The 144,179-nt window shown below is 38.8% G+C and overlaps 8 protein-coding genes, 1 long non-coding RNA gene and 1 pseudogene across 9 annotated transcripts in view; 9 read left to right on the top strand and 1 right to left on the bottom strand.

The window, feature by feature from the left end:
* The window catches only part of LOC145467261 (receptor-type tyrosine-protein phosphatase F-like), a 12,301-nt gene extending 1,894 nt beyond the window's left edge, over positions 1 to 10,407 (top strand). Inside the window, exons 2-5 of the mRNA XM_081450809.1 lie at positions 7,642 to 7,737; positions 7,972 to 8,052; positions 8,445 to 8,741; positions 9,751 to 10,407. Of these exons, the coding sequence (XP_081306935.1) occupies positions 7,642 to 7,737; positions 7,972 to 8,052; positions 8,445 to 8,741; positions 9,751 to 10,088 (812 nt within the window). The 3' untranslated portion in view covers positions 10,089 to 10,407. The remainder of the gene's footprint in view (positions 1 to 7,641; positions 7,738 to 7,971; positions 8,053 to 8,444; positions 8,742 to 9,750) is intronic.
* A 7,913-nt stretch (positions 10,408 to 18,320) lies between these two features.
* On the top strand, positions 18,321 to 21,031 carry LOC145467370 (zinc finger MYM-type protein 3-like). The gene is made up of 3 exons (XM_081450923.1): positions 18,321 to 19,507; positions 19,960 to 19,963; positions 20,876 to 21,031. Exons 1-3 carry the CDS (start codon positions 18,321 to 18,323, stop codon positions 21,029 to 21,031), a joined length of 1,347 nt encoding a protein of 448 aa, XP_081307049.1.
* An 8,514-nt stretch (positions 21,032 to 29,545) lies between these two features.
* LOC145467260 (protein sidekick-1-like) lies at positions 29,546 to 70,116 on the top strand. Its single transcript, XM_081450808.1, has 17 exons — positions 29,546 to 30,077; positions 39,881 to 40,165; positions 40,989 to 41,297; positions 42,141 to 42,455; positions 42,641 to 42,708; positions 47,874 to 48,102; positions 50,106 to 50,402; positions 51,839 to 52,138; positions 54,330 to 54,629; positions 56,518 to 56,817; positions 61,287 to 61,586; positions 63,517 to 63,813; positions 64,822 to 65,118; positions 65,476 to 65,772; positions 66,228 to 66,512; positions 66,931 to 67,033; positions 69,849 to 70,116. Exons 1-17 carry the CDS (start codon positions 29,882 to 29,884, stop codon positions 70,114 to 70,116), a joined length of 4,446 nt encoding a protein of 1,481 aa, XP_081306934.1. The 5' UTR covers positions 29,546 to 29,881.
* Positions 70,117 to 70,845: 729 nt separating this feature from the next.
* Positions 70,846 to 71,883, top strand: LOC145467474 (uncharacterized). The gene is made up of 2 exons (XM_081451034.1): positions 70,846 to 71,159; positions 71,500 to 71,883. Exons 1-2 carry the CDS (start codon positions 71,135 to 71,137, stop codon positions 71,835 to 71,837), a joined length of 363 nt encoding a protein of 120 aa, XP_081307160.1. The 5' UTR covers positions 70,846 to 71,134; the 3' UTR covers positions 71,838 to 71,883.
* A 6,210-nt stretch (positions 71,884 to 78,093) lies between these two features.
* Positions 78,094 to 81,119, top strand: LOC145467503 (uncharacterized). The gene is made up of 3 exons (XR_014042075.1): positions 78,094 to 78,353; positions 80,137 to 80,257; positions 80,698 to 81,119. It is a non-coding gene; the product is annotated as an uncharacterized LOC145467503 (long non-coding RNA).
* Positions 81,120 to 84,512: 3,393 nt separating this feature from the next.
* On the top strand, positions 84,513 to 87,988 carry LOC145467359 (protein FAM151A-like). Its single transcript, XM_081450909.1, has 2 exons — positions 84,513 to 84,594; positions 85,228 to 87,988. Exons 1-2 carry the CDS (start codon positions 84,564 to 84,566, stop codon positions 86,751 to 86,753), a joined length of 1,557 nt encoding a protein of 518 aa, XP_081307035.1. The 5' UTR covers positions 84,513 to 84,563; the 3' UTR covers positions 86,754 to 87,988.
* Positions 87,989 to 91,977: 3,989 nt separating this feature from the next.
* LOC145467440 (uncharacterized) lies at positions 91,978 to 94,751 on the bottom strand (annotated as a pseudogene).
* A 4,948-nt stretch (positions 94,752 to 99,699) lies between these two features.
* LOC145467259 (tyrosine-protein kinase Mer-like) lies at positions 99,700 to 119,731 on the top strand. The gene is made up of 6 exons (XM_081450807.1): positions 99,700 to 99,743; positions 101,022 to 101,129; positions 102,133 to 102,453; positions 102,875 to 103,150; positions 119,557 to 119,692; positions 119,728 to 119,731. The coding sequence occupies exons 2-6, from the start codon at positions 101,051 to 101,053 to the stop codon at positions 119,729 to 119,731; spliced, it is 816 nt and encodes a 271-aa protein (XP_081306933.1). The 5' UTR covers positions 99,700 to 99,743; positions 101,022 to 101,050.
* On the top strand, positions 119,714 to 127,549 carry LOC145467444 (neogenin-like). Its single transcript, XM_081450998.1, has 4 exons — positions 119,714 to 119,871; positions 120,024 to 120,091; positions 122,981 to 123,209; positions 126,883 to 127,549. The coding sequence occupies exons 1-4, from the start codon at positions 119,817 to 119,819 to the stop codon at positions 127,203 to 127,205; spliced, it is 675 nt and encodes a 224-aa protein (XP_081307124.1). The 5' UTR covers positions 119,714 to 119,816; the 3' UTR covers positions 127,206 to 127,549.
* A 613-nt stretch (positions 127,550 to 128,162) lies between these two features.
* LOC145467258 (uncharacterized) lies at positions 128,163 to 130,428 on the top strand. The gene is made up of 3 exons (XM_081450806.1): positions 128,163 to 128,539; positions 129,500 to 129,727; positions 130,208 to 130,428. The coding sequence occupies exons 1-3, from the start codon at positions 128,317 to 128,319 to the stop codon at positions 130,426 to 130,428; spliced, it is 672 nt and encodes a 223-aa protein (XP_081306932.1). The 5' UTR covers positions 128,163 to 128,316.
* Positions 130,429 to 144,179: the final 13,751 nt, after the last annotated feature.

Here is a 144,179-nt window from a genome sequence, read left to right as displayed (position 1 = left end):
TGCAGAAATTCTAATCCGTTAGATTTTCTTTATAATTCGCATGCAACAAGTTTGTAACAATGTTCCCAAGTTATGTCAATAAAAATTTAACAGAGATCTTTAATTATCTCTTGTTGAAGGTTCACTGGAATATCTAGAATTTCCTTCGAATATCTAGAACTACCTTTGTTGAAGTGCAATTTATTTTTCAACACTCCGGCTAGTACTTATTTCTTAAAGTATCTTCGTGCAAAATTTCGTGAGATTTTAATGAGTGGTTTTCGGGAAATAGGCGTATTTCCGAGACAGCTATTCCGCATTCAATCGCACTTTTGCGACTTACTACGCATTCGCTGCATTTAACTGGGTTCTTTTGGTAACAAGAAAAAGCTGAGAATTGCTGGGCTCATACCTTTGTAACAAAAGACCAAAACCATCAGCACTCTGCGTTCAATTATGAAGAAAAATAGTATAGATAGCTATATTAACGCCATTTTTTAATTTTTTTTTTATTTTATTTATTATTATTTTGTTTTGTTTTTTTCTTTTTGCAATCCTTGTGCGCACGCTGAATTACATTAGCAAGAGCGCGCGTGAAAACTGTGTTCGGTAATTTTAACTACACGTGGATTTGTTGGTGTATGATCGAAACATCTTCGGATCTTCTTCGGTCGTCTTCGGCAATTTACGGTTATATTGGGTAATCTTCGAAAAATGTTCGGAAATCATCGGAAAATGTGTGGAAACGTTCGCCTGGACTTTGGACAAATTTTGGAATATCTTCGAAAATCTTCGGAAAGTGGTCAGAAACCTTCGGAAAATCACCACAAACGTCGTTATGTATTGTGAATATTTTATAAAATAAAAAGAAAATTACATGGTCGCTTTGAGATTCGAACTTTATCTTCTCGTGTCAACACTCGAAGATAAATATCGTATATCCGCTCGACCATGTAATATCCTCCATATGTGTCGATTCTTTAACTTATGATATTTCTATGCAGAGGTCATGTCAAACTCCCAAGTAAAGTCTGTATATTACTCTTCATTTTGACGAAAAATTGAGCAATTTCTTTCATTGACATTTCTGCCCATCAAACGTCTGGTTTAGAACGATGGTGTCGCAAACAAGGAAGCTGACAACCTCCTTCCCAGGGCCTTTTCATTGCTTGGGGCCGCGGCGCCGAGCAGGGGAAAAGGCCCTGAGAACAAGGTTGGGAAGTTGAAAAAATTGTCCTTAAGGAGTCAGAAACTAATTCGAAAGGCACACAGACACACACAAGTGAATGGTGAGCAAACAAATAAGGGATGCTCGAAAAAAGGTACCTGCGATCCAGTATGCGTTCCCTGTTTCCTGTTCCACTTGCCCTTTCGACTTAATCCCCTTTTTTTTATTTTGCAGTCCGTATTATATTTTGACGTTAGGTGACTCATCTGTGTTCCTTTTTTGTTTCCCTAGTACGTTTCCTTTTTGGCGTCTTCATTAACGTTAACGTTCTATTTCCTTCAGTATCCATTGTCGTCGAAGCGGCTCGTGCAATTTCAGCTTTTTGAAAAACTCATTCCTGCAAATTAATTACAAATTGAACCCGTATGAAACTGTATGATTGTAATCATACCATAGTACTTTAATAAGAATGCCTTTGTATTCTGGCACCCTCTTTCTTAGATATACGACATATAAGAACATGTAGTATTTGTTAGGCTGAACTCGTTCTTATATATATGATGCTCTATTGGCTAACTTTCAGCCTGATGTTCTTAATCCACTTGTTCCTACATGTGGGTGTTTACTCTGCTTCGCACCTAAGTCTCCGTGCAAAAGACGTTTAATTCACCGTTGGGTTCCATACGATAATGACATTTGCATAATTAAAAAAAAATCAAGATAAAAGAGATTTAGTTTAGATGATTGTCTCAGAAAAGTGAGTGATGTTTGTTTAATTTCAGGTACAAATAAGAGTTTGCTCTGACAGGTGCATGATTTGAAAATTCCGCGAACAATACAGATGACAACTGCCCGCTAGCAGAATTAACGGAAAATAACATGAGGCTCTCTTTCAGATATCTTTGTGTAGCTCTCAGACGGCTAAACAAACAGCTTAGTAGACAAAAGAAATCTCTCTTTTCATTGTGATGTTAACTGTTGTTCTTTCGTTTTGTAATCATTCTGATCTGCCGCATAGGTTGACAACTTAGTCAAAGCTGGTACTCACTTCAGCTAGACGCCCTCCAATGAGAAGCTAGGCTGTGCGTTTGTAAGTAAAACGAGAACCTCAATTTAACAAAACTAAGTAGCAAAATTTCTCGTACTGTTTTACAACATCTATTTTGATATGATCTTCAATCAGCTGTTTGGAACGTTTTCGCACAGAATAGAGTCAAGTTACATTTTTAGCGGCATTTGTTGCTTGATGCCGAACAAAGTGTCATGTTGTGATTAAAGGGGCTCAGTCACGGTATTTTGAGTTATTTTGGTCACATACAAAATTACCTTTAAATGGCAGGAAACCTGAAAATAACAGTTTAATAAGAAAGAAAAACACCAAAGAGATAATGATAAACCATAGAGGCGCAAGGATGGCTAAGGATGGAGAAGATTAACACGGATTACAAACGACGAATTTGAAAAATTGAGGCGGAGAGAATCAATATGAACAAACCGTGACGTAGCTCGTTTAAGGTTCCATGCAGTTCCTTTCATAGTATAAGGCAGTGGCTGTAATTAATGACAGGAATCCCCAAAAGCTTACTCTTTGTCAGTCTTAGACGATAAGTCTACTGTTCCAGCTGCCTTTGACAGCTCGCAGTGAAAATTGATCTCATCTGGAACTGTATTCCTTTTTTAAAGTTATTTTATGATTGTCAACATGTTAGTTATTGATCCAAATTTTCAGTTTAATTAACTAATTATTAAAACCAAGGACGTTTTACTGTTTATCCTCACTTGGAGTTAAATTGGAGGTCATCTTAGTAAGTTTCCCGTTTAAATCTACTTTTGAATCTACGGTTAAATTTCTTGACCAATTTTGGAGTAGTCCAGCACTTCTTCCCGACCTGTATTTTTGTTGTTTCTGGTAACCTGTAGCTTCTGTTGTTTCAAGAGATAGGGGCATTGTTTAGATCATTTATGTATTGTTTCGTGAGCCAAAAACAAACAGTGTTTGGACAGCTACAGACCTGCCCCCAATTTTACGATACTAATAGGGACGCGTATTCTAACAGCATCATTCAAAAACACGGACGGAAAAGCTCTTGCTCCTAAAAATGTGAGGAAGTTATAACTCGGGCATTTTTAAACGTCATGAGCTATTGACTTTCTGCCTTCAGAAAAAGCGATGAAAGAAGTTTATGTTTATACAGAGGCCCGCTTTCTCCCTGAGAGAGACGCATATTCATTGTTTCCACGTATTTGAAAGCATCAACTAAACTGGAGCGAACACAGCTGTGACAACAAACGGCTAATAGGTAAAGAGTAGAAGTGAACTGTATTGTGACGAGTTTTTCTCTCTCCATGGTAACCCATTTCAGTTACAACATGTAATTTAAAGACTTGAGGAAGACCTTAAAGTGTAAATGGCATAACAAAAAATTTCTGCTTACTAGAAAGTCTAGAAAGACCTTTCCAATTACAGAAGAATGGCGTTTTTCGTTTTGAAATATCTTTTTTTGTTTTAGAGATATTGACGTTTTTCTATTATGCAAATTAGAGTAGTGATGGCGTCATATCGTTTGCAAGTAAAAAATGGTAAAATACTAAATAAACAATATCTCTAGAAATATTGAAGCAGTGTTCTTCAAAGTTGGCACCACAAATGAGCATCACAAAAGAAACAAAATGACACCCTTAGTGCTGTTGCCATAGCAACTGTTTCGGCTCCAGTCTCTTTTGGTTAAAAAAAAAAAAAACAAATATCCCCATTTGCAACCTCTAAAGTGAAGCAAAGAGTCCTCCTTGCACAGACATAGTTCCCATATTGTCTTTAACTCCCATCATTAGATTGGGTTGGGTAGATGGTTCTTGGTTTACGACAAAGACTGGGAATATCATTTCTTATTAAGACAGCACCAGCGGCAAAACTGTTGTCATGGCAACAGCGCGAAGGTGTCATTTTGTTATTGAGGCTTTCATCAAGGTTATCTAAGGTTATCTCGAACCATATTTTATGGCTTAATACTTCAACATATTCCAAAAAACATCACTGAGTTGATAAACTGGCGGTTTTTTGTTCAGTTTTTCCTTTATTATCTATAGTTATGATTATTAGTTTTTTTTAAAGGAAGAAAGAGAACCAACTGAAATGACGAAACAAGAAGCAGTCAGATTGCTATTCTTTTGTCCATTTGCTCTCTTTTTAAACTGGACCTACTTCAAATCTGTAGGTAAGTCTATCTGCCCAGTTTATCTGGCGTATACAGCTGTTTCGAGTAAGCTGGGTTGTCTTACAAAAGCGTAAAAGTGTACTCGACAACGCCAAAAGGTGCTATGGGTGGGGTAGCCTGCGCAGCAAGCGTTTCTGTGGGGTTCGGGAGCAGCGCGAAAAATGGAGCGAGTAAAAGAGGGGGGAGGGGAGGGGAAGGAAGGAGGGAAACGCTTGCAGACAAACCCCTGGATTTTGAAAACCGCCCACTTGGCCTTTCATGCCTGAGTGCGCACACTGAGATTTCGTGCTGTCATCGGCTGTCATAAATTAAGCAATAAAATCTTGGGCCTTCCGTAGCGGAAATGAACTTTGAACCAAAATAAACTTTACTTGTCAAAGCAACGAGCGCACGGTGGGAACGGAGAAATCTTGATGAATTAAATTTGGTAATTTATAATCAAGCTATATTTCTACTATCTGTCTAAAAGGAAGGACTGCAAGGGTGAAGTTTTAGCACAAATCTGCCAGAAAGTTAAAATGTGAGAAGTATTCAAATCGCGTTAGTAATCCTTGTGCTCGCATGATTCGAAATCTTGGATCACTGTATTCATTCGTCCAGGAATCGATACAAGGTAAAATTATCAAGTCAACTCCCACAAAGGCAATTCCAGTAAAGAAGCGTTTGCTGGAAACGCCAGATCCGCAAATCGGTTCGAGTGTTATCGCCTGCAGCAAAAACAAACAACGGAAAGTCTTCTCGGCAAACTTTGGAATTTGGGCAGGAGAGGCTTCAAACATCTGAGAGGGAAAATAACGATAATCTTGACCAGTGTCTGAATAAAGATAATCTTCCCCTAGGCGGCCTCCAAGTCAAAGTGGTTTATAAAATATCCTCGTAAGAATTCCCCGCGACGAGACGACTAAATTTTTGATAAGGTAAGTATGTAACAAAAACTGGCATGTCGCAGCTAACACTATAACAAATCATTCAGAATTGTACCCAGAGGTTCTAAATACTGTCAACGAAAATGCTTCAAATGAAATGTCAGACTACGACAACATGTTGCCATGTAAAAAGCCAGACGAAATTAGAAGGTTTTCCCACGCAGTAGTGCGAATTTCCTGTTCCGTGGTTTATTATCTTGTCCTTGGCGCATGCGGCATTCACGAAAGTGATGTTAAAATTAAGAGAACAGCTGCAAATTGTGTCGCGCTTTCTTCTGCAATAATGTGCAGGCTTCGAAAAACCAAAGCGTCGGCATTGCACTACACGATTTCTACCGTACTGTCGAAGCTGACGACTAAATCCTCGTTCAGCGAGAAAAGTTAAAGCGTTTTGTAAACAAGCTTCGAACGCGTCTTCCCATTTTGTCTGGCACTCAAAGGCATTAAAATACCTTTGATCGACACATGTCCATAATATTGGATTAGCCCAGCCAATCACGAGCCCCGTTAGCTGGCTAACGGAGGTTTTCAAAATCCAAGCGTTTCCTTCCTTCCCCTCTCCCACCCCCCTCTTTTTTTTTTTTTTTTTTTTGGCTCTCGCCCCATTTTTCGCGCAGACAAAACACCGAAAATCCCGTTCCTCGGTCTTTCTTTGCTTCCAAACCCCACGGAACGCTTGCTACGCAGGCTATGGGTGGGGTTAATTGGCTTACCCCTGTTTTAACTCTCCCTCAATAAATGTTTTGAGCACGAGTAGAAGAGATAGTTGAGGGACTTGACAAACCTCTGTTTGATCGAAGTTCCTAGTGATTTAGTAGCATAAAAGAAATGAACGCACATTTTCTGCTGTCCACTTCCTCTCACATTACACATAGTGAACGACCACTACCCAAGAATACTTGTCCCGTTATTTTTTTATTGATATATCGGACTTGTGGCTGAACTGGGCTTGGCTAGATGGCAAACGTGACTCAGTCGAGTCTCTAGTTTTGTACTTCAGGTCATTTTCATTAATTTGAAACCAATCAAAATCGAACCTGCAACGGAATCCCGGGAGTCGCTCGTTTCTAAAGTTTGCACAGTAGGAAACAAAGATTCTAGGAACGGGACTGGTTTGATCGGATTTGAAGAGACAATCGCGAGTGCAAGAAGATCCTTCCTAGTGTGAAAATTAGGTTACGTTTTCGCCCAACCTCATCTAAACACGAGGGGGATTTGGAAAATTCGAGGCAGTTATGCAAACCCGGGACGCAGTCGCGGGTTTGCATAGCTTTCGAGAATTCTCCTAATCCCCTAAGTGTTTAGATGAGCCTCTGGAAACGCGGATTTAAGTTCTCTCGCGCTGGTATAAAATACTTTTCAAAAATACGCGCGAATCTAAATCGTTACAACCGTGTTTACAGACTCTCATCTAGACACATCCATCGACCAATTGGAGCGCGCGTAGTATCTCAGTAGTTTTATAAATTTAAACATGAAACAAATTACGCTACTTCAATTTGTTATATACTTTGAAATATTTAGTGTCGGAAAATCCAGTTATGGATGTGCAGTGTTTTTTCGCGCAGTCTATGATATAGTAGATTGGAAGGTCAGTGACGCGATATTCACCTAATCGTATCTTTTTGTGACGCTTTGGCGAACCTTCAGGCGGGTTTGGTCGAGCTAAAGTAACCATGGTGAGACAAAACGAGCCTGATATGCAACTGAAATCTATTAGGTATTTTGCCGTACCCAAATTACACTCTATACACTTAATTATTTTCAAATTATATGTTACAAAAAAAAGGACATGCCCGCAACTAGCAAAGGCTAAGCTAGGCGGGCCATGCCTTAGTAGCCGAATTACAAAAACATACGAAATCAGGTCCAAGTGACCATGTCGGGGTAGTCATATCAGGTCAGTGACTTGATATCACACGATATCAGGACAGTAGACACGGCTTCTGATTGGCTAATTTCGAATTTGTGTACGGCTGTGTAAGTTAAAGCTTCATCCTGATTGGTTAATTCCGCATATTATTGAGCAGTGGTTCCAAAGTCAGTATTGTCTGCGAAGTATGTACTAGGGTAAAATGTACGATGGAGAGCACTGCTCACAAACATCAGTTCACGTTTTTATCATGAACGGATTCAGTTCATGGATGATAAAACGGTCCCTTAGATTGGTGTAAAAACGTGATTACTGAACTGAAGTAGAACTTAAAGGCTGACCACAACATATACAACTGAAGTCACGCAATGCATTACACATGGTATTCTGAGGGCGCACTTAGTAAACAATTACACTGCATTGTTGTCAATTAAACTTACACTCATTGCAAAATAAATGGATTCCGAATTTCTATATCAGAACCCGATGGCGCCCCACAAAATGTGAGAGGACAGAACAGCAGCTCAACAAGCATCTTAGTCACGTGGGATGAAGTTGCAGCTGATAAAAAGAATGGTATCATCACGGGTTACACTATTACTTACCACTCACAAACAGAGAATGACAATGGAAGTGTTTTGGTTGGTGCCAATGATCGTCAAAAGAATTTGACAGAACTAAAGGAGTCGGTCAACTACAATATCACAGTGTTTGCATCTACTGTAAAAGGAAATGGGCCAGCCAATGACCCTGTTATTGTTGTTAGAACAGACCAGGATGGTAAATAAATAAATTAATATGTTCAACTAGGGAAGAACATAACAGTCGTAAGACTAACAAACCTGTTCACGTGCGATCGTATTCGTGACAAAGGAATTGCTCACAATGTGGGTAACTGTTGATAGTGTAGTAGGAAGACTGTCTTCTAAGATTGTCCTTTCCCGCAGCCTTCTTAGATGGTAGTCTTCTAATTTCATTGCTACCTGATTTTCGGTGACATGGTTCCGGGCTGCCGTTTGAACAGATAGGTGAAGGAATTTATCTTGCTAAATTCAAATTAAGTGCATGATGGAAAGCCAAGCCAGCGGCTTTTTAGCCAATTTTTTAGCCAACCTCACATTCCGAGGGAGCACTTAGAGGACAAAAGGAGCGCACTGTTAGAAGTTAACTTAAACATCGGTCTTCTTTTTCTTCACAATTTATTTGTTTCATCCAAATCACTCTTATTGCAAACTAAACATGCTCTGTTTTTTTTTTTTTTTTTTTTTTTTTTTTTTTATCAGAACCTGATGATGCTCCACAAAATGTAACAGGCCGGAACAGCAGTTCAACAAGCATCTTAGTCACGTGGGACGAAGTTCCAGCTGATAAACAGAATGGTATCATCATGGGTTACACCATTACTTACCAGTCACAAACAGAGAATGACAATGGAAATGTTTTGGTTGGTGCCAGTGATCGTCAAAAGAATTTGACAGAGCTAAAGGAGTACGTCAACTACAATATCACAGTGTTTGCATCTACTGTAAAAGGAAATGGACCAGCCAGTGACGCCATTGTTGTTAGAACAGACCAGGATAGTAAGTATTTTTTCCCGACTGACTAGCTGAGCGATAAGTACAGTTTAAATAACCAAGAACTAACCATGCTTTACGAAATAAGTTAGTCAGATTGTTTCTAGCGAGGAAAGAACATAACAGTCGAAAGACTAACAAACCTGTTGCCCTTTGGAATTTAGAAATGTTGGTTTTTGTAGGGAAATAAAAACCGCAAAAGCCGGAGAAAATCCTTTGGAACCAGGACCAGAACGAACAGCAAACCCAACCCGCATATGTCGCCGTGTCTGAACTTAGGCCACATTGGTGGGAAGCGAGTTCTTTGACCACTACGCCATCCCTGATGATGGGTACATTTTATATTCGAACGTTGGTCAGCATCCAAGCTGCTTCAAGTTTATTTTCGGTTGATGGTTGACTCGGGCTAGGCCCGGCCTCGTCGACTATCACGCAATAAAAATCGAAAGCGATTAGTTTTGTTTTACTAGAAGTCTACTTGTTTTTCAAAATATCATCTAAATCCTCTTCGCAGACACTTTGGAAATGCAAAGAAGCGGCCGCTATTTGTTATCAACCGCACACTTCTAGGTTACTCACTAATCTGTAACAGAATAGACAACGTGTAGTGCAGTCAAATAAGAGAACGGCATTCGTGATGGAACGCTAGTAGATTTATACTGCTATTTAAAATAATACGGAAATTATGCTCACTGAAAAATTAACAAGATTGTCGCAAAATAGGCAATTTCATGCATTAGCGAGAGGAGTCAGGTAAAGCTTGTCAACCCCTTCCTAAATGCAACGTTGTTTAGGATTAAGAAGCACCCTATTAGTAATAATAGCATTGCCATGAGTCTTAGGATAAAATCAACTACTTGGAGGCTAACCAAAGTCATTACAGTAGCATTTGTTATTCAGAATTAGAAAAATTGTTTAGTTTGCTTGATGTACACGATGTACATGGTGAAGTTGGCTGAAAGAGTTGACGCCATGTTAGCGGATGAAAATTTAACACAATTTATATTCCTTGCAGTACCTGGCGCTCCCCCCCAGGATTTAAGATTAAACGACACAACTTCCACTTCACTTTTAGTGAGGTGGAATGAAGTTCCAGCTGCGGACAAGAACGGTATCATTCGTAGTTATACAGTGAGCTACCAGGCGATCAGTTCTTTACTCGTTGAAAACACAACAGTCTATGTTCCTACACGTGAGGTGAATCTAACTGGGCTGATAAAGAATATGAACTACAGTGTCAGGGTTTTGGCGTCTACCGACAAGGGAGATGGACACTACAACGATCCCGAATTTTTCGTTACAAACCAAGATGGTGAGTTAGCGTTCAGATTTCCTCGCATTATTTGGGAATAATCATACAAGTAAAGGTGTTCAGAAAAGGTGTAACAAATAAAGGCTAGAGACGCTATATAGTAAGATCTATTATGGGTTGAAAACACGAAACGCTGGAAAACTTTTAAGGAGTTGAGATAGTTACAGGAAAAAACCCTGGACAAGAATGAAGAGGCTAACAAACCGCTTGTAATTTGATTTCTATCTGTTAATTTGTTTGTGATCGTCATTGTCCATTCCCTCGCGGTAGAGATCCGGGCTCTCTTAAACGTTATCTGTATATATCCGTTTAATAGCTGCGATACCATTACTATCAATACCATTATTCTTTGTTCAGTACCTGGTGCTGCTCCTGAGAATGTGAGAGGACACAACGCCAGCTCAACTAGTATCTCAGTCACGTGGGGTGAAGTGCCAGCAGATAAACAGCACGGTAAAATCCTTAGATACCTTGTCATTTACAAGGAGTCCGAGGGAGATGCAGAGACGATGGAACGGGTTGACTCACCCTCCCGTCGAATTGAGTTAACAAAACTTATAAAGTATACGGTATACAGCATCCAGGTGTTAGCTGCAACTTTGAAAGGTGATGGACCACGCAGCAATCCCATCACTGTATGGACGGACCAAGACGGTAAGTACGAGGAAAACAACATTAAATTTTTGGTGCAGAGGTAGGGAGACTCGGTTGGTTTTCAACTCATGCCCTCAACTAAGGTGAAGAGCATGCAGAAAAGTTGGCTATAAGGTTATATTCATGTGCAAATCATTGTCGCCACTGAAAACAAACAATATACAAGTCGATAACAGGTAAGGGTAGTAGCCTGTGTGAAAACTTAGCGGCCATCAGGACGGACACACAGTCTTGAACAGAAGAAAACTTTCTTACAGGAAAAGTCGCTTTTTGATCATTATCAAAACTTTTAAAGAAAAACAAAATCTTAAGTGGAATGGTATACCATAAAATATGTACATAGACAGTTCCTTTCCCTGAAATACCGTCGGCACTAGTAGTAGTTTATCTCAATATAGCGACTGGTATTAAACCTACTTGCACTCAGTTTACAAAAGCTCAAATTGCTGTATGTTGCAGTACCTTCGAGGGCTCCTGTACTTACTTCTGTAAAGGTACTGAACAGTACTAGTGTCGAGGTGGAATGGCAGCCGGTTCCTAAAGAGTTTACACACGGTATCATTACAAAGTACGTCATATTCTACACAGCTGAGAGAGGGACGGGCGAAAAGGAAGTACCTGCATCGCTTCTGAAAGCGGTCGCAAATGGTCTTAGTCAGTCTACAACATATTCATTTCGAGTTAGGGCTGAGACTGTGAAGGGTGCAGGTCCAAAAAGTGATCCTAAAAGTGCGACTACTGAAGGTAAAGATATATATGCTTTTCATAAACACGGCAAATAGCAATTACGAGAAATTCAGCTGTATAGTAAAGCAGTAAAAGCAAATGAACAATATTATTTTGAAACTGAGCGAAACATCTAAATGGCAGTAATTAACTGAAGGTGGACTGTTCAAACGAAATGATAGAAGAAACACCCGTGGGAGTATTATCCACGGTAGAGTTGGGTACTATGTCTAAAAATTACTTTAGAGGAGTATGGCCCATATGGGGGATTAAATCTCTCACCCTTCGTCAATGTACGTTGGATGTTGGCTTAGAAAAACGATCGACTTCCAAACGTAAGTTCCGGCCGAAATTATACCTTGCCAGATAGTATGTTAACGTTTTAATCATTTAATATACCTATACCTATATCAATATGTTGTTTTTCAGACCCATCGACCGCTCCGACGCTTCCCGATAGCAACATTGGAACAACAAAAGTGCCTGTCCCCTTTAAAACTAAGAAAGAGTTGAGTAATGGCAAACCTATCAGGTCAGTGGCGGTCACGGAACTCGTTATTGAGTTTCTAGCACCTAAATCCAAAATCAACGGTGTGGCTGATTGTACTGTAGCTATAGCAACCTGCTACGTCAAGTAAATGACCAAATCGTTTTCAGCATCAAGTTTGTAGAAACCTGATAACAGTGCTGGTAATTTGCACGATATTACATATGGTCCTACAAAACAAAGGAAGTACTCCCAAAAATAGACAGAATTCATAGCTTTCTATCTTCTTTAGTACCTTTTGAGTCTTAAACCTCAAAAAATAAATAAATAAATAAATAAATACATAAAAATAAAATTAAAACAATTTCAATATATACGTTTTAAAAGGAAGCCATATATGCCAGGGAATATATTAATAATTTAGCTGAGATTCGTAGTAATGACCTTTTTATCTTCATAGCTTACTGGATACATTTATGCTAAGTAGTTCTGTAGAAGCCTTTTAGTAATGTAATGTATTGTACTTCGATGTAAGTAAATGTTGTTATTTATTAACAAAACAAACAAACAAACAAAAACAGCGGTAGTGACAATCCATCAAAGTATGACTGCTACAAAATGCGGTATACTATTGCCAGCCACCTTATGTGAAAACAACTTACTACACTCTTTTACAGCTTTTATCAAATGATCGTCACACCCTTAACTGACGGACAGAACCTAGGAAAATCATCGGACACACAATACGTTAAAGTCATGCGAAATTACGATAACCAAGTGAAAGGAGAACCTTATATTACGGCTGAGTTCGCCAACGATCAGTCAAGGACATCATTTCCTGTTGGTGACCGGAAGTATTATTCCCGAGATGGTGTTACTGAAGCTAAGAGAAAGCGCAGAGAAACAACATGTGAGTCAGTTTACACCTAATGGCGTTCTAGAAATAAGGACGGTCTACATCCATTTATAAGAACGTATATATTGACTTGGAAGCATGCTGGCTAATATTTGAAATATTGACCCCCAAAGTTTAAGTCAAAAACCAAAAAAACTGAAAATTGAAACAAGTTTTTATAGACCTATGTATTGACTTGAGAGCATGATGGTTAAAATTTGAAATTTTGACCACCAACGGTAAGTCAAAAACCAAAAAAAAAAAACACAATTGAAACAAGTTTTATTGGGAAAAAATAAAATGAAAGCCTAGAACCACAGGTTTTCATAAATGATCTGCTTTGGGTTTAAATTGAACAGAGTTATCAGAGATCGTAATTGGCATAATATACGTTTATTGCAAAGTAACAAAGTACCACACCCTTATCAAAATAATCTTTCACACGAGCAACAAGCACGTGTCCCCTTAGAGAACATAAATAGAGATTTTGTTAATAGACTCCAAATATATAAAAATTTCTTCCCAAATCTTCAAAGTTTATGCATCCTTTGGAATAACATTTTTGAAACATTTTGAAAACCATAGTGAACTTTGAGAATGTATGACGCCACTGTGGCCTAAGTTTGGACAATCCCTGCTTAAAATATAAAATAATGTATAATAGATAAGTTTAATAATTTGGACTTAAACAGTAAAGACTAAAACCGTTTGTTTGCTGGCTTGCTTGTTTTGTTGTTTTTGTTGTTGTTGTTGTTGTTGTTGTTTGTCTTGTGTTGTTGCGACTTCAATGCCATCATTTCTGTTTCTTCCACCAGCACCTGGAGGGTCCCTTTAATATATAAAAGTCAAGATACAGTTTTGCTAGACTTGGGAGGGCTTCATTTCTCTCCGAATACTTCATTTTGCCAGTACTCATACGAGCACGCACAGAATTGATTTAATCCCGAGGTGCCTCTCCGCCTTTTCTTTCAGCTTTCATAAAGTATCAAAACGGAAAGCTTGAAGAAGGCACAAGATACGCGGTTTTTCAACGGTCTTTTGACGAAGATGGTGATTATGAAAATGAGGGATTCATTACGTTTACCACCAAAGATGATGGGATCCCGACAACAACTTTGATATTGTCAATAGTAGTTGGTTTACTTGTTCTTGTGATCTTGGCCGGTGGGATTGTAATGTGGCGTCGGTTGCATCCTAATGGTGAGTTTTAACTTTTATATCTGTATACAGTTCAACCCCTATTAAACGGCAACCTTCGGGAAACTCTCGTCGGTACTTTGATTACTGGCCGCGTATCACATAGGGGTTGACGTTTAACAGGTGGCCACTTGATAGGGGTTCGACTACAGATAGTTCTGATATGGTATTTGGTAGATTAGCTTCCTTGTTTCACCTACTGAATATCGTAAGGGAAGGAAGGCAGACAGACAGGCAAAGAGGGAAGGGAAGAAGGGAAGGGAAGTATGCATGCAGGGGGAGAGAGGGAAGGAGGGAAGGATAATAGTAGAGCAAGAGTGCCATAGGGAAGGAAGGAGGGAGGGAAGACAGACAGGCAGGTAGATAGGCAGGCAGGCAGGCAGGTAGGCGGGAGGGCAGGCAGGAAGGAAGGAAGGAAGGAAGGAAGGACGTACGAGTAAAACAATTACTACCAATGATAATTCAAAACGAAATAAAATGCAGCATAGAAAAACACGCTGCTCTTTTTTTTTCTGGTTCTTTCATATTCTAGCAGAGACAAAGTCAGTTTCAAGGAATCCTCAACAAGGTTCCACGCAAGAAATCTTAGAGCTGTCTCCTTATAGTAAACCATCCACAGAACCAAGTTACTACAACACTACTCTTAACGAGTTAGAAACTGAAGGGCAGTCTACTTGTGAAGCTGTTGATGTCGTACGTTCTGGCCTGGTAACTCATTATGATAACGTTGGTCCACAACAGGAGGACACTTACCAGGAGATCGATCATGGAGTCCATTACCAGCCATTAAATGTAAATTTTCAGGCTACTTACGAAGGGTATGTGAAGCCAACCTCGGGCCGAGTTTCATTGCCAAACTCATGAGAGTTGTTACGATGAGTACGAAGATATATCAATTGCCCCCTGCTTCGTGTGCTGAGAACAAACGACGTAAAGAAGAAGCGAAGTAAAAGGAAACCATAGCACGAGAACTCGACCACTCACAAAATAATGTTAAAAGTATTTAAACAATGGCTTCCGTTTGGCGCGAAAATATCCTAGGATATTTGTCCGCGGACATTATCTGTTCCGAGAGGCGAACAGTTTTCCGAGAGCTTAGCTCAAGGAAAACTGTGAGCTTCGAGGAACAGATAATGTCCAAGGGCAAATATCCGAGGATATTTTCGCTTAAAATGGAGGCTATTGCGTTTATTATCCTTCAAATCTTTTCCGCAACACGCGCAGTTTTAGTGAAAATTGTGGAATATTCTCGGATATTCCCCATTTTCAGCTGAGGAATATTCGGTCACGTGACGTGTTTAGACCAATTGCGCGCGAGCGAAAATATTTGATGGATTATAATTGTTATTATTTGTTGTTATTTGTGTGTTAAAAGTACTTGAGGTTATTTGTGTCTGATCTCGAAGTACTGTAGACACTGTCGAAAAAGATTTACAGTACGTTCGGTTGTGTTAATTTGGCCTCTTTAAGTTCTTGAATATAGACATATCTAGACCATATTGAATATTGATAAAGGATTTGCGGCGGTACATGTAATTGATAGTCGGTTCCAGATATATCGAGACCCTAAAGCCTGGCACACACTTGTGAGATAAGCACAACACTATTGAAATAAGATCAAGCATAATTAAGCACAAGGCAAAGAAGCATTTTCCATTTTCTTGTGCTGCCGCTTATGCTTATTCACTGCTTATCTCACAATTGTGAACCAGGCTTTAGCCACTGAAATTAGAGATGGTTTTCTTCTCCTCGGTCATAAAGACAGGGACCGCGGAGACCATTTCAAATTGGTAGGGCTAAAAAATCTGGCCAATACAAAAAAAACGTTAAGGTCAGTGTTTCGCCAATTATCTGAAGCCTGGTACACACTTCGTGCATTATTAAAGGCCGTTAAAACAAGCCGTGTTCGTACCAAGCAAGGTCGCACTTACCTTACAAAGTGTAGGCGTTTTTGTTGGCTTTTGCTGCACATGTACACATACCGGTATTACAAACACATACGTCCACAATAGCTAGGGTAGTAACATAGCAGCTGAACATGGACTGGTAAAGGGTTGTTGGGTCACAGAGGACCCTCCTGCCCAAAAAATTATAAAGTACTCCCCCCACCCAGATCTTGATGTTGATGTTTGTCTTCCTGCTTGGAAAATTAGCATGTATTCAAGAACTTTTTTTTCTTTTCGCACGAGCTTACAGACCTTTCTCATTGCAGCTCATTCAAGGCTATAGGTAAGGTTTCTTATGAGACAGCACTTCTTTTCCAATTTGGAACCGCTTGTCTCTTTATATATTGCACGTAAAATACATCAAAATAAGTACCCTCTTTTGCAAGCATTTCAGTGTTGATCCAAAAAATCTGTCAACCCATAAATAGGTGTTCCAACAAGCTCACAGGGGGTTTGTTTCCTCTTGTTATCTTTTCAATCAGGAAGCAAAAATGTAAACAAAAGACAGGGTAAAAATCATTTAAGCTCATTAAAATCAAGTATTTGGGAATCTCTTTCCAAGTTTATGTGCATTTGACATCCCACTCACAGATCAGATCAATGTACTAAAATAAACCGTCGCAAGACAAGTATAGAGAACACCACTTTAATCTAAACTTAACTCGATGACGGTTGAACGTAGACAACTCAACACAGAAAAAAAAACTGACGTGCTATAAACTGCAAAGCCGTGAACGAAAATCCTGCTTTATTGAACGTTAGATCTCACAGGAGATCTAATCAGCCAAACTTGAAAGGTAAAACGATAATAAGTCAAAGACTACTGCAAGGCTGACACAACGTAGCATATTTAAAACAATATTTCGGCTGGCCAGACCCGCCAACTTCAGATTTAGATGTTGCTAAATTTTAAAATGAAATTACAATATTATATAATGGTGCCGATGTTTGTCCTGTTTTCACACGGCACGAAAAATTGGATTTACTCTAAATTTGATCCTGATCAAAGTCGAAGTCAAATATGATCATAGCTTTGATCCAAACTTTAACGCGTGTCAAATGTGTGTCAAAAATGTCATGGCTTTGCCGATACATTTGATCTATGACAAAGAGGAGGGCAAATTTGATCTTAACTTTGACTCCACCTTTGACCCACGTAAAAGGGGGAATCAAATATCTTATGGATTTGCCATACATTTGATCCCTGCCAAAGGCGAGGTCAAACATGTCAATAACTTTGACTACAGTTTTGACGTGCGTTAAAGGCGTTCAAAGACACCACGGCTTTGCATACCTTTGATCTCTTATGTCAAAGGCGTTCAAAGGCGGCATGGCTTTGTACAACTTTGATCCTACGTCATGTCATGTCAAAGGCGAGGTCAAATATGGCCATATCTTGCGACTCCGCTTTTCATAACGCCCTAATAACCTGCGTTTTCGTATTTTTTGCTGTTTTAACGATAAAATGAAAGCTTGCTTTTTTGTCAATGTGTATTTTTTTAATAAAAACGTTTTCACTTGCCCTGGAGGTGGCACAAGGAAACAACTCGAAAACAGCGGGAAAACGCGGCTGCCAGCGGCTTCCCGCATTTTTCTGGCCAATCGGAATAAAGGTCAACGAAGTCGGCTGTGAGGAAAGCAGACATTTTTCTTCATTTGGCTTCATTATGGCGGCTTTGGTGAAATTTTCGTTGTGTTTTGGACCAGGAAAAGGTAAGTCCCTGAATTTCGTTCATTTGTTTTCAATGTTCAGAGAATAACGGAGTTTAAAAAGTTTATTAAATCCATTTTGAAATCACTGGCTATCCTTGCAATCTGATTGGCTCTCAATGGTGCGATTTATTCACGAATCGCACTATTTTTTGCTCCAGATCGCATCTTTTTCTCAGCCAATGAGAATGGGACACTAAAACAAAACAACCAATCACTTTTCAAGGCTTTTTTAAATTAACCAATCACATTGCAGGAAAATGAAAGACAAAAAACGCCATTGTTTGGCAAATTTGGCAACTTTTGTTTGCCAAAATTTCGTAAAGTTTGAAAAATGGATGAATTTAATTACTTACAGTATCTAAATGATGATGAACAGCTCCTCCAGGCTGAAAATCAACTTTTCCGGGAGTCGTTTCCAACTTTCAGTATAGTTTGTGACGATTATTTTGGCGATATTTCTTCACCATCTGCTGAAGAAGCTCCGTGTGATCCCGAGTCCAGGAAAACAGAAACAAACGAAGAAAACACAGCAACAAATCCAGAGACAACCAATGAAGTAGACGTCTCGAGGTTTCCTGTAGTGTCAAGCGATGAAATACAAGAGCTGAAGTCTGTTGCAGTGAATAAAAATACGTCCCGCTCTACAAAACAGTGGATGAATGTGTTCCAAAGCTGGGCAAAGTCCCGCCATCTTGAAAATGTCAGCATCGAAACAATGTCGCCGGAAGAATTAGACAAGGTCCTGACGAAGTTCTACGCCGAAGCGAAAAAAAGGGACGGAGATGATTACGAGCCAGAATCACTGAAAATCATGCAAAGTGCGATTGAACGTCATCTAAAGGACAAAAACTATCCACTGAGTATCGTGCGATCGAGAGAGTTCCATAACTCACAAGAAGTCCTCAACGCGAAGGCACTTTCTCTGCGCCAGCAAGGAAAGGGTAAGAGACCAAACAAAGCCCAGCCACTAACACCAGACGAGGAATCTGCCCTGTGGGAGAAAGGTCAGCTGGGGGATTTCAATGGAAAGGTACTGACCAATGTGAACTTTAAAAACTTGACTGAACAACTTGGCTTACGCGGTCGCCAGGAACACTACGACGCGTACGTGGAGGACCTTGTGATAAGACAGCAAGAAGATGGCACTGAAGTCGTAGAGTTCTGCGAAGGTCCAACCAAAACACGAAGCGGTGGTCTGTCAATCAGGCGAAGAACTACACCACAGGTTATGTACAGCACCGACGGCGGAAAAACCGATCCAGTGCGGCTCTTGAAGCTTTGGTTGTCTAAGCGACCCGAGGGAATGAAGGACACAGGGCCTCTCTATCTGAGCACCATAAATCGTCCTCAGTCACCAGATGTCTGGTACACCAAAATTCGAATGGGACAAAACACCATCGGCAATATCATGAAATCCATGGCCTCCTGTCTCAAGACAAATAAGAAGTTGACGAACCACAGCATGAGGAAAACATTGGTGTCAAAACTGAAGAATTCTGGTCAACCACGCAATGTCATCTGCGAAATAACAGGCCATGCTCGTGAATCTTCCTTAGACAACTACGATGAAATAAATGAGAACCAAAGGAAAGAACTGTCTCACATAATCAGTGGATTCCGATATAAAGAAGGGCATAACGAAAAAAGTCCAAACGAGGTCTCCAACCAAACCAGTGCAAATGAAACCTCCAATCAAGCACTTGCAGTCCAGCGCCAACGAGCACCACTGGCTCCTATTCACCAACAACAAGGCCAAATACATCAGACAATGATGGGCTTCAATCCTGATTTTCAGCCAACTGGATGGTCCGGATTTCCACCAAGCTTTCCTTCGCAGTTCCAGTACGGCGTCGACAAAATCTGGATCGGACCGGACCGGATCACGGACCGGATCACGGATCGGATCACGGATCGGATCACGGATCGGATCAAGGAAAAAAATCCAAAATTTTGTTGAGCAAATTGCACTCGAGTGACTACTGTGAGCAGAACGTTTTATTTAATTCAGGTGTGATATTCCTTTATTCTTTTATAATATCAAGCCAACTGGGAGCTGGTCACAGATCAATTTTTTTCAGGCTGTTGGGTTTTGATTGCGATGATCAATCATGTCTTCATATCTTTCTCCGCAGTTCAGATAAATGATATTTCTTGTAATCACTTGCATCAAAGGTAAACTGTCATAAAACGAGTCAGTATGGTAATAATAGGACGAACGTATGAATAGAAACACAAAAACTAAAAACACTAAAAAATTAAACACCTGATGATTTCAAACAATTTCCGTTTTTGAGACAAGTCTATACTTTTACAAGATGTGAGTTTGGAATACGATATTTCGCACTGGAATAAAACGAAACAAACCATTTGTATTTCAAGGAAATATAGCTGTTTTTCAAAAAATTCTAGGAATAACATCGATAGTGTGAACGATAACGCAACCCGAGAATAAACAACATTTTAGGAGTTACGTCACGATTTTTAGAGTTATTTTTAGGGTTGTAAAGAGCTGCCTTTAAATGGAATAAAACCTTGAAATGATCGTGTTCTAGGATAGAAAACACTTAAGAGGCAAGAACAAATCAAAACGGAACGAGGATCGTTAAGGATGGCAAAGATTAACGGGGATTGCAAATGACGAACTTGAAAAACTAGGCTAGTTTTTTCAACATGTGCAAATCGTGACGTAGCTCCTTCAAAGCAAGTCATGTCCTTAAGCTTTCGTTCGTAAGTTTTCTCATTAACTGTATTGTGTGTAACGCCAACTGTAACGCTCACATCTGACACGAAAATGTAGCCGAGAATTAGCCACTGAAAACAATTTCAAAAACGAGAATGGGAGGTTCACGCAAGCTTCGAGCCAACTAACGTTCAAATACAACTACATCTGCCTGTTCATTACAATTTAAATTCGTCGTAAATTAGGCGCTTATGGGGCTTTTTAAATGACCTCTTGTCATTCTCTGTAATTAACATGTCATTGCGTCAAATTCGGGATTCTTATTTTCATTTAACATATTTTAGTTTTCCACTTTTATTTTTTATTTATTATTATCTTATAAACGGTTTGATTTTTGTTTTTGATTTTTTTTTTCTTTAAAACTTTGTTTTTTTTTTCTATGATCCGATCCGTGATCCGATCCGTGATCCGATCCGTGATCCGATCCGGTCCGATCCAGGTTTTGTCGACGCCGGTTCCGCCGGTTCCAGTACCGCATGGCAGCTTTCACTTCTTCTGGCAGCCCCGTTCCATCGGCGAGTTACACGGGTTGCACGTTCAATTTCTACTCCAAAGACGTCAATGAGAAGTCAGAACCACGGAAGAAACGGAGGGCTTACATCATTGAGTCGGATGACGAAGATTGAACTCTCAAGTGGACTGTTTTGTTTTGCTAATGACTTGAGCAAATTTTAACCGCTTGAGATGGAATGTGTTTTTCCTTCGTTACGCTCGAATGAGTTTTTGACACATGACGTTGACATGTAAGTCTTCATGTTTTCAAAATGAGATGTAAACGCGTTTCCGGTTCCGCTTTTTGACAAACCGGCTATTGGTTCAATAAATACTGGTACTAGGCTATTAAACTGTGCGATTTCAAAATGGATTTAATAAAGTGGTAATTGAACTGAGTGGAGTGCAATTTTGGTCTGAAATCATACGCGTGATTTCAAATCGAACTCGCGCTGCGCGCTCGTTCGATTTTGAAATCACGCGTATGATTTCAGACCAAATTGCACTCCACTCAGTTCAATTACCATTATAAATTAAACGCAGCAATGGCTACATAAAGAGCTGTGAATTGCGTATATTTATGGCAAGGCAGATCCTCGGCAGTGAAAACAATTTGGTCGAAGGTTAATTGCACTTGACTGAATCACAGTTGATCGGCAAAGCTCTTCGTTAAGAAAGACCAACTTTATTTTCAATTCACATATACTTATTTACAAACGTTGACAAAGATAATTTTTTTTCTCACTCAGTCAAGTCTTGTGCATTAAATTGAAGTGTCTGTCATAGCATAGATTTTAGCATGATCAGTGCTTGAAATAAACGTAACTTAATAATTAAGCTTAAACTTAACTCTATTTACGTATAAATGGTTGTGCACAATGCCTCTGGTAATTTCTGAGCTTAAACAATTCCCTTGAAAGAAAGCTCATGTAAATATAAAGGAAATTTGCATTGAAGGAAACACTCAGTCAGCCATGCATGACAATCCATCACGACCTGACTTAATTATCATATTCATTATACCATTAAAAGAGTTGTTGACTCTGAAAATTTAATCTATGGATAAGTTTCTGCTTTTGTCTCTAGTTGCCATTCTATTGAAAAAAAAGCTCTGTTTGTTGCCACAGTTGAAATTATGATGATGTTTGTTCATTAATGTTGATAAATGACTTCACTGGGTTGAATTTAACAAATTGCATGTGGTTTAGTGTGGTCTGTACTCTTATCGACAATGATACGCACCATCACAGTGGTCAAAATGTTGTGGACTCACGAAGCGCAGCTGAGTGAGTCCACAACAAATTTTGACCACTGAGATAGCGAGATCAGTAGCAATTGTAGTAAAAATATGTTTTGTATTTGTTGTATCAGGCTTATGGATCAGTCATTTGGAACTCCATTATCTCCTACCCAACCATCCCCCCCGTCCCACCCCGAACCTGCCAGGCATTTGACATTTTGAACTGTCTCCTGGGCTAAGAATGGTGTCATACCAGGTGATCAAATGCACCTACCCTGTGACATTTGCAAAACTGAGTAATAGAAATGTAGATTGAGTGTCAACCGAGGTGTCAATGGAGTGTTGATTGAGTATCGATCGGGTGTTGATAGAGAGTCGATTTAGAGGATCGATCAAGGGTATCAATTGACACTCGACCACGGATGCCTTTAGTACACATAATCCAGCTTATCTGTTAGTAGGTGAAATTGTTACAATGTTTGATAAAAAATCAAACTTGCCATTAGTTGCAAATTAAAAAGCTGACCCCATAATAATATTATTATGCGACCTCTCTGGACAATACCAGTAGTTTTAGAGTTTCATGTCTTGGTCTTTTGAGCAGTAGACAATTAAATGCCAATAAATATGTGACTAGTGGAAATTTGCTTATGAATGTTGTTTTTATCCTTCAGCTAGCCACTCTAGAAGAACTGAAGAAATTAACAGAATAAATTCTGGGAGAGGATACAATATACAACTCTGCAGCTCATAGTCAACTCAGATGCAGTTAAATCATGCAATGCTCCAAAGTGTGCAAACATCAGAACATTTTGGTAAGTAAAAGGCTGGAATATTCATTTGTTATTTCTATATGTTGTAGCATAGACCATCTTATAATTTCTTCAGCCACAACTTTTAATATCTTTTTCCAGTAAAGAAAGGATATAAATAGATTTTGAAAACCTGGCTATAGCTTATTAATGTTATTTTAATTGATCATTTTTATTACAGTCTCACTCTGTGAAAAAAAAAGTTGTTTCTTTTTGGTTCATTTAAGGGCAAGTAAGGAAATGTTGTCTTTCTTAAGGGACAAATACATCAACTGGCTCACCTGGATGAAAATTAAGTAATTAAAATGTTATTGAAAACATGCAAGGGGCGGGAATCTTTTTGGTAAATGAATCAAAGTTGCAGAATGTTGCAAACCAGTCTCAGGAAATGTTGGTTTTTGACTGGTAAAAGTTGAGTTTTGAATCTAAATTTTGAGTGGTTGTCTGCAATATCGACTGTTTTGGTTTGGCCATCAGGTTTCCAAACCAAATTTTTCCAAGCAAAATTAATAATATGATTAATTCATAACTATTGATGGGATCAGTAGAAAATTTAAGGCGTAGAGGATTTGATAATAACTTAGTAAAAGAAAATTGACAAAGACATTTATTTGCTTTTACTCAATTTAAAATTTTGTTGGCAAATTTGACTGGATAATAGCCATTTCCCTCTATGAGATGTGGCTGCACTGGGAATCATAGTGGTTGCATTCATCATCTTGGACTGGATTTTTGTTTCAATGAATGAGCCATGCGATTCCATGCTGGCATGTCTCATGTTAAATCATTTAATTTCAGGAATTTTTTTCAGTGGAAAAAAGTGTACAAGTAGTTGCTAACTGTTTACTAATCAAATGTGCAATTATTTTGATATGTTTATATGCTCCTTTTCACATATGATCTACAAGGAAAATAAGGAAAAAGATTACACCACTGAACATGAACAGATCTGTGGAAATTACACAGGAACAGCAATATTCCCAAAGGTGTGTGTATTCCTCATTTCTTGTCACAGTTTATGTCAGATTTGTTGATTTTTAGATTGCTATTCTGCAACCATAAAAGATCTTTGTTGTAAGAGGTCTGTAAGATGTCTTTAAGAGACAGGCAGACAGATGGACTTATAAACTGGCTCTAGGCTTTTTGTTTATTTGTGCCAAGCTGTACACTTTTAAAATGACCCCAAGTCTTTGTTCTCTTATGAAATTCTAGCTGGGGATAACCCTTGTTCAGCTGGTGAAATTAGCTTGTTAAACTGGCTCTTAATGACACACCTGTGTGACCAAATCTCTGAGTAGAGTGGAGAGAAATACAGAAAAAAGGCTATTATTGACAGAAGCACAAACTATTCGAAGGAGGAGTAATGATCTGATTGGTCACGTTTTATTAATGTGATTTTAGCAAAAACTATAGGCAAACTTTAAGGAATAGAATGCCAAGATTCACCCTTAATATTCATTTCCAACGTTTTTGTCTGTTTGCTTCTGTTTAGACAATGCGGACAAGCAGTGGTCGACAGGATGGACTTATCCAGTGAAGATGCATTGATTAATTTCGTCAACGCCTTAGACTTTGTCAAAATGTGTCTTCCCTAGAAATAATGGGGATTTAGTTGGCATTGACCCCCAACAAGGCAGTTTAACCACTTTGATGAGAAAGAAGTGGAAAACACTGTATTCCATTCCACTTATAATGCAAGAATGAGCAAGTGCAAGAAGCAGAAAAGGAGAACTGCCAAAACATAAGGAGTTCCATGCAACGGACTGTACGTGCCATCTGGAAAGGACGCTTATACACTAGTTGACTTTTATGCGAAGTTTGCTATATCTTTCCCGAAATTTTGCGGTTGTCTTCCCTATTGTCTAGTCTGGTCTAGTAAATTTAAGGAACTGAGAATTTAGCCGTAGTACTTCAATGTTAGATAAATGCACTTTGTACCATGGAAGATTTGTTGACTGTTGTTTTCACGATAGACAGAACAATGTTTTCCTTATGATCAGTCTCATTACGTGTGGTTTGAAACCAAGCCTGTAATGTGGCTTTTTGAAACCTGAAGCCCAAAACATTTATGTAAGGTACTTGAAGGTATTTACTCTTGGTAAAAACGGGGAAAAAATTGAAACTGAGATGAAGTTGAACATATTTATTTTCTTAAAATTAGGCGCAATGATCTTTCCGGGCCGCTTTTCCGTTAACATTTGTCAATAGTTTGGTACAAAATAACCTTATTAAAGCTGATATATTCTTCAAAACTTGTCAGACATAAATCAAGAGTACGGATCTAATTGCATCTATCGTATGCGGAGCTACAAAGCTAGTGTAGTAAGCAGAAAAAAGCGTATAAGATGTGGATCGCGCGAAACGTGATCAACGGTCGCGCAGCGCGAAAGAGGAGCGCGAGCGAGAAGTTCGGGCGAGACGCGCGAGCGCGGAACGCGCAGAGTACCTTTGACAAACCTTTGGCCTGCGTCACAGGCATCTTCGACCACGTCTTTAGCAAACCTTGGACTCGAATCGCAGACAAATTTGATTACACTTTTGACCCGCCTTTGACAGTGCGCAAAGGCGTATCAAAGGATCACCTTTAACCCTAAAAACACAGGCGTTCAAAGGTGAGTAAAAACGGCCTTTCACGCCTTTGATTTGGTGGTAAAGGTTTATTCACAGATGATCTTTGATTCGCGTCACAGATCGTCAAAAGCGTGCAAAGGCGACCTTTACAAAACCTTTAACAACACATTTGACGCGCGGTAAAGGCGATTTTTCGTGCCGTGTCAATAGCTGTTTCGTTCATTAAAAATTGTTCGTTTCGCTCGTATAAGTTCATTAAGATCGACGAATAAATCACGTTCTCATCAAAGCTTACCACATTGGCATGAGATTTATTCATTTTAAAGTCTTCCCCATGAGGCCACTGCGGCTCTCACTAGTTCCACCATGCGTGCCACTTAAATGCTTGCCCGACTTTTCTATGTAAACGCTGTTTGTGCAAACTACTGAAATTTAGTCACCTCATGACTCAAGACACCCCATGGCTATTATTAGATGGAAACTGTACAGATATCCGTGTGCATCAGTAAAATATGCGAGAAACTGATCCGTGCTAGAAACACGCTGGTTAGACATAAAAAACTGGAAATGCCATGTGACAGGTGACCAATGGGCTTCATAATACAGATGACATTAGGGACATTCAATCCTTCACGAGACAAAATCCTAATTTTTCGTTGAGTGTTTGCGGATGAGTGGCAATCAAGGGTTTTAAACAAATTGGACATGTTTTACACGGAGAACGTTTTGAGACTGTCATTCACATTGTAGGCTATTGTGGAAAAAAACGAGATTGAGTGTTTGTGGAAAGAGAGTGACCCTACTTTGCAAGCGTGGCACGCGTAATTTTAAAATTTCCTGCAAGGGGTGACCAAGTCTCTTCAATAAACCAAACAGCAGAAGAGCAATACAGGCTAAATTCGACAAGTTCCTCGTTAAACTTTGAATCCATGCTGAATCAATCCAGTATGGATTAATTAAAAGTCATCACAAACGATTTTGATAATTTTCTCTTCGAAAAACCCCCTTTTAACTGCCAATACCTAAAACACATATTTCCATTGATGGACACCTGAAGAAAATGCTTTGGTTTTGTTATAAGTCGCTGTTTAAGGGCCCTGAAGCTATATAAGAAGTGTTGACTTCATGGCCAGTCGTGAATCTGCAGTCGTAAATCAGGAATACAGAAAGTTCTTCCTAGATGTCTTAACAGACTTTGAATCTCTAGCGAATCATGGTTATTTGCATGAGATTCTTGTAAGATTCTCGATTCTTGTAGCTGTGGGTCCCTCCTTGCTCTTCAGAAGTTTGTCTCTCGTGCCAGTCGGGAGGTGTCATCCTCGAAGCTTAGAATGTTCTCACTTTGTCCAGTCAAAAGCTTTATTTCTTGGGCTGTTTCCAATCAATGCAGCGGGGTGAAGTCACCATTTACGATTTTGACTCCTGAGGTTCGATCCCTCGGAAAGAAACTTGATGGGCAACACCTTTAAAGGTGCCCCGGAGTCGATGAGCATTTTAATTAGCTTATCTGCGACGTTCATTGTAGTCAGGACTTTGGATTGAAGTACCAGTGTAAAGATGTTAACTTTTTCTTGAGTGTGAGAGACTAACAGGATTTTATCTTTACTTTCTTTCAGCTGATTGACAAATTTTCCTCGTGACTTGCGGCCAATATTTGTTTTCTTCTTGCGATGATTCTTTTCTGCTGCACATTTCGCGGCAAAATGGTTTTCTTTCTTGCAGTTATTACAGACTTTTCCGAACGCAAGACATTTCATTGCTGTTGCTTTCTCTTGACTTTGGCCACAATAACGGTACTCACACAACACGGGAGGCTTACCTGGCTTCAAAATTAAAGTTTTGGTCCTTTGTAGCGATCCTTGAAACCTAGGTAGCATTAAGACTGCCAGCTTTCCCTTCCAGCTGTAGGTTTGTATACAAGGTACATTTATACGTTCCTCATCTGTGTCGAGCGTGACGGTCACATAATTCGATGTTCTTTGCCTGATTACTAACCATTGTTAACCTCGAAGCCGGTTTAATCATTTAGAGTCCTCTTGAAAGGTTTGTAGAAGCACTCTTTCGGACAACTCTCGGCACACATACATGTATGAACAGTAAACGGTGATCCGGGAATCCAAGGAAGGATTGATATATATTACGGCCATTTTGTGTTTACAACAGGTGTTGTAATTCCCAATCTTCCCTTGAGTATCACATCAGATTGGGACCTAAAACACCTGTTGGGAACAGTTAGGTTTCAAGGATCGCTACAAAGGACCAAAACTTCAATCTTGAAGCCAGGTAAGAGATTTACGTAAGGCGAGTATGTTAGTTACTCACTGGAATATTTTCAAAATATCCTGAACTTTAAGCGGTCGTTAGTTTTGAAAACCTACTGGGCAGACAAATTTTATTGCTGTCTTAAATTAAGGGACATTTATACTTTCTATTCATGTAGTTTAGCAGTTTCAAACAGGTGCCACATTTTTAAAACGGGCCTTCAAAGTAGAGCGATTTTCGTGTTAGGTTCAAAAATCGATTTAACTGGTAGAAAATCTTCTTTTAACCGTTGAAGGAACAACATTGAATTATAATTGCAACATGGCTAAACAAAATGCTATGATATATCTATAGTTGAAAAAAAGAACTGGGACTTTTGAGCGACTATTAATTTTTTTAGAGCGCCGGCAATATGTCCTATTTTTCCGGTTTCGGCAGGCACGCAACTTGTACTTCAATCAATCCCAGAAAAATTCAAATAGAATTTTTAATCAAGTGATTGACTAGGTAAGGGCTTCGAAATCCCAGCTTATGAAAAAAATCGAATTTTTGATGTAAAATCAGTGGTCGGTTCTTACAGAGACAGCCTCTTAACAGCAATTAGATTCAGCGGTATTTTCACTGAATTCATCACAGGAGACGAAAATGAACACTAGTACACGTGCATGCGATGACAGAAATTGTCGCTTGCAATAATGAGTGCAAACATTTCTTGACAGGAAGGCGTGACACATTCTCGACTCGTTGTGTTGAAACTTGAAAGAAAAGAATATTGAACACATATTGAATATTTGCTCCGCCGAAGCGATGCAAATTTAATCTACGCTTGGCAATATAAACTAATATTCATGATGCTAAAAATTCAACAATCAATAATTCATCCTTTTTTGGTCATGTCGCCAAACATCTCACTTTTGGAATAAACTTACTGAATGGCTGAAAAACTTAAATTTCCTCCCTAGAGATTATGCTTTGACAAATATTACTGATTTGGGTCTGAGGCCAGATATCTTTCAATTTGCGCTTCTTATCAATTACCGCTTTCTCCTAACACGATATCACATATGGCTCGCTAAAACAAAGGATGATCATCCAAATCTCACGCATTTCATATGCACACTAAAATCAAGATATGAAATAGAAACAAAAAGTGCAGACACAAAGAAATGGAAACCTCTTACAGGATATATGAGGATTTAATTAATATTTTAGATTATATCTTCTATACCTATCGGTATCTCTCTCCTACCCATTAGTCTATTCCTAATCTCCTGTCAGATGCATAACTCATTTTACCTTTAATGTACCACATGCCTTTGGTCTGTTTTTTTTTTTTTTTTTTCATGTTTCTATACTACAACCTCAAGCTGTAATAATAACTAGCTATTTTTCTTCTTTTTTTCTTTGCCCCTTGTCGTCACTGAATTTCTTAGTTGTGTAAGTCGTTTAACTGTATTTGTTAGTAATGTAAGTCGTTTAGATATTGTAATTGAAATAGTGTAAATAATTAGAGCGATATAATGTAAATAGAAAAAAAAACATTCAACAAGAATATACATCAAAGGAAAATATAATTAGCCATCGAAAAATACTAGCAGAATGTGTTTCTTTAGTCAAATGTTGCTATTTTAAATACCCTTTTTGTGCCAGTCGCAGGGTAACTTTGTGATGGCCGTACTTTTTGCCATTCTTCTGGCGTAATCGGTGTTCCAAAATTCCAGCGACGCTGCTAACACACCATCGTTTCCTATCGGGCCTGTTAGTGACAGAATGCGAGCCTCAGCGAGCTTTTGTTCACAAATTATATTTTGTCGGCTATGACATCGACAACCGCGAGAAATATCAGTTCTACCGCCGAACCTCGAATTGCCTTTTACCAAACGCTCAAGGTTCTTCATCTGGTAGAAAGCAGTTCGTAGGGACACCTTCTGCTTTGTCATCCTTTATTTATATATAACGCAGGCTCTGCCTCCCGCTTATTATGGAAGAGTTTTGCTGTCCGTTTCCACGATCTCGCAACTATCCTCCATTTTCCATACCACGTACAGGTGCTTCTTGTCAGAATCACGTGATTATGGTCGAATCATGACGGGCGAATCATGTACGGCCGAATCATGTTTCAAAAACCCGGATCTATACGCTGCACTGAAATCGGCCTTAACTTCTCTCGTTTAACCATACTATGCTTCCAAGATATGGACGAACTTCTTGTCAAAACTAGTACCTCCAGACAACTTCTTCTCCGCTGGGTTCCATTCTTCTTGTTGTTGGTATCCTATTCGTCCGCTCAAGAAGGTAACAAATATTTCGTATTTGAAAACAAGCGCTCCACATTTTCTGAAAGAAAGTTACCTTGCTATACGTACATGTAGAACGATACATGTAGATTGCTTCAGCCGGTTGTTCAAGATCGATTTTTCGATATTACATACTTCTGTTTTCACGTACTAAAAAAATGGCTTCGAACCAGAACCGCCAAAATAGAAACTGATAAAGGTGTTGCTTATTAGTTGCCCCTATCACAGTGATATGTGTATCCCCGTGATATGTGTATCCCCGCACACATATCACTAGTGATATGTGTATCCCCCGTGGGGATACACAAAACACTGATACGCGCCTGGGCATTCAACGAACAAAATAGCGACTCGGTTGCGAGGTTCCAACGAGCGCTGTAAAGAGTAGAAGAAACCAGAAATGAATTCGCGCCCAACGGAGCAGATTAGGATTTCTTGAGTTTGGTTGAGTTCCAACCGACGCGATTGTATATCAGACTAAAACTTCGAACAGCGGATACACATATCACTAATTATTTCATGGCGCAGTGATCTCAGTGTGTATCCCCTAAACACAGCCGTTAGATTGGCTATCTACCTGATCGAAGAAAATGGCCCGAAACGTGCTGGCTGCTTACTCGCTACGACGTTTATACCCAGGTTGAGTTTTGCGGAGTTTGCAACTCGAATGTCTAAATATCTAAACTGAAATCGCGTGCAGGGGATACACATATCACTAATTATTTCATGGCGCAGTGATATGTGTATCCCCAGAAACACAACTGTTATAATATAGCGCATCAACCTTGCCAAAACTGCAGGCAATATTAGCACCCGACGTTTTTACACGGCTTGGGTTCACTGAAGTTTGAAACTCGATAATTCCACTAAAAACGCGTGTACGCGTGCACGGGATAATAAGGGATACACATATCACTGATTATTTCATGAACTAGTGATATGTGTATCCCCATGGACACAGCTGTTATATTGGCTTTCTACCCAAGAAGAAAAATGCCCATAACATTTGCATTGTCAAAACTGGCTTGCTAGAAATATTCACACCCGGCATTTATTCATAGCTTCGGATTTCTGGAGTTTCACTGACGTCGGTTGTACACCGTCGCCGACCGCATGCAGGGGATATACATATCACTAATTATTACATGGCGCAGTGATATGTGTATCCCCTGAAGACAGCCGTTATCTAGGTTAACTGCCGAAGAATAAACGTCGAATATTATGAAACGTGCTAGCAATATTCGCAGTATAGCAATGTATACAGCTTGAGACAACATATCTTACAAGAAGTCGAACTGAAAAGCGGGTGCAGGGGATACACGAGTGCCACTAATCATTTTATGGCGAGCGGGTCGAAGCAGTGATATGTGTTTCACTCCACGAATAATTCAGATGCAAACAAGGCGATGAACAGTGGAGAATATGCGTTACTCGAAGGGTGAGAATGCACCGCGCAATTAACATCGTCCTAGAAATCCGGTGTCGTGAAACTCAAATTGAAATATACCTAGATCCATTTGGTGTTCAACTTTAAATTCATTACATCCTGCTCGGAGAAAACCAGTTAGGATCAAGAACACAATTCCAGCAGCAGATACGTAAACTTTTTCAACTACAAAAATTGAGATTTGTGTTTTAAGCCTGTTTGGGTTAGTCGTTCGTCCAGTAAGCGACCGGACGACGAGAGCGCTTTCAAGGAGGATATTGCTTTTTAAAGTAGAGGGGAGGGGGTGGGGGATACACATATCACTGGTCGCCATTTTGGAGGGGATACACATATCACTAGTGTTATGTGTGCGGGGATACACATATCACGGGGATACACATATCACTGTGACAACGGTTTTGTATTTAGTTTTCCTTTCATTTCCGGTGTTTCTTTTGTTTTTCTTTCATTTATCTATTTCGCCACGCTATGACTCTTGGGACATGTCACGTTCTTGCTTAGTTGTCGCACTTCTGTTAGAGGATCGTCGGTGTTATGTTGTTGTAGGAATCATCGTCGAATTTTAAGGACCTTTATAAGCCAGCTAGAGGCATTACTGCGCGGAAAAGATATGTAAGTGTTTTATTGTTTTGTTTATTTTAGTTATATTCCATTAGGTTCGCTTTTCATCGATTATTAAGAGTCACTGACTGGAAATATCGAGAATGGCTGGCCAGGTTGGAAAAATCGAAAATCCTGAAACTTTGCCTAAAGAACACTTTTAGGGAGCCACTTTCGAAAATATTATTCCGATTTTCTTAGAATTTAAAGTCTTCGAGAAATTCGCAAAAAACGAAAATATAGCTTTTTGCCTCATTAAATATGCAAGAAATATCTGGAAAATTGACAAAGTTCTCGGTATTCGCATTGAAACAATTTACAAAACTAGAACTCGGGGTAAACTTAGCATAAGAGCTTTACTTTTCTTCTTTCTAACAATAGGAAGTTTTAAATTTTTCAAGCATTTTGAAGGATTCCGTCGGCCGTTGAAGAATTGCCGTCTAAAGCCCCTATGAAAACGGCAAAAATTGCGTAGTTTTACGGGCTTAAAACGCATCTTGGTATGTCCGATATGGAACTAAAACAAGTACTGTGCAAAAGAGTGTTGTTTCTACTATAATAATATGGAAAAAAATTTCTGGGCAATCGAGGTTCACACAGGTAAAATGCAAAAGTTCGCGACAGTCTCTTCTCAAATTTGCATAATGCGGTATGTTCAAAGAACTGTATTGTTGAGCACTCTAGTCTGTTTTTGTTCCATTTGTGGGCCTTGCTTTGTGGGAAATATACAAAAAGAGAGTTGATCCATGTCGTTATTACAACATTGTTTCATTATTTCACGCAAGGTACATAAAACTACAGACAAAGCCCAAAATATAAGTTCAAAGATGCTACATGTATTACGTGACTGGCGTCACGTAATATTTATTTTCAGTTAGCTCCAATTGGAATTACTAGATTATCGAAGTTTAGGCCCAGTTTAGACGTCGTGCTTCTGTCGTGCCGAACTAAATACAAGTAGGTTTGACTGTAGCACGGCAGGAAAACAACTCTCATTCAGACGTCGTGCCACAGTCGAACCAAATTCGGGATATACTGATGCCTCGTAACAATTCTGCTCCTAACTCCCCGTGGGAACGCAATCTCCCCAAAATACATAAATATAATTTATGAATTTTGTTTAGCGCGGCAGAAGCACGACGTTTGAGTCACTGCCGTGCCAGAGTCGTGTAGCACGGCAGAGCTTGTCGAACTTAATTGCTTGCCGAACTTAATTCAAAAGTTTGATTCAGACGCCGTGCTTCTGCCGTGCTTTTGTCAAACGTAATTCTTGAATTTAGTTCGGCACGGCAAAAGCACGACGTCTGAAGTGGGCCTGAGACACTTGCTTATAATAGAGACATAGCAGGGTTTGTCTTTCCCGTTTATATACACTCAATTAGTCTGCAAATATTCGAAAGGAGACTGGTCTTTTAAAGTATTTTTTAACCATTGTGTGTCTATTTTGATCTTCATGGGAAACGGATTAATTAGAAGTACTAAATGAAACGAAGAGGTTTTATTAACGTGATCCAGCTAGACCAAGGAAGCAGGTTTTCTTGAAAAATAGAGTAAGACTGCTTGATGTCTGTCCTGCGATCTGATCTCGATTGGAATTCGGCCTAGTTCAAACGTCGAATTTAATTCATTCGCGCAGAAGATCAGAAGAAGTTTGCTTTGTTGAAGACCTTTTTAAATGCTAGAAAGCAACTGCAGCTGATGCAGCAGGATATTAATTCACAGGGACGGCGGAGTCTTTTTTCAAGTGAAAGAAAGAGGGGGGGGGGGGGGGGGCAAGGTGCGGGGCTTGAAAACGAGCGGTGCCGGCGCAAGTTTGTAGAGGGGTCTAGGGGCAACCTCCCCCCAAAAAACCTTTTTAAGTCTAGGGGCTCGGAAATGGTATTTTTGACATTCTCCATGGTGTAGTTCTTAAGAAAATCAACCTAGTGGATGAACTATAAAATGACAGGTACTTTTAGTGCATTTACAGCAATATATTTTGAAGGTATTGTGAGCTTGATACATCTTTCTGAGCCCTCTATGATATATCACGGCCTTAGTACTGACTGACCTGCGCTTCTACACAAGCCTCCCGGTGTGTGGGAAGGAAGTGCACGCAGCGGAAAGGTTAAAACTATGTAAACATGAAAAGCTTCCTACAGATTTGGTACGAGGTTGTAGCTTTGTGAATTCTTGGTAATTCTGTAGTCAACCAGACTTTTTTCGTCTTCTTTTCCTTCTTCTTTATTTCTTCATCTGTACCTCATACTAAAACAAAATAAACTGTCATCGTGGTAAAAAGTGGAGGGGAGTGGGGGGGGGGGGGGGGGGAGGCTTAAGCCCCCATCCCGGCTCCGCCGTCCCTGGTTCAGTTTGGCACGTGCATGGCAAGAGAACGCCGTTCGAAGCCAAGTCGCGCTACTGCCGTGCGGAACAGCATTAGGCCTGCCGTGCTATAAGTATTCGCGCCGACTTTAATTCAGCCTGCCGAACTGAGTGAATGCATCGTCAGTCAAACGTCGTGCTACTGCCGCGCTTGAGTCGAAGTTCTCGATATTCGCATTGAAACAATTTACAAGACTAGAACATGGGATAAACTAAGCATATTGAAAACTTTATATTAAATAAGCAAGTGTCTAAACCTCAATAATCTAGTAATTCCAATTGGAGCTAACTGAAAATAAATATTACGTGACGCCAGTCACGTAATACATGTAGCGTCTTTGAACTTATATTTTGGGCTTTGTCTGTAGTTTTATGTACCTTGCGTGAAATAATGAAACAATGTTGTAATAACGACATGGATCAACTCTCTTTTTGTATATTTCCCACAAAGCAAGGCCCACAAATGGAACAAAAACAGACTAGAGTGCTCAACAATACAGTTCTTTGAACATACCGCATTATGCAAATTTGAGAAGAGACTGTTGCGAACTTTTGCATTTTACCTGTGTGAACCTCGATTGCCCAGAAATTTTTTTCCATATTATTATAGTAGAAACAACACTCTTTTGCACAGTACTTGTTTTAGTTCCATATCGGACATACCAAGATGCGTTTTAAGCCCGTAAAACTACGCAATTTTTGCCGTTTTCATAGGGGCTTTAGAAGGCAATTCTTCAACGGCCGACGGAATCCTTCAAAATGCTTGAAAAATTTAAAACTTCCTATTGTTAGAAAGAAGAAAAGTAAAGCTCTTATGCTAAGTTTACCCCGAGTTCTAGTTTTGTAAATTGTTTCAATGCGAATACCGAGAACTTTGTCAATTTTCCAGATATTTCTTGCATATTTAATGAGGCAAAAAGCTATATTTTCGTTTTTTGCGAATTTCTCGAAGACTTTAAATTCTAAGAAAATCGGAATAATATTTTCGAAAGTGGCTCCCTAAAAGTGTTCTTTAGGCAAAGTTTCAGGATTTTCGATTTTTCCAACCTGGCCAGCCATTCTCGATATTTCCAGTCAGTGACTCTTAAGCTTTTAGTAAGTTTATCGAGGGACCACGTGTTTAGGTTAGGAGCATTCCAGCGTCGCAAATGCTAGGATTTTGTGCATTTATTTCAAGTGTATTGGTCCCTAGCTGTTAGAAATTATTGTTCAGCATTTATACCTTGCATATTTTGTTAGATTTTTCTGTCGTTTTTCGTGCGGAACATGTATTTTCTTGTAGTATTGTTGTTATGTAACTAGCGGGTTCCGCCCCCAAATATGAATTCAGCATGCAAGTTTAACCTTTAAAATCGTTTTAGTTTCTTTATTTATACCTTATTTTCGGTTATAGTTAGTGTAGTTTTTGCCTTTGTACGTTCACATTAGTTTATTTAGTTATACAATCATTATTTTCAGTTTACGAGAGTCAACATACCTTGTGCAGAAATAAACGAGCATTAATCGGAACTTTCATCGCCCTCTGTGGTCGCATTCTCCGTAAAATACTTCTCTCCGAAGCCCGACACTTCTCGATTCGTCTGTGATTGTCGTAGCTTCAATTACACAGCTGTCATTATGTCATTTCTTTTTTAAAACCGATAGATCCAGTCGATATTTTGCTGTTGTTTATATGTTTCTACATGTAACTAATCAAAATTAAACATTGCAACTGATGGAATTCGTAATACTTCCTTGTAAGCATAAGTTTGGGTTATTTTATTTGTAGTTAGCGCATTATTATCTCATGGATAGTTTCCCATTATGGTGCCCGCAGTTTCAAAGTGTTTGTAGCTAATACATGTATTAAAGAAACATTGCTCTACACTGTCAGCTGTCTGTCAACCAAGTCAGTTCGCCAACAGAACAGTCAGGGAATGGAATAGTCGCCTCTCTGATGTTGTAACCTCAGAATATTTACAAATTTTTAAGTCCAAATTGAGCAATTACTTATTTATTTTTATCATTATTATTATTGTTGTTGTTTAATTTACATATTTTTTTAGTTTTCTATTACAATAGATGTTAACTGGCACTACTTTACAATTTTTATGTAAAAGTTAGCGTGATAACTGCATATACAGCTGTAGTTTCTTCTGACTTAATAAATGTTGATGTAGATGTAGAAACCAACAGTCAGCTAACAGATGTCCAACTGAGTCAGTTCGTTACTGCTTGCAGGGTCCGAAATCTATTTGACGAAAACTCAATTTCAACTAAATTGTAAGCTACGTGTTCTTCTATGCCTTCACACTTGGAGTCTGACTCTTACGATCGTTCAGGAGTAGGAATATTTTCATGCAAAGAAATATCTTCAAAAACTACGCATTTTTGTGTTTTGCTGTGAAGGAAAAATCTTATTGATACTTTTTGGCGACCACATTTGGCTTGATTTCCATTTAACAAAACATTTATAATAAGGCTGTATCATTTGACTGCTAACGAGGTGTCATGCAGAACAGCTAAATTAGATCAGGCTCTGTGTGACAGAAGGGGCCTCATTTAACAGTGCAAGACTCCTGTCTCATTTCATATCGAGCGACTGAAATTACTCTGTCCCTTTAGTTGCACAGTATTAATACTGTAACAAATGATGAGAAGTAAAACTCACTACCAGAATGTTCACTTTCATTGCTCATTTGAAGAAAAGAAACTTGATTGTTTTTGTCATTAACTTGTAGCTAGGGCTGTACCATTTTTGCGATATGGCCCTTATACCAGACCTTTTTTGCCTCGTGTCCACGTCACATGGATATAAGGTATATGTTGGCCATCGTTAAATTCCTGTGTAAACCGTTCTTTGCATTCCTTATGTACATGTAAGATTCCTGTGAAGGGCAGTTGTGGAAACTCTTGGGCTACAATCAATTTTGTTTTTTGAAAGACAGGCATAAACCATTGAATTTACTGTACGAGAGGCAACCACGCTGTACAGATTCAAGACACTATCTACCAGTATTCGTTTTTCCAATGGGGACTAGCATGTGTGATTGGCATTTGTGACGTACTGTTTTTATTGTTTTGTTTTGTGTCCGAGCCCACGATGCACACAACTCACCCGCAATTTAATCAATTTTGGCAACAAATGACAGGCTGAAACGTTCAAGTGATGGGTTTTTGTCCCGCAGACAAATCTAAAGATCACAATGAGCGGATTAAAAACTAACAACTAATGCATATTTTCTGCAAATAAACGAACGGGTATAAATCACAAAAATTAATTGTTAATATTATGATCAATATCTAACTTTATGTATATATCAACATGGGTCAGATCAGGGCATCACGCCAGATACGGAATGATATGGAAGTGTAACACTTGTATTCCGTTTATTTTACATTTATGATCCTGATTCGGCATTTGTAGCTATTTGTGACAGGCTGTTATAGCATTTTACTTTGTTAGTGCCCAAGCCCTCTGTTCATGCAACTCGCTTGCTTGACAACAAATAACAGGCTTAAAACGTTCAGTTACGCAGAAAAATCTAAAGATGACGATGAGTGGATTAACAAGTAACCTCTAAAGCCCATTTTCTGCGAATAAGCAAAAAGGGGTATAACTCACAAAAATTAATTGTTAGGTTCGGGATCAATATCTCACTGTATATCTAACCGAATTCGCAAAAACATGCCCGCATCGACTCAAAGACAGTCCCAGCGGCTAGAAGTCCTCTGACCACCCCCCTGGCTAGGAGATTGGCCAATCACGCATGCATGTGGCATGGACCACTCCAGCAGGGTGCCATGTCAACACAGAAGCCTCAAACAAGGTCAAACAACTGGGTAAAATACCCAGAAACACAGTCAACATCAAGCTTATTTAACACTGAAAACTCAAGTTCTAGCTAGTTGGAGGTGTCAGTGAAAGACATCCTCCCTTCCCCCCTGCTTTTGACAGCTGGCCCCCAGCAAGCCACCAGCAGATAGGCCAGTCATTGGGCCATGTGCCCAGCCTAGCCTTGACGGAGTTCCCCCTGGGTTTAAGGTCGCTGGCTTAGCCTGGATTCGGGCGAATCCAGGCAAAAACCTAGCGGGCAGTGTTTGCGAATTTGCTTAGATATATATACCACCATGGGTCAGATCAGGACTTCAGGCCAGATCAAACTGCATTCGTAATACTACTGGAAGTGTAACGCTTGCATTTTGTTTACTTTACATTTTACTTTTATCATCAGAGTAGCCTACACACAGGCCAGCATGAGGGCATAGTCTAAACTTTGAAGCAATACGCGAATTACCCAGAATTTATTCTCGCTGACTGGTTTTTGATTCCTCTGATATATCAGTAGAAATAAAGCAATAAACAACAGATTTAAGCCAAAATTGTCTTAAATCAGCCGTGTAAACGTTCCTGAATGGAAGATATGTAATTCAGAACTGCGTTTCAATCTCTTTTAGGAAACCCTTTTGATAAAGGGTTGAAAATACTGAAGTCCCGAAAAACTAAATACTACCATAACATAAGAAAAATCTAGGAATCTGATTTGACTTTCCAGGATCGAAGCCTTGTGTAGTTTAGAGTAAGAGCAAACCCAGGAGCTTGAAATACTCTGGAATGCACAGCAATTGAGTAAATTCCAGAGAAACCAAGTAAGATCAACCAAAGATTTATTCGAAGGAAGCAATGAATCACACAATATAGAAAACAAGATGACAAAATAGAAATCCGATGTACTTGTGATTGATAAATCAAACAATAAAGAAAACAGGATGACAAAATAAAATTTGGATGTACTTGTGATTGTTTGAAGTTGTGGTTGTGTGAGGCCTTTGATTTCTTATAGTTTTTTCAGGAAATAGCACACAGTGCTGTGTGGGTCATATATTAACAAACAATCAGGCCATAGTTAGTCAGAGTAAAATTTATTGAACAGAACCTCGGTATAATGAACCCCATCTTAATTAAACACATGTAACATGTTGTACTGTGGCTATGGTTATGTTATTATGCTGTAAAGATTACCACTATTGGTTCACCAATGGCTGGGCATTTGTGTGATACCAATATTGTTGCATTACTTGATAAAGAGTGGTAGGTCGGTATACTGTAGCTGTTGGAAAAGTGCTGGAAACTGTTGCCAGACACCCTCTGTTAAAAAAGTGTGAAAAATATTATGTTTCTTTGTAATTAGCTCAAAATGGTATCCGAAATTTCCATGTGATTAGCAATATTAGAATTGCTTTTGCCAATGAGAAATTCTTTTAGAACAAGTGTTATTACGTTGTATATGACATCACTTATTTTATAGTGTGATATAGAAGAGCTTCACACATGTATATTTTGATCATGTAGCATATAATTATAACAAAGAACATTTACACATCTAAGTCATTTGGATGCTTTTTTCTAGTTCAACCTGAATTCATCAGCAATCCAGAGAATTCAACGGTGATAGAGGGTCAGAATGTTAAATTGCAATGCCAAGTTTATGGAAATCCTTTACCAGACGTGAGATGGACAAAAGATGGAGAAGCAGTAAATGTAGCAGATCAGAGGATAAATGTCTCTTTTATAGGAAATAATTCAACTTTGACAATAGTCAGTGTTGACCAAGCAGATCAAGGGCTGTACAGATGTGTGGCAAATAACAGTATAAATAATGTTACTTCTTATCCAGGAACACTGACAGTACATTGTGAGTGCTTAATTGTGTTGTTTTCACCTGATACTCAATTGATTACTTCATCTACTGGTACTATACACATCATGTTTCTATCAACCAAGATCACAGCCTGGTTAATGTCACTTCTATGCATATTTTAAGGCTAACTACAACACAAGAACAAAACCAACAACATCATTGATAATTCTCAGTGTTGCTGCCACTGAGAATGAGTAAAGAGTAGTTTGAGGAATGTTTATGTTCTGTAATCTTATATGAGGGTTTGATGTGTCAGAAATGGTCAGGAATGAGTGAGATTTCTAGAGCCAACCAATTAGTGCATGAATACATATATAGTGCAAATCACTTCCTGGTGTTTTTATTTTTTTTTATTACGATGTACAAACAGATTATGTGGACTGACATTTTACTTTGTTGGAATGGTGGAACCTTCAGTTCAACAATTTTGTGGAAATGTCACCCCAACTTGAAGGAAAATAGGCTGTGATCGCAATTTTACAAGGGTTGAAGGTGATGTGCTCTTTTCAGTATCACCATTGGAATGGGTCTTAAAATCTCTCGTACAAACAAAGAAAACTGTTTAAAGAGAACATTTCAAAGTACATATTGTTCCTTGTACATGTTTTAATCTTGGCTCATGACTGATGAGTTATTAATAATTTCAGCAAATGTATTTATCTGTCCCAGTTGCCCAGTTGGCCCGGCCAGATAGGCTTTAAGATGCAGTAGATCACCTCATTCCCTTCATTTAATATTTTTACTTCATTTCACTTTCTATTATTTTTGATCATCTGAAACAATTTTGCAAATAACTGAAACAATTTCACAATTGCAGTTGTACCAGAAGTGACGATTATTGGTGTTCAAGTACAGTTTGTGATTAAAGGAAGACAGTTACTGCTGACATGTCAGTATAATGCTTTGCCACCATTGTCTGAAGTGCAGTGGGAAAAAAATGGAACTGCGATAGCAAGAAATGCTAGTGTGGAGATTAAAGACTCACAAGTGGATATTCCATTTTTTAATGAAAGCCAAGTACAGCTGCTAATAAATGCAGCTACACCACAAGATGCTGGGAATTACGCCTGTCTTGTTATTAATGATGTTGGTAACTCATCAGATACAGCATCAGTTGTTATTCAAGGTGTGTTTTGCTATAACTGTATTATATTGATGTGGGTTTATAACTTCTGTCAGTATAACTATGCAGAAGCAACTTGTGCTTAAAATTAGATGGTATTTCCAGTTTCTGTGTTGCTTTTAACACTCCTTGCTTTTATGGTTCTTCCTAAATTCGAGAACCCTCTTAACTTTTTTTAAATTGGCCATCTGCATTTCCTTTTTTTTTGTTTTACACCATTAATTTCCAGTGGCCTTAGAGATCTGACCCCTCAGAAGGAAATTCACAGGAAAGAGAAGAATCAGCCAGGATCTAATGAAACTGTATTTAGCATTTCTCAATTTATATCATTGGTAAAACTGAAAAACAAAACAAATAAAAATAAATAAATAAACAAATATTTAGATAGGAAGTCACATCAGCCTTAGCTGGTTTTCATGCCAGTCCTCTATCCTGGTCTAATTGGAATTTGGAGTGTTGGTTTTTGTGGAGAGAGGAAAACCGGAGAACCCGGAGAAAATCCATCGGAGCAAGGCGAGAACCAACAACAAACTCAACTCAGTTATGGCACTGAGCCGGAATTTAAGTTGGGCCACATTTTTGGGAGGTAAATGCTCTTGCCACTGCGCCATCCCTGCTCCCTTAAAACTGGTTTCATTTGTTTGTTCAGTTTAATAGCCAGGAGGAATATAGCCTCCTTGATTAGGCTTATTCTGATTCATAGTGCTTCAATTAATCAAACACTATTTTTTTTTCACTTGGTCCGCTTACATGTACGTGTAGTCTTTGTCAATCTATAGGTACCTGTTGAACTCTGATTGTACATGGACTGTTGTTGAAACGTGTTTATATTAATTAACTTTACAGTGGAACCAAACCCACCAGTGAATGTGGTAGTTGTCTCAAAGAGCTCACGAGTAGTGAATATTTCCTGGATTGCTGGTTTTGATGGGAACAGTGCAATTCAGAACTACACAATGAAGAGAAGTCTAGATAATGAAGAGTTTGTAGATGTTGTCTGTCAAGGATCCCTGTCAGATAGTTCCTGTGTGGTGTCCAGCACAAGCGCTTCTCTTGGAAACCTCTCACCTTGGACACCATACTACTTTCAAGTGTTTGCAAAAAACATAGTTGGCATTAGTGATGGGAGCCCTGTAGTGAATACTACCACAGATGAAGAAGGTGCTCGATATACACAATGCAGTTTCAACATTCATTTAACGTTTGTAATAATTTTATACAAGTTCTACCTTTCACCCTTAAAATGCGCAGGCACTGCATGATTCCTAGATATTTTAATGATGAGGTGAATCAATTCAAACATTTGTCACTGATTACTAAAGGTGTGGTGTAATTCCTTTTTACAGTTCCAAGTACTGCTCCAATCTTTGATGTGACTGTTGTCAATTCCACTGCCGTTAATGTCTCTTGGCAGGTATTATAATGATACATTTATAGCACTAAGCATAAGGTCAAGTAGGATGACTGGGTCTCAAGTTAGCCTTTTTTGCTTGTTTCCCTACTGAAATACAGTTGAGGTCCATATTCACACAAAAAAGGTTGAGGCCAACATCCAGCCATCTTGAGCAAACCGCGAACTCAGTGGTCAATTAATGATGGCATTACTAAAGAACATCATTAATATAGGATATACAGTGGAATCCGGATTTTTTGAACCTCTAAGGGAAAAGAAAATTGGTTCGAAAAATCAGAGAGTTTGAGGAATCAGGGGTAAAATTACAGCTTTTGACTGAGGAGGGGAATCGACTTTTGGTTCGAGTTATCGGGAGGTTTAAAAGACTAAGGGTTCAAGAAATAGGGATTCCACTGATTTGATTTATCTTGTGTGCCTGTGTACATGTACTTTCCCATAATTAAGTTTACTTTACAGTGTTTAGTTCCGACTTTATCAATGTTTTCACCGATCCTTACCATTTAAAGAGTAATTATGGAGAAAACTATTTCTGTGGAGTCTCACTTAAGACAGTAGACCCTCAATAAGAACAAAAATAAATTAGGTTGACCCAAATATTTAGCTGTTTGAAAGAATAAAGGCTTCTTTCAAGTTAAGGAGCATAGAAAATGTAGGCACTATTTTGCTATGTGAGTAATGAATTACTGCTCCACAATCCAAGCCATTATGTTCCCTCATGGACAGCAAATTCACATTACATGTACACCAGTGTTTCAAATGGCATCTTGCAATCTCAGACTTATCACTTCACAAGTCAAACAAAAAACCCAGACATTGAATGCACTTTCCTACTCCTAATGTGATTGACAAGGATTGCTTGAATCCACTGACCTGTACTGATATGAAGTCAGCACAGAACCCAAACAAACCTCAGCATGAGATCCATCATGCAATATTAAAGACTGCTATTGGTGTATGTGTTTATTACAAAAACCACTGTTTGTGTTGCCATGTTTTTTCTCAATGCTTTTTATTTCTTTTTGTTATTACGTTATTTAACAAATAAAGAAACCTCGACTGTGCTCTGTTCTGTTGTAAAGCACGTAGGAAGCGGTAGAATACGAAAGAAGTGTAGAGGAAAACGCGAGACATAGTGGTGTGTTTCCCCTTCTGCTATCGTGTTCTACCGCTTCCTGCGTGCTTTACAACAGAACAGAGCAGTTAAGGCTTCTTTACTTGTTTTATGATGAAGAAGCCATTAATTTTCCCACACATTCAGCTAATCTTTCCATCCAAACTTTATTTTCCAAACGAGGAAGTGGCGTCAGCGTGCATCTGTTCTCTGATGAAGCACGCTAAAATAAGCCAATCACAATCCTTGCTCAAATAATTTCATTGTCTAACTAGACGACAGCTGTCAATCACAAACTGGGCTTCAGCTAAGCTTTCAGTTTCGAGTGGCTTTCGAGAGAACAACGATCGCTTCAAAGTGCGCTTTTTAGTTTGATTTAAAAATATGGATCTAAAAGTCTAGTCCAGAGGAATCCGGCCGCATTGTGGTTCATGAAAACGTGAACTTTTTCAATGCCTCCAATGGAAATTACGAAACAAAGAGCTCAAAACATGCGGATGAAAATGCGAAATGCTGAGCTGTATTTGAAAGGAGTCACAGTTATTTACGGCTTCGGCAAGATTACCCGAACCAGCGTCAAAGTTGAAAAGACGAAACTGCTTACATCACTGAAAGCTTTCATATTGTTGATTACATTTATTAAGGTGATTCCTCGGAATTGCATTGGGTATCCCTACTGCGCACGATTTTCGCGTCATGAGCACGTGTGCATTAGCGCGTGCGCATACAGTACACAACATCGAGAGATCTCCTTAAGCTAAGCCCGACAGCGAAATAAATCCTCATTTTCTCTTAAACGAGCTGGGTGACCTATATTCTTTATTACGTAATTGCGACCTGCAATTTATCATCTTCAAGAGAAACTTTTTTTTTTTTTTTTTAAATTGTTCGGAAGGAAAAAAACATACAGCCAAAAGCGTGCACAAAACCGTTACTTGAGGATGCAAATTATGACCTTGAAAGCAATGTCTCCAGAAACGTTTTGAGTTGTTCAAAACTGTGTGAATGTTCCAGAAATTGTATATTACATTGTTCCATATGATCGAGACTTTCCAGTTATCGAGTCTTTTTATGAAATATTTTCCGCTACCGAAAATGGAACGTAAACCGATGAAATAACGCGCATGATTAGGCATAAATTGGGTGAGATTGGCCCGTCATATCTCTTTTGCGAGCATGGTGACCTATCCTTTTTATTGTATTTTCCGAAACAGTGCTTGGTCGGGAACGTTGAGAGAAAGCTTAAAAAAACAAACTTTCGCCAATTTCTATTTCTGAGGAATCACCTTTATGTTACAACCATGACAGATTGCATACTGATAGGAAGGTATTTTACATGTAATCGGAAAGGATTAGAATCATAGTACCTGGCTGTGGGTTTAACCTTGTTTGCTAATGCCCGCTGTTAAGCACATTTTTTTGCGCTGGCGCATTGAAGGCATCTGCACACGTTCATGCGTTCTGGAATTACCGGAATAAACAACATTCCTAGACAAATCATCCTGAAAGACATATGTAGGCGAGCTCCATAAACTTAAACGAAACCAATATTCTCCAATGCGACAAAACAGTGTACAGTAGTTCTCTAAAGTAATTATTTTAATGGATCGTTTATGATAAACTAATGTTCGTATAGTGTGATCGTCCGGGTGAGTGTAGTTCTGAGAAGAACTGTTGTTGGTGACTGACGTTTCGACAACCTGAGCGGAAGTCATCTTCAGCGTCAAGTGAATAGTTTTTGTCAGTCGATGATGTTATAAGTGTGGTTCGTTGAACGTGATTGGTCAGTATAGCCATGACGGTATTGGCTGAAAGACTCGTGTAAAGTTTGTCATCAGTCATTGGTGGGTTTCGATCCGTCCATAGGTCGGTTTTTGGTCCGTGTATTGTTAAGTCGGTCTATTAGAAGTCCGTTTGTCGGTTTCGTTTCCGTCATGGATAAGTCGTTTGCAAGGCGCCGGTAGTTGTTGACATCTGTTAAGAGGCGTTTGTTCTAGGTTAGTGTACCAGCTTTCCAGAGTCAATTGTTGAAAATAGTTTGTACCGTAGGTTAAGCACTGAGCAGAGTCCCAGCCAATGTTGTGGTTTGTCAGTTGATGATGTACAGCAATGTGATTGTTGGCATCACCATTTCTCGTGGCTCGTTTGTGTTCAGTCAGTCTCGTGTTAAGGTTTCTGCCAGTCTCACCAATGTAGGAAGCCTGGCAGTCGGAGCATTTGATCTTGTAAACTGCTCCCTGTCTGTTGTTAGGTTCGTCTCTGTCTTTCACGTTGGTCAGTAAGTGTCGTAACGTAGTTGTAGGTTTGTGGGCTACAAGAATGTTGTAGGGCTGTAGGATCCGTGAGATGGTCTCAGAAGTGCCTTTAATGTAAGGTATAGTCACTGTAGTAACAGGTGTAGGGTTCCTGTTCGTAGCGTCAGCTTCAGTAGGTCGGTAAATGTTTCGTCTAATAAAGTCAGCGTTGTAGTTGTTTTTGTGAAAAACACGTTCAAGGTATCTGTTTTCGTCACGTAAGCTGTCCGGTGTGTCACAAACTAGTTGCGCTCGTCTCGTCAAAGTCTTTATAGTCGTGGCTTTGTGTGAAGTCAGGTTGTAGGATGATTCGTCAAGTAATCTGTCGGTATGCGTCGGTTTTCTGTACACTGTCGTTCGTAGTTCGTTGTTGTCGCAGCTTACCAAACAGTCTAGAAAAGGAAGTGTTCCATTTCCTTCGATCTCTTTAGTAAAGTGGATGTCGGCGTTCTGTTCGTTTAGGTGGTCGTGAAAATCGTCAATTTCGTCTTTGTGAACGGCAGTAAAGGTGTCGTCAACGTAGCGTAACCAAAGCGGGATCGTTTTTCGGCAAGTTGCAAGGGCGCGTTCCTCCACGTGTTGCATCACAATTTCTGCGACACAACAGAAACAGGCGACCCCATGGCTCTTCCATGCAACTGTTTGTAGTGTTTACCGTTGTCCTGAAAGTAAGTCGATGTAAGGCAAAGGTTCATTAAGTCAATGATGTCTTCTGTCGGTAACGGTAGCTTAACGGTAGATTGTTGTATAGCGGTCTCGGTACACTGTAATGCCAATTGAAGTGGAATACTGGTGAACAGCGATTTCACATCAAAAGACACAAGCTCGTAGTCGTCAGGTATCTGTACTGTCTTAATAGCGTCAATAAAGTTCTCCGTAGATTGTAGTTTGCGTCTTGATTTGTCAGTAAGGGGTTGCAGTATGGTCGTCAAGTATTTAGACAGTTGATACGAAGGGGACCCACAGAATGACACTATAGGTCGCATCGGTATACCAAGTTTGTGCAGTTTCGGTAGTCCGTAAAGTTTCGGTGGTTGAGGTACTGAGCACCTCAGTCAATAGCAGCGTTGAGTGTCAATAGCGTCAGTCTTTTTAAGCGTAAGTATTTTGCTGTTAAGTTTACGTTGAAGTGCTGGCGTCGGGTCGCGTTTAAGTTCTTCGTAAGTTTGTTTGTCGTTAACAAGTGCGTCCATTTTGTCGAAGTAGTCAGTCTTGTCCATAACAACAGTGACACGTCCTTTGTCGGCTGGTAGTATGACAATGTTGTTGTCGTTTTTCAGTCGTTTCAGTGCTTGTTGTTCGTCTTTTGTCAAGTTATTGTCAGGTATAGAGGCCGATTGTACCGTGGAAGCAATTCTGCTTCTGATGTTATCCTTGGCAGATTCTAATAAGTCTCGCTGATGAGACAGAACCGCCTCAACACGCTATACGAACTACTGATACTCCTGAGTTCAGACCATTTACTATAAACTAATGTGTTCCACTATCTATTCACGGAAAACGTGTGCACCAAAGTTAAGGATTTACAGTGTATTTTCGTTTTTCAGGTTGCGTTCGTGAAAGTTTAACTTAAATTGTCCGCCAAATATTAAGGGAAAAAAAGTTCTACTTAAACCCAAACTGATTTCTTTGTTGTAATATTAAAAGGATACACTTTTAAAGGCGAAATTAATTCGTGAGCGGTCAGTCCATCTTAGTGGTCCGTATTGCAAAATTTGGTAACTTTGAGTGATATATTGTTATCAATGGTCATTATTTAGGTGCTGACGAGAGATCAAGCCAGAGGAGAAATCTTGGGTTATTACGTTTTGTACAACATAAAAAGTAATCCAACATTGGCAAATAGAACCGTTGATGGAAAAGAAACCACTTCGTACGAGATATCATCCTTAAAGGAGTTCACCTCGTATGAGTTTGCTATGCAAGCTTTCAACAGCAAGGGGGTCAGTCAAAAGAGCTCAGTCTTGGAGAAAAGGACAGATGAAGATAGTAAGTTTATCTGATTTTGATATTTTGTTATATCACACATACAGTAATCTTGAAAGTGAAATCTGCTAAGGCAAGCCAATTTTGATTGGCATGCTGACTCAGTCAATCAGAATCTCGTAGTTATATCATGGATAGCGGCAACAGCAACTCATGAACTGTGCTATAGTTCTTGTTTTTAGCTTTAAATTACAATCAAGGTTTAAATCTCAAGCGCTGATTGGTATATATTTCAAAGACTAGGTGAATCAATTTGATTGGTTTGCATAATTAAAATGTTTCAGCTTTTTCGCTTTATAAGCAAGAAGACAAAACTTCCAGGACCAGCATATAAACCCTAAATAAAGTTTTTGCGATATGCCTTAACCCATTACCTTAGGCGGCCGTGACGAGCGTTGGCCTTTGTTCCACTTCTGACGTCATCGCGTTTGACCAAAATTGGCATCACTTATACTCAAATTCTACAGGAGGAAAACATCTTTCCATTGATGAGAGATCAGAGGTTTTGGTACAACTGAGCCGAAAATGCTCAGAAATTTGAGTGAAAAACTCGGAACAAGATTTCCCTCAACTACACTTGGCTTCTCCATACTAGGAATTTTCCGTCTCGATGATGCTTTCTCGGGAATTCTTGAACTGGAGGCAAGCCCAGTAGAAGGTCAATCACTGCAACAAAAAGATGAGAAAAGGAGAAAAAGGAAAGGCGAAAAGAAATTTAAAAAACCGAAAACCGTAAAGTCGTAGGTTTCTGCACATGCCCGAGCAAAAATGTCATAAAACCTGATGCTATTGAAAAGAAAGGCATGCTGTCATGTTGCAAATGTCTTTTTCAGTAGATTGCAGCTAATTTGCTCATGTCCAGGCTAAAAATGTCCGAAATGCATCAAAAAGGCATTTTTGGCAAAAACTTCCGGATGTCAATGGTTAAAAGTTCTTAAAGTAATCAAGCTTTCGGATTCAGCACCCTTTCCTTATAATAATAATAATAAAATATTTATATAGCGCCAATATCCTAAAAGTTCAGAAGTACTACTTTCTAGGGTCGTTACCTTGACCTTAGCATGCTTAAGATCTATACATACTCTTTTGAATCATTAATCTTTATTTTAACTAGAAATTGTGTCAACCCTAAACTGAAGATATAGAGAACCACTACATAAAATTAATTATTTTGTGTCATTGCAGACTTCAGAACTTTCCGTAGTTTCAGGAATTTTTCTCAGTGTTTAAGCTTTAAGCGTAATCAAGAAAGAAGAGGTTTATGCTTAGTTTTTAGAAGATTCTAACAGTTTTGAAACGAAAAGGACAAAGCTGATTGAAAACATCAGAAAGCGGAACCTAACATGATTATTTATTTGGTGTTTTCACTGGTCTTGAGGAATTGTCGCTTCCAGAACTTTCCTGGGTAATTAAAGTAATTTTAATGGATCTTTTCAGCGATCCGGCGGTCATTCTGAATTCTGTTCATCCTAATAGCCCATTGGGATGCTTAGGGGGCGAATACATACTAATTTGCCCCCTTAGCATCCCATAATAGCTATTTGAAACAGTAGAATTTAAAACGGCTGCGGTATCGCCGAAATGGTCCTTTGTTCAGTTCTTTCTTTGCTTGCTTGATTCATTCTTTAGCCTATTTCTTTGCTTTCCTTGATTCATTCTTTAGCCTTTTTGCACCACACTATTGCGTAATTATTTCAGACTTCCCTATTAGCGTCGTAATAGCGTTTTTGTTTTTTCTCTCTTTGTTTTTCTCTTCTTTTCCTTTCTTTTTATGTGAGCATTTGTGCTATCTTACTGATCTGCAATTTATTTTCATTTGACACTGATGTCAACTGGCTGCCTGGCTCCGCTAGCTCCCTATGATTATTCCAGGCACCCAGTGCTCTAATTTTTATTTTTGTACAGTTAGTATCATAGTGTGAGAGAGTACAAAGAAAGATTATTATTGTTGTAGAGTATAATTAATGTTTATGCCATTTGAAACTCAAATGAACTTTCTATATCAGGACCTAGTGCTGCACCACAAAATGTACAAGGACAGAACAGCAGTTCAACCAGCATCTTAGTCACGTGGGATGAAGTTCCAGCTGATCAACAGAATGGTTTCATCACTAATTACACCATTGCTTACCACTCAGAAACAGAAAATGACAATGGAAGTGTTTTGGCTGGTCCTGATGATCGTCAAAAGAATTTGACAAATCTACAGGAGTACGTCAACTACAATATCACAGTGTTTGCATCTACTGTGAAAGGAAATGGACCAGCCAGTGACCCTGTTATTGTAAGAACAGACCAGGATGGTAAGTTCAGTATGTTCCCAGTAACGTATCCGACTTCAGTATTGAACTGCTGTATCTTCCTGTACTCACTGGAAATCTGAAATTTGGCCCGATATAACACATTTACTCTTAATGTGATATCAGAAGGTTACATCTTTACACTTGTAGCCGTCGTACATTTCAATATCTGCAAAGCTAATTAGTTGCCCACTATCCGAACAGCGAGTCAGTTATCAGAGCACAATACACTTGCAACATCAAGTTAACTTTCTGCAGTCAAACGATGTATTTAGCTTATTTTCACTACTTGCAAAGTTGGCCTTTGTTTCGGGAAAAGAAATCGGCTAGCTAGTAACCAAGCATCGTGGTCAAAGGAGAAAGGATTTTTCATTCTACTTCGTGTTATTCCAGCTAATACAGTCACGCGAAATCAACACAGGAAATAATTCGAGTCGAAAATGAAAGTCAATAGACTTTCTATGGTGTTGCCTGGTGTAGCTTATATTCATATCTTAAAATCATGGACAAAGTTATCCAAACAAATTGTTACACTTTGCAAATTTAGAAGAAAATGGTCGGAAACTGGGCGCACTAAACCAAAACTTAGTTAAGGTTTCTGACTTCTGTTATTTCAGAAAAGTTCAAGTTCATTTCAAATTAAACGATGTTCTGATCACTAGAACTCTTCGAGTTTCTTCACGTCAAAAATAAAAGAACTTCCTTTGAAAACGTTATCACATGTATCAGACTCTTTGTTTAGCATTGGTAGTATTACCGTCCTCTGAATATCGCAAATTTTAACCATGACCATTTTACTCACCGCGAAGGCTTGTTTCTCAAGCTAACAGCGCGCTGAAACCTTTATTCGAAAGCTGAAACGTTTAAATTCCTTTCGGAAAATTTCCTTTTAAATGACACGCACGACGTAAAAATGGGTTTTATATAAAACTGGTCAGATACTGGTACTGGTCAGAAACCAGACAACATACCGTACCTTTCCTTAGAAATTGCTGTGCATGTTGTGGTAGTTTCTTTCTGTTTTGTTCAGTTTAAAGAACTATAATCGCATGTTGTCAATTCAAAAATTTGTTTAATATAAGTTCTCAAAATATTGTACACCGTTAGGGATTTTAGAGGCTTTGCAAGGTAAGAGGTGATGCAGTTCATTTTCTTTTCTTGCCATGCTTTTAAAGTCCAATCAATACATTAAAGTAAGCTCCAATGATCTTCCTCTCATAAACTACTAGCTTAAAGTGGCATAGTGATCTCTGGCAGGCTTTTGTTTTCATAGACATCACAGAGCAGGACACCCAGATCTAACACTAGTAAATACCAATAGGAAGGTCTATGGCAAACGCTAAAAGAAGCACGTCATTAATTAGTAACTCATCATAGTAACACAGCAAAGCCCAATCAACCACCATTCAAAGTTAACTTGTTTTGAACTTTTCTGTCAGAACCTGATGGCCCTCCACAAAATGTAACAGGCCAGAACAGCAGCTCAACAAGCATCTTGATCACTTGGGATGAAGTTCCAGCTGATAAACAGAATGGTATCATCACCGGTTACACCATTACTTACCACTCACAAACAGAGAATGACGATGGAAGTGTCTCGGTTGGTGCCAATATTCGTCAAAAGAATTTGACAGAACTAAAGGAGTACGTCAACTACAGTATCATAGTGTTTGCATCTACTGTAAAAGGAAATGGACCAGCCAATGATCCTGTTATTGTAGTTAGAACAGACCAGGACAGTAAGTACTTTATATTTGTATCCTTTTCTTGTGGGTGTTATGGTAAATTTTGTGGCTGCTTGGTATTAGAATTTCATAAGCGGTTTACACGGTAAGAGATCATGTAAGGAAAGTCTGCATAGTACGAGCCAAGTTGCCCATCAGGCAGGTGCGTATCTCCGCTTTCAGTGGCATCAAGCGACTAGGAGGTTTTCTACTTCTCCCTGGTTGAAATGCTAGTCCATTGCATGATTAGCCCCGGCATTAAGTTCGCCAGTACCCATTTCTACACCTGGGTGGAGAGAGTCACTGTGAGAGTTAAGTGTCCTGCCCAAGAACACGACACAATGACATTTGATGCCTTCGATCAGGGCTCGAACCAGGACCTCTCGATCCAGTGGCGCGCGCACTAACCATGAGGCCACCGTGCTTTCACAATAGATCATATTCATGTACAGATGATTTTCATTCCTTTTGTGTGTTTTTAAATCAAATCATTACGGAAACACCAAAGTACTGCTTTTAAAACAAAAACGATCGATTTCAGGCAGTATTGGAAGTACAGCTAAGTCGTCACCCTCTCTTTACCCGGTCGCAAAAATGTACTAATATAATCAGTTTACAAGTGAATATATGAAAAATCATATGTTGGTACTGCGGAGAAACATGATTGATCATCGCAGTTATGCACACAACTTAAGCAGTTGTGAAATCAAAACCTGCGTTCGAATCCCGTTCAGCCCCAGAATTTTTTTTTCAGGCTTTAATTTCACAACTGTTTAAGTTGTGTGCATAACTACAATGATCAATCATGTGTTCATATGTCTTTCTCCATAGTTCAAATATGTTTTTTCATATATTCGCTTGTATTCTTCACCATCTACGGCCCGGGTGTATTACAAACTCACAAAGTGATCAGCTTCCAGATGGCTTGATAGCTCGGTTGGTAGAGCAGTGCACCGTTATCGCAGAGGTCATAGGCTCGAATCCCGTTCAGGCCTGAACTTTTTTGTTTTTTTTCATACTTTAATTTCACAACTGCTTTAAAAGTTGTATGCATAACTGCGATGATCAATCATGTGTTCGTACATAATCAGTTTAATACAGCAAACCAGATTTGCTTTAAGTGACCACTTCTGTTAAGCGGCTGAGGTCACTGCTTTGCCGTTCCAACCAGAGATTTTGTATTGTTTTTAATTCTATTTAACTGCCAACGAGAATACTGCTTGGTGTTAAAAAAAATAGAGGTTTCCGCCATATACGTATAAGGCAAATTTCTGCTGAGTGAACGCCTATCCGGTGGCCACACTTTTGTAAGTGACCCATGCTCATTTCTCAGGGGCGGCTTCTTAATAGACGTTTGACTGCAACAACCTTTATATTGTACCATGTTTCTTGTATGTACACATCACGCGTGTCCAGTATTCCCTCCACATCAGACAACTAACATTAGACATATCCTTGACAACCTTAAGGTAATTCCCCTGAAATAAAACTGCACATAGATTTTGTTTCAAACTTTGTCCACTGAATATTTATCATATGAGAACTTTAATTATAAAATAAAAAAGGGGGTGCCCATGCTCGTTAAGGAGCAGTGAGGCATTAAAACTGTCCCATTTTAGCATTATTTAATGCTTATTACAAGAACGCATTCCAAGTTATTGTAAACTCTTTGTGAGCCCAGACTCATGAAAACACGCCTCAAACTACAGTCAACACTTGTGTCGGACACAAATAAACTTTTTAAGTTTGATTTTAACAGACAGCTGAATCCTTGTTAAAATATTGGAACCAAATTGCTTGCCACGGCTATCAAACTGCAAAATAGTAAAGACTACAGTGCAGCTGCTATTTTCCTTATTTATTCAATTTTCTACTGTAGAAATCAGATCAGTCTTTTGTCACGCAAAGCTAATGATTAGTTGATTAACATGACTGGAAAAAATTTGGGGTGCCCAAGCTCGTTAGTGAGCTATAGCCATTTTTCAACTGACAGAACTCAATATTAAGGCAAATCCACCATGTTTTCAATGTGCGCGTGCACGAACGCGCGCTAAAGACACCATAAATTATGCGCAATAAAGATGCGCCATGCAAATGTGAGGAATCACCTTAAGAAACAGTTATTTTGGAAGTCTTCGTAGGAATAATATATGAAAGACTAGTGACAATCATTTCAAAATTAACTTGTTTTGAACTTTTCTATCAGAACCTGATGGTGCTCCACAAAATGTAACAGGCCAGAACACCAGCTCAACAAACATCTTAGTCACGTGGGATGAAGTTCCAGCTGATCAACGGAATGGTATCATCACGGGTTACATCATTACATACCAGTCACAAACAGAGAATGACAATGGAAGTGTTTTGGTTGGTGCTAATAATCGTCGAAAGAATTTGACAGAACTAAAGGAGTACGTCAACTACAATATCATAGTGTTTGCATCTACTGTGAAAGGAAATGGACCAGCCAATGACCCTGTCATTGTAGTTAGAACAGACCAGGACAGTAAGTACTTTATATTTGAATCATTTTCTTGTGGGGCTATTAAAGTGGATTTTGTGGCTGCTTGGTTCTTGTTTGTTAATCACTTTGGAGCTGATCTCTCCTTGTAAAATTGGTTTCTTTAACTAGTTAGAGACAGAAAACTGAAATTATCAATGAAAGGAATTTCGTCAAAGAAAATAACCCGTGCACTTTGAAGGACGGTAGAAATGTGCGGTATTAGAATTCCATAAGCTGTTTACATGGTAAGGGATCATATCAGTAGAAATGATTTTCTTGCCTCTTCTTTGTTTTAAAATCAAATCATTACGGGAAGACCAAAGATTGTTTTTTAAACACGAACTATTGTTATTATATGGCTAGCTCTGTGACCGGGCAAAATGAATCAACTCCTGTACTGCGATTGACTATCCAAGCGGGCAAGATTCAGCTTTCTTGGCACTATGTTAAATTTAGCCAAATGATAAATCCTTTATTGACCTACAAGCTTGTTTGATCAAGATGGATGGATATTTCGTCTCGGTCCACAAACACGCAAAAAAATAATTTGGCCAATATCCAGCCATCTTGAGCTCACACTTGGTCAATGACCCAATTTTTACAATAACTGTCTAATTTCTCGCGCGCTGATTGTCTCATTTTTATCATCAATAAGAGTACAGACGAATAAAATTTTAATTTATGCAAACTTTCACGTTCCACTTTCAGCGGTCAAACTGTCAACTTTTTAGTCAATGAGATTCTATGGACTTCTTTGAGTAGCCAATCAAAAAGCGACAAAAGCTATTGACAATGTTCGCGACCTTTTGAATAAAATTTACTTATCTTTATTTACGGCAAGTTAACGCCTCTTTTCCCCTCATTTATTACCAGCATTTGACCATTTTGGGGTCTTGTTATTGTAAAAAACAAGTTTACGTCAGTTTTTTTTATAGGCCTGTCCTCTTATTGATGATAAATTTCGTCATAACATTTTCAAAGTTTACTGCGGAACCATTCGCCTTCGGCTCGTGTCTCCACGGCCACTTTGACAATGTCATGACGCAACTTATCATCAATAGACAGACGCATAAAAAGATGACGTCAATTTGTTAAATATATACGCAGTATTGAAAGTACAGTTAGGCCAGTGCCCTATCTTTAGCGGACAGTTGTCAGAGTTCTAAAAATATGTATTAAAATATCAGTTTTATACTGCAAACCAGATTTGCGTTAAGCGACCATCACTGTTAAGCGGCTGGGGTCACCGTTTTGCCGTTCCAACCAGAAAATTATTTTCGAATTGTTTCCATACTCTATTAAACGGCCAACGAAAATATGGTTTGTCATTTCTTTACCCTGCTGCAGCTGGTGAAAGGAAAGAGTGAGAAACTTTACTTAAATAAAGAATGTACATAAGCACATCCGTCAATATGCTAGGTACCTTTGTTGAAAGCAAAATCAGGGGATTGTGTCCTGTACTCCAGGGTATCATTGCACAGCCGCTTGCTTGGCCATTTGATTTCGTTTAAGCTTTTTTCTAGTTCTTTTAAGCGGCTACGCGTTTTTTCTGTGTTAGGCGTTGAAACATTGGACGTTTCCACCACATACAAGGCAAATTTATGCTGATTAAACGCATGTCAAATGGTCACACTTTTGTAAGTGACCCATACTCATTTCTCAGGGCCGGCTTCTTAATAGGCGTTTGACTGCAACAACCTTTCTGTTATGCCATGTTCCTTGTACGTACATATCATGGGTGTACAGTATTCACGCTGCATCAGGCAACTAACATTAAACATGTCTTGGACAACCTTAAGAAACACTTCTTTTAGAAATCTTCGTAGGAATCATATATGAAAGCCTAGTGACAATCATTGCAAAATTAACTCGTTTTGAACTTTTCTATCAGAACCTGATGGTGCTCCACAAAACGTAAGAGGCCAGAACAGCAGCTCAACAAGCATCTTAGTCATGTGGGATGAAGTCCCAGCTGATAAACAGAATGGTATCATCACCGGTTACACCATTACATACCACTCACAAACAGAGAATGACAATGGAAATGTTTTGGTTGGTGCCAATGATCGTCAAAAGAATTTGACAGAACTAAAGGAGTACGTCAACTACAATATCACAGTGTTTGCATCTACTTTGAAAGGAGATGGACCAGCCAATGACCCTGTTATTGTAGTTACAACAGACCAGGACAGTAAGTAATTTTAATTTGAATCCTTTTCTTGTGGGTGTTATGGTGGATTTTGTGGCTGCTTGGTTCTTGTTTGTTAATCACTTTTGAGCTGACCTCTTCTGGGTAGAATGAGCTTTTTTAGCCGGTCAGAGGGTAAAAAAACGTATCATTGATATCAAATTTGTGTAAGTAACGATCTCAAAGAAAATAACCCGTGAGTTTTGCAAGTATAACTGGGTAGAAATGTTCGATATTAGAATTTCATAAACGGTTTACATGATAAGAGATCATATAGGGAAAGTCTGCATAGTACGAGCCAAGTTGCCCATAAGGCAGGCGCGTATCTCCGGTTTCAGTGACATCAAGCGACTAAGAGTTTTTCTACTTCTCCCTGGTTGAGATGCTAGTCCATTGCATGATAAGCCCCAGCATTAAGTTCGGCAGTACCCATTTCTACACCTGGGTGGAGAGAGGCACTGTGAGAGTTAAGTGTCCTGCCCAAGAACACGACACAATGACATTTGATGTCTTCGATCAGGACTCGAACCAGGACCTCTCGATTCCGTGGCGAGCGCACTAACCATGGGGCCGCCGTGCCTTCACAATAGATCATATACATGTACAGATAATTTTCATTCCTTTAGTGTCTTAAATCAAATCATTACGGGAACACCAAGGATTGTTTTTTAAACAGAAACGATCGATTTTAAGCAATATTGGAAGTACAGCTAAGTCGTCACCCTCTCTGTACCCGGTCGCAAAAATGTACTAATATAATCAGTTTACAAGTGAATATATGAAAAATCATATATTTGAACTGCGAAGAAAGAAGTATGAAGGCATGATTGATCATCGTAGTTATGCACACAACTTAAGCGGTTGTGAAATTAAAGCCTGGGTCTTTATCCCGTTCAGGCCTAGAAATTTTTTTCAGGCTTTAATTTCACAACTGCTTAAGTTGTGTGCATAACTACGATGATCAATCATGTCTTCATAATTCTTTCTCCGCAGTTCAAATGTATGATTTTTCATATATTCACTTGTGTTCTTCACCATCTACGGGTATATCTACCGGTATATTACGAACTCTTGGGCTTGATAGCTCAGTTGGTAGAGCGCTACACCGTTATCGCAGAGGTCATAGGTTCGAATCACGTTTAGGCCTGAATTTTTTTTTTTCTTTCAGACTTTAATTTCACAACTGCTTAAGAGCAGCTTCGCCTAAATATCAACTAGACTTGGAAATAGCGAAAAAATCGAATTTTTTCAAACTCGCCCAGAATGAAGCCCTACGGGCACTAGTTACAAAAATATTGTTTTAAGCTCGATAAATCAAAAATTATTTTTTTACGCAATTTTTTCGTTTCGATGCCCCAAATCGGCCATAATCGATCGAAAATGAGCGGCATATTCAGAGGCTTGTAAACTCAAAAGTAAAAATCTTCATTACAAACTGATTGCACGTCGTATTTGTACTTTCTTTCTTGTCTATTTAGAGCTAAATAGATCGCGATTTGATTAGAAATAAAATATTTGATGAATTTTCTAAATTAACGGCTCAAGACAGCTTAACAAGAGGTCTACATTTAGCCTATTTTCAAATGCTAAAAAGGCGTTCTGGTACACGGCTTTTCCCAAAACGACTAGTTTGGTCTGAAAGAGCATTGTTTTTTCTTCAAATTAGTGAAATAAAATTTTTGGGTAAATAAAATCGTGAGCGCTGAGATAGCGAACTAAATGCAGCACTTCTTTCTGAAAACGTGACCTTTGACCCAAGCGTTACGAAACCGATTACTGCAAGAAAACCCGGAAGAAAAGCAAACACTTCGTTATTTTGAAACAATTTCTAGTGATATCTCTCCGAAACCATGACTGCAAGAAACTCTTTCCAGATGTGAAATCTTACAGGGTCAAAGAAGGAGCTAAAGGGCGCATTTTGTTACAATAACTTTGTTTGCTGAGAATTGACTTGAAGTCAATTCCAGTGAAATTTGCAAACTTGAAGTATGTTAGCCGATACTTACCTGAATATTTATATTTACAGAAGAGTCGTCTTCTTGGATTAACCCTTCAAAAGAAGCTAGACCCAGATCTGGAAACCTCTAAAAGAAGAAATGTTTAATGTTCCGTGACCTGCCCGCAGCTATAAATTCCATGCACATGCCGACCGCATGTCGTAAAACTAACTGACCTCCACTGACAGTTTCCTAGGGCAACCCCAAAATAAAGAATCGCCAAAAATGTAAAGTGAAATTTGCTGTCTTTATGAACAGTTAGAAGCTAGAGTCAAGTTCCATTACCTTTTAAAAGTGCTTGATTTTACTTTGTTCACTCAATAATTACTGTCACGTTCGAATACTGCGTAGTATCGGTCACGCCAAAACACTGTAGACCATATGCAGACTGAGTAAGTTTCCCACACAAAGTCTTGTATGCGTTTGTCTATTGAATCTAACGTCAAATACTGCGCTTGTGTGGCCTGTGGATAAATGACAAACGTTCAGATATATTGAACACTATTTTGTAACTAGAGCCAAAAAAAAAATGAGTCAAAATGAAAGGTCCAAACAAGTGTCTGCAGTCTGCACGGTCTGCACTGTTTTGGCGTGACCGATTCGCGGAATTCGAGCGTGACAGTAAGAAGAATTGAGTGAACAAAGTCGACGCAAGCAAATAAAATCAAGCACTTTGAAACGGTGATGGAACTTGACTCTAGCTTCTAACTGTTCATGAAGACAGCAAATTTCACTTTACATTTTTGGCGATTCTTTATTTTGGGGTTGCCCGTGGAAACTGTCAGTGGAGGTCAGTTAGTTTTACGACAAACATGCGGTTGGCATGTGCATGGAATTTATAGCTGCGGGCAGGTCACGGAACATTAAACATTTCTTCCTTTAGAGGTTTCCAAATCTGGGTCCAGCTTCTTTTGAAGGTTAATCCAAGAAGACGACTCTTCTGTAAGTATAAATATTCAGGTAAGTATCGGCTAACATACTTCAAGTTTGCAAATTTCACTGGAATTGACTTCAAGTCAATTCTCAGCAAACAAAGTTATTGTAACAAAATGCGCCCTTTAGCTCCTTCTTTGACCCTGTAAGATTTCATATCTGGAAAGAGAATCTTGCAATCATGGTTTCAGAGAGATATCACTAGAAATTGTTTCAAAATAACGAAGCGTTTGCTTTTCTTCCGGGTTTTCTTGCAGTAATCGGTTTCGTAACGCTTGGGTCAAAGGTCACGTTTTCAGAAAGAAGTGCTGCATTTAGTTCGCTATCTCAGCGCTCACGATTTTATTTACCCAAAAATTTTATTTCACTAATTTGAAGAAAAAACAATGCTCTTTCAGACCAAACTAGTCGTTTTGGGAAAAGCCGTGTACCAGAACGCCTTTTTAGCATTTGAAAATAGGCTAAATGTAGACCTCTTGTTAAGCTGTCTTGAGCCGTTAATTTAGAAAATTCATCAAATATTTTATTTCTAATCAAATCGCGATCTATTTAGCTCTAAATAGACAAGAAAGAAAGTACAAATACGACGTGCAATCAGTTTGTAATGAAGATTTTTACTTTTGAGTTTACAAGCCTCTGAATATGCCGCTCATTTTCGATCGATTATGGCCGATTTGGGACATCGAAACGAAAAAATTGCGTAAAAAAATAATTTTTGATTTATCGAGCTTAAAACAATATTTTTGTAACTAGTGCCCGTAGGGCTTCATTCTGGGCGAGTTTGAAGAAATTCGATTTTTTCGCTATTTCCAAGTCTAGTTGATATTTAGACGATGCTGCTCTTAAGTTGTGTGCATAACTGCGATGATCAATCATGTCTTCATACATAATCAGTTTAATATTGCAAACCAGATTTGCGTCAAGTGACCACCTCTGTTAAGCGGCAGAGGTCACTGCTTTGCCGTCCCAACCAGAGATTTTGTATTGTTTTAACACTCTATTTAACGGCCAACGAGAATATTGCTTGGCATTACTTTATCCTGCTGCATTTGATGAAAGGAAAGAATGAGAAACTTAACTTGAATAAAGAGTGTACATAGGCACATCAGCATGATAGATGCCTTTGTTGAAAGCACAATAAGGAAATTGTGTCCTGTACTCCAAAGTATGATTAAACAACCACTTGCTAGGCCATTTGTTTTCGTTCAAGGTTTTTTGTAGTTCTTTTTTTGGCACCTAAACTTTTTTGTCTGTGTGCGTTAAGAAATGGAAGTTTCCATCACATCCAGTGTTAATTTCTGGTAAGCACCTATTTTCCGTGGGTTGCTTAGACGTTTAGCTGCAACAAACTTTCTGTTACAACATGTTTCTTGTATGTACATATCACGCGTGTACAGTATTCCCTCCACATCAGACAACTAACATTAGACAGGTCCTTGACAACCTTAAGAAACACTTCTTTTAGAAATCTTCGTAGGAATCATATATGAAAGTCTAGTGACAGTAATTGCAAAGCTAACTTGTTTTGAACTTTTCTATCAGAACCTGATGGTGCTCCACAAAACGTAATAGGCCAGAACAGCAGCTCAACAAGCATCTTAGTCATGTGGGATGAAGTCCCAGCTGATAAACAGAATGGTATCATCACGGGTTACACCATTACTTACCACTCACAAACAGAGAATGACAATGGAATTGTTTTGGTTGGTGCCAATGATCGTCAAAAGAATTTGACAGAACTAAAGGAGTACGTCAACTACAATGTCACAGTGTTTGCATCTACTGTGAAAGGAAATGGACCACCCAATGACCCTGTCATTGTAGTTAGAACAGACCAGGACAGTGAGTAATTTTAATTTGAATCCTTTTCTTGTGGGTGTTATGGTGGATTTTGTGGCTACTTGGTTCTTGTTTCTTAATCACGTTTGAGCTGACCTCTCCTGCGTAGAATGGGCTTTTTTAGCCGGTCAGAGGGTAAAAAAACGTATCATTGATATCAAATTTGTGTAAGTAACGATCTCAAAGAAAATAACCCGTGAGTTTTGCAAGTATAACTGGGTAGAAATGTTCGATATTAGAATTTCATAAACGGTTTACATGATAAGAGATCATATAGGGAAAGTCTGCATAGTACGAGCCAAGTTGCCCATAAGGCAGGCGCGTAACTCCGGTTTCAGTGGCATCAAGCGACTAGGAGTTTTTCTACTTCTCTCTAGTTGAAACACTAGTCTATTGCATGATAAGCCCCAGCATTAAGTTCGCCAGTACCCATTTCTACACCTGGATGGAGAGAGGCACTGTGAGAGTTAAGCGTCCTGCCCAAGAACACGACACAATGACATTTAATGTCTTCGACCAGAACTCGAACCAGGACCTCTCGATTCCGTGGCGAGCGCACTAACTATGCCTGTTAATAGACCATATACATGTACAGATAATTTTCATTCCTTCAGTGTGTTAAATCAAATCATTACGGGAACACCAAGGATTGTTTTTTAAACAAAAACGATCGATTTTAGGCAGTATTGGAAGTACAGCTAAGTCGTCACCCTCTCTTTACCCGGTCGCACAAAAAAGTACTAATATAATCAGTTTACAAGTGAATATGTGAAAAATCATATATTTGAACTGCAGAGAAAGAAGTATGAAGGCATGATTGATCATCGCAGTTATGCACACAACTTAAGCGGTTGTGAAATTAAAGCCTGGGTTTGTATCCCGTTCAGGCCTAGAATTTTTTTTTTTTTTTTTTTTTTTCAGGCTTTAATTTTACAACTGCTTAAGTTGTGTGCATAACTACGATGATCAATCATGTCTTCATACTTCTTTCTCCGCAGTTCAAATATATGATTTTCATATATTCACTTGTGTTCTTCACCATCTACGGGTATATTACGAACTCTTAGGATAACCAGCTCTCAGACGGCTTGATAGCTCAGTTGGTAGAGCACTGCACCGTTATCGCAGAGGTCATAGGTTCGAATCCCGTTCAGGCTTGAATTTTTTTTTTTTTTTTCTTTCAGGCTTTAATTTCACAACTGCTTAAGTTGTGTGCATAACTACGATGATTAATCATGTCTTCATACATAATCAGTTTAATACTGGAAACCAGATTTGCGTTAAGTGACCACCTCTGTTAAGCCGCAGAAGTCCCTGCTTTGCCGTCCCAACCAGAGATTTTGTATTGTTTTAACACTCTATTTAAGGGCCAACGAGAATATTGCTTGGCATTTCTTTATCCTGCTGCATTTAATGAAAGGAAAGAATGAGAAACTTAACTTGAATAAAGAGTGTACATAGGCACATCAGCATGATAGATGCCTTTGTTGAAAGCACAATAAGGGGATTGTGTCCTGTAGTATGATTAAACAACCACTTGCTAGGCCATTTGTTTTCGTTCAAGGTTTTTTGTAGTTCTTCTTTTGGCGCCTAAACTTTTTTTGTCTGTGTGCGTTAAGAAATGGAAGTTTCCATCACATCCAGTGTTAATTTCTGGTAAGCACCTATCAAGTGGTTTCACTTTTGTAATTGACCCATGCTCATTTTCCGTGGGTTGCTTAGACGTCTAGCTGCAACAACCTTCCTGTTATACCATGTTTCGTGCATGTACATATCACGCGTGTACAGTATTCACGCTACATCAGGCAACTAACATTAGACATTTCCTTGACAACCTCAAAAAACAGTTGTTATAGAAGTCTTCGTAGGAATCATATATGAAAGCCTAGTAACGATCACTGCAAAGTTAACTTGTTTTGAACTTTTCTATCAGAACCTGATGGTGCTCCACAAAATGTAATAGGCCAGAACACCAGCTCAACAAGCATCTTAGTCACGTGGTATGAAGTCCCAGCTGATAAACAGAATGGTATCATCACGGGTTACACCATTACTTACCACTCACAAACAGAGAATGACATTGCAAGTGTTTTGGTTGGTGCCAATGATCGTCTAAAGAATTTGACAGAACTAAAGGAGTACGTCAACTACAATATCATAGTGTTTGCATCTACTGTAAAAGGAAATGGACCAGCCAATGACCCCATTGTTGTTAGAACGGACGAGGATAGTAAGTATTTTTTCCTGACTGACTAGCTGAGTGATAAGTACACTTTGAATAACCAAGAACTAACCATACTTTACGAAATAAGTAAGTCAGAATGTTTTTAGCCAGGAAAGAACATAACAGTCGAAAGACTGACAAACCATTTGCCCTTTGGAATTTAGAAATGTTGGTTTTTTAGAGAAAGAAAAACCGCAAAAGCCGGAGAAAAACCAGACCAGAACGAACAACAAACTCAACCCACATATGACGCCGTGTCTGAACTTAGGCCACATTGGTGGGAAGCGAGCTCTTTGACCACTACGCCGTCCGTTATGATGGTTACTTTTTATATTCAAACGTTGGTCAGCATCCAAGCTGCTTCAAGTTTATTTTCGGTTGATAGTTGACTCGGGCTAGGCCCTCGTCGACTATCACGCGATAAAAATCGAGAGCGAATAATTTGATTGTTTTAGTACAGGTCTACTTGTTGTTAAAAATATTATCTAAATCCTCTTCGCAGACACTTTGTAAATGCAAAGTAGCTACCGCTATTTGTTATCAACCGCACACTTCTAGGCTACTCACTAATCTGTAACAGAATAGACAGCGTGTAGTGCAGTCAAATAAGAGAACGGCATTCGTGATGGAACGCTAGTAGATTTATACTATTTAAAATAATACAAATGTGATTCTCATTGAAAAATCAACAAGATTTCCGCAAAATGGGCAATTTCATACATTAGCAAGAGGAATCAGGTAAAGCTTGTCAACCCCTTCCTAAATGCAATGTTGTTTAGGATTAAGAAGCACCCTATTTGTAATAATAGCATCGTCTTGAGTCTTGAATCAGCTACTTGGAGGCTAATCAAAGTCATCACAGTGTTACAGTCAGTAGCATTTGTTATTCAGAATTACAAAAATTGTTTAGTTTGCTTGATGTACATGGTGTACATGGTGAAGTTGTTGCCGGGCTGAAACAGTGTTACGTCATGTTAACAGATAAAAATTTAACACTTTTTACATTCCTTTCAGGACCTAGCGCTCCCCCCCAGGATTTAATATTATACGACACAACTTCCACTTCACTTTCAGTGAGGTGGAATGAAGTTCCAGCTGCGGACAAGAACGGTATCATTCGTAGTTATACCGTGAGCTACCAGGCGATCAGTTCTTTACTCGTTGAAAACACAACAGTCTATGTTCTTACACGTGAGGTGAATCTAACTGGGCTGATAAAGAATATGAACTACAGCGTCAGAGTTTTGGCGTCTACCGACAAGGGAGATGGACACTACAGCGATCCCGAATTTTTCGTTACAAATCAAGATGGTGAGTTAGCGTTCAGATTTCCTCGCATTATTTGGGAATAATCATACAAGTAAAGGTGTTCAGAAAAGATGTAACAAATAAAGGCTAGAGACGCTATATAGTAAGATCTATTATGGGTTGAAAACACGAAACGCTGGAAAACTTTTAAGGAGTTCAGATAGTTACAGGAAAAAACCCTGGACAAGAATGAAGAGGCTAACAAACCGCTTGTAATTTGATTTCTATCTGTTAATTTGTTTGTGATCGTCATTGTCCATTCCCTCGCGGTGGAGATCCGGGCTCTCTTAAACGTTATCGGTATATATCTGTTTAATAGCTGCGATACCATTACTATCAATACCATTATTCTTTGTTCAGTACCTGGTGCTGCTCCTGAGAATGTGAGAGGACACAACACCAGCTCAACTAGTATCTTAGTCACCTGGGGTGAAGTGCCAGCAGATAAACAGCACGGTAAAATCCTTAAATACACTGTCATTTACGAGGAGTCCGAGGGAGATGCAGAGACGATGGTATGGGTTGATTCACCCTCCCGTCAAATTGAGTTAACAGAACTTATAAAGTATACGGTATACAACATCCAGGTGTTAGCTGCAACTTTGAAAGGTGATGGACCACGCAGCAATCCCATCACTGTATGGACGGACCAAGACGGTAAGTACGAGGAAAACAACATTAAATTTTTGGTGCAGAGGTAGGGAGACTCGGTTGGTTTTCAACTCATGCCCTCAACTAAGGTGAAGAGCATGCAGAAAAGTTGGCTATAAGGCTATATTCATGTGCAAATCATTGTCGCCACTAAAAACAAACAATATTCAAGTCGATAACAGGTAAGGGTAATAGCCTGTGTAAAAACTTAGTGGCCATCAGGACGGACACACAGTCTTGAACAGGAGAAAACTATTTTACAGGAAAAGTCGTTTTTTGATCATTATCAAAATTTTTGAAGAAAAACAAAATCTTAAGTGGAATGGTATACCATAAAATAAGTACATGGACAATCCCTTTCCCTTCCCATCGGCACTAATAGTAGTTAATCTCAATATAACAACTGGTATTAACCCTACTTGCACCCAGTTTACAAAAGCTCAAATTTTTGTATGTTGCAGTACCTTCGAAGGCTCCTGTACTTACTTCTGTAAAGGTACTGAGCAGTACTAGTGTCGAGGTGGAATGGCAGCCAGTTCCTGAAGAGTTTACACACGGTGTCATTACAAAGTACGTCATATTCTACACAGCTGAGAGAGGGACGGGCGAAAAGGAAGTACCTGCGTCGCTTCTGAAAGCGGTCGTAAATGGGCTTAGTCAGTCTACAACATATTTATTTCGAGTTAGGGCTGAAACTGTCAAGGGTGCAGGTCCAAAAAGCGATCCTAAAAATGAGACAACTGAAGGTAAGGATATGTATGCTTTTCATGAACACGGCAAATAGCAGTTACCAAAAATTCAGCTGTATAGTAAAGCAGTAAAACTTGAAGCAAATGAACAATATTATTTTGAAATTGAGCGAAACATCTAAATGGCAGTAATTAATGCTGAAGTTGGACTGTTCAAACGAAGTGATACAAGCAACACCCGTGGTAGTATTATCCACGATAGAACTGGGTACTATGTCTTAAAATTACTTTAGAGGAGTATGGCCCATATGTGGGATCAACTCTCTCACCTTTCTTCATTGTGCGTTGAATATTGGCTAGGAAAAACTATCAACTTCCAAACGTAAGTTCCTGCCAAAATCAGTTTCACCTTGCCAGATAGTATGTTGACGTTTCAATCAAACTAATGTACCTATACCTATATGTTGTTTTTCAGACCCACCGACCGCTCCGACGCCTCCCGATGGCAACATTGGAACAACACAAGTGTCTGTCCCCTTTAAAACTAAGAAAGAGTTAAGTAATGGCAAACCTGTCAGGTAAGTGTTTTGAAATTTTGCCTTCGGTTGCTCTGTAACGCAGATTGTGCTGGGCCTCACTGAGTGTGTAGGGGATCGATCTTGTGGGTTTTTGTACTTCAGCTTACGTTAGGATTTTCTATTTTGAAGAAGAAAGTACATAAAGTTTCTAAGACTACCTAGTAGCTTGTTAATTTTTAATTTCAAAGTTAAAAACAAAATTTCAAGAAACAGTTAAAGTGCACCTAACCCCAAAATTTTTTTTTTCGCTAAAACGAATCTACTTGTTATTTAAAATACCTCTACGAAAAAATTTTTGGATTCGGTTAAATCCTCGATTTTCTGTGCCCCGACGAAATCTCGAAAATAGCGCCAAAACACCGCCATTTTGTTTCACGACCGAGTTTGAGGAGAATGGGTCCAGCGGCTGTTGTGACGTCTACCCAGGAAGGTCGAATATCTCACGTCCTCTCATTTCCTTCACGATGGTGCAATACACATTCGAAAAGTGCACAGAAATGCCTTCCAGAAGTGCTATCGGCTGTTGCAAGCAATATCCCAGATCTAAAGAAAGATATACTGTACAATTTACTGGCGATGATCGGTCCAATAAAGACATACACGATGGTTGATTTTGGTGAACCGAAACGAGCGAACTGAGTCTGTGAGAACCATTGAAGAACTCTCACTTGAATTTGTTCCGTAGACTTTCAAACGCTATTTTCACAATTTTCTGCTTAAAGCCAACCAGCAATTTGTCGAAATACTACCGGCAACCTATGTCTTCCAATCCCGCAGTATTTATAACATAGCCGGCAAAGTTGTGTGATCGATCAAGAAGCGTTACGACCAAATATACTGATATGTAAATAGGTCGCAACTGTACGCCGCCAACCAACACAATTTCTCTTTCGATTTAGATAGAAGTCGAAGATTAATCCTTTAGAATTACATGATAACAAAATTGTTACACTCACAGAGTTTTTCGAAGGTTTGGAAATCAGCAGTGCGACAAACATTCTATGCAATAGTGTCGAAAATATGACCGCGTAACATTCATGTCTGCGGACCGCTTAGGGAACACATCCTTTTCGCTTATCCGACGAATTTCACTGCAAACTTTGAAAAAAATTTAAACTGGTTATTTGGAGTTACGACTTAAAACGTGTGAAATCGGTAATTGTATGAAATGTTTTCTTCCCAATTCCGCCTTGCTTCCCGCAGCTTCAAAAATACAGGCCCAAACAATTCTACGATTTTCAATCGATCGAAGCCAGTGTTTTGGAGGTCATCAAGTCTCAAAAACTGCAACACTTACGTCGCTCTTACAAACATGAAGCATCCCAGAAAGTAAAACACAAACTGGATAGGGCCTCTCACATCTTCAAACATCTTCAGAATTCTGAACGTTGTCGCTCATTGTGTTCAATAGACTGCTTTCATATTTTAGATCACGCCACTACCAGCTTTCAACTCAAGATAAAGGAGGCTATTCATATTCAAAAACAACTACCTTCCTTCAATCAGCAATTACACCATGTAAATCTAAAATTATCCTTTTAACTTACACCTTTTCACGTTCTTGTTGTTACTATTTGTCTTAATTAGCATTTTTGCCTACTTATTATTCAACTTGCTTTGTAATCATTCATTCAACTGAAGATGACAGAAGCTCTGTCGAAACATGTCTTGCAAACTTAAAAAATTGGTCGTTTTCCTTAAAATATTTACATGTCTGCTGCTATCTAGACTTTTTGGAAACTGGATTTAATAGAACAACCATACCTTGACAAAATACATTCTCGCAAAGGACAAATGTAAACGGGCTATAAACACGCGTGGGAGTCTTGTGTTTAGGTGACGAAATTACCATCCAAAGCAGTCCTTGAGTTTTCATTCCTGCTTTTCGTTTGCCTGCTCCTCCACTTCGTATCTAGCTTTCCATTCCTAATATACAAGCAGCTCGTCCGCAAAGAAGTCTTCCCTGTCGTCGCTTGAAATATTGCAAATTGTTCTCAAAGCTCTAAGCAGTGAGTTCACATTTGTCGAACGTGCTCGATCGAAGTTTATTTCGGTGTCTTCCGAATCGAAACCTAACTCTGACTCCAGTGACGAAAAAGAAATGATTCTGGAACAAAACTTGGACGTTTTAGTCCCAAAATATATTGGAATGATTTCTTTTGTTTTTCATTTTCTCAAGCAAATACAGAGAGCTGACTGAGGCGCCATTGTGCTTGGTTCCTGGGTAGACGTCATCAGCAAAGCCGCCCCAGACTCCCTAAAACGCGGTCGCGTAACACTTCAGGTGCGACTTTGAAAGGACACAGAAAATCGAGGATTCAACCAAATTCAAAAATTTTTTCGCCCAAATGCTTCGAATAACATGTGGATTCGTTTCAGCGAAAAAACATTTTTGGGGTTGGGTGCACTTTAAGAGCCACCTTAAATTTTGAATAACTTACGGTAGCGCTGAATTCCCTTCAAGAAAAGCTTGCAAACAGTTGCATCTTAACATGTGATCACAGGAATCCATGACCCATGGGTTCCTGGTGATCCATGATTATTTTGTAAAACAAATGGTTGCGGTTACCAAGCTCGTTTATTAGTTACTGGCACCTAAAACTAAAATTAATGGTGCAGGTTGTAATATTTCTATAGTAAACCTACTAGGTCAAAACAATGACCAAAACGTGTTCTGCAATGATTGGGCGTTTGTTTGATACCATTATTGTAGGAAACATTGGTAATATAATCTCTTAAAGTATGACTATTATAAAATGCTGGGTACTATTGTAGGCTACCTTATGTGAAAACACCTTAATACACTCTTTTACAGCTTTTATCAAATGATCGTCACACCCTTAACAGACGGGCAAAACCCAGGAAAATCATCAGACGAGCAATACGTTAAAGTCATGCGAAATTACGATAACCAAGTGAAAGGAGAACCTTATATTACGGCTGAGTTCGCCAACGATCAGTCAAGGACATCATTTCCTGTTGGTGACGGGAAGCATTATTCTAGAGATGGTGTTACTAAAGATAAGAGAAAGCGCAGAGAAACATCATGTGAGTCAGTTCACAACAAATGGCGTGACTACTAAAAATAAGGACCGTATACATCCATTTATGAGAATGTATATATTTACTTGAGAGCACATTGGCTAAAGTTTGAAATTTTAACCCCCAACGTGTAAGTCAAAAACCAATAAAAATTAAAGTTAAAACAAGTTTTTATAGGGAAAAAATGAAATGAAAGTCTAGAACAACAGGTTGTCATAAATGATTTGCTTTGGGATTAAAATTGCTCAGATTTATCAGAGATCGTAATTGGCATAATATACGTTTATTGCAAAGTAGCAAAGTACTATACCCGTATCAAATAGTCTTTCACACTAGCAACGAGCACGTTTCCCCAAGAGAACTTATAGAGATTTATTAGTAGACTTCAAATATATAAAATTCTTCCCGTCTTCAAAATTTATGCATCCTTTAGAATAACATTTTTGAAACATTTCGAAAACTATGGTGAACTTTGAGAATGTATGACGCCACTGTGACGTAAGATGGTGTCAGAATTTGGACAATCCCCACTTAAAATAAAGAATAATTTATAATATATAAGTGTAATTAGTTGGACGGTTGAAACCGTTTGCTTGTTGGCTTGTTTGTTTTTGTTGTTGTTGTTGTTGTTGTTGTTGTCTTTTGTTTGTTTTGTGTTATTGCGACTTCATTGCCATCATTTCAGTTTCTTCCCCCAGCACCTGGAGGGTCCCTTTATCCCTTTAATATATAAAAGTCAAGATACATTTTTCTAGACTCGGGAGGGCTTCATTTCTCTCCTAATAATTCATTTTGTCAGTTCTTATCGGAGTACGCACGGAATTGATTTAATCCCGGGGTGCCCTTCTGTCTTTCCTTTCAGCTTTGAGGTATAAAAACGGAAAGCTTGAAGAAGGCACAAGATACGCGGTCTTTCAACGATCTTTTGCCGAAGATGGTGATTATGAAAATGAGGGATTTATTACGTTTACCACCAAAGATGGGATCCCGACAACAACTTTGGTAATATCAATAGTTGTTGGGTTACTTGTTCTTGTGATCGTGGCTGGTGGGATTGTAATGTGGCGTCGAATGCATCCTAATGGTGAGTTTTAACTTTTTTATCTGTATACAGTTCAACCCCTATTAAACGGCCACCCTCGGGGAAATTGGTATTGGCCGCTTATTGGCGGGCGGGCGGGCGGGCGGGCGGGCGGGCGGGCGGGCGAGCGGGCGGGCGGGCGGGCGAGCGGGCGAGCGGGCGGGCGGGCGGGCGGGAGGACAGGCAGGCAGGTAGGCAGACAGGCAGGCAGTCAGGCAGGCAGGAAGGAAGGAAGGAAGGACGATCAGCAAAACAGTTACTATCTATGACATTTCAAAACGAAATAAAATGCAGCTTTGAAAAACACGCTGCTCTTTTTTTTTCTGGTTCTTTCATATTCTAGCAGAGACAAAGTCAGTTTCAAGGAATTCTCAACAAGGTTCCACGCAAGAAATCTTAGAGTTGTCTCCATATAGTCAACCATCCACAGAACCGAGTTACTACAACACTACTCTTAACGAGTTAGAAACTGAAGGGCAATTCACTTATGAAGTTGTTGATGACGCACGTTCTGGCCAGATTACTCATTATGATGACATTGTTCCACAACAGGAGGACACTTACGCGGAGATCGATCCAGGAGGCCATTACCAGACATTAAATGTAAACCGTCAGGTTATATACGAAGGGTATGTGAAGCCGAAGCCAATCTTAGGCCGAGCCCCACTGTCAAACTCGTGAGAGTTATTACGATGAGTACGAAGACATATCACTTTCCTTCTGCTTCGTGTGCTGTGCACAAACGACGTAAAAAAAGAAAAGAAAAAAGGGAGCCATATGCACCAGAACTCGGCCACTTACAAATAATGTTAAAAGTAGAAGTGACGGCACTGTCGAAAAAAGTTAAAACGTACTTTCGGTGTGTTATTTGACCTCTAAATCCTTGAATATAGATAGATAGATAGACACCTGTATTTAACAGCAAAAAGTCAAAACGTAAAATTTTAGGGTGGTCCCTTAAGGGAGCTTACAAAGCATCTCTGCTATCAGTAGGAGCCCCGAAGCTATTACCTAACATAGATTACACAATAATAGGATATATTTAACAAATAAAGAAGCCTAAGTCGTGTATTACACTGTGATAAACACGACGGGCATTTGAGCACACGAGGAAAATGTGCTAGTGTTTTCTACATTTCTCGAGTGTTTTCGAATGTGCGAAGTGTTTTATCATAGTGTAATGCACGGCTTAGGCTTATTTATTTGCTTTATGATATAGAGGTAATGTGGCGAAGAACAATAAAACACGCTTTTTCTATGTTTTATACTCTGTTACACTCTGAAACAGCGTGCTTTATCAGAGAACAGAGCAGGGATTGATAACAGTAAGCTGGCTTTTAAATTTTTGCTCCGGAATTTTGCCAAATTTTGACCTAAATTAAACATCCCCTGTGATTCAGACAAACTCAGTGGAAAGGAGTTCTATGTCTACAGTAAATATGGCTCACGGAAACCACTGTTAGCGACAGTAGAGTGAAAACAGTACTAAAATAACCAGTTTTGCTAGATTCCGGTCGACAAAACAAGTAGCGAAATAAACAAATTCTCAGCCTAACCAGTGCTTCGATAAAGACAATTTTTTTACGAAGGCAGAACTTATACTAAAGAAGTAAAACGGCGACAGAACACAACAATTGAGCTGTCTCTGTTTATGATGAGAAGCTTTATTTTTGTAAAAATGCTCAATTGCTCAAAACAACACTCACATTCAGTGTAGTAACACTCGTTCTCTGGTCATCTCAGCGAAGTGAACCAACGAGTGGTCAGCTCAAAGCTTGCTCTAGATATTCTCCTCTGTGGTCGAAGTAAAACCGGTGGGAGTAGTTTAGCCTGTCAAACTTTTACGCTAGTTCGGGCAATCTTGCTGCAAGCGGCTGCAAGCCGTAAATAACTGTAGCTCCTTTCAAATTCAACTCAGCATTTCGCATTTTCATCCGCAAGCTTTGAGCTCCTGGTTTCGTAATTTCCGTTGGAAAAGTGCACGTTTTCATGAGCCACAATACGGACGGATTCCTCTGGACTACAAATCTTTACCTGCCTTTAAATTCTTATTTGAAAATTAACTAAAAAGCGAACTTTGAAGGCATCGTTCCTCTCTCGAAAGTCGCTCGAAACTACTCGAAACTGAAAGCTTTAAAATAGCTGAAGTCCAATTTGTGATTGACAGTTGTCGCTTCGTTAGCCAATCAAATTATTTGAACAATTCCAACAAGGATTGTGATTAGCTTATTTTAGCTTGCCTTGTCAGAGAACAGAGCACGGCTGACGCCACTTTTACTCGTTTGGAAAATAAAGTTTGGTTTGAAAATTCAGCCGAATACGTGGGGAAATTATTGGATTCTTTATCATAAAACAAATAAAGAAGCCTCGACTGTGCTCTGTTCTGTTGTAAAGCACTGAGGAAGCGGTAGAGCACTCAAGAAAAACACGATTTCGTCTCGTGTTTTCCCCTACACTTCTTTCGTGCTCTACCGCTTCCTGCGTGCTTTACAACAGAACAGAGCACAGTCGAGGCTTCTTTATTTGTTAAATAAAACATGGGTTTTCGACCAATCAGAGCGCCAGGGCCCTATTTATATTATAAACAAAAATAAAAACACATAGACACCTATACACCATATAGAATATTACAACAAACACTGGAAATATGACTTGCCGATATTTCGTCTCTATTTAACAAAGACTTCGTCAGGGCAACTGAACAAGCGATCAGTACCGTTGCAAAAAATACCAAGCGTAATATAAGAGTTTGTAGTGGTAAACGATGGCTGAAATATAAGAGTTTGTATAGAGAATAGAAGATGTCATCGAAATCAATCAATGTATGGGTATTTTACCGAATAAAGACTCTTGAACATTTAATGGTGTCATTCTGGAGAGTTTATAGGAGATTTGAGGAAATTTTGATTTATTTATTTACCCTACGGTGTTATTAATAACAGCGTAGGACAAATAAATCAAAATTCGCTCAAAATTTTCTTTAAACTCTCCAGAATGAGACAAAATGACACCATTGAATGTTCAAGAGTCTTTGTTCGGTAAACTACCCGTACATTGAACGAATTTAATGCCGTCTTCTAATCTCCATACAAACTCTTATATTTCAGCGACAGTTCACCACTACAAAATCTTATATTACGCTTGGACGACCTGTGGATATGTGCTAGTTGATTATATGCAGCAATATGAAAATGCACGCGCGTTATCAAGCGCACGCGTTACAACACAGACCTAACTGGAATCTAATTGCGCACTAAAACAAGTCCCTGCTCGGGTTACGGCTGCAGAAAAAGTTACCACCATTTAGAGTATTGATAAAGGATTTGCGATGGTAGATTTAATTGATAGTCGGTTCGAGATATATTGATAGCCTAAAGCCTGGTACACACTTGTGAAATAAGCATAGCATTAGTGAAATAAGACCAAGCATAAGCACAAGGAAACGAAACATGTTCCATTTTCTTGTGCTGGCGCTCACGATTATTTCACTAGTGTTAAGCTCATCTCACAAGTGTGAACTACACTTTAGCCACAGAATGCTGGTTTTCCTCTCCTCAGTTATAAGGTAATACAAAGAAGTAGTCATGGAATGTGAAAGTTTATAGCGGAGCTCCGGCGGCCCGAAGGGCCGCCAAGCGGAGCCCCATACCCATATAGGGAAGAAAAGGAAACCCATGAATTGATTTTCTCATGGTATCATGGCTAGCGGTATTGCTCGTGGGCGCGTACGCACGACGGCGACGACGACGACGACGGAGTCGCGCAAGATGGCGGCCATACTCCAGCTAATAGGTTGACAGAGACATGCACCCTCGGTTTGTAGCGGGAGAATGCCATTTTTCTTGGCGGGATTTTTAAAGAAAAACGATAGCGGAGGTTGATCTAATATTTTTAAGACGGTTGCACTGAAGCAAAAAACAGAAAGCAAGAATTAACAGGCAAAGAAGTAGCGAAGAAGATTGCGAAAAAGACTGAGCGGGCCAGCGCTGGGGAAGGAGGCGAGACAGTACTGAACAATGCCGTGAATTATAGCTAGTCAAGGGCTAGAGAAAGGAGGTGAAATAATACCGAACAATGCCGTGAACCAAAGCTAACGAGGGCTATAGAAAGGAGGCGAAAGTACCCGACAAATTGATTCAGAAGACTGCCGAACTCCCCATGGCCAAGTTCAAAATTCGCGCGAACGTGATGCTGTGCAGCCGTGCAAGAAAATTCAAAAGTCACCTGATTTGGTCAGGTGATGAACAAGAGAAATCAAACGTGCCCGAGTGTTTTAGGGAAATTACAAAACAGTAAAAGTAGCGGAAAGAAGTGGTTGGTTCCTTGATCTATCAAAAATATAACTTCAGTTCAGTCTTCACAACTTTTGCTGCAAGTTTCTGCCCGGAAGATTTACACTGGCCGAACTGAATTGCCAACTTGCGGTAAGTGACTTTTGTTGTTGCGTTTGCTATGAAAATTAACAAGTTGCCTCGGCGATATATGCTTTTTTCAATTGGAATCCATCAAAAGTCTTCCTTATTTGAAGCCATGCTGTAAGAGATTTTAAAAATTGCATCGTTTTAATTTCGCTCGTCTCTAAACAATAACACGTGGGTCGCTTTGGAGGTTGCTGTAAGTTGTAAACAAATTAAGTTTTCTGTCGATTTTCGTCGTCAACTTAAGCTTATAACCTCACGTCTAAAAATAAGCTTAACCAAAACCGTACTTGTAAACACGGCCGGGCGAGTTTTGAAGTTTTCTCTGAGTTAGTTAGCACTGCCGCTTCGTAGACTGCTAAAATTTCTTCTTCTCTTGTTGAAAACCAAGGAAGGTCTACAAACCATTTTAAGCCGAAGCGAACAGGATTTGCTAAATTTAATTTTGTTCCTATGTGAATATTTGCATAAAGTATATTTGCATAATTTGCAAAGTATGGAGAGTTCCTCGTTTTGTTAGTTCAATTTATTCGGTTTGGCGAAATGCTTTTGTGAATTCCGAGTTTAATTTGGTTGAAGACTGGTAAAGCTACTGCCAATAAAATGACTGCAAAGCTAAATTAAGCCGTCGGCAAAAATACAGACTCTCAGTAATATTCGAATTTAAGCGTGAATAATTTTTAAACTTTAACACCGCAAGCTTAAACGAATTTTCTTTATCCTCTCTTTTATTCGGTCACCTTTCATTGAGAAGGGATTTGCTGTTGATACTCGAGCTCAGATGTAGTGATATGCATCTTGTGTTTATAATGTAGATTTCCTCGTTTTATTTTGTTGTCTGTCCAATTAGTTCGGTTTGGTGAAATGCTTATATGGTCCAAAATGTCGAGTAGACGATTATGCATGGCAATCCTGTCTGCAAATAAAGCTCTGCTTTGATTTTGATTGGCTATTTCATTTTATTTGTGCCATTGCTTTTGGTTGGGGGTACATGGACCCTATTTTCTTAATAAGAGGTTATTCCCCAATGCGGTATTTACACTTAATATGGAAATGTTCCTAAAAAGTGAGATGGTACTAATTAACTCGGTAAATTGAACAGTGTAATAGAAGTTCTTGCCCTGACCATTTCTCGGTAATAAGAAGAACTTTTACATACATATATACACAATTTAGTTGGAGAGAACATTGATCTCCTATCTCCACTCTCTCTCTCTCTCTCTCTGCTCTCTTCTTCACACTAATTTTTTATTAACTAACTTATTAAATGAATGTCACTGACTGTTTTCTTTGTTGTGCATGCATACTTTTTTGCTCGTCGAAGAAAGTTTCAGTTTCTTCCTGGCTGTACAGTTTCCTTTCTCCTGTCCTGTACCAATTCGATTGTGATATAACTTTGTGAATTCTCTATTCTCCTTAAATTTTATCTCATCAGGTTGATAGAATGCACTCTCAGAATGTTCCATCATTGTCTTCAGTCGCTACAATTTTCCGGAAAAAAGCAATAGTTTTCTTAATTTCCTTTTACTTTGTGTTAGGACTTTTTAGCATGCCTGTAATTGGCCCATGGGCATTACGGGAGAATAATTTTCAAGTAAAGAATTACATTCGTTTCAGTGTTGAGTATTTTAAATTGTTATGAATTAGGCATTTCTTTTTATTTTTTATATTTTTTATTTTAGTCACACGCAATGTTTTATGATTTTACTGAGGTATACCATGTAAATGTATTAATAATGCACTGGAATTGGCCAATCAGAGTGTGCATTATATCGGCTTTAAACACAAACCATATACAATAAATGACTTGTATGTAAATTATATTTTTATTACAGAGAACTGGACAGGGCAGGAATTTCTTTTGTGAATTTATATATTAATTCCTCCCAGTGCTGTCAAAATGTCTCAGGAACCTTCATTTCTGATAATCTATTATTTTCCACCATACCTACAGCACAGAAGCTCACCAAATCCTAACTGATAACTAACATGTGTGTATCTCTAGCCTTTGCTGTGTGCTACATGTATGTTCTGTTATCCTGCCTTAACTGCTAGAAACAATTTTGACAGAGCTGTTGCAACAGTTTCACTTAAATTGAATTCCAACAACAGCGCTACATGTAGCAGTGTTATTGAGTATGAACTTTATGGAGGATTTTAAATTTTTATTTTTTTATGATTACAGACGACAACAAAATATACACGTGTATACATAACCTGATGTTGGTGTTGGTTACAAACCGTAGTTCATAATGGTCATCCTATTACAGGGAAGGGAGAAGAGTTCAGAGAGTTTAGAACATTTCTTCCCCCAGCACACCTTCTGTCTATAGGTGCAATACTTGAGAGGTTATATATATATATACGAAGAGTAATGTAAAGTTACTGTATAAACTTAGCATTAAAATCTGACATTTGAACGCCTCCTTTGCTAAAATTAGTCACGATTTAATTATTATAACTCCCTGTGAATTCATAGAGATTCCGGAGGCAAATTATCACCTAATGTGGAGGTCCTGTCTTCAAGTGAGGGAAAATGACACAAAAGAGTTACAATGAGAGTAAAAAGAATTGTGAATGTTGATATGGTGTACATTATACATCATGTAAAGGTATTTGGTGAGTGCCAAAGGCATAACATTTCATGTATTGCTTTTTCAGGACAAAATATATAACGTTTTAAAAGGTGTGATCAGAAAAATAATGAGTACATTGTCCAGGCAGCACCAGTTTATGGACGGCATATGCAGACAGTGAGAGGAACTGTAAACACTACCACGTAAGTTAGTTTAATGCTTATGACTTCTTGTTCTTGGATTTTGTGTCATTTCATCACAAGAATAGGTAATGAAAGATGCAATAGTTGTTGCAAAATATATTTTTGAAGGAAAACTTATAAGTCTGCCTACGCTGGATAAAAGCCATGTGTAAACTGAATGTGAAGCAAACACTCTGTTAAAGATGGGGCAACCCTAAAACCCAGAAACTGGAATCCGGAATCTGGAACCAAAAACCGGAATCCAGAAACTGGAACTGGAATCTGCAAATCAAAGAAAATAAGTTCTTCAAATACACGAAAATTGTTTTGCTTAGCGTTTCGACTGTAAAAAGTAAGCTGCCAAGTGAAAAGAACCTCAAACTTAACCTTTTTTGAAACAAAAATTCCCCGTCAGTTGAAATCGTGCAACCGTTATTTTTAGTGAGGGCTATGATTATGAGAATCTCAGTAAAGTGCGTCTTAATTTTATTCCAAGCACCTCGAGAGTGTCTAAAATAAGCTTGCTGGTAATTGCCATTTTGTTTAATAAGTGATCTTCAATTTACCGGGAGTATAAGTTTATCCTTTATGTCTAGTAGATACTGAACAAGATAGAAAATGTCATAGAGAACAGGATATCCATCAGTGGCAGCCCCCTGTACATTGACGGTCACGCCCCCCACTTTCGAAGTCCAAGGGCTAACCCATCTGGTCTAAATATGAAATTTGATTTTTCCAACAGATACGAGACCAATTCCAGATTAACACAATTTCCACACTGATACTGTGACAAGTCAGCCTTTCATATTCTTGGCGGCCATCATATTAAAACAATTTGTAGAAATGTTGCACACTTACTTCCGTCTGCTTCTCACTTGCTAACAGATCAGACCACATGTTGTTAAAAGATGCTAAAAGACTGCCAGATACTCACTGCAATAGCCTATAATAGCTTGTTGTTAAAGTGCTGCACACCAGTCTTCTCAGAGCAATTTGATCTAGACAAGAAGCAGGCTCTCACCAGGGCCAGCTTGAACAAAAGATGGGTAACTTAGCCTATGAGCAGGCTCTCATGTTTGGGCTGGGGGCGTGAGTGGCAAGGCTCTTGGTGACATGCCAATGCAGAAAAACACTAGACACCTATTTAGCCTGCTCAGACAATAGAGACAGATACTAGAGCCTGCTCGCAGGCTATGAGTAACTCTATCCACCCAAAAAATCAGTAACCCTGACTGGATAGTGATGTACCCAATGGATAGCTTTATGCAGCTTTTGAACAACCGGGCCAGATATATAGCTAAGGGTTGTTCAGAACTAGTCAATAATGTTTTTAGCAATTAAAGTCTGTGGCTGAAGTAAAGCCAAGAAAATAAATAACAACAAAATAATTTTTGCTCACATTTATTTATTAGACATTGCTGAAGTGAATTATTTCTATCATCATTCATAATATCTGGATTTCAGATTCTGGTTTTTGGTTCTGGATTCCGGATTCCAGATTCTGAATTCTGGATTTCGGTTTCCAAATTCAGTGTTTTAGGGTTGCCCCAGATGATGTATGTGCATATGTTAATCTTGAATAATCTGAAATTTCAGAGAGTTTCAAAATATCATGTCATATCTGTGATGGTTCTGAGGTGGAGGGCTGTTACATGTACATGTAAATGTCTCATGCACGATTTTTCACTCGTTATGATTCAGGTGCAAATAGTTTCTGTATCTGTTGATGTGCAACAATCTACACCAATATTTCAACCTAATAATGTACAGTGTGTATTAATTAACCAAATTATGCTGTTTTTAGTTGACCAGTGCTACTACATAGTAATGTGAAGTTGAAGGGCGCAAATTTAAAAACACGCCCAGTGTCAACTTGTCAAATATATGAACTGGCCAGACAGTGTAGATTAAAAATTCTCTGAAAGGTAAGATGTTTCTTAAACATTATTTTGTAATTAATAATTTCTCAGACATTGGTTTCTTCAAGAAAAGATTCAAACCCTACATGGAGGTTTTTTCTCTATTAGAGCTCTTGATTCCTGATACTTTAATTTGGAATTTCTAAAGACTGGCCATGAATGGGTGTTGGGTGTGAATATCTTCTGGAACTACACATTCATTCATTGAGTAAGCAAGAACATCAGTATTTATCCTGACAAACTCTGATTTTCTTCTGGAAGCTGAACTCATATACAGTTGTGCAGTTATATGTACAACCAAACAGCCTGGATGACCCTGTGATTGGGACTGTGCACATTGTTGTAACCCTCAATGTTCCAGTTTCTTGTTTGAAGCAAATTGCATTTGCTCTTGAAAGCAAGTGGCGAAGTTCATAACAGTTATGTAAGTTTGCTTTGTATTTCAGGGCAGAGCCTGCCACAGTGAAAGTTGGAGTACCAACCCCTAGCATTTGATTCACTACTAACACTCAGTAAACAACTAACAATGAAGTACACTGTATATCAAAGAAAGGAATTACATGCCTGTTCCTGTCAGTCAATATATGAACAGTTTACAGATGGGGAGCCTGTATTAAAACATCAAAGATTTTCAAGGCAACCATGTCCTGGTGAGATATTTCTGAAATAAGGTCCTTATGATTGCTTATAGGCAAAGATTTTTATTGTAACCAATATCTTACTGAGTGTATTTTTCTTGTGTACTAATTGTTGTAGAACACAGACATCACTGTTATGACAGAGATATTAATTTGTGAAAAGTTCTATAAACAAATGCATCTGGGAGCAAATTAATTTATCATGGATGCAGCTTCTGAGAGATCCCCAATATTAAATGGAACATACACTGTTCATACATGTAAAAGAGTTCAGTAATTCATTACTTATGATTGTAATGCTTTGTTTGGTTTCTCTGTATTTACAGACAACTTGATGGGATTATAGATTCTGCACCAAGTTCATTGAATAAACTGACTTGGAGGTTCAGTTCTGCAACCCATCCTGTTTGTAGTAATATCATAGCTGCAACATTGTGACAGATACACTGCATTACAGTATTAAGAAACACATATTAACTAATTATTTTTAAGTTCCTTTTAAATTAATCAGTTTTTCTTAGAGATAATTTACTCATGGTTGAAATAATTGGCTTTTTGGCTTTAAAATGATATTTACTGAGCTTTTAAATCAATTTTGTGATAATCTGCATTGGACATGGCATAAATTGATATTTTGCCAACACGAAATGGAGAACTGGGTCTTAAGCAAAGTTGCAGGATTAGCATTTTTGTAGAAAGAAAGGGTTGAGAAATTTGTGACATTCTACAGACAGCCTTGCCATTCGCAATGTCCGATAAGGTTAATTTGTTCCATTCTGTTGTAGAAATAGTGTTCTCTAATTTATAAATTATTTCAATCTGTTGTTTAAATGATTGCCTTATAACCCCATGTCTGGCTTGGTACATGTAGGATATTGATGTATTTTTTAGCCATTTTGCTGTAAATTATCTTAATTGATGTGTCAATCAAAACATATCTTGGAAATGCTGGGCTCTTCTGACAAATGTACCTATGCCTGATAACCTTGGAGTGCATTTGGTTGTGTAGTGCAGACAAAATACATGTACATAATAACTTCCATAATTCTTGGTATAATTTAATCATAGCAAAATTAATTAATGGAACCCAATAACAGCTCTTGTAGTCCACAATGCCAGTCGAGAAAAAGAACAAATCACATTGAAATTGAATAATAAAATTATAATTAGAAGCCTATGCAAGTATTCATGATCAGCCAAAAAAAAATATCGTAAGTACCATTCATGCGAGGGTGATTTTGCTTATTGCAAACCCTTCCAGCAGGAGGAGACTCCATACCATAGTGAAGATGGCTAAATGTATCTTTGGGGACAAGTTAGAAAACAAAACTTTCCAACTTTTCACCTATGTATACTGTTTTGGTATTTTTGTGAGATTTCATTTGGTAGAGATTCAGGGACTGAGTATATTGTAACCACTGCATTTCAATCAGTCCCCACAACAAAAAAATGTGTAAACTTCTTTTGTGTGGGAGTCCCCATGTTAACTAAGGAAGAATATAATGATTAATAACAATGCCTTGTCTTTCTGAATAAGGTAGGAAAGAACAAGAAATGCCACCAAAAAGCAGAGAAGACAGTTCTGTTCTGTGATGAAGATTTTTGGTGGCTTCCAAGAAATCCTTGAAATCATGGCTCTATATTTCATAATCACACCATCTTACACCTTGATCTGCTGATGTAATACTAGTTCCGGCTGAAACTATTAAATCATTCGCAATTTACCTCATACATGTTGGATTATTTTCATTAGTAACAACATTCCGAAAAATAACTGAGGAGCTCCGCTTTTAGGCTGGCCTAAATCGATATATTATGGTAACTGAAAAGCTCCCCAAACTATGTATTTACTTGCAATTAACTTAGGTAAACATAACGTTTTTTTTTTTTTTTCTGAAAACTAGTACACATTTTCGCAAGGTCAAGCACAAAGTTTCACTTTGTTCGACTGAAGGTCAGTTTCTTCAAGCCTTACAATTAGGAAAGTAATAACATTTGAGGCAGTTTACGCCTTTCTTACGAAAGCGATATCAGAAAAATAATCATATTTAATTCCACAGTGATTGGGAATTTGTCTGAGAACACTATTTTGCTATCAGCCGATAAGGGATTGTACACGCGAACCTCTCGACAACGGCCACCTTGGGTACAGAGGAAAGTAGCCGTTGTAGAAAGGTTGCCGTTATGGGAAGATAGGAGCGTGATATGACACCTCACACGCGAGGTAGGAATCAAGCCTAGTTGCCTTATATAATAAAAAAAACAGAGTTTTTTAGCAACCGTTCGTCAGTCGTTAATTAAATTGCCGTTGTTGAGAGGTTATTTGTCAGGTAAGACGCGTTTTAACGGTTGCCGTGGCCGTGGTAGAGAGGTGCATAATTCGTCTGGATGACCTTGCGGGTAAGTTGCTTTAAGTGCGACCGATTATGCGTCTTAGTGCAAAGACTGGCACAAGACAAATTGTGCGTCGAGACGAGCTACCTGCTTACATGCGTCTTAAACTAGGAAGAGACTAATTCTGTATTCGCTTAAGTTGGCTCAAAACAGTTTCCAGCACTTAGATTTTGATGGGTCGTTATAACCACTCTTTATCACTTGATGCTACAATCATGGTATCAAAAAACTGCCCAATCATTGGTGAACACGTTGTTATTATTTTCGTGACGCAATATGTTACCATAGCAACAGTATGATCTTCTAAAAACACCCTTGATTACATACATATACAGCTCTAGGGGCTTATAATTCAAAAACGGCACGGTGAAACTTTTTTATACTATCAACATTTAATAAGCATGATGAGTAATTAAGGGTGTTTTTAGAAGGTCATACCGTTGCTATGGTAGCCTATTGAGGCACGAAAATGATAACAACGTGTTCACCAATGATTGGGCAGTTTTTTGATACCATGATTGTAGCATCTAGTGATAAAGAGTGGTTATAACGACCTATCAAAATCTAAGTGTTAGAACCTGTTTTGAGCTACCTTAAATGGATCAATCGTCTGTGTGTATAAAAGATGAACATCGGATGAATCTCTTGTTCGGACGGTTAATTAAATATTGGAATTTTATGGATCGGTAAAAGCGCACTGTAGTTATGTGAAAGGAATGCCATTTTCTATTGAAAGTATGTGACAGGGCTACCATTTCTGTCGAAATATAAATGGGTATGGATTTTGACCTCGGGGCGGGGCTTCCCTATAGATAACTTTTTTAGTAGTCCCCCTCCGACATTTCGATGTCTAAAAAAGCTGGCTTATCAGAAACCCAATTTGAATTACACAAATTATACAAACCCTTCCTCAAAAGAAGTAGAAAAATATGTTTCCCTCTATCCTTGTGATCGAAAACTGGACTATCACCTCAACCTCCTTCGTTTTATCTCTTCTTGCGATTGAGTTCACTGTGGTGCGTCTATCTTCATCTGCTAAGACTCTGCCGCGTCTGAAGAAACGAATGGTATCGTCATTTAAGAAAGGGATATTTAGAGGGCTGATTTCCCCAAAGAAAGGTTGTCTTCACCGAGATATTTTTCTCCAGGCCTCTTCTCTGGTCCATTAGAAAAAGACAGTTTCCTAGGAAACGTCAGATATGGTAAATGATTGAATAACGTGGTGGAGAGTCACAAGGTGGTCACGACATCTCGAAACGGCATCGTATATTTCTAGCAAAATGAGATACGTGCTGATTGGAATAGCTCTTGGTAAGTTTAGAAACTTCTCTTTTATCCAAAGCTATCGACATTCTGGGACAGCTATCATCTTGAGTATCTACGTGGTTCGTTATTTGCGAAGTCGATTTAAGCTAGATGGCTTTGCTCGGTCTATTCGCACGCGCACGTAAGCTCAGTAATTGCAAGTTGTGAGGTTCGCTGTTAATTGAATGGCAGTTCAGTTATTTTTGATGTGTAAGTTTTCTAAATACAGCATGAGTATTTGCTCTTAACTGAATTCGCTAAACACGCCATGTAATTCATATTATGATGCTTTTGAGCAGTATTGATTAAATATTCATCTTTGTGGAATCCGAGCCTCATATAATATTCATAGAAATATTGTTATGATTCAGTGAGGCCTAGTTCACACTTGCGACATAATGTAACGACATAAACGACATAACGCTATATAAATAGTAGCTTGTGTCGCATTGTGAACATCGACATACAAGCATAAGGAAAAGATCAGGTTTTCTCCTTATCATGCTGTTATGTTGCTATTATGTTGTTATGTTCATGTCGTTACGTCGCCAGCGTGAACTACGCCGCCTTAGCGTAAATAAGAAAGTCCTTTAGTTGACCCACTTTTCACTCACGTATTTCCCATGTCGTCTTCTTCAGGATTGCTAAATCCATCAGCTATAGGTCAAGAAAGTAAACTTTGCAAACCCATTCATCACCAAGACGCACGAGATGACATTCTGGCCTTCTTTGGAGTGCGTGACGCTCTTGACATCACTTGGTTGCACGCAGTTAATTCACCGGAGAAATTGGAACAGGGCTTGTTAGGAGACATTATGATGCTAGAGGCAGATGTCTTGATGCGGAACAACATTGTGAATGGAACTCCTGTAATGGCACATCCCCCAGACGTGGACAGCAACTTAACATTACACGGCTTCTTGTCACAAACAACGAATTCGACAAAAGGAATCAAGTTGGACTTCAAGACCATCGAGGTGGTGGAACCTTCCCTGAAGATGGTTCAGAACATCACGTTCGGGCAAGAGGTCAAAACCCCGATTTGGCTCAATGCAGACATCTTGCCCGGTCCCTGCTACGATAAGGTGTGCGTTCCGGTCGACCACGCTAGATTCTTGTCTCTCTGCAAAAGGTACTTCCCTAATGGAACTCTTTCAATTAGTTGGACAACTGGGAAAAATATGACAGCCCCAGAAAACTTCTACAACTGGTCTCAAGTGCTTCCTATGGGGCAACTTGTCTCTCAGATCGCTCAGCCTATCACCTTTCCTGTCCGTGCTAATCTTGTTCAAAGGTCTTGGGAACAGCTTCACTGGTTGCTCGACCTATCAGAGACATTCACCATAACCATTTGGTCTTCCACTACGGATAATCCAGATGTCCAAGACCTGGTTGCACTACGGTATAATGTTTCTGACAAGAGGAGAATCTACTATGACCTTCCACCGGATCAGGAGAAAGCGTTTAAAGACGCGCTGGCAGCAAGCTCTGACAGAAGCAAAGGTGATAGTGAAAGTTTCCCCTGGAAAGCCACCGCTAACAAGGATTGCAAAGATGTGCTAACTGGTCATAACAGTGTGATGTTTTCGGGAGATGGTGGTCAAGTTGTATCTGAAAAAGTCCTGTACAAGGTGTCAGCTCGTGAATTTTCACAAATTGTTGGCAAAGTTTCCTTCATCAAGACTGGTGGAGAAGACGGCGAAAGAAGTGTCAGCATCACATTGCATGTGAAAGACGCAACAGGCACGGCAATAGATTCAAATCCACTTGTCACACTGGTGCTTCATAGCAGTGGCGACGTCCAGTTCTCTTTAACCAATGGGGATGTCAAGCAGGGATCCATTCAGAGCGAAACCGGTGTCTTCAAATTCGTGATCGTAGAGAGTTCGTCCGACGGCAGGCAGAGGTCTTTCAGTTGTGACATTACTGCGCAAGACAACGAGGAAGATAAAGTTTCCGTTTCCTTGACAACAGAGAGCGAGCCAGTAGGAGGGTACGCCCTAATCAGGGTAGGGGCACAGTCAGATGCGATTCTAGTGCAGGATGTTAGCACTGCGCTTGCAATGCCAGAGACTGCAGGAGGGAACCCTGGACGTGTTCAGTGCTGGTTTCAAATATTTGTAGTTATTTTGTCAGCGTTATTTTGCATGTTGTTGCAGATGTGAACTAACGTGTTTTGCGTAGTTAATCTGCGCTTTCTCTAAATATTCTGAGATCTTTTTGTTAGCTTTTAGGAGTTGACCAGGCGGGGTCTCAGCCACTTACTAGTGTGGTAGATGTTGCCACCGAGACCAACATTGAATTATTAAACATTGGACAACGGGACACAATGCAGCTAGTAAGATGATAATACCGCGTTTAGATACGAAAGAAACAGGTCAGGTTTCCAGCGAGGTACTAGCTTTTTTCATAATTATTCCTCTAAGCTTCGGAGCCAAGTTAACCGAAATGTTAAAGTATGAAAATAGGCCTATTGTACCAGAAGATATTCGTCAGAGTTTCTACTCTGAAATTTTACACATTCGGCAGTTCGAGGTTGTGTTTTTGTTGTTGTTGTTGTTGTTGTTGTTGTTGTTGTTGTTGTTGTTGTTTAAGCGTGTTTCAGGTGTGGGTTTAAGTAAGAGCAACGTTTGTAGGTTTCTTTGATTCGTGCAGATCCAACTTGAGAACTTGCTCTTCTCAAGCGCCTGCCAGCTGCGGAAATTCCTTCGTGACAGTGTTGCAAATTTGAAACTGAACCGAATACACTTTCAAATTGTCTTCACCTCGGAAAGTTTACAGAGAAGCCAAAAACTAATAAAATTTTAGTAATGTGACTGTTGAACCGAAATTTTCGGAAAGAGCTTATTATACAATTCCTTGCGTAGTGTTTAGGCCGTTGAACAGAAGTGAGGCTAGATTTGACTTTGTTATTATACAAACCTCGCTACTCAGTATCGTGCTAACTAGTTTTTGATCTCGTAACATACTAACTAAGGTGAACCAAAATCTGGCCCTCATGCCAAGGTTTTTACATTTTACAGAACTGTAAAATAGCCTATTCCGCGAAAAAAATTAAATTGAGGGCGTCCAATGTTTGTGATCGGAAAAGAGGAAAGACAAACTGGTAACCTACGTTAGATAACGGCCTAAAACAGAAGTAAAGAACGTGCTATAAGTGTAGATGCGATGCGATTAAAGTATTCAGTGTTCGTCATTCGATGGAGCGATATGTAATCTACCTTACATACATACCTTGACATTGTTAAGTGGCTGACAGTAGGATCGCTTAAACAATGTTATTATAAATCAGCCTTTACTAGGCATGGTTGTTGCATTTCTGGCTTCTGACTGTTTCAATAATCGCATGCTTTCAGTCTTGAGACAAAAGAATTAACGAGCACAAATGGTTAACTCTGATCAAGTCCAATTAAATATACTTCATCGGTGTCGGCGATGAACTCTGATTTCTTTTGCATAAAGAGTTGTTTATTGGTGCTAACCCCTTCCTTTTTCCACCCCACACGTTTTCTCTTTTTTAAATGTGAACTGTTCTGTTTGTAACTTTATGGTTAAAAATAAGATTTCCTTACCTCTTTAAGCATTTCTGGAGTCCGTCTTTACTGCTAAATAATTCCTAATCAATTTCTTCGTGTTCAAGGCAAGCTGATCGATGCGTTACTCCACTCCAGATTTGAGATTTGAGAAGGGCAATAAAATTCAATTCTTTCTGCCACTTTCTTTGACAATATCATACTTGCATTTTAACAGAAATACAACATTTCAGAGGAAATTATGCTTCGTACAGGTACAACGAAAGTACAGAATACAGAAGCCTCGTGGAGTCCGGAGCTTGGGCAGTGCTTCAAACATTTCCAGCCGTGAGAGGTCTGGGTCAAACGATGCTTTCCATTCAACCAAAATCTCAAATGGTAAACTCAACAAGGAGCTATTTCTCAGAAAGAATAGTGTTTCGTTTCCGGAAAGATATTCATTCAAAGTCTGAGAAAGACTGGGGTTTTGATATCTTGTGCATGAGAATTCCCGGGGTGAGGGGGATATATGCTTTTAATGCGCCGCCTTGCACCGCACTGATCTGCCCATTTGCTAGAGCCTGAGCTTTTTCGTCTAGGTGAGGTTTAGTACTGAACCTACTGTAAAAGAGAAAGGGCTAATTAATTTAAGTCGACTACACATGTATCAGTTATTACAGTCGACGCGCTTCGAAATGTATTTACTTGTGATACTTCACTCTGACTCTACCCTAAGGGAAGAGGGATGCTCCCTTATATCTACTATATAGGTATGGCCAGCGTCAGAGGGACATGTTTTTTTAAGACATTTTAGTCAGAAGTAGAGTATCGATCTTGGTCATTTTGGTCTCAAACTTGGTATGGTTTTTGCAAGCAAGCTAGTCTTGAATTAGGTATGTTTTTTAGGAGAAGCTACTTTTTTCATCATTATCGGTAAGACCAGCAACTAAAGCCATTCACAATACCTTTAACATCATTCTGAACTAAAGAACTACGGCAGGTCTGAAACAGGGTATTAATTTAAGGGTCAGGCCATAAATAGGTTAGAAAAATCACAGACTTTGGTCTTAAATAGGGTAAGTGCTTTGGGAAGCGGGCCGCACAGCCCCACCAAATTTTTCAGAAATTCAAAGTATTGTGTGTGAGGCTAAATAAAGCTAAGAGGCAAAAGCATTTGACGCATAATATTTCCATTTCTGTGCCAGGCAGTCTTGGTTCGAATGGATGCGGCACCTTACGTTTCGTTGTCAGTGACGCAGTATATTTAACAAATGGTAAACGCCATAGCGTGTACTATTGAGTTATGGATGCACGCGGGAGGTTGCTAAGCACGAAAGAAGCGTAAGAGTCGCACGAGGCTATCGCCTCGTGCGACTCTAGCTTCTTGAGTGCTTAGCAAACCACCCAAGTGCATCCATAACTCAATAGTGCACGCTATGGCGTTTACCATTTGTTTTCTAACATAACATTGAGACATTGGAACAACAGAAGTCCTTTTATTGAGCTACATCACAAAAAAATGTTCGTGTAGTCTTGCATGACAAGAGAAAACAAGCGCGCGAAAATTCATTCATGACAACCGACTGCACACCAGTAACTCGATAAAGTTTCATCTTCACACAACTGTGAAGACAGTTTCGCATTTCTGGCAAAAGAACGTCGGCCATTACTTTGGAAACAATGTCTGTCAAAAGATTTGCTTTGTAAACATTAGCACACACGTCAGCAGCGTACACCCATGGGAAAATAGTAGACGCTAAATTAACCAATCAGAGCGCGCGCTTTGCTTTAGTTATGTTATAATTTCTTTTCAAAAAGGACGCCTCATGTGTGACGACAGTTGTGCAATTATTCCTCCACTTTGGCTTGAATACTGAGTTATGAAGCTAAAATACAAATGTTATCGGTTTTTTCATGGAGACCGGCTCTTGAAATGCCGCGGTATGTCGAAATACAAATTTTCTTATTTTTAAAAGCGCGCTCTTTGAAGTAAAGCTACTGGAATTGTGGCGGAAATTCGAGAAATTCAACTAAATCTGGAAAATGTCGACACCTACGATATCAAGAAAACCTCATAAAAAAGCCATATTATACCAACGTTAATTAAACTACAATATGATGAATTAGTTACGTTCCACAATATATCGTATCTGTTGTATCGTCTCGTAAACAGCCACAGAAAAGGGGCGGGATTGTTATTCCTGACAAGTGTTCTGTTTGACCAAAATTATGTCGCCGTAGTTGTCATCTTAATCACATTTAAATCAAGCACGGAAACAGATATCTTCGTTTCTCTAGAGCACATCGTTTCAGTAAGACTTAGGAACATTTAAGTCGCCAATTATTGCTACCTGCATGACATTTTAATTTCGTTTTCTTTCCGTGACACGACATAAAATTTAGTTTCGAGAAGTTATTTTTGCTGAACATGTTTACCTTGTGAATTGCAAGCGTTTACCCTGATAACATTCATACTCACTATGTCAATAAATCACTCTGAAACGGAAAACAGTACCATTTCTTTGTTGAACTAAACAAAACAAAAGGGACAAATGGTATGGAAATTTCCCGGGAAAAGTTCCAGAAAACCCGGAAATTGATGAATTTCCGTAAAGCGAATCATTCAACCGAAAATTCCGAAATTTCCAGAGTGCAGATGGAACTGAAATTTCCAGGAAACCTTTTTTCGAAAATTTGGGTATACCTCAGGAGGTTGCCCTCTTTTAAGTACAAACAAGACAAGTGCGATTTCATCCTGGTCACTGTGCCTAGTTGAGATTACTCCATTACGAAAACTTGCCCCAATATCATGAAAACAATGAAACATCCCTTGCGGGGTAGTGCATGCATAGTTTTTACCATTTAATAGACTAAGGAGGCTCTTTTATCGCTGCCTCTATGTTTACAAGTGCGGTAATGGAATAACTTCCCACAGTATCCTGAGAACTGCTAAGAAACAACATTGTACATAATTACAGTACACGCAACAAAGACGATCTTAAACTTCCATCTGTAAAACGAAATTGGGGATAGCAAAGAACTTGTTACCATGTCTTCAAAGATTGGAAAAATTTAGATAGTGATTTAAGAAACTCGTGTACCATATCTGATTTTAAATGTAAATTTCTGGAATCATTCTCAGTTATGTAATTTCTTTTTCTTTCTGCATTATTTTAGTTCTAGAACATATTTTATTCCTTTATTTATGTGATTACTGATATATTTAGAACAGGACCTCTCTGTATATCACAGGTAGGTGAGTGAGCTTCCTGTAACAAATATTATTATTATTATTATTATTATTATTATTATTATTATTATTATTTAACATTTAATATTTCATATTTATTATTATTATTATTTCAAAACTAACAAGAACTTTATTAAAATCTCCTCAGAACACCTATTTACAAATCTTCACAAATTCCACTATCATGGACTAAAATTTTGATGAAAATAAAATATCGTGAGATCCTAAAATACTAATTAACAAGCTCATGCCATCATCGACTTTCTAAAATTGGTGGACACATGCCCGGTTGGCGTTTAAACAACAGAATTTCGTTATTATCATAATATGATAACAATAATAATAAGAGAAAAAACACTATTCATGTACTAAAGATTTATATGATAACAAAGTATGAAACTGTAAAATGTGCTATTTAGGCTGGGGCCGCATCGTTGAGCCACGTGTATTTTTAGGTTATTAATCACACTTGTACGGAAAAAAGTCTTTTGTAGAAACTGATCTGATAGAGTTTGCATGTGTTAAGATCTACCAAATTTGTCAAATACTTTATACATTAAATTATAGATGGAGAAGGTGAAGTTTTTTCTGCATTCTGGCAAGATTCAAAAATGGCGGATGATTTCACTCTGTTCACTCTACGAAACTCGAGATCTGGGCAGAAAAAGCCGTACAGATCTGAGATCGTAGTAAGAAGATTCCGTTTAAGGCTAGTCCTACCCACAAAAGAAGCGAGCTCTGACTTGGTTCTATAGAAGTGTAAATTCTGTGCGTGAAACTTGTATTTCCTTCTCCCTCACTCCGTTCGTACGAAGGAAAATCATTTTCCTTCTCCAGAACGCTGAAGCATAACACAAATACACAAGACTGTAAGGCAGGCAGAGTGAGAGCACCTGCCCGACGATGCTTTAATTCATTTCACACTAAGCTAGGCAAATAAGTACAAACAATGTGACGAGGGGAAAACTGGCTACATCTTTGCGACTGAAAAAGCCTAAGTAGGAAGATATTTAGTTAGTTGTAACCTACTTTCCAGAGAATCTTTAACATACATATTCTTAGCTTTCTCTGATTTCCATCGCCCGTGAAGCATTAATAACCTACCAGAAGCACCTGATTTCATAAGATTGTCTGCTATAAAGGTAGCACCGCCTGATCTAAGGTATGAGTACTATAGGGGATGGAGTTAATCCCTATAGCTGAAAGCGATTCTTTAATTAGCTCTCTACACCTAGTATAACTTAGTCTCCTAGGGCCTAGAGTATACAAATTGCCCTTCTTGACAAATTTAAGGGTTCTAAAAATGTGAGCAGATGAACTTAGATCAATACTTGCTGCTGAAAAATAACGGGCTAATAATGAATGAGGACATGCAAGACCACCACTTTTAGAAATAAACACAATATTGCCTTGCTTATATTGATCAGTTTTGCTATGCTTAACATTAATCTCTAGATGATCATCAAAAACTACAATATCCGAAGCCTGTATATCCAAAAGCTCATTAACCCTGAAGAGGCCATAAAAGCCTAAAACAAAAATTAATGCTGTACGTAAACCGCTAAGATTACAGCCTTCATAAGCAAACTTAATACAAATTCGACGTATCATATCAGGAGTAATAGGCTCCTTTTTTCTGACTGGTCTCCTAAATACACGTTTACTAGCCTCCACAATGTTGCGAGATAGTGCAGAATCAACTGGATTACCTTGTATCCCGTATGGAATGAGATCATGGACCCATTTTAACGCACAAAACGCAGACAAAACAACAGCATATGATTTTTTTGGTTTCGTGAAGATTAGACAGGTATTCAGATATAAGTAAACTATCATAAGGCAAAACCAATCTTAGGCCTCTGGACTTCATATAAAGACAGAAAAGCCTGTATTGAGCGACATACTTTTTAACAGAAGAATTAGCCTTAGACGATAAAACTTGCTTCAGCATTAAACGCCTTTTGGCAACACAGGTCCGTCCCCAAGAAGTGGCTTCAGTCAAATCCTTAATGATATCTTCGAAACATCCGACCGCATCATCATGTTCAAATAGTTGACTGTCGCTCGTCTGGTCTGCGGGATTGCTCTCCGGATGTACTGCCTGAGCCAAGTCTGGTTGTGTTTCTGTAATTCCCGAATCCAGGACCGTCGCTGAGCCTCCCGCAACTTGAACTCCAATGACCTCTCTTTCCGCATCTGAAGCAGATGTCTACTGGAGAAGGCATTCTACGGCCTGAAAAATGAAAAAACAAAGAACGCACAGCAGAAAGCCTTCACTAAAGAAAAAATAAAAACGTGGAAAAAATAAACAAAACAAACAAGAAAACTACAAGGACCGTCGAGTAGTGTCGCACTTGATGAATATATCAACCTATTCACTCCTTCTATATATTCCAACTGGAGTCTCGAGAGACTCCACGTGCTAACACAAGATTTGTTGGCATAAATCACATGCGTGCTCACGCTGAACTGCCGAAGGAAAATACATTTTCCTTCTTCAGAGCGCTGAAGCATAACACAAATACACAAGACTGTAAGGCAGGCAGAGTGAGAGCACCTGCCTGCCAAGTTGAAAAAACAAAGAAAGGGCAAGGAGCATACCTCGAAAAAGAGACCGGTCGTCAACAGCACGAGAAGTATGAGCGCTGAGGGGAGTCTTATTCTTCTCGGATTTCTTAAAAACATTTTGCTTCTTCTTCTTCAAAGTCCTCTCCTGCGCCCTCCTGATCCTCTTCTCGTCGTCCGAATCACTAGCTAACTCCTCCGCCTCGTATTCTTTCACCGCAAGCCAACCTGCTTCGCTCTTGTCTGCCAGTTTTATGATCTTCTGACGATGTCGCAAACTTTTTCTTAAGTCCTCAACCTTTTCAGCAGCTTTGTCGACGTCGCGCAAGCCAAGAAAATATTAGCGGCTTCGTCTACCGTCGCCTGAAGTTCGGAGTTAAACAGGAACTGGTCTTTGTTGCCTTGGAACTTAAGCTTGCCGGCCTCAGACGCTCTTTGCAATTTTCCAGTTTCACTTGACGATTGCGAGCTTAATCCCGACGAGAGATTTTCAATCTTGTGGTCAAGGTACGTGTTAAAACGTTCGAAAACGTCCTCCGTAGCAGACTCTTTAGGGTTCTTCGAAATTTCGGGACTCGAGGGCATCTCAAACACGATGAAACAAACAAGAAAACTACAAGCACCGTCGAGTAGTGTCGCACTTGATGAATATATCGACCTATTCACTCCTTATATATATTCCAACTGGAGTCTCGAGAGACTCCACGTGCTAACACAAGATGTGTTAGCATAAATCACATGCGTGCTCACGCTGAACTTCCGAAGGAAAATACATATTCAGATCGTTAACACGAGCGCCACAAAACGAGCTTGAGTACCCAGACCTCCTCGGCCAAAGCTACTACATTAGCCGCTGTTCCGAAAATGAACCCTGTTCCGAGAATGAAAATTTTAGGAAATTACTGAGCAAATTGAGATAGGCTTTCAGTTCGTGCAAATCATGCTAACCAGAAAAAAATATATTTGTTTCATTACGGCGTAGAAACAAAGTCCGTTGATTGATCGATTTAACAAACCTTTGATCAACTTAATAAACCTTCCACGGCTTTTCCCTGTAGAGTATATGAAACGCCTTTTAAACCATTTTATTAAAGGTTTGCGTAGTTAAGGAGCCATTGAGTCTAAAATAAATATATTTGCTGGATTACGCTCGTAGAAGTGTTGTTGCACTCTCATAACAACAGAATAATTGATTCTTTATGACTGCGACCATTTATTCCTTTGTAAATTGTACAAAAACCCTTTCGGCGAACTAACTTTTGGTCGATCGGGGCGAATCGGCTTTTTCGCGGACGACACGACTTTGAGTTGGGGCGAAATAGTTCGGTTCGGTTCGGTTCCGATACGGCGGCCAGTGTAAAATGGGGTTAACGGGCTTACACGACTAATACGGTTCGTGACATTTGTACATTTACCGTTCTCTTCTCGGTCTCTCGACCTTTCTTTGTTTCAAACGTGTTTATGAAGGGACTTTATGTCGTGTTATTAGGGCCCGGCTGTTTGATTAGAACTGTTCGCAAGAAAAGTATGTTGCTTCTATTCACGGATATCATATTTATCATTTATCTTCGCCCGATTTTCCTTCGGAGACTACCGTAGCTTTACTTCGAGAAAGAACACCTTGATTTGCAGGTCGATAGCTGTCGACCTCCTGAGTAGGTTTTAGCACGCTTCGCGGAAGGAGTATCTCCAGTCGGCGATCTACATGCGATGCGCCCCAATTAACTAAATACCTGACCATGCAGAGTTTGGTACGCCCAGATTTGTGCTTAATTGATGATACCTGGCTTCGGAATTTTAACGAGGAGTATTCACATAGTCCCTGGGATAACGTATGGTTTCTTTTTGATACCCGAGTATATGTCAATTTACAGAGATTTTATGGTGCCTCGAGTATGTCAATTTACAGCGATTTAATGGTGCCCCGAGTATGTCAATTTACAGTGATTTTACGGTGCCCCGAGTATGTCAATTTACACAGAGTTTATGGTGCCCCGAGTATGTCAATTTACAGAGATTTTATGGTGCCCCGTGTATGTCAATTTACAGAGATTTTACATGATAAGGCTAAACGCGTAAAATCTTTGTAAACGGTAACTTTACAAACATTCTTAGAAGATTTTGTTAAGTCGGTAAATTATGAGTTCTTTCCTCTTATTCTAGCCGTTACCATTTACAAACATTTTACAAATACTTTGAAATTAACAAAACTAAAAACTAAACAAAATCTTTGCAAAATAAATTTACAGGCATTTTGTTTTTAAGCGGGATAAGTGACCAAGTCTGTAAATTCAGGATCTACAGACATTTCATAAAGTCTGTAAATGGGTCAAATTTTCCAGTGAGTGATTCGAGTTAAGCATGAATTAAATTTATTTATGGACACTGAACGCTCAAAATATCTCTTTCACAACCCTTTACGATTTTCCTTTCTCGTTATGTTAGTATGTATTTTTTTTGTCTAAAAGCAGCTTGGTTGATTTTTTTTCTCGTCACAATTACCCAACCCCACTCCCAATAGTAGATCATTTTGCATAGCTTGAACAACCTGCCATCCAACCATCCAGTCTGCCTGAGGAGCACCTCGCGTCGGACAGCAGCATTTCCTCTCAAAAATAGGTAATATAATTTTTCACGTTGTTATTGTAAGATAGTTTTGTGCTGGTATGTAAATTCGTTGGTATGCAGGTTACGTAATTATGCTAAGAAGTTAAGAAGCTGTCTCTGTAAAAACCGACCACTGATTTTACTTCGAAAATTCGATTTTTCTCATAAGCTGGGATTTTGAAGCCCTTACCTAGTCAATTACTAAAATTAGTTTAATCTGATTAAAAATTCTAATTGAAGTTTTCTAGGATTGATTGAAGTTCGGTCCGCTCGACACAAGTTACGTGCTTGCCCAAAGTGAAAAAATAGCACATATTGCCGGCGCTGCAAAAAAAAATAATATTCGCTCAAAAGTCCCAATTCTTTTTTCAACCATAGATATATCATTGCAGTTTGTTTAGCCATGTTGCAGTTATAATTCAATGTTGTTCCTTCAACGGTTAAAAGAAGATTTTCTACCCGTTAAATCGAGTTTTGAAGCAAACGCGAAAATAGCTCTACTTTGAAGGCATGTTTTAAAAATGTGGCACCTGTTTGAAACTGCTGAACTACATGAATAGAAAGTATAAATGTCCCTTAATTTAAAACAATAATAAAATTTGTTTGCCCACTAGGTTTTCAAAACTAAGGACCGCTTAAAGTTCAGGAAATTTGGAAAATATTCCAGCGAGTAACCAACACACTCGCCTTCGTAAAGTGCTCCGATAAATTCACGTAAATCTCTAACCTGGCTTCAAGGTTAAAGTTTTGGTCCTTTGCAGCGATCCTTGAAACCTAAGTAGCATTAAAACTGTCAGCTTTTCCTTCCAGCTGTAGGTTTGTATATAAAGTACATTAATACGTTCCTCATCTGTGTCGAGCGTGACGATCACATACTTCGATGTTCTTTGTATTATTGACCATTGTTTTCCTCGAAGCCGGTTTAATCATGTAGAGTCCTCTTGAAAGGTTTGCACTCTTTTGGACAACTCTCGGCACACATGCATGTATGAACAGTAAACGGTGATCCGGGGAGCCAAGGAAGGACAAATGCCACGGCCATTTTGTCTTTACAACAGGTGTTTTAGTTCCCAATGTTCCGGTGAGGATCACATTCCTGTTATACTCACGGGAAGATTGGGAACTAAAAACACCTGTTGTAAACACAAAATGGCCGTGCATTTATCAATCCTTCCTTGGCTGCCCGGATCACCGTTTACTGTTCATACATGTATGTGTGCCTGGAGTTGTCCAAAAGAGTGCTTCTACAAACGGTCGCAGCCTTTTGTAACATAACTTTAGAATTTACAGTGGAACATGGCTGCAGTCGACTACGCGGTCTCATCAACACAGTTAACTACTTTTATAAAGGCTAGCTGTGTCGGACTTGTCTTTGTGTGACGTCAGAGTTAATAGCAGTCAATTACATCGTCAGCGTTAACGGTTCTTCGGGTTACTATTTGGTCACATGACGTCAGACATAACGGCAGAAAGTGGCTACAGTTGACCGCTTTGCTATCACAACAATACCACTAAGTTATACATTTCTGACTAGCTTTGTAGTTGACAGTCCAAGTTATCTGGTCAAATCTGGCTTACGCATCATGAAGATATTTCTTTGCTTTTTAGTGTTTCTTTTTTTCCATACAATCTTTCAATCTTTCTTAATCAAAACAGATCACTATCTTGAAAACTGTGTTTACAGAAAAAAATACGAACAATCGGCTCCTCGACCGCCATCTACTACAAAAGGCCTTTTGATGGCAAGTGCGAACGGTCACCGTGTTTAAGAACTATATTAGATCGTGCGACGCGTTTTATCTGTAGACCAAATTCTAAGGGATGTTTTTGAAACTAAAATATCCCGAGAAACTCATCGCCTCGAACATCAACGGTCTCCAGTAACCTCCACACTTGACTCATATGCCATAGGGCAGTCCTTTACAGATCAGTATATATGCCTTACAAGGATCAGAAATCTGCCGACATGGTCCACAGACAACTTCACGACCTTAGAAGAAAACAAAACAATCATGATTTGCAGCCCTAAATTTAGAAGCAGAAAGATTAGGAAAAAAATGAGGAATTTAAGTGTGAACTGTGAGATGCAAAATATATCGGCTACACGTGGCGCTACCTCCATCAACGTGTACAGGATCAGAAGGAAAAAAAAAAAACATTCAAGGACGGACATAATGTAAAACCGCTGGTGAACCTTTGTGAGATTTTCAATATCCCTAAGGGATACCGGGGCAAGCTTGAGTGTTGAATTTTTGCGATGCTCAAAATTAGAAAGAAATGTCCGGAACTGGACACTCATAAGACTCTATTCGCGCGAAACGTTTCGTATCAGTTAAGGACTTGTTTTTACCCTCTTTGAATGAATGAATTTTGTCAGAATTCCATTTCTGAATATATAGCATTATAGGTCACTTATTTTAATTTCTTTTCAATTCCACAATCATGACATGACGTCGTCGAGACGTCATGTAACGTGCTTATCGTTAATTTTCTTTTTCTTCTCTTTTAGTAATTAATATAATTTACATGTTTTTCACTATAAAGGACATTTTAAATTAAGAAAGAGAGAAAGTTATGGACAGAGAAACAGTTTAATTTTCCGAAATGTTGATTACCCCAGTGGTCTCCTGATAATTTCTAAATGTCAGTTTTGCAGGTATTTAGGCTTGAAGTCAGCCTTCAGAAACCTCTGCAGGTGTCTCGAACAGACATATTACTTCATATCATATCACGTCATACAGGTAACTTATAATATTAGCCGTAGAGGATTGTGTCTTTTATATTTATCTATCAGTGATTTTTTTATTATTATTATTTTCTTTTAAAAATTGAAAAGCATAGAAAAAATTGAAATGCCATCTCTGAGGTTTAATTACCAGCTATGTGATGAAATACACCGTTGCTATGGCACCATCAGACAGGTGGTTTATTGAGCAGTGTGACAAAGTACAGTGCCTCTTTTCCGTCGAAATCACCCTTTTTAGCATCAGTTGAAAGTTGAAAGTTTTATCCTTAGAAGACCCAAACGTGTTGAAATCACCACCGAAATAGGAATTTTGCTCTAAAATCGGCAATTAAAGAACAAAGGCAAAGGCAAAGACAAGAACGCAGTTAAATATCAGGCTAAGACAGATGCCAGTGGTTTCATTTTCTGGCCGGTGGAAAGGAATACTATTAATGTCTTTGACTGAGAGCTTTAAGATTTGACGCGATTAAAAAAGGTAAGCAAGTACTATTTTCTTCTCTTAAATTTCGATTTTTTTTTAGAAAAATCTTAAGTTTGGACGACGACGACAATCTTTGCTTCATGTTGAGAAACATTATTGCTGACGGTTGTTCTATAAACTTATTATCATTATGTTTGAAAACTTTGGAATAGATGATTATTGCAAAGCAAGCTTCCGTAACTGTCGACTGTCGTTTCATCGTGTAAAGCATGAGACTTATTATTTTAAAGTACAAATTTATTTTGTCCGAGTCTGGCGTAATGATTACCATGCTATTTAATCAAACGTCATATAGTCCCGTTGTGTACCCGTACAAGAAACTGTTGGGAGGGAGGCATCTAAGTACATCTTTCCAACGTCCTAGAGTGTCAAATAAAATGTCTAAGCATTTTAACATAAAATTTAATGAAAAATAAAAGCTTTTAAAATAAGAGCCGTATTTCCAGATCAACTTTCTAATTATAATATTTAATTAAATTGTTCTCGTTAAATTGTCAGCATTGATAGAAAGACGTCATAACTCCCAGTCGCTGATAATCTTCGCGCAAAGCATTTTTTCTCTTTTTTTTTAATAGAGATTTTATAATGATGAGCGCTTCAAAGGAGCTAATCTATATATTTTTTTTTATATTTTTGTCTTAGAAATGTTTCCAATGTGTATGCTCAGCAGCTGTTTAAATTATTAAGATAACTTAATACAGGAAGTTGAAACTTGGGAATAATCGGCATAAAGCATTAACTGTGAATCGTGCATTTTCACAAAGACAAGAGCATCTTCTTCCCGACATGACATTTCACAGATCAACAATTTTTACAGATATGGTTTTCAAATAAAAAAAAGAGAGAAAAAAGAAAAAAAAAACAATTCCTGCCGTAACGTTTGCTCGTAAGTGACCGCAACCACTTTTAGAGCTAAAAGTTTCGAATTTTCTTTTGTTCTTATCCTCCCGTAAGCGATCTCTTGACAGGTAATAGAGCGGAAATTTTGATAATATGGTGTTGTGATGTTTTTGCATTTCTGGGTAGTACTAGAGACGGAAGTTTCTCAATGGGAAGTACCAGAGTTTATCTTAAAATTGACTTATCGCATGAAAACATTCAAAACTTGGGGTAAGTCTCTTCAGTTACCATATGCTAATTTATTAAAACAAAATACCTTTCAAGCAAATTGTGGTAGAAAGTTTAGAGATTCAGTACCCAATCAGTTGACCGCGTTTAGTTAGTCAGTAACATAATGTTGATTGTTGTTGTTGTTGTTTTTCTTTTTTCCAGGGGAAAGAAAGAAGAAACGAAGAATCGTCATGCTGTTGGTTATGGCTTTATATGTAATCGTCGTTGATGCAGAAATTGGCTGTGTCGCTGTTGAATATCTACATAAATGTGAGTGATACAGAACTAGAAAATACTCATCTTGAATTAGGGACTACCTTTTCTTGCTCTTCTACTCTTTGTTAAAACATTGAGCACAAAAATAGTAAAATCGTTTAAATTCACTTATGAAATTGTGTTTCTCTCCAATCCTCCCCACCCCTTAAGCAAAACAAGGGTATGGTATTCTTCCATATATAATTACCTTTTTTGATGTTTTGTTACGCGTTTTGTTTTTATTGTTATTCCTTTTACAAAATTAAATGCCATTCATTTGGGAAGGAAGCTCTTGCAATGAAGGGAAGGCGTTTCTAAAGTGTGAAAACAGTCCTGGTCATGCCATCATAACAAAGTGTTTTTATCCGTTTTAAAATTACGGCACATCCCCTGAAATTCCTTCCCGCAAGTCGTGTTGACTGAAAAGTAGTCTGACTTAGTTTGCTTAATTCTGTGTAACGAACTGTGGGAAAGAGATACCAGCATCAATCCAGTGCTAGTGTTGGGGAGTAAAATTCGAAACTGACTTCATGGAAGAAGGGCTAATTAAGAAAATGATTTATTCCACGGAAAAAACTAAAAACAGAGTAACAATGGATCGAGCGGTCCGAGTTCGAGCCCTAGCCGGGGACATCGTGCTCTGTTCTTGGGCAAGACACTTTTCTCTCACAGTGCCTCTCTCCACCCAGGTGTACTATTGGCTAACGGCTGGGGATAACCCTGGGATGGACTAGCATCTCATCGAGGGGAGATTAGAATATTCCTAGTCGCTTTATGCTACAGACACCGGGATAAGCTCCGACCTAATGGGTCACTTGGCTCGTATGCAGACTTTACCTTAGGTTAGTAAAAAGGCACAAAAAGGCTTCAATAAGCAAACGTTGCGAAATACAGGATTTAACGACTCCTTACTTTAGAAACTGACCCTTATGCAGTTTGTATCGAGTTTAAGAAAGTGCTATTTATTTCAAGGCTGTAGAGCGAAAATTTGATTAATTGAGAATAAAATCTCTACCAGATCCTAAAGCTCCTTCCATGTCGCTAAACATTTTGGAATTTCCGGGAGAGGACGTCCTCCCAATTGGCTACGACATAACAATCATTTGCACCAGTAACTCTTCAAAGGAGGGAAGTCATCAGGCTGCTCAACCTTATACGATCCAATACTATTACAACGAGAACTACGATGACTATATAAAGGATTGCGATGGCAGCGGAGAATCACTGGTATGCAAGCTTTTCATTCAAAATGCCAGGAAGAGCGATTCCGGTAAATATGAATGCGTGTCAGAGAATAGCATGAGATGCACGAAGGATAAACTCACATTGAAATTTAAAGGTAAGTCGTGACACTACCCCGTGATCTGTTGTTGTTATAATGGCGTTCTTATAATTCAACGATTAGCAAAGTATTAGCCATTAGTGTGCTGATTAAACGGGTAAAACTACTTCCGTTTTCAGCTAAACAGCAAATCACTATAAAGTACGTCGTTGACGACTGCGCGACGACGAACTGACAGAGACGAACATCCTCAGTTCCTTGAAAGTGTTATGAACTGACTTGTAGTCGTCATCGTCGTCGTCTTCCTCTCATCGTCGATGCTTAAGTTCCCTAATTAAAAGCACGAGGTTAAAACGTCTTGCTTAATTTGGAGTCATTAAATTTGCGTAATTGCATTTTGAATGTTTTGTCCTGCTGATTTATACGAGATTAGATCTTAATTAAGTGTCATTAACAGTGGAAAGTATTTCAAATGCAGACCCATTACCACCATATTTCAATGTCGATCTTCCAAGTCAGAGAAACTTTTCCGCGGGAAGTACAGCGAATCTGAGCTGTCACGCGTCAGGTATCCCCCGCCCAGTCATCACGTGGTTCAAAGATGGTCATCGCGTGCCAAGCTTTTCTGTGAAGGAATTTAAAGGTCACTCCATACTAGCTTTTGACTCTATTCGCCTGAACGACCAAGGGAAGTACTGGTGCGAGGCAAACAGCACTGAAGGCTGGAACAGATCATCTAGTGTGAGTTTAACAGGTACATGTGCTTACAAAGTACAGGGTTGTTACTATCAGTATAATTTAATGAAGAAAACGCCCCGTAAGAAACCGCACCCTAAAAGCCATACTCTATTGGCCTGATGGAAACACAAATCTAGCTGTAGACGGAATTATGGAGGTGCGTTTTAAAAGATATGGAAAACAATCTCCACGAAGCTGTGGGAACTTCTGGCCACGGCTCGTATTCCCTCAGCATTTCTCCCTCCCCAACTTCCACTCGTGTTTCTATAACTTGGTGTATGGACAGAAAATGTTTTCTATCGCTTAAACGTTGTTGAGTTAAATCAATTACCTTGTAGTGACATTGCCAAATACTCTTCATAAATCAGTACATTTATTAAAGCAAATTTTTGCTTTCAAGATGCTGTAATTTAATGAGTGGGTAGACTACGAGTAGTCCCTCTTTCGCTTAGTCCGTCGTGCGTGACGCGAAAAAAAAAAAAAACGCGAGAAAAAAATGGCCGCGCGAAATCCTGGGGGCGAGAAGAACGCGAAAGGAGGGACTACCGCCTAAGCCCAAGAGTTTGCCCTTTCACGGTCAAGTGATTTTTTGGTGTGAAATTTCCAATCTAATTAAGCGTATCCAATCGAATTCTTTATCTTGACGTCCTGTCATTATCGGCTGTCGTCGACAACCTCGAGAGATGTCTAGGAAAATAATCGCTCAAATGTCAAATAGCGGTGCCAAAACATGTCGTGAAGGATGTCTTTCTCAAGCGATCGCAAAACCCCCAAAAAGGCTGTGAAAGGAAGACCAACGAGAGAACAATCGTGTAACGATTTTTGCCGCGTTTGTAGATGCAACTTTAAAGGTTTTTACGGCGATTTTAAACGTAGAGTTTCGACGAAGAATTTATTTGAGCCCTCCAAACGAGCGGGAGTAAAAAAATGTCGTCTGGCTGATCTGGTCACAGAACTTGGTTTTTCTTGTGAGAAAAATTTGGCTGAATCTAACAGAGTGTGCGCCAAATGTGCCACTAAAATTCGGAACGCTTCAGAACTTATGAGGTATCTGAAGAGTGGATTTCTTGTCCCGCAAGAGCATCCCATGCCATTGCCATGACTTGTTCGCCTATTGCAGCGGAACGTTTTAAGCGAATGTTCGGTTCGCGGCCTCATTCAGCGAATTCTGGAAAAATTGGCAGGACCGACTCACCGAAGGAGGATGGAATTTCAAAACTTGAAGTAGAGTCAAGGAAAGCATCAACGTCCAGACGATCCATTCCTCATAGTTTTGCAAATGCGACCCTGCAAGAAATTTCTGAACTCATGTCCGCGCAGGAAGTCGAGAGACCGGCAATGAAAGTTGTTATTCCAACTGGTGATGACACGTACTCTTTTCGTTCAACACCAGATGCCGCAACGGCTGACATCGTAAAAAATATCTGCAACCGAAATTGGAAGCCAGTTGTAAACGCGATGTTTGTGCACGAGGAACTTAAGAAGGAACTCTTGTCGTCGCTCGCCAAACAATTGGCTCGTGAAATGACCGAGTACACTTGTAGCGAGAGCATGCTAAAATTCAGTACTCCGTCAGAACTTGCATGCTTTTCTAATCGCAAATTGGTGCACGAAATAAAGGTCTTTTGCCCTTTGTGGTACACGTGCATTACAGGGGCCGCATGCGTCGATCCGTCTGATGAGAAATTCGACGAGAGCATAAATTCCCTGGCATTAGCGACTTCTGCAATTGCACGCCTGCGAAATCCACGAATGTCTGCTCATGCAAAGCGAGTCTCCACCGTTCTTGTCCACAGTGGGGCAAAAGCGGCCGATTTCACGCGTCTAAATCGGCTTGGAATTTGCATCTCACACGGGCAAGTTGTTCGTGATCAAGACGAGGTGGGAAGAAATCATGATTCTAAAGTATTGCTATGGAAAAAGGCGATTGAAGAGAGGAATGGCACGTTGTCGCTGATTGAGGAAATTCTTGGCCAGCAATTACTGGATGATATTATAGATGTCTCTAAGTCATCTCTGGAAAGCAAGATTTATTATTCTTCTCAGGCATTCGAGAAACTTATGGATCTGCTGGCTGGTTGTGACACAAGCAACATCAGCAAAGCAGATCTTAAAGAGGCTAAGTGTAAGCTGCTCAAGGAAGAGCCATTGTCTTACAGGTAAAACTGATGACTTGAGTTTTCTGCGGCTTTTCTTTGAATGTCTATTCCCCGCAAAAATCCACAATCCGTGCGCTTATTAAGGCCAAATCCGTCGATCCGAAAAACCTAGTCACCCCCTTCCTTGTTCTTTTCAGAGAGCAATTCTTACTCTATACTCTATTATAATTTCTTTTATGGTATAGATAGGACCCTTTATCATGAGCCTCTGGCTCCGGGGACTGGGAGACCACCCTCTGTGTAATTTGACATGAAATAAAATTGTTTTATCTTATCCTATCTTATCTTATCTGCGCACACTCTGATTGGTCAAAAACCCATGTTTTATCAGAGTATAAAGCATAGACAAAGGGCGTTTTATTTTATTTTTTGCCTATATCATAAAGCAAGTGAAGACGCCTAAGCCGTGTATTACACTGTGATAAAACACTCTGGACATTCGAGAACACTTCAGAAATGCAGAAAACACTTGCCTGCGGCTCGTGTTTTCTACATTTCCCTCGTGCTCTCAAATGCTCGTCGTTTTTTATCACAGTGTGATACACGGCTTAGGCTTCTTCACTTGCTGAAGTAAATAAGCAACTGGTCTGCCTCCTGCCAGTTGGGATTTTTGTCAAGTTTCCGTTTAATTTACAATATTTGTTTGCTTTTGTCAGTGTCTACAGCAGTGCTAAACCACTTAAATTAAGTGATTTAGTCATTTTGTTTTATTTCATTTACAGAATTGTTGCTGACAATCTTGACTTCAGTCTCTCAGCTAGAATCCAGACCAGTAAGTTCCGGAATCAATCAATTCATTGGACACATCACCTGGCTATTCGCGATAGGGTTATACCAGACCCCAGCTCAGGCCCATCTGTCTTCCCTACAAAAGGCCAGTGCGAGATTGCAGATCTAGAGCTTTCGGAATTACTACCAAATGTAGAAAGTAACCTTGCTGTGGAGAGTGATTTTGTTGTCTTGGTTACACGAATGGTTGTAAAGTTTGTGCCAGCTTTTACAATGTTCAGGGATGTAGTCATTCACCATATTCCTCACCAATATAGCAACGAAATGGCCAGAAAGTCTGATGTGGTAAGAATTATTTGTAAAATAGGACAAGAATGTTTTTTTTTTTAGAACCTTACCATTTTATTTACCCAGTATTTTACCAACTTAATCCATTACCTTGTCTAGTTTATCAACCTTACACTTCACAACAAAAATGATTGATAACTTTATAAATTTTATACATTGTAAAAATTCATTCAGCAAAGTTTAAAGGTAAAAATGAAGCAACCCATGACTTAAACAATTGAAAAATAATTGATTTAGTAGGTAGCCTACAGCAGTTGCAACTGGTGTCTCAGTTCACAGGTAGTCACTAGATTAAAGAAGTAGTTATTGGTTGTGGAATACATAATTATGTTAATTTAGTTGTTTATTCTCAGTGTATTTGAAGTGTTTCCTTGGTTTGGAATTCTACAATACAAATATTTCTGGTGAGATGGCACAGTACTTGATGTCTGTCCAAGAAAAGTATGTGCCACAACTGACCCAAGGTGATAGGAAGATGATTCTTCAACCAATCTTTTTGGATGGTGACCAGTTAACTGAGGAAAGGGCTAGGAATGTTCAGTGGGTGTTTCAAGATGGTGATGATCAGTTTGATAGACTAGGGGGGTTGGATCCCACTCATGCAGACTGGCATGCCAAGGTCAATTTATACAAGGTAAAAAATCTGTCATTCACCCTTCATGTTATTATCAGATGTACTGTCATCATCATCATCATCATCATCATCTTATGTCTGAGATAACTGGAGAGAGTTAATTTTCTTGTCTGGATTTTTAAATAAAACAAATGGACGATTAGTATGAAAGTTTACATCAAATTTTAAAAAGAAAGAGGGTATTTTCAGGATTCCTATATTTCTATGGAGAAATTATGCCAAAAACTTTTAAGTGGTCAGCGGTTGATTGGTCAGCGGTTGGTGTACAAGATGGCGGCAATTTTGTGAGCTCTGCCAAAACTGTTGTATCTTCAGTATTTTTTTATGTTATATGTTGTTCTAGTCGCCTTAATCATGTCAGTAATTACAGCGGAGGCTTTGGAAGCCATCCTTGACAAAAAATTAGCACCACTGAATCAGAAAATTGAAGATGTTAATCTGTCCATGTCCCTCATCAACGAGAAATACGAGCATATGCTTAAGAAATTCTCTACCTTTGATGAAGAGAGAAAGGAACTTACTAATGTGAACCAGGCCCTTAAAATGGAACTTCAAGCGACCTCTAAGAAACTGCAAGATTTATCTGCGGCCCATAATGATCTAGAGCAGTATGTTCGGAGGGAATGTGTGGAAATTCGTGGTAATACCACTTCCAAGTAGCCAGTCAAAGGAGGATACAAATGAAATAGTTCTTAAAGTCGCTAACCTGATGGATGTTGATATCTCCATAAGTCACAGACTCAGGAACAGCGAGTGTTACAAAGGGAAGGGTAACAAATCCCCACCAATTATTGTCAAGTTTGTGCGAAGGATAACCAAGGTAAGTTTTATAAAGCCCGAAGGAAGTTAAACGATCTTTCAACTAAGGATCTTGGTTACCCAATTGCCCAGAGAATCTTCATCGCAGAGAGTCTCACCCAGAAAAATAAGGAGCTCTTCAAGGAAGCTTACCAAGTGAGGAAGGACAAACAGTTCAAGTATAGTTGGACTTTTTCAGGGAAAATATTCTTTCGTAGAAATGATACCAGCCCTGTCCTCCCAATAATGGGCATGAATGACCTTGTAAAGATCAAGGGATGAGCTTACTTTTCATCGCATTCTTCATCGTAACTCAAGTCATCTCCCAGCTAAGTATAGCTTATATATTAAGTTTACTTTATGAATAGTAATTTACAAAGTAGGACCCAAGAATATAGTCTATTACCTCGCCTGGATATAAGCTCATCAAAATCAAATATACCTTATTTAACCAGATCTGATATAGATCTACATATGCCATGTGAGCTAAACTTTAACTATTATACTTCTGAAACTTTTAATAATGACAATGACAATGACATTATTGAATGCTTTAATGGGAAAAATTCCTTCTCAGCACTAAATTGTAATATTAGGAGCCTTTCTGCCAATTTTGACAATCTTGTAAATCTGTTATCTGAATTAGCCTTTACATTTTCCTTGATAGGTCTCACTGAAACCAAAATTAAACTTAATCAAGATCCTATAGTAAACATTACGTTATCTGGTTATCATTATTTATCACAAAAGCTCAACAAGCTAACCGTCTTCGATCCCGAACCCATGCCAGCAGCTATTGACTTGTTTCAGAAGTTGAATGGAGACAAGTTCTTTTCGAAGATCGATCTTAGCAAAGGATACTGGCGAGTTACAATACCAGAAGTAGATATTCCTAAGACGGCCTTTGTTACCCCAGATGGTTCCTATGAGTTTCTGAAGATGCCTTTCGGCATGGTGAATTCTGCGGCTACACTGAAGCGTGGAATGAAGAAATTGCTCAAAGGCATGAAGAATGTCGAGTTTGACTGGGATGATATCCTGGTCCACACCCGTACATGGGAGGATCACCTTAAGATCCTCCGAAAGCTGTTTAGGCCCTTAGCTCAAGCTGGCATGACGATTAGACCGAGCAAGTGTATCTTTGGTGTTGACAGCATTGATTTGCTCAGCCATGAATTGCAGCAGGGTTTAATTGGTCTCCATGAGGATAATGTCGCCAAAATCAGAAAAGCTTCGAGACCAACAACCAAGAAGCAGGTTGGTTCCTTTATGGGACTGGCAGGATATTACCGAGATTTCATCCCAAACTTCGCTGCTGTTGCAGCTCCCCTTTCTGACCTTACACGAAAGGGTCAACCAAGTAAAGTGGAGTGGGGTGACGCCCAGGAGAAAGCCTATCGAACCATCAAGATCCTTCCCACCAGTGATCCAATCTTGCGACTACCAGATCCTGAAAAGACCTTTGTTCTAAGAACGGATGCTTCAAACTACGGGATCGGTGCAGTTCTGATACAAGAGCATGGAGGCAAATTGTTTTCTATCTGTTACGTAAGTAAGAAGTTGAGTGATGCAGAGCTTAATTATTCTACGATAGAGAAAGAGTGCCTAGTAGTCGTGTGGGGTATCAAGAGATTCCATATGCATCTGTATGGTGTGCGCTTTGTACTACAGACCGATCACGAGCCTCTCAAGTATATGAACAGTGCAAAGTTCACTAACAACCGGTTGATGTGGTGGGCTATGTTCTTACAGAGTTACAATATGAAAGTGGAAGCTAATAAGGGATCAGACAACGTGGGAGCTGATTAACTAAGTCGAGTGCTGGAGTAAGCTCATTGCTGGAATAAGTGTATACTGCCTATCCACATAGACAATTTTTGGTTGTTATGCAGAAATTTTGTAAATTTCTTCTCAAAGAGGGGGTTATGTTACGAAAAATTGTCTAAGTCAATTTCTAGAACAATCTAGAACCGGATGTCATTCAGCCGTGACCGATTTGTATAAGAACATTCCAGAACATTCTGATCCTTATGTAATTACTCAGATTAGAAATTGTGTCAAACTACTTAATTTAGTTCCAAATAGAAGTTTCTAGAACTTTAAGCCTCATGTATATTAGAGCGAGAGGTTCTGCTGTAAGAGAGATTGATTCAAATTTGAAGAAGCTTAGTGCTGTAAATTCGCGAAGTTACCTTACGGAAATAAATTAGTTTGTTGCTCTTACCGGCGATCCTGAGTTCTGTCTGGAAACAACCTTGCTCTACAGCAATACTCGTAACACCCACCTTTGCTGAAGATATCATCAAATGCTTGTTATTTTAAGATAGGTTATTTGAGAAAAATAAACGTCACGCTAGTGGCCTTATTTACGCCAGAAAGTTGTTTGCTCACAGTGTTTGCTTAACTTATTAAACGTGCTTCAGCAAACGAGCGCGACGAGAACAGTCCCCAAACCCTTCCGAGGAGTAAAATGGAACGAGATAAAATGTTGTTTTCGCAATAGTAAAGGTACCAATTAATTATAATTTCCTTGTTTATTTTCTATCTTTTTAATTCAGGCATCACCAAAAGCAGCATGGAAGTGAGTTAGTTACCACTAGTAGTAATGCAAATGATGCCACAAATCCAAAAGAGAAGGAAAGCAAGGAGGATTATAAATTCAATTACCACAAAGCAAAGATGCGCTTTGGCCTCCTTCTAGCTGACCTCAATGATTCCATCCGCGAGGGGGATGGAAAGCGTCTCGTCAATTTGTACAAAATTGCGGTTCTGCTGTACAAATACCATGGCCATACAAAGTGTGCTTATACTACCCTCCTGTTCTTGACCAAGGTAAAGTCAGTCTTACCAGCAGAAAGAGCAGAAAGCTTAATTGCAAACAGATTTTGCAATAACCATGGCAAACCTGGCAAAAACATTTCTATGGATTTGTTCCTTGAACACGAAAACAAATCTGTTAAGTCCTACACTGATCTCTTAGGGTCCAACTTCAAAGAGGAGTCAGCCCAAAGAGTAGCCAGGGCAACCGGAATCAGATTTTGTTTAGTGTTGATGTGGACTGCAAGGAGTCCAAAGAAGTCGCCAATCGATCACAAACTGATCCAACAGAAGCTGTTCAGCAAGTCGAGGCTGACCTGTTAACTCAAGATGTTTTTATTTACACTCCAGGGAGAGAGGGCTATCCCTCCTTTCTAAAAATTAGTGCTAACCTTGTGCGTGGTATGGACTATAGGGACTTGTACCAATGGATACGAACCAGGCGAGATAAATGGGCTAAAATTTATGAGCATTAATTTTTTATTCTCTTATGGTCTCCTACATGAGAGATGAACAGGTACCAATAATTTACAGCTTGTTGTTTGTTATTACGAAAAATTGTTATATTTGCCATAAATACATGGTGCACCGACAACATGGTAACAAAACTGTCTGTTAACAAAAGTGATTAATTTTTGGATCCAATTATTTATAAGTGGTTGTTTCTAGGTAGCGTAAACTGCCGCTTAAAAGCCCTGGGCTTATACAGCTTCGTAAGGGCTTTTAGATGGGCTTATAAAGGTGGTGTGGGGGGGGGGGGGGCCTTAGTTTTTCATACTGGTAGATAAGCTTTAAATCATAATAAAAAAATTCAAAACAAGTAAAGCTAATGGAGTTGGGGCTTGTATCCAGGGGGGCTTAAAACCGATGTATTTTCTGGTTTACAGTTAGGTGGGCCTATATCCTGGGGGGGGGGGGGGGGGGGGTTAAGTGGGTTTTACAGTACACAGGTACAATTAACAAAAAATTGTTTTAGTTAGCTTAAATACATGGGGCCCAACAGGATGGTGGTGCACAATCTCGGTTCACAGTTTGTTAGCATAAGTGAATCAATTTTGCATCAAATAATTTACAACTAGTTATGTGTAACTATAGATGTAATATAGTAACAACAAATTGTTATATCTAGCTTAGAAATACAAGGTCCCCCAAGAGGATAGTTGTGAACAGTCTGTGTTTAAAGTCTGTAACAAAAATGAATCAACTTCTGCTTCAAATAATGTACAACTCGTGCGTAATACCGAAAAATATGTTATATTTAGCTTAAAAACATTCTGGCCGTCCAGGATTGCCGTTCACAGTGTACTTAGAATCATTGATTTTATACCTCGAATAGTTTTGGATACCGTGAGAAAGCATGATAGAAAATAACAAATATATGGTACAAAAGTATGTAATAACTGATTATGTATGAATTACAGATAGTTGGAAATACACATTTTCTTCACTCCATTAAAAATGACAAAATTCTGGATTTTCACTGCCACTGTCTGAACTGTCAAAATATTTCTCTAAATAATGGCTGTTGTCATCTACATTGGATTCTGAGTCAAACAATAAACTATCCACTGTGGAAATTAATAACATTGTCATCAGCTTCAGTGTAAACAATGTCTCCAAATATATCTTGGAAAATGTCTAGAACAAAATGAGCATGTGCAGTAGAGAAAACTGGGAGTGTTGAAATAATATCATCCAAATTAAAAATACTGGCAGCATTGCTAACTATCTCCTTGATAAGTTCATCCGTAAAGGCATGGGTTGATCCTAACAGTGTTGTTGTACCATTGTTCAAAAATGATTGAAACTCCTTCAATGCCTCCTCCAATACTGATTCATCTTCTTTGGAAATTACCCGTGTTTCCCTTGGCTGACTTTCCTTTGCACATTTTGCAAATGGAGTGTCCTCACAACTGCAATCTTCATCATCGCATCTGCATAAGGTTTTGCAGTTTGAGCAGCAATTGTGCAATGGGGATACACTCTCAACCGGTACATCAAGTGCTGCATAAAAGCTTTTCTTAAGCAGTCCTTTGTTCTTGCAAAATTCTTAACGGCAGTCTCGCATTGTGCTAGTTTTTGGCCAGATGTTATAACAACATTATAAGCCTGCTTCCCATCACGGCCAGCACGACCAGATTGTTGAACACGATCAATTATGTTCTGAGCTGGGCCCAGGTGGATCACGTAGCGAACATCAGGAAAGTTCACCCCCGTGCCTAATGCTGAAGAAGCAAGCACAATCCGGACATTTCCAGAATTAACTTTAAATGAATCCATTACTCTTTCTTTGTACTTCTTTAACGTCATTGAGTGAAATATTCCAATTATTCTGTTGGCTGGTGTCTTGGGCTGGCCTGGCACAAACACATGATCCTGGAGCATGCGAAGTAGGTAAACAAACACAGCTGCAATTTTATTGTATGTGTTACAGAATATGATAGTTTTTGGGGTAGAAGGTCCCTGTTTCTTTGCAAGGTCTACCAGCCACATCAACTTGTCCAGTTCTTCTGCTTTTTTCACCAGCTCCACATGGTACATTATGTTTTTCCTGTCAGGACTCACCAGTATTTCTTTCGTGTTTACACTCATGCATAGCAGCTTCTTTATTTCGCCTGTCAACTTTTTGCCAGCTGTTCCTGTCAAGGCCAGTATTGGTGTTCCTGTTAAAATAAAAAAAAGTTTTGATAAGTGCAGGAAATTAAAACCTTTCTACTGTGTGTGAGAAGTGTGACCTCAATGTATTTCAATGGCTCCACAGGCAATGCATAAATGTCATATCCTGCATAGTTGGGAAGTCGTTCACGTAAAGGAACTAAAACAGTTAAACAGGATCATGAGCCTTACCTTGTTTGCAAAGTGATCGAAGTGTTGCCAAATTACCATAATCTTTTCGGAAGGCAGGCATCCGTTTGTTTCTCTTCGTTTGATCGGTCCCCCTTACAGACAAAGAAAAAATCATAAAAGAGGTAAACAAGAAGCGAGTACATGAACTTTACTACAAATTGCACAAATACATCGACCAACACACGCTCTCAATACATCACCGAGAATATATCAGCTCAATCTTTATAAATGTAAGTATATCTATTTTTTAAATCTTACCATGATTCGACCGTGTGAGATTCATCGACAAATACCATTTCGATTTCGGGTCCTTCGTGCTCAGATTTCAACAAATCTTGGAATTCTTTTGACAGGCATCGCTTGGCAGAACAAAAATGAAGCGGCACTTTCGTTGGGAAATATCTGCCATGCATTTTGGATCGTTCTCCTTCAAATTAACGGCAGGAAGGCCAAGCTTTGTCAGCTCCCCGACTTGTTCCTCGACTATGCTGTTGAGCGGCGAAATCACAAGAACGCTCGCATTCGAGTTTGAGGATTGCTTTGCCAAACAAAACACTTGATATATCAAGCTCTATCCGAAGCCTGTTGGCAGAATCGCGAGGACATCATCGCCTGCGAGAAGCGATTCCAAAGCCCCGATTTGCTCCGGTTTCAAGGAATCTATGTTCGGAAATCGAGATAAACAGTCCTGTAAAACGTCACCCATCGTAATTATTGAAGCATTTCGAGTGTTGACGACCCGTTGACATCTGGTTGTCAACGCTCCGGCATTAGCCAATCATATTTTTGCGTTGTGAGAGCAACGCATAATTCAAACTCTTGGGCTTAGGCGGTAGTCCCTCCTTTGGCGTTCTTCTCGCCCCCAGGATCTCGCGCAGCCGTTCTTCTCGCCTCCAGGATTTCGCGCGGCCATTTTTTTCTCGCGGTTTTTTTTCGCGTCACGCACGACGGACTAAGCGAAAGAGGGACTACTCGTGAGTGGGGGACGGCCAAAAGCGGATGACTCGACGGGATTCCAATTTGGCTTATGACAGATTACACACGGACTTGGTAGATGACGAGAACCGATATTACAGTTTTAATAAATTCCTGGAATGAAATGACACAAGATGATTTCGCACTGTCATTTGGTCAATTTTATTTCCATCACATTTTAACGTTCAGTCAGACAACTTTAGTTGCGTCTTTGATAAAAATCTTATGCCTACTAACTCGTTTATTATTGTCAACAACAATGACGCAATACATAATTAATTGTAAACATTTGCCATCTTTCATGGGTCTTAATATAACAAACATGCTGTCATGGGAAAATTTAAACTGACAACACACACGATAACGAAGTCATAAAATTTGGTGGTTATAGCTCGAATTGTTTAAAAGCTTGACCAAGTTCCAGCCAAAGTCAAGACAGTCTAAACGGCGGTAGCGCAGTACAGCTGTTACCACCTTCATCTGTGACTGCCTGACTAAACTAATGCATGATTTTAAGCAATTATCGAAATAAATTCAAATATTAATATACATATATATATATATATATATATATATATATATATATATATATATATATATATATGTAGTTAAGTGCAAGATGAGGCGTCATGAAGCAAACTTCTAACTGTTCCGGCTTTTAATGTGACGTTTCGGCCTTCGGCCTTCTTCAGATTGGAACAATATTTACAAGTTAAAAAACAAAACGTTCAAAATCCTCCTATATGATGAACAGTGGTAGCAAGACTTCAATTCCTCGTTTTATTGCGACAACGCTGTTTCGTATGGTCAAAGAATGACCACACTCATCAGGCAATATCAACGAATGACCGTTGAATTTCACGAACTGGCAATTAAAAGCTAACTTTAGGCTGCTATGAGATATAAAAACAGTTGCTATGATATGGAAAAACAGATGCTATATGGCATTGAAAAACTGGCAATAAAAAGCAGTTGCTATGGGATTTAAAATCTGAAATTACGTGTTACTTAAAGATTGCGTTACTTGGTCACAAATTTCTTGAGTAGGTATCTGTTTCTGTGGGGGCACGCACTTGCTAGTTCGTTTCGCTTGTTTAAAGTACACAAACTCTTCTTACAGATAAAATCTTAAAAGTTGTTGTCACTGACTTAAAAATCTTAAAATAGACGTTTCGACTAAAATACTATAACCTTCTTCAGTGATGAAATGAATGTTAATGGCGTCTAAATGTAAATGAGATGTTTATAAGAATGTGAGGAGCTCGCTAGGGATTATTTTAGCATTTTGTAAATGTCTGGAATATGCGCGTGGTCATTAATTGAGTTCGGTTCGCGAATGGAATGCCACGCTTCCAAGAACAATCTACGCGACCACAAGGGACAGCGGGCTATGACCTTGACATTATTAAAATCAAATGCGTGGTTGTTTTTCATACAGTGTTGCGCCAAAAGAGAGTTCTTGTCACATGTGAGGACGGCTCTTTTATGTTCTTTTATTCTGGATCTCAGTGCTCTGGATGTTTGACCGATGTAAAGTTTTTCACAGCTTTTACAATTGATTTTATATATGACACCAGTTGACAGGTCTTGATCAAATTTGTCCTTCGGTTTCTTCAGGATCGAACCAACCGTTTTGACGGGTTTATGAGCAACATTTACGTCGAATTGTCCCAAAGTTCTTACAATTTTTTCAGAGATTCCTTGAAAATATGGCAAAGTAACAAAGCCTCTGTGGCTTTGAAGCTGATTATTTTGGTTATTTCTGATTATTTTGATTATTTCTGATTATTTTTATTATCTCTTTTGGCGCAACACTGTATGAAAAACAACCAAGAATTTGATTTTAATAATGTCAAGGTCATAGACCGCTGTCCCTTGTGGTCGTGTAGATTGTTCTTGGAAGCGTGGCATTCCATTCGCGAACCGAACTCAATTTATGACCACGCGCATATTCCAGACATTTACAAAATGCTAAATTAATCCCTAGCGAGTTCCTCACATTCTTATAAACATCTCATTTACATTTAGACGCCATTAACATTCATTTCATCACTAAAGGTTATAGTATTTTAGCCGAAACGTCTATTTTAAGATTTTTAAGTCAGTGACAACAACTTTTAAGATTTTATTACTATGCCTGACTACAACTACAGTATCTTCTTACAGATGATCACAAATTTCTCAAAAAGACATAAATTACATTTGTTACTAATGTTGCTATAAGGTCTGCACTGCTTGATGATTCTCCACTTGATGATGAAAGGTTTGTTGTTGTCTTTGAGTGTCCAAATGTGTTTAGATAGCTCAGTTTCGTTTCTCTTGTTTTGGTGTCGAAAGGATGCTGTGTGATTCCTGTAGCGCTCTTTAAAATTTGTGGCGAGGCCCACGTATGATTCTGATGATGCTTGTGTTGTGGTTGTGGCTTGGCAAACCGTCCAGTGGGCATTGGTCTTTTTTTCTGCAGTTGCATTCTTTGACGTTTGTTTGTTTTCTACCTAAATTTTCAAACGAAATTGAAATACAATGCCACGTGGAAGCGGAACAATTTACAAACCATAACAACGCTGACACTTGATATTTTTATTGAAAACAGCTCACGTTTGGTCGATGGATTTCTTAATTCTTGTAAACGGCAGAAGAGTTTATTCGTTTATTATTGTATTTAACTGTTACCCGCTGACTGGAGAGTGCCTGTGTGGTAAAGTCGTCACAGAAAAAAAAGAAGTACGACGTCTTCTAATTTTTCTACCCGTCAGAAATAATCACATTCGTCGAAATTAAATAACACTTTCAAACTGTGGTGTTGAGCAATTTTAAGACGTTCCAGGTATCGAGGCATGTCTAACATTTACCCTTACTAAACACGTCCTTGACTTAATACGTGAGCTAACATTATTATTGTGGAAATGTGAAAAACATTTGCATACAAATCTGTCAGACGGTTATTAATGAGCGGAAGATAATTGTTAGAATCATGTGATCGACAGAATTAAGAACTAAATGCACGCTAAAGGGAAGAAGGCTGCCCATCCAGTTCCTAGGATGGATTTCAAAGCATTTTTTCCATTCTTCTTCCTTGTACCTCTCGCTCAGGCAGGTTAGTTGTTTTATGCAGTTTCACGACGAATGCGCTACATCATTGTAAGGCGTTTTGATATTGTCAAATTTACATCGATTATGTACTTGTGTGAACGACGGTATTTCTGACGGAGTATATATTGCCTCGTAACTTTTGATGAAAGCTTTATTGGTGTCGGTGAGCTTCCGGGTCCGCCAGTATAGTGTATAAAAAGGAACAGAAGTCCCCGAAGAGGACATGTGGTTACTGGACAGTATAACTAACTACAGTGGTACAAAAGCAGTTACGGAGTTTTGGTTTTATTGCAAAGTATTGTTTTAAAATTTGACTGGTCGAAATATATGTTTTCTACATCAGTATACGCAACATTAGGGACCTTGATATACGAGGACGGGAAGGCCACGACGGGACTGGCACTGGACGCGGGAACCTGTCTCGTCGTATTGCCAAAGACAAAATGCTTGGGAAGTGTATTTTCAACATTTTCATATAGGACGGCGACGTCAATAGCTTCATAAAAGCTTCACAAAACCAATGAAACTCTTTAGCTTCTTTGCAAGGAGCCTGGATTCTGTAGCCTGTTTCTATATTTAATTGGTTATCTCCTGGGTATTTCTATGCAAGACATGCGTCGACTACGATATACATGTACAAAGTGACAAACTGGCCTAAGCGCAAAGTGAAATGAAATTCATGCTAATGAATGTTGATTCACGAACGATATCTAAACTCAAAGTAAATCGGACAAAAATCCTCGAGAGAGTGTCATTCAATAACGTTATGTGGAGAGCCACTGGGTGTCTAGCACGAATCAGCCACGCTGCAAATGTTAAGTCCTGCCTCAAGCTGCGGCCTTCCGCTGATTAGGATTACGGCTCCATCTTCAACTCTAATCGTTCCATCATCTAATACATTGTTTATTTATTTATTAGTTTTTACTTTTATATTCCAATGTCGCATGTAGCTTCATTCAAACATTCCGATGGTACATTCAAGAAAGCCTCTTCGATAATTGAAAGCCTTAGTTGGAGAAAATCTCTTCCAAATGGAACAGGCAAACGGGTGGCTCTGGTACCAAACGCTATGTTTAATATGTCTGACATTTGAAATCGCCTCTACTAGATGTTCTGAAACAGATATCACTCGTGGTTTTTCGTGAAATGATGTCATCTACAATCTGCTACTCATGGCAATACCAACAACTACTTGTACCTGGAACACTCCATTTCGTAGAGGAACTTTATAACTATTCTGCTTAGCCATTTTAATTTATTTCAGGCCACGAGAGTCGGAAGTAGGTTGAATTCCAATTAAATTTATATGCTCTGTCACTGACTATGTTCAGAAGGGTTTGTTAGAGCTTTTCGTTTTTCGCGCCCTTTCACAAAAACCAACACTTCTAAATTCCAATTTGCTCCCTAAATATTCCATGGTTGCTCATTCTTATTCATTTGCAATTCAACTTCATTTTACTGGATGTTTGATTAACTGCAATAATTGCAGTTGTGCCAGAAGAGACAATAATTAGTGTGTAATAACAGTCGTTGAACGAAGACAGTGCCTGCTGACATGCCAGTACACTGCTTTGCCACCGGTGTTCGAAGTGCAGTGGGAAAAAGATGGAACTGTGATAGCAAGAAATTATAGTGCGGAAAATAGTGAATCACGAGAGACCATTCCTCAATACAAAGATTACCAATTCAAATAAAATTGTGAGGGTTTTTGTTTCTTCTAGGACTCTTAGTTCATGGTTTCTCAAAGCAAAACACGCCCTGAATAACAACTGATTTTGTATCTGATGAAGTACAAACGTCATTAATAACGAGACCGTGATATCATCAGTAAAAGTGAAAAAAAAAAAAACTGGTTTTATTTGTTTGCCGAGACTAATTGCCAGTAGAAATTTCAGAACATTTTTCTTTTCACTTGTACCTTGTACCACTTGTACCTATTTTTACCTTTTGGGTAATTGCTAATGAGCTTGAATTGTACATTTGAATGGTTGTTGAGAAGTGTATATCTAATTAACTCTACAGTGGGACCAAACCCACCATTGAATGTGTCAGTTGACTCAAAGAGCTCACGAGTGGTGAATATTTCCTGGATTGCTGATTTTGATGGGAACAGTGTAATTCAGAACTACACAGTGAAGATAAGTAGAGATAATGAGCAGTTTGTAGATGCTCTCTGTCAAGGGTCCCTATCAGATAGTTCCTGTGTGGTGGTCAGTACAAGTGCTTCTCTTGGAAACCTCTCACCTTGGACATTATATTACTTTAAAGTGTTTGCAAGAAACATGATTGGCATTAGTGATGAGAGCTCTGTGGTGAATGCTACCACAGATGAAGAAGGTGCTGTATGCAAACAATGTAGTTGTTTCAATGTTTACGTAACATTTGTATCATCCTTAAATTACTCAGGTGCTGATATTTTAATGATGGGGTGAATCAGTTCAAACTTTTGTTTCTGATTACTAAAGGCATGGTGTAATTCCTTTTTACAGTTCCAAGTACTGCTCCAATCTTTGATGTGACTGTTGTCAATTCCACTGCCGTTAATGTCTCTTGGCAGGTATTGTAATGATACACGTATTGGACTAAGCATGAGGTCTAAGTAAGGTGACTGGGTCTCAAGTTAGCCTTTTTGCATGTTACCCTACTGAAATACAGTTGAGGTTCATAATCACACAAAAAAGGATGAAGTCAACATCCAGCCATCTTGAACAAAAAAAAAAAGACTAAAATGGTCAATTAATGATGGCATTACAGAAGAACACCATTAATATAGGATATGCAGTGGAATCCCGAGTTTTGGAACCTTTAAGGGAAACGAAAATTGGTTCGAAAAATCGGAGAGTTCAAGAAATCGGGGGTAAAATTACAGCTTTTGGCTGAAGAGGGGAAACGACTTTCGGTTCGAGTCATCGGGAGGTTCGAAAAACTAAAGGTCCGAGAAATCGGGATTCCTCTTTGTAGGATATGATTTATCTTGTGTGCCTGTGTAGCTTCCCATAATTAAGTTAACTTTGCAGTGTTTAATTCCGACTTGATCAATGCCATTTGATGGGTAGCTATGGAGAAAACTGTTTGTGTGGAATCTCACTGAAGACAGTAGATCCTCAATTAGGACAAAAATAAATCAGGTTGACCCAAATATTTAGTTGTTTGAAAGAATAAAGGCTTCTTTCAAGTTGAGGAGCATAGAGAATGTCGGCAATATTTTGTTACGTGAGTAATGAATTAGCGCTCTACAGCCCAGGCCAATACACTAAATGTTCCCTCGTGGACAGCGAATCACATTACATGTACATCAGTGTTTCACATGGCATCTTGCAATCTCAGTCTTATTACTGAACAGTTCAAACAAAAATCCCAGACATTGAAAGTACTTTCCGAACTCCTGATGTGATTGACAATGATTGCTTGAAACAATTGACCTGAATTGATATGAACCCTGCACAGAACCCAAAGAAACCTCAGCATGAGATCCATCATGCAATATTTAAGTCTGCTATTGGTGTATGTGTTTATTACAAAAAAATCACTGTTCGTGTTGCCATGTTTTTTCTCAATGCTTTTCATTTCTTTTTATTATTACCGTATTTAACAAATAAAGAAACCTCCACTGTGCTCTGTTCTAGCTTGTAAAGCCATCAGGAAGCAGTAGAGCGCGAAAGAAGTGCAGGGAAAACACGAGAAATAATCGAGTGCTTCCCCTTCTTCTATCGTGTTTCACCGCTTCTTCCGTGCTTTACAACAGAACAGGGCAAAGTCAAGGCTTCTTTATTTGTTTTATGATAAAGAATCCATTAATTTTCCCATACATTCAGCTAATCTTTTCAACCAAACTTTATTTTCCAAACGAAGAAAAGTGGCCTGCATCTGTTCTCTGAAGAAGCACGCTCAAATAAGCCAATCACAATCCTTATTAGAATTTCTCAAATAATTTCATTGTCTAATGAAAATGCGAAATGCTGAGCTGTATTTGAAAGGAGCCACAGTTATTTACGGCTTCAGCAAGATTGCCCGAACTAACGTCAAAGTTGAAAAGACGAAACCGCTCATATCGTTGAAAGCTTTGTTATTGTTGATTACATTCATCAAGGTGATTCCTCAGAATTGAATTGGGCATCCCTACTTCGCACGATTTTCGCGTCACGAGCACGTGTACATTAGCGCGTGCACATACAGTACACAACCTCGAGAGATTTCCTTAAGCTAAGCCCGACAGCGAAATAAATCCTCGTTTCTTCTTATATTCTTTATTACGTAATTGCGACGTGTAATTTATCATCTCCAAGAGAAACGTTTTTCAAAAAAATCGTTCGGAAGGAAAATATATACAGCTAAAAGCGTGCACAAAACCGTTACATGAGGATGCAAATTATGACCTTGAAAACAACGTCTTCAGAACGTTTAGAGTCGATTTCGTTTAAAACAGTGTGAATGTTCCAGAAATTGTATATTACATTGTTCCATATGGTCGAGACTTTCTACTTATTAAGTTTTTCATGAAATATTTTCCGCTACCGAAAATGGAACGTAAACCGATGAAATAACGCTCATGATTAGGCATAAATGGGGTAAGATTGGCCCATCATATCGCTTTTGCGAGCATGGTGACCTATCTTTTTTATTGTATTTTTTTTGAAACAGTGCTTGGTAGGGAACGTTCAGAGAAAGTTTTTTGAAACAAAAACAAACGTTCGCCAGTTTTTATTTCTGAGGAATCACCTTTATGTTACAACCATGACAGACTGCACACTGACGGGAAGGTATTTTACATGAAATCGGAAAGGTTTAGAATTATAGTACCTGCCTGTTCAAAACTGATGAATTCTTGAAGAGTGGGATTAACCTGGTTTGCTAATGCCTACTGTTCAAAACACATTTTGTTGCGCTGGCGCGTTGAAGGCATCTGCACAAGTTCATGCGATCTGGAATTACCGGGATAAACAACGGTCCTAGATTAGTCATCCTGAAAGACATAGGCAGGCGAGCTCCATAAACTTAAACGAAACCAATATTCGCTAATGCAGCGACACAATGTGCAGTAGTTTTCTAAAGTAATTATTTTAATGGATCGTTTATGATAAACTAATGTGTTCCACTATCTATTCACGGAAAACGTGTGCACCAAAGTTAAGGATTTACAGTGTAGTTTCGTTTTTCAGGTTGCCTTCGTGAAAGTTTAACTTAAATTGTCCGCCAAATATTAAAAAAAATATATACCTAACACCAAACTGATTTCTTTGTTGTAATATTAAAAAGAAACACTTTTAAAGGCGAAATTAATTCGTGAGCGGTCAGTCCATCTTAGTGGTCCGTATTGCAAAATTCGGACCATTCAGGAAACCATTCAGCATTTTCCGTTTCAATGCCATGTTTTAACAACTCATGTTACTAGTCTTGGTTGTTGGTAACTTTGAGTGGTATATTGTTATCAATGGTCATTATTTAGGTGCTGACGAGAGAGCAAGCCAGAGGAGAAATCTTGGGTTATTACGTTTTGTACAACATAAAATGTAATCCAACATTGGCAAATAGAAAGGTTGATGGAAAAGAAACCACTTCGTACGTGATATCATCCTTAAAGGAGTTCACCTCGTATGAGTTTGCTATGCAAGCTTTCAACAGCAAAGGGGTCAGTCAAAAGAGCTCAGTCTTGGAGAAAAGGACAGACGAAGATAGTAAGTTTATCTGATTTTGATATTTTGTTATATCACACATACAGTAATATTGAAAGTGAAATTTGCTAAGGCAAGCCAATTTTCCCTCAATTCCATGCGCTGTTCGTAATTGATTGGCATGCTGACTCAGTCAATCAGAATCTCGTAGTTATATCATGGATAGCGGCAACAGCAACTCATGTACTGTGCTCCAGTTCTTGTTTTCAACCTTAAATTACAATCAAGGTTTAAATCTCAAGCGTTGATTGGTATATATTTCAAAGACTAGGTGAATCAATTTGATTGGTTTGCATAATTAAAACGTTTCAGCTTTTTTGCTTTATAAGCAAGAACACAAAACTTCCAGGACCAGGATATAAACCCCATATAAAGTTTTTGCGATATGCCTTAACTCATTGCCTTAACCGGCCGTGACGAACGTTCGGCCTTTGTTCCGCTACTGACGTCACCGCGTTTGACCAAAATTGGCATCATTTATACAGTACTCAAATTCTGCAGGAGGAAAAGATCTTTCCAATGATAACAGATCAGAGGTTTCGAGACCATTGATCCAGAAATATGCACGAAAATGCTCAGAAGTTTGAGCAAAAAACTCGGAACATAATTTCCCTCAACTACACTTGGCTACCCCATGGTAAGAATTTTCCGTCTCGATAGTAATTTCTCGGGAATTCTTGAACTGGAAGCAAGCCCAGTAGAAGGCTAACCACTGCAACAAAAAGATAACAAAAGGAGAAAAAAGGAAAGGCGAAAAGAAATAAAAAAGCCCGAAAATCCTAAAGTCGCAGGTTTCTGCACATGCCCGAGGAAAAATGTCATAGAGCCTGATGCTATTGGAAAGAAAGGCATACTGTCATGTTGCAAATGTCTTTTTGAGTAGATTGCAGCTAATTTGGCTCATGTCCAGACTAAAAATGTCCGAAATGCCCCAAAAATGCATTTTTGGCAAAAAGTTCCGCGTTTCAATGGGTAAAAGTTCTTAAAGTAGTCAAGCTTTCGGATTCAGCACACTTTTGGAATGGGTACAACTTTCTAGGGTCGTTACGCTGACCTTACCATGATAAAGATTTATACATACTCTTTTGAATCATTAATCTTTATTTTAACTAGAAATTGTGTCAACTGTAAACTGAAGATACAGAGAACCGCTACATAAAATTGATTATTTTGTGTCATTGCAGACTTTAGATCTTCCCGTAGTTTCAGGACTTTTTCTCAGTGTTTAAGCTTTAAGCATAATATAGAAAGAAGAGGTTTATTCTTAGTTTTAAGGAGGTGCTGACAGTTCTGAAACTAAAAGGACAAAGCTGATTGAAAACATCAGACAGCGAAGCCTAATATGATTATTTATTAAGTGTTTTCACTGGTTTTGGGGGATTGCTGCTTCCAGAACTTTCCTGGGTAATTAAAGTAATTTTAATGGATCTTTCACTCCTCACGGGAAGATATGAACTCAATTAACTGACCTCGCTCCCGATGTGTGGTTTCCCGATGTGTGAGCTATATAGCTCAGTTGGTAGAGCATCGCACCGGTATCGCGGAGGTCACGGGTTCGAATCCCGTTGAAGCCCTGATTTTTTCAGGCTTCTTCTTTCCAATTGCTTAAATTGGAAAATTAACTGCGATGATCATTCTTCACTTTCTTTTAATGGATCTTTTCAGCGATCCGGCGGTCATTTTGAATTCTGTTCATCCCAATACCCTATTGGGATGCTTTGGGGGCGAATACATATTAATTTGCCCCCTTAGAATCCTACAATAGCTATTTGAAACCGTAGAATTTAAAATGGCTGCGGTATCGCCAAAAAGGTCCTTTGTTCAGTTCTTTCTTTGCTTGCTTGTTTCCTTGATTCATTCTTTAGCCATTTGCACCACACTATTGCGTAATTATTTCAGACTTCCCTAATAGCGTCGTAATAGCGTTCTTGTTGTTTCTCTCTTTTTTTTCTCTTCTTTTCCTTTCTATTTATGTGAGCATTTGTGCTCTCTTGCTGATCTGCAATTCATTTTCATTTAACACTGATGTCCACTGGCTGCCTGGCTCCGCTAGCCCCTATGATTACTCCAGGCAGCCAGTACTCTAATTTTCATTATCGATATTTTTGTACAATTAGTATTATAGTGTGAGAGAGTACAAATAAAGATTGTTAGAAAACAGTCCTAAGAAAATACGCGCGCTAATTGGTTGAAAATTGCGTTTCTATTTAACAATTAAATTATGAGCTCGAGATTTCTATGAGGAGATAGTTGATGAGGCCGAAATCCGAATCAACTGTCACGTCATAGAAATCGAGAGCGAATAATCTAATTGTTTCAGTAGAATTCTAACTGAAATTTGCTTCAAATAACGATTCCAAGTATTTCTGGTCTTAATATTAAACTTCCCGCTTCACAGAATTCGCGCCGACTGAGCAGTCAATTTGACATTTTCAGTTGTGTGCCTGCGCTTATCAGTTTCTTTCAAAATATTCGATTTTTTTTTTTTTTTTTTTTTTTTTCGGTCTTCTCAGGAATTTAATTATCCTTTTGTTTTTAAATGTTCTTTCAAAACTTCGGAGAAACGAGTAAACGTTGAAATTTTAACGACCACACCAAACCACTGAACACTAATTAGATTATGAGCTCGAGATTTCTATCGCGTGATAGTTGACGTGGGGGCAGCCCGAGTCAACTATCACGCTTAGAAATCGAGAGCGAATAATCTAAATGTTTTAGTATAAATCTGCTAGTCGTTCAAAACTTTCATCTAAATCCTCTTCACAGACACTTCGAAAACACAAAGAAGCGGCCCCCAGCGCACGCTGCTACGTTACTCACTATCTATCACAGAATAGAACGCGAGTAGCGTAGCCAATCAGAGGACGGCATCCGTGATAGAACGCTGGTAGATTTATACTAATGGCTGATAGTGTGCAATGGCTCAGCCAATCAGATCTGTTATCAGAGCACAATACAAATGCAACATCAAGATACCTTTCTGCAATCAACCGATGCATTTTACGTATTTTCACTACTTACAAAGTTGGCTTTTGTTTCGGGAAAAGAAATCGGCTAGCAAGTAACCAAGCGCCGTGATAAAAAGGAGAAAGGATTTTTCATTCTGCTTCTTGTTATTCCAGCTAATACGGTCACGCGAAATAAACAGGAAATAATTCGATTCGAAAATGAAAGTCAATAGACTTTCTATGGTGTTGCCTGGTGTAGATTATATTCATATCTTAAGTTAAAATCGTCGATAAAGTTATCAACTCATGCCCTTAACTAAGGTGAAGATCATGCAGAAAAGTTGGCCATACGGTTATACTCCTGTACAAATCACTGTCGCCATTGAAAACAAACAATATACAAGTCGATAACAGATAAAGGTAATAACCTGCGTGAAAGCTTAGTGGCCTTCAGGACGGACACACAGTCTTGAACAGAAGAAAACTATCTTACAGGAAAATTCGTTTTTTTTATCATTATCAAGATTTTTAAAGAAAAACAACATCTTAAATGGAATGGTATACCATAAAATACGTACATAGACAGTCCCTTTGCCTTAAATACCATCGGTACCGGGAGGCGTTCTTGCCTAATGATTTAACATAGTAGTAGTTTATCTCAATATAGCAACTGGTATTAAACCTACCTGCACTCAGTTTACAAAAGCTCAAATTGTTGTATGTTGCAGTACCTTCGAGTGCTCCTGTACTTATCTCTGTAAAGGTACTGAACAGTACTAGTGTCGAGGTGGAATGGCAGCCAGTTCCTGAAGAGTTTACACATGGTATCATTACAAAGTACGTCATATTCTACACAGCCGAGAGAGGGACGGGCGAAAAGGAAGTACCTGCATCGCTTCTGAAAGCGGTCGTAAATGGGCTTAGTCAGTCTACAACATATTTATTTCGAGTTAGGGCTGAAACTGTGAAGGGTGCAGGTCCAAAAAGTGATCCCAAAAGTGCGACTACTGAAGGTAAAGATATATATGCTTTTCATAAACACGGCAAATAGCAATTACCAGAAATTCAGCTGTATAGTAAAGCAGTAAAAGCAAATGAACAATATTATTTTGAAATTGAGCGAAACATCTAAATGGCAGTAATTAACTGAAGGTGGACTGTTCAAACGAAATGATAGAAGAAACACCCGTGGGAGTATTATCCACGGTAGAGTTGGGTACTATGTCTAAAAATTACTTTAGAGGAGTATGGCCCATATGGAGGATTAAATCTCTCACCCTTCGTCAATGTACGTTGGATGTTGGCTTAGAAAAACGATCGACTTCCAAACGTAAGTTCCGGCCGAAATTATACCTTGCCAGATAGTATGTTAACGTTTTAATCATTTAATATACCTATACCTATATCAATATGTTGTTTTTCAGACCCACCGACCGCTCCGACGCTTCCCGATAGCGACATTGGAACAACAGAAGTGTCTGTCCCCTTTAAAACTAAGAAAGAGTTGAGTAATGGCAAATCTGTCAGGTCAGTGGCGGTCACGGAACTCGTTATTGAGTTTCTAGCACCTAAATCCAAAATCAACGGTGTGGCTGATTGTACTGTAGCTATAGTAACCTGCTAAGTCAAGTAAATGACCAAATCGTTTTCAGCATCAATTTTGTAGAAACCTGATAATAGTGGTGGTAATTTGCACGATATTACATATGGTCCTAGAAAACAAAGGAAGTACTCCCAAAAATAGACAGAATTCATAGCTTTCTATCTTCTTTAGTACCTTTTGAGTCTTAAACCTCAAAAAAATAAATAAATAAATACATAAAAATAAAATTAAAACAATTTCAATATATACGTTTTAAAAGGAAGCCATATATGCCAGGGAATATATTAATAATTTAGCTGAGATTCGTAGTAATGACCTTTTTATCTTCATAGCTTACTGGATACATTTATGCTAAGTAGTTCTGTAGTAGCCTTTTAGTAATGTAATGTATTGTACTTCGATGTAAGTAAATGTTGTTATTTATTAACAAAACAAACAAACAAACAAAAACAGCGGTAGTGACAATCCGTCAAAGTATGACTGCTACAAAATGCGGTATACTATTGCCAGCCACCTTATGTGAAAACAACTTACTACACTCTTTTACAGCTTTTATCAAATGATCGTCACACCCTTAACTGACGGACAGAACCTAGGAAAACCATCGGACACACAATACGTTAAAGTCATGCGAAATTACGATAACCAAGTGAAAGGAGAACCTTATATTACGGCTGAGTTCGCCAACGATCAGTCAAGGACATCATTTGCTGTTGGTGACCGGAAGTATTATTCCCGAGATGGTGTTACTGAAGCTAAGAGAAAGCGCAGAGAAACAACATGTGAGTCAGTTCACACCTAATGGCGTTCTAGAAATAAGGACGGTCTACATCCATTTATAAGAACGTATATATTGACTTGGAAGCATGCTAGCTAAAATTTGAAATATTGAGCCCCAAAGTTTAAGTCAAAAACCAAAAAAACTGAAAATTGAAACAAGTTTTTATAGACCTATGTATTGACTTGAGAGCATGCTGGTTAAAATTTGAAATTTTGACCACCAACGGGTAGGTCAAAAAACAAAAACAAAAAAAAAACAATTGAAACAAGTTTTTATTGGGAAAAAATGAAAAGAAAGCCTAGAACCACAGGTTTTCATAAATGATCTGCTTTGGGTTTAAATTGATCAGAGTTATCAGAGATCGTAATTGGCATAATATACGTTTATTGCAAAGTAGCAAAGTACCACACCCTTATCAAAATAATCTTTCAGACGAGCAACGAGCACGTGTCCCCTTAGAGAACATAAATAGAGATTTTGTTAATAGACTCCAAATATATAAAAATTTCTTCCCAAATCTTCAAAGTTTATGCATCCTTTGGAATAACATTTTTGAAACATTTTGAAAACCATAGTGAACTTTGAGAATGTATGACGCCACTGTGGCCTAAGTTTGGACAATCCCCGCTTAATATATAAAATAATTTATAATAGATAAGTTTAATAATTTGGACTTAAACAGTAAAGACTGAAACCGTTTGTTTGCTGGCTTGCTTGTTTTGTTGTTTTTGTTGTTGTTGTTGTTGTTGTTTGTCTTGTGTTGTTGCGACTTCAATGCCATCATTTCTGTTTCTTCCACCAGCACCTGAAGGGTCCCTTTAATATATAATAGTCAAGATACATTTTTTTCCTAGACTTGGGAGGGCTTCATTTCTCTCCTAATACTTCATTTTGTCAGTACTCATACGAGCACGCACAGAACTGAATTAATCCCGAGGTGCCTCTCCGCCTTTTCTTTCAGCTTTCATAAAGTATCAAAACGGAAAGCTTGAAAAAGGCACACGATACGCGGTCTTTCAACGGTCTTTTGACGAAGATGGTGATTATGAAAATGAGGGATTCATTACGTTTACCACCAAAGATGATGGGATCCCGACAACAACTTTGATATTGTCAATAGTAGTTGGTTTACTTGTTCTTGTGATCTTGGCCGGTGGGATTGTAATGTGGCGTCGGTTGCATCCTAATGGTGAGTTTTAACTTTTGTATCTGTATACGGTTCAACCCCTATTAAAACGGCCACCTTCGGGAAACTCTCATCGGTACTTTGATTACTGGCCGCGTATTATATAGGGATTGACGTTTAATAGCTGGCCGCTTGATAGGGGGTCGACTACAGATAGTTGTGATATGGTATTTGGTAGATTAGCTTTCTTGTTTCACCTAACAATATCGTAAGGGAAGGAAGGCAGGCAAACAGGCAGAGAGGGAAAGAGGGAAGGCAGGTAGGCATGCAGGGAGAGAGGGAAGGAGGGAAGGATAGCAGTTCAGCAAGAGCGCCAGAGGGAAGGAAGGGAGGAGAGAAGACAGGCAGGCAGGCAGGCAGGCAGGAAGGAAGGAAGGAAGGACGTATAAAAACAATTACTACCCATGATAATTCAAAACGAAATAAAATGCAGCATAGAAAAACACGCTGCTCTTTTCTTTTTCTGGTTCTTTTATATTCTAGCAGAGAAAAAGTCAGTTTCAAGGAATCCTCAACAAGGTTCCACGCAAGAAATCTTAGAGCTGTCTCCCTATGGTGAACCATCCATAGAACCAACTTACTACAACACTACTCTTAACGAGCTAGAAACTGAAAGGCAGTCCACTTATGAAGCTGTTGATGACGTAAGTTCTGGCCAGGTCACTCATCATGATAACGTTGGTCCACAACAGGAGGACACTTAACAGGAAATTGATCATGGAGTCCATTACCACCCATTAAATGTAAATTTTCAGGCTACTTACGAAGGGTATGTGAAGCCAACATCGTCAAACTCATGAGAGTTATTACGATGAGTACGAAGATATATCAATTGACTCCTGCTTCGTGTGCTGAGAACAAACGACGTAAAGAAGAAGGGAAATAAAAGGAAACCACGGGCACCAGAACTCGACCACTCACAAAATAATGTTAAAAAGTATTTGTTATTATTTGTTGTTATTTGTGTGTTAAAAGTAGTTGTTATTATTTGTGTCTGATCTCGAAGAAGTGTGGACACTGTCGAAAAAGATTTACAGCACGTTCGGTTGTGTTAATTTGGCCTCTTTAAATTCTTGAATATAGACATATCCAGACCATATTGAATATTGATAAAGGATTTGTGGCGGTACATTTAATTGATAGTCGGTTCGAGATGTATTGATAGCCTAAAGCCTGGTACACACTTGTGAGATAAGCATAACACTAGTGAAATAAGACCAAGCATAAGCACAAGGCAAAGAAGCATGTTACATTTTCTTGTGCTGGCGCTTATGCTTATTCACAGCCTACCTCACAATTGTGAACCAGGCTTTAGCCACTGAAATGTGGTTTTTCTCTCCTCGATCATAATCACAGGGGCCGCGGACACCATTTTAAAGTGGAAGGGCTAAAAATTCTGGCCAATACAAATAAACGGCAGTGTTTTGCCATTTATCTTGCATATGCGCGCCATCTGGAACCCTAGAAAATAAATCCCAGCATCAATAAAAGTGGTAGGGCTCTAGCCCTACCAGCCCCTCCCTCTCCGCGGTCCCTGAAGGAAAATACGAAGAAGTGAGCATGGCACGTCGGAAAGTTTAGTAACTGAAAAGCTCCCCGAGCTATGTATTTATTTGTAATTAACTTAGACATAAGGTTTTTTTCTGAAAAACTAGTCCACATTTTTACAACATCATGCACGAACGTTTCGCTTTGTTCGACTGAAGGTCAGTTTCTTCAAGACTTATAATCAGTAATATAAAAACATTTCAGGCTGTTTTTGACGGGTTATGCCGCCTTACTTACGATAGCGATATCAGAAAAATAATCATAATTAATTCCACAGTGATTGGGAATTTGTCTGATAAAACTATTTTGCTGTCAGCCGACATGCGAACCTCTCGACAACGGCCACCTTGGGACAGAGGAAAGTAGCCGTTGTAGAAAGGTTGCCGTTATTGGAAGGTAGGAGCGTGATATGACACCTGATTTCTTTTTTTTTTTTTTTTTTTTTTTCGGGGAGTGCGGCCCTTTTATTATTATTTAATTAAAAATACGTAACACAATCAAAATATATCAATAAAACAGAAGCCAAACAAAAACAGAGAAAAATAACGGGAGCCTCTTTGCCTTTCATAATGAAAGGTGACCTATGGCCAAACTCGTGGATTAAGTAATCTAGAGATGAAACATGTTACTGAACTTGCAATTATTGGAGTATTATTAAAGGCTGTTAAAACAAGCCGGGTTCGTACCACGCAAGGTCCCACTTATCTCACAAAGCGTAGGCTCTTTTCGTTGGCTTTTGTTGCACACATAGTACAAAGACATAGTCCACAATAGCTAGGGTGGTAACATTGCAGCTGAACATGGACTGGTAAAGGGTTCTTGGGTCACAGAGGACACTCCTACCAAAAATATTGAGTACTCCTCCCACCGATACCTTGACGTTGATGTTTGTCTGCCTGCTGGGAAAATTTGCATGTATTCAAGAACATTTTTTTCTTGTCGTACGAGCTTATCGACTTTTCTCATTGCATTTCACTTAGGGCTATAGGTAAGGTTTCTAATGATATGTACAGCACTTCTTCTCCAACGTGGAACCGCTTGTCTCTACAACAAAATAAGTACCCTCTTTTTGACACTATATAGGATTTAGAGTTTAAAATCGAAGTGGACAAAGGTTACGCAGCGAGGGTAAAATCTGCACTGACTATATTGAGGAGTCAGCTTCACCAAACTACGTGTACTAGAGTGGCGCATAAGGCTTCATACTGAGGAGTACATTACACTAATGAAGCAAGTCTTAGGTCTATAAATTTAACCCTGAAATATTGATTGATAGTTTCTTTATCGCTCATAAGACTGCCAAGATCACGATTTTACATCAATCAGGACATGCCTATTGGTAATCAGATTTGAATTTTAAGGTTTAAGGCAGTCACGCATATTGTACTTGAAAAAATGAAAGCGCTGTGTATCTTTAATATTAATACAACAAAGACGAGAAAAAGGGCTAATTCAGCATCTAAATCACTGTTTAGCGAGTTCTTTCCTTTTTTTACCTGCAAGTTGTTGTCTTGAAGTACCAAAGCCCTAAAAAAATTATCTTCCGAATAAATATATTCAGCATAAGTGACGGCGATGTAACGACCACTAAGGAAAACAATGAGTACAAACATGAATCTATTCAACAGTTGTTTCTAGGATTCTACCAACCTGAAAAATTCCTTCCGAGTCAACAGCCATAACCAGAACGAGCTCCAAGTTCAATCAGCTCTCCAAAATTCTGCACGCATATTCGACACCAAGGCCATTTTGAGTCAAAATCACCTCTTTAACTTGAGTTTCGCTCCAAACATCGATACTTGACCATGCGGCACATCTGCCCTCTTGTTCTAGCACAACAATCTCTGGTTTCATTACATTTTTACAGCAAACTTCCTTTCCATTGCAGCTACATAAACGAAGCAAGAAGTAGCGAAGTTGATGGCAAACTGAACTTGTGATGAATAATTAGTAAGCGTCAGCATGCGCCCTTGGAATAATTTGCAATTTAAATTTGTAAACACGAGCGGAAGTTCCGCACCAGATTTCGCAAGCGCATTACGGTATGAATCTCCTTTACACCATGGCCGGGTTAGTCGAAAGTCTGTTAACACGAACCTAGGATTAAATGTCAACCGAACCATTAATTTTTCTTGTATAAAAATATCTTTTACTGCTCACGTTTTATGTAGTTAGAGCTTAGCCAAACTCAAAAATGAAGGACAAACATTATAAGCGGAAAACCTCACCCGAAAAGTTACAAAATATAAATCAAAATTCTTGCTAATCCTGGGTTAGTTTAATCGGGCTTTCAACAACCCGGCCCATAGCTTTAAATGACTTTCTATGTCGATAATAAACAATTATTGGATGAGGTTTTTGTGATATCCGGAATAATCAAGGTCGAGGTAAGTGTTATCACTAACCCAGACCTTGATTATTTCTGATATCACAAAAAGCGAATCTCATAATTGCTTTATTGTACATTGTTTTAAAGGAAATAATGACAAACGCATTATCGCACCGAACACAGTTAATTTTCGACAAGCCATGTTTTTACGTGAACTTGACATTGCTCTTGGAAATCACGGATTGCGCGCACAACCTACGGATTATTCACTAATCTGCTGGCAGATTAGTGAATAATCTGAAGGTTGCGCTGTTTCCCAAAATTAACTGTAGACTTTTAACTAATGAGAAGACAGATGGTGACTACAATGTATGATAACAACAGTAAAGGAGATGCATAAAGAATGTACATAGACGTGGCATATCTTAAAATGTGGGACTGGAATATGGGAGGCTTTTTAATGATCTAAGAATAAGTCTACGACAAGGGGGTGGATATAGGGAGGGCAGGAAGGGGGTGTGAAGGGTCAAGCAAAGGAAACAATTCAACCTTTAGAAACACTGGATGCGTTGCCTTTTAACAGGGACGTCTGGCATAACATTGCCAACACTGAGTGGAGGGTTTGCGAGGAAATAAACGGTAGAATCAAAAGTCAAACACTCAGAGAATAAGTTTGAGTCAGGAGCCATAATCGGGGACGGAGACCGTAAGTCTTAGGATCCGCGCGCACCTATGATATGGGACAATTTTTCTATTTTTTGAACAAATTGCGCCACCATAACGACAAATATCCGCGCGGATCCACGCACATGTCGGGGGTTCTCGCGTGGATGTTGTCACGTTGCGTGATCAAATTGTGAGAGTTGCGAGATTCTCTTGGAGATTTTTCACAGCGATGGCAGGGAATAAGGCAGGGAATAAGAACCAGGGCTCTTGTATTTAGTTTTATGCTGTGAGCTAATGGATAAGGTGAGTTATTCAAAGTCGAAAACAAGACTTGGTGCTGTGAATGAATAATATCTGCTCGCGCTAGTTGAACGCGTAAGCTTTTGCGTTTGCTCTGTGAAGAAAAGTTATGAAAGAAAACTCTTTACTCTGGTATCGAGTTAATTTGAGAGTTTCCCAAACAATGCTTAACCATAACCAAAACCTGTTTTTGATAGTTTCTTGTTGTTTCTGTTTGTTTGGCGAGTTTGCGAAAGTTTTTGAGTAGCTCATTTGCATAGTGCACTTTCAAGTCCGAGTCGGTGTTTTCAATTGTCAACAAATCTTGACAAAGATTCCTTTCGTTGTCTTTTGTGCTGAGATGCTGCAACAATTTTCACCAACGCCAAAAGGCTACTTACATCTGTGTGTTTCTTTAACACAGTGAAATTTTACAACGAAAATAAAATAGACAAGGGGTTTTGATAACTCAACCAGCAAAATCGAAATCGTTGTTCAAGTTGATTAAGGAATTGCTTCATCGTAACTTCGCCGATTATTTCTGATGTACTCATTTATTTTCAGCTAAGCTTTTAATATGATCTCAAACATTTATTTAAACATAGTTAAAAACTAGAGATATTATCTGAGTTCGATGTACGTTTTCACACGAAAGTGCGGGAGTCCAATTTGTAATGTTTTACTGACTGTACAAAACACATGCACATCGGCGGGCGCTCTTGTTCATCGACAACAGAAAATTTGTTGGAGTTTTACACAATAAAAACTGAGCAGCATCTACAGACAAACTTATTGTCACTCACTGGGTCTTGATGAAACATCAAGCGTTACTTACAATTTGAGCGAGACTCAAACTTGCAATCAATTTTTTTTTTTTTTTTTTTGACTTTTCGGTCGCAATAGACTCTGGCGAAATCCTCGCAAGCGTGTGGCAAGAGGAAGGAAGTTTTGAAGTCCTGAGACGCTGCTGTATCCAGATATATCCAACTAGTTTTTTGCTGCGTTATGGAACAGCTGTTAATCTTCAACATATATGAAACTTAGAGTGGGGTAATGTGGAGCTCTTGTAAAAGAAGCAGCGGAACACAACTTTGTCAGTGATATAAAGCGGGACATAACTAACCACTGTCTTACTTCACTCAAACTGGGGCAGTTTTCGACGAAAATACTGAAGTAAAATTCCGACAGACATGAATGTATTGAGCTGTGGGCCAAAGGCATCAAACAGTTTGGAAATTTCGGACGCCATTTCCCCGCGCTACATCCGCAAAAATCCTCGCAGCGTGTACGCGCGTGTGCCGCACGTGATGGGCAATTTGTTCTAAAAATAGAAAAATTGTCCCATATTATACGGACAGCCCCAATACTAGAAATAGCGCGCGCTTACGGTCTCCGTCCCCGATTATGGCTTCTGTTTGAGTACAATATAAGATATCCTTACATGTAAAGATATCATTTTTGATAACTTTTTTTCTGTCCCTTTAAGGTCGCTGAACACAGTCTATGATACCGGTGTTTTTCACCTTTTCCTTTAAAACCCTTGATTCTTTGGTCGCCAAAAGTGGTAGCAAGCAAGTTAACAACACAAACTTCGGCTTTATGATAGTTAAGCTGACGTATATGCCGTTGGCATAAATAAATATAAACAGGCCTTTAAAGTCGGTTTTAATTTGTCTGTTTGCAGAAATTCTAGTCCGTTAGATTTTCTTTATAATTTGCGTGCAAGTTATTTTAATAAAACTTTAACAGAGATATCTTTAATTATCCCTTGTTGAAGGTTCACTGGAATATCTAGAATTTCCTTCGAATATCTAAAATTTCTTTCGTTGAAGTGCAATTTTTTTTTTTCAATACTCCAGTTACTTACCTCCCTGAGAGAGATGCGTATTCATTGTTTCCACGTTTTTGAAAACGTTAACAAACCTGGAACAAACGCAGCTGTGACAACAAACGGCTAATAGATAAAGAGTAAAAGTGAACTGCATTGTGATGAGTTTTTCTCTTTCCATGGTAACCCATTTTGTAAAACATATAATTTAAAGACTTAAGATAAAAGGCAGGAAGACCTTAATTAATAACAAAGGTTGATCACCTGGTCATAATACAGCCTGTATCATTACCTTAGCGGTCAAAACGAGTCTTTCACATCTTCGTTCTAAATTAAACCTTATGATAAGTTAATAGCCCTTTTAAAGGTTAAAGCTTTTCTCGTTTGAATAACAAGTAATCCAGCGTGGATGCAAGACAATTTCCGGCCGACAGAAAGTTTAAAATTGCCCGGAATTGCGAACGTTAACAGAGAAAAGGGTCATTATTCTCCACACAGGTCAAGTTTCTTTTGCTTATCTCCTACGGAATATTTTGATTGATTTTCTTCAGAATTGTTATGGTGGAGCTCACGCGCGCCGAAGGCGCTTGAGCAGAGCCCCATTCCTTAGAAAATTTGGTAAACCCATCAAGCGGAGAAAATTTGTTATGACGTCACCGTACGAGTAAAGGAACGTCCGTCTGTCGTGCAGACTACGGGGAAGAAGGAGGGGATTCTTTAAGTAACCCCAACGGAGGGAGCTCAAGAATGCCATCTTTTCTTGGCGGGAAAACTTATTTCTATTTGTTAGGTCAACAAACGATAGGGGACGTTGGTGTAACGTTTTCGAGATAGAGTCTAACTGAAGCAGAACTTGAAAGAGAACGGTAGAGAGCAAGAGTTAACGGGCAATTAGAAGTGACGAAGAACATCGCGACAGAGCGGGCCGTTTTTCGAAAGCCCCGAAAATTTTTCGGGCCCGCAAAGCCATTTTCAGTCCATCTGTATCTAAAAACAGAGCGGTGTATACGCTTGGAACTTCTTTTATGAACGGAACCTCTGTTCATATTAAGAATATATAAATAAAGCAACTCAGTAATCGTAAGTTTGAGATTTTGCCATGGCTTTCCGGGTGCGAAAACCTTTCGGGACCTTCGAGAAACGGGCCGCAGTGCTAGAAAGAAGGCGAGATAGTACATGCACACAGAAACACTGAAAAATGCGGTGAATTAGATCGAGTCAGGGCTAGAGAAAGGAAATGAAATAATGCCGAACTATGCCATGAAGTAGAGGCAAACGAGGGCTATAGAAAGGAGGCGAAATACCCCAAAAATTAGCTCAGAAGACTACAGAACTTCTCAAGTTAATTCCCGCGCCGAGATAAGCAGCCGTGCAAATCACATGATTCATCATGTGATCAACAAGTTTCGTGCGTTCAGAGAAATTACAAAATGGTAATTATGGAGGAAAAAGTGGTTGATTCGTTGATCTATCAAAAAGATTTGTTCAGTTCAGTCTTCACAACTTTTGCTGGAAGTTTCTGCCTAGACGATTCACAAAGAAGTGAATTGCCAAATTGCGGTAAGCGACTGTGTTACATATCAACTTTCATCGCGTTTTCCACAAAAATTATCAAGTTGCTTCGGCGAGTTTGAAAGTCAAATTTGATAAATTTCAAACAACAACACTTGAGTCGTTTTGTCGAAGTTGTTGTATAAAGTTGCATATCGTAATCAAATAGTCATGTGTCGCTTTTCACCGTCTATAGATAACCTCTCGTTTAAAAGTAATAAAACTGTGTTTGTAAATACTGCCAGGTGAGTTTGAAGTTTTCTTTGTGTTAACGGGGACCATTGCCTCGTCTAAGGCTGCTATAATTTCTTCTCTTCACGGTTGGAAGAAAGAAAACCATTTTATGCTTTAAAAGCGGACAGGAATGTTTCATTGCTGCGCACAAACTATTATAAAAATAGCTTTAGCTATAGTGGCGCCATTCTTTGGAACAGACTTCCTTGTGACGTAAAGGAAACAGATTCCCTGAGGCAGTTTAAACGCCTACTCAAAGGAGTTGTATCAGGTACGGCATTCGTGGAAAGCAGCTTTTTTTTTTTATTTTATTAGTTTTTGTACTATTAGTTATTAGTGGTTTTAGCTGACGAATTTTCAACCGCGTTTAAATAAAGATTATCTATATATCTTACACAGTGTGGAGACTTAATCGTTTTGTTAGTTCAGTTATTGGGTTTGGCGAAATGCTTGGCTGAATTTCTTTTAAGCCACGGCCGATCAAATGACTACAAAGCCGTCGGCAAAAATAATATTCAAATTACGCTTAAGTGCGCATAATTATTACATTTAGACTTGGAAACCGCAAGATCTTTGAGATTTTAGACGTTTTCCGGCTTCTAAATGCATTTCTTGGCTTTACCACTTCTTTCATTCGGTCATCCTTCGTTGAGACTGGATTTGCTCTTTGACACTCAGATGCAGGGATATGCATTTGTGTTTATGCGTAGATTTCCTCGGTTTGCTGTTGTTGTTGAATTCATTCGATCGAAATGTCGAGCAGATGATTAGCATTGCACTAGACTTCTTGCTGCAGGAAGTATGCAATATAATTTACAAATTACTAAATCTATGTACTCTTCTGAAACCTAGTAAATTAGTGTCATAGCACCTCCAGCCCTCCAAGGTCCTCAAAGCCCCTTTTTGCCACATGATTTTTTTTCTTTTTTTGCAACACCCAGTAACCATGCATGCAAAGAAAGTTCTACATTGATTTTGATTTGTTATTTGATTCCATTAGTGCCACTGCGTTTGGTCGGGGATACATGGTCCCTACTTCCCAAATTTTTGAAGGGTTTATGTGTTCATCTTTGCTGCATTTTATCGACGTGTCAAATAACACATATCTTGACTTGGCTGACCAAATGTACACATGCATCAAAACTTCCATGTGTGTTCGATTTTCTGCAGTAGTGAAGGCAAAATGATGTACATGATATAACTTACTGGTTTACACTGCGACATAAGCATGAGCACAAGCATAAACATAAGCATAGCGAATGTTCACACTTATAAGCACAGGGAAAGTGACATACGCAAGCGCAGTGAGCTTCAGAATGAAGCCGCGGGAGTATGGGACGAGCCACGTTATGACAACTTGCATTATGCAGTTTACGTGAGTCTTAAATTTCAAATGACCTTGTTCAAGAACACAGCTGAATAATGTTCACTTACCAGTGCTAACACCAACCGCTTCTGCAACATCTTTCCAGAAAAGCTTTTTATATTTGTATCGTTGAAGTCATCTGAGGATTTGTCGTAGAGGCAGGGATAATTGCGAACTGCCCCGGCAAGTTTTTCATAGAAAACAGTACTCTCAGACGCCATTTTGGTCCGTGAAGTAGCATTGAACACCATAAACATGAAAATTCGCTGGCATCAAACGCAGCTACTTCCTTGGAATTTTGCTTATGCTTACGTTACACCCGGTTTACACACTTATTTTTGCGACATTAACATAAGCATAGGCGTAAGAAAATGGAAAAGATTCCTTTTTCTTATGCTTATGCTTATGTCACTCACGCTTTACACTGCTTATGCTTCAATAATTAATAGAAGTCTTCATATAAGCGACAGATCATTAGAAAAGTGATAGGTGGAGGGAGGGTGCGAGGTGGCCCTTTTTCAGCTATTAGGATAAGTCCACTGCCTCAGCGGGGTTTTCTTTTAGGCGTAAGTCACCTGCACCCATTTATGTTTTATTTTTTTTATTTTATTTTTTTATTTCGGGGGAGGGGGTGGGGGGAGACAATCTTAATCAGTTGACACTCGTCACAATCTGAATGCCTGGAACAGGCTTCAAGTTTAAACAAATATTTTTTAAACTTCCACACAGTCGTTTTACTTTCCTGTCAAAATTATGCTCGGGGGAAACATAACTAAGTATCAGGCACATTCAAGTACCATTGCCAAACATGGGGCTGCATTGCTTTTTTGGTTTGATGTTAAGGGAAATAACAGTTTTATTGATTCATTTTTGTACAATAAATTATTCTTGGCATGCTGTGAATCAAGTTTTAAGATAGAGCTCTGTGAGTGACCGTCTAGTAGCAAATATGGGGCCGAAGGGCCTACTGAACTGGGGGGTCTGGGGACATGCCCCCGGCCCCCCAGAAAATGTTGCGAAACTGAAGCATATTTGGTGCGTTTTCCACGATATCATTAGCGGATAAATGTAATGTATCGATTGGACTTGAATGATAATGCGTTGTTTACTTTGCCAAAAACCTGAAATAAACTGAAAATAGCCCATCAGTTAACACCTCCATGATTGTTCTTGATTACATTGATCTTGGTGGCCATCTTAGCGGAAGAGTTGCAGTTCGCCATGGGCGTGCACATCTGTGTCCACAATCGTCATTTGTCACGTCAGCTGTGACATCACTCCTATATTTCGAGGCGGCTTTCATAACACGGTATTTGCTTGCTAAAATGCAAACGAATCAAGCAGGATGGCTGTTTATAGTGCATGTTTTCTTTTATCACTTTTAAGCCATGGTATCCATAAGAGTTTTTCTGCCAGGGTGTTTAACTATCAGTGTCCGTGACGTCATGATGAAGTTGCTATGCACAAAATGTATCAGCCTTGAAAGTGAAGAATGTCTGTTTTCTAATTAAAACTGCAGTATAAAGTGGCTGCCAAGGTGCCATTCAGGCAGGTACAGCTTGTAAGATTCACTCTGCAGGATTTTTTTCCTTCACTTTTTCTTCGCACACTTTTTTTTCCAGTCACCCTCCCTTGCATGATTTTTTTCTCCCAACCCAGCCCCTTCACTCGCCATCACTTTTCCAATGGCAAAGTATTATTTTCACCATATGTGATGTATTTCTTTTACGTGTTTAATTAGAGTGCTTTGTATTAGTTCCCATTGGGATAATCAGGCCTTTATATACCACTCCTTGTGAATATCACACCACTTAACGCCGACCAGTTTACTCGAGGCTGTTTTTCCGTTATTGTTGATATCGTTGTTTAAAATAGCGTGTGACATTTTCCTATATTCTCTGGCTTGTAACCTGTACTCAGCGTGTCTCAGATTCTTCTAAATAAACTCGATTATTGCTGGCGGCTGCCTCCACTATTTGTTGTATTTTTTGTCTCCTCTACTTATAATAGAAATGTTTTCTATTCGGCTGAGCGAAGCGAAATAGAATAGAACTAGAGTGTTTTTACGCTTTTGTACATTATACTAGCATTTTATTGAGTGTTTTAGTGAGGCAAAAGCATTAAGCATTATTCGAGCATTTTAGTGGCATTTGCCGGAAAATGTTTTTTTCCACGTACAGAAAATAGAATTTAAAATTATTTTTTACGAGAAAATGAAGACTTAAACCGAAATTGAGAAATTTCAAATGCCACCCTGATACAGCCGAGTGGAGACTGAGGAGAGGTCAGCGGTAGTCAAATCAAATTAAATGATCATTATTAAAACCATTATATACGTTGGGTTATACTACGTATACGTTTTCTTAAGCAACTTGACCTGTTAATTGTGTTAAAATGTTATAATTTTTTAAATTAAAAAAACTCATCTACGAGCATTAACCCAGCATTTTAGTGACTTTTGGAGGGAGACCGCGCATTTTAGTGGGAAAAATGGAGCACTGAGGAGGAGCACTTTAGTGGGGAAATATAAGCACAATATGCAAAAGCCTAGTGATTTTGTCATCATAAATGTTGCAATTTTGCAGTAGGGAATGTATCTCATTGTATTCCTGTGTGCTGTTTTTAATATCGTACAGCTGTCATACATTCAACTGTATGTCTTTACAGTCACTTTTGGGAAGTTTCCTAAGGCTATGTAGAGCTCCAGTAATTTTTTAAAAGGTAGTAACAATAGCATATACTATGAAAAGGAACCGAACTATTGCTGGACTGATGTACAGCATAAAGACAAATAACAAGTCAAGACTATGTTATAGAATACATGTAAAAATTCTAGCCACCACTAAGTCAATTGCAAGCATTGTATAAAGGTGGCTGTATCATAAATTGTTTCAGAAAAAAATGGAAGGGAGGACAATAAGTGCATGGCTTAAGGTTACTGTATACCTTAAGAGATGTGTCATGTCCAAGTGAAGTAATACCTAAACCCCTATATCAAATTCAAGCTTATAGAGCTGGTTATCAATCTATACCAATTTTTTTTTTCTTAAATTTGTCCGATTATCCAGGCGCCCTAATGGGAGCATCCAAATCACCTTTTGAAAGCCAAAGGTCAAAGTAAATTTTGTTTTTTGCTGATTTAATTTGTTAAATTATGTGCTTTTCGCCTTAAACAGTATGCCAGCATTTTGTCATACTCAATTTCAGTGAAAAGTTACAGAACATTGTCGAAAATTATGGGATTAAAAAAATATAGAGTAATTGTGCAAAAATCTCTCTCGGGGAAAAATATTGCACAATAACATTTTCCGGACATGTTTTTGTTGTTTATGTATGTCAAATTAGTTCCATCACCTGGACGCAAGACACCTCAAATAACAATAAATTCACTTAAAAACACTGTATTTAACAACAGAATGATTATACAAAGTAATCTGAAAGATACTAAATTAACATACTCCAGACCTGCAATTTAAACTTTGACAACCCTGCGTGAAAGACAACTCAGGAGACTTGCATGAACTCTTCAGATCGCATGAAATAAACCACATGAATGGTTCTTGGTCCTTCTCAAATAGTACTCAACAACTAATTATACAAGATGCAATTACGTGTATGGTACTGATTACCATGATGCATGTGCTGACCTTTCATGAAAGCATACACATTGCTGATGAAATAAAGGAGACACAGAGATCTAGAGCTGCTATACTGTGCCATACTGCTGTACTTGATGCCAGATTGGGTAAGATTTGAGTCCTAGATTGAATGCTTTTTTTACCACGAAAGTCCCGATATCAATATTATTTCAAAGCAATTGAAACCTAGAAGTTCACTATATAGTTTAATTACTTCAGTGTGTATTGCCTGTAAGGCTTATTACCCAAGGGAAAACAGCTCATCCTTCTACATGAAAGAGTTGCTACAGAATTAAGCTGCTGCAGAATTACAGAAGTACTAATACTGTGAGAGGTGAAATTTTGGGGGACTAGCGAGAATGACTTTTGGGCAAGAACATCATACCAAGACTGGGTAGACCCAAAACTTTTTTTTAATTTCTTTGCACCCTGCTTATCCCTACCTTGGGAGATGGTGCAATCCATTCCAGCAGAAGAAAACGTCATTTACTGCATCTTCAAGTAAGGAATATCAGCAAAATAAACAGAAGACAGCTCTGTTACATGATCAAAACTTCCATTACATTGAAAATGCTTCTTCTTTTGTCAATGATCAAATCTAGAGGTGGATACAGAAAATTCAGAAAGAGGGAGCCGAATTTTCTTTTTTAGCAAGAACACAACTTCTCCCATTTCATATGAATGTCCTAAATATAATGGGTGATGCTTTAGGATGTCTGAAATATTAACTACCCTGAAAATTGAAAAAAGAAACAGATTTAAATCGAAAAAAGTAAATGCTGTCGCTTGAAGTAGGAACAACCCTATGCTTTTAAGCTTGCTTGTCAAGAGGAGAAGAATGATATGATACAGGAGTTTGCAAAATCTTTTTCGTTATAATTTCTGGTTGCGACTCATGCAAGTCAAACCTACATAAAACAGAAATGCCACAAACAGCTTAATTGTTAGGGGTTCAAGCAAAGTTTCCAACTAATTTATTCTTAAAACACAGGAAACAATATTTTGCGAAGAAATAC

Source organism: Orbicella franksi, chromosome 14 (genome assembly GCF_964199315.1).
Source record: "Orbicella franksi chromosome 14, jaOrbFran1.1, whole genome shotgun sequence".
Classification (NCBI taxonomy): Eukaryota; Metazoa; Cnidaria; class Anthozoa; order Scleractinia; family Merulinidae; genus Orbicella; species Orbicella franksi.
This window is presented reverse-complemented; position numbering and strand designations above follow the sequence as displayed.

What these genes read in the sequence shown, in the direction of transcription:
- LOC145467370 (XM_081450923.1), top strand. Translation starts at nt 18,321, where the DNA reads ATGAATGTGTTCCAAAGCTGGGCAAAGTCCCGCCATCTTGAAAATGTC.
- LOC145467260 (XM_081450808.1), top strand. Translation starts at nt 29,882, where the DNA reads ATGTACGGCCGAATCATGTTTCAAAAACCCGGATCTATACGCTGCACT. An exon ending in AGCATCAGTTGTTATTCAAG is followed by an intron (nt 41,298 to 42,140) that starts GTGTGTTTTGCT and finishes TTAACTTTACAG; the next exon opens with TGGAACCAAACCCACCAGTG. An exon ending in TAAAAATGAGACAACTGAAG is followed by an intron (nt 66,513 to 66,930) that starts GTAAGGATATGT and finishes GTTGTTTTTCAG; the next exon opens with ACCCACCGACCGCTCCGACG.
- LOC145467474 (XM_081451034.1), top strand. Translation starts at nt 71,135, where the DNA reads ATGTGGCGTCGAATGCATCCTAATG. An exon ending in GCGTCGAATGCATCCTAATG is followed by an intron (nt 71,160 to 71,499) that starts GTGAGTTTTAAC and finishes TTCATATTCTAG; the next exon opens with CAGAGACAAAGTCAGTTTCA.
- LOC145467359 (XM_081450909.1), top strand. Translation starts at nt 84,564, where the DNA reads ATGAGATACGTGCTGATTGGAATAGCTCTTG. An exon ending in GCTGATTGGAATAGCTCTTG is followed by an intron (nt 84,595 to 85,227) that starts GTAAGTTTAGAA and finishes CGTCTTCTTCAG; the next exon opens with GATTGCTAAATCCATCAGCT.
- LOC145467259 (XM_081450807.1), top strand. Translation starts at nt 101,051, where the DNA reads ATGCTGTTGGTTATGGCTTTATATGTAATCGTCGTTGATGCAGAAATT. An exon ending in ACTCACATTGAAATTTAAAG is followed by an intron (nt 102,454 to 102,874) that starts GTAAGTCGTGAC and finishes TTTCAAATGCAG; the next exon opens with ACCCATTACCACCATATTTC. An exon ending in ATCTAGTGTGAGTTTAACAG is followed by an intron (nt 103,151 to 119,556) that starts GTACATGTGCTT and finishes TTAACTCTACAG; the next exon opens with TGGGACCAAACCCACCATTG.
- LOC145467444 (XM_081450998.1), top strand. Translation starts at nt 119,817, where the DNA reads ATGATTGGCATTAGTGATGAGAGCTCTGTGGTGAATGCTACCACAGAT. An exon ending in TGCTACCACAGATGAAGAAG is followed by an intron (nt 119,872 to 120,023) that starts GTGCTGTATGCA and finishes TCCTTTTTACAG; the next exon opens with TTCCAAGTACTGCTCCAATC. An exon ending in GAAAAGGACAGACGAAGATA is followed by an intron (nt 123,210 to 126,882) that starts GTAAGTTTATCT and finishes TGTATGTTGCAG; the next exon opens with TACCTTCGAGTGCTCCTGTA.
- LOC145467258 (XM_081450806.1), top strand. Translation starts at nt 128,317, where the DNA reads ATGATCGTCACACCCTTAACTGACGGACAGAACCTAGGAAAACCATCG. An exon ending in AAAGCGCAGAGAAACAACAT is followed by an intron (nt 128,540 to 129,499) that starts GTGAGTCAGTTC and finishes CTTTTCTTTCAG; the next exon opens with CTTTCATAAAGTATCAAAAC. An exon ending in GCGTCGGTTGCATCCTAATG is followed by an intron (nt 129,728 to 130,207) that starts GTGAGTTTTAAC and finishes TTTATATTCTAG; the next exon opens with CAGAGAAAAAGTCAGTTTCA.